The 134,652-nt window shown below is 37.8% G+C and overlaps 6 protein-coding genes and 1 long non-coding RNA gene across 14 annotated transcripts; 5 read left to right on the top strand and 2 right to left on the bottom strand.

Moving 5' to 3' along the window:
- Nucleotides 1-30,817: 30,817 nt before the first annotated feature.
- Nucleotides 30,818-35,950, bottom strand: LOC132103540 (synaptotagmin-4-like). Its single transcript, XM_059508655.1, has 5 exons — nt 35,824-35,950; nt 35,581-35,709; nt 34,057-34,919; nt 33,086-33,206; nt 30,818-31,130 (listed from the first exon to the last, which is right to left on the bottom strand). Exons 2-5 carry the CDS (start codon nt 35,612-35,614, stop codon nt 30,820-30,822), a joined length of 1,329 nt encoding a protein of 442 aa, XP_059364638.1. The 5' UTR covers nt 35,615-35,709; nt 35,824-35,950; the 3' UTR covers nt 30,818-30,819.
- A 6,412-nt stretch (nt 35,951-42,362) lies between these two features.
- On the top strand, nt 42,363-48,356 carry LOC132103530 (prefoldin subunit 3-like). Its single transcript, XM_059508648.1, has 6 exons — nt 42,363-42,507; nt 42,800-42,924; nt 43,181-43,247; nt 43,447-43,545; nt 46,388-46,526; nt 47,580-48,356. Exons 1-6 carry the CDS (start codon nt 42,427-42,429, stop codon nt 47,654-47,656), a joined length of 588 nt encoding a protein of 195 aa, XP_059364631.1. The 5' UTR covers nt 42,363-42,426; the 3' UTR covers nt 47,657-48,356.
- Nucleotides 48,357-49,646: 1,290 nt separating this feature from the next.
- Nucleotides 49,647-55,966, bottom strand: LOC132103515 (ras-related protein Rab-39B). Of its 2 annotated transcripts, none has more exons than XM_059508640.1 (3): nt 55,868-55,966; nt 53,080-53,306; nt 49,647-50,488 (listed from the first exon to the last, which is right to left on the bottom strand). In XM_059508640.1, exons 2-3 carry the CDS (start codon nt 53,292-53,294, stop codon nt 50,062-50,064), a joined length of 642 nt encoding a protein of 213 aa, XP_059364623.1. In that variant the 5' UTR covers nt 53,295-53,306; nt 55,868-55,966; the 3' UTR covers nt 49,647-50,061. The 2 variants fall into 2 exon arrangements, with proteins under 2 accessions (XP_059364623.1, XP_059364618.1); XM_059508635.1 differs by lacking the exon at nt 55,868-55,966 and adding an exon at nt 54,039-54,420.
- Nucleotides 55,713-64,259, top strand: LOC132103505 (ras-related protein Rab-38-like). Its single transcript, XM_059508629.1, has 3 exons — nt 55,713-56,246; nt 62,583-62,863; nt 62,976-64,259. Exons 1-3 carry the CDS (start codon nt 56,054-56,056, stop codon nt 63,159-63,161), a joined length of 660 nt encoding a protein of 219 aa, XP_059364612.1. The 5' UTR covers nt 55,713-56,053; the 3' UTR covers nt 63,162-64,259.
- A 1,756-nt stretch (nt 64,260-66,015) lies between these two features.
- On the top strand, nt 66,016-67,355 carry LOC132096985 (uncharacterized). The gene is made up of 3 exons (XR_009422629.1): nt 66,016-66,105; nt 66,252-66,337; nt 67,058-67,355. It is a non-coding gene; the product is annotated as an uncharacterized LOC132096985 (long non-coding RNA).
- A 2,652-nt stretch (nt 67,356-70,007) lies between these two features.
- LOC132103465 (phosphatidylinositol-binding clathrin assembly protein-like) lies at nt 70,008-121,305 on the top strand. 7 transcript variants are annotated; one of them, XM_059508604.1, is made up of 20 exons: nt 70,010-71,403; nt 81,996-82,138; nt 95,157-95,232; nt 95,315-95,417; nt 95,626-95,719; nt 96,652-96,763; nt 98,990-99,096; nt 99,890-99,931; nt 105,397-105,482; nt 106,425-106,560; nt 108,211-108,344; nt 109,791-109,888; nt 111,708-111,827; nt 114,433-114,564; nt 114,853-114,883; nt 114,951-115,116; nt 118,088-118,111; nt 119,572-119,628; nt 119,735-119,851; nt 120,758-121,305. In XM_059508604.1, the coding sequence occupies exons 1-20, from the start codon at nt 71,274-71,276 to the stop codon at nt 120,770-120,772; spliced, it is 1,923 nt and encodes a 640-aa protein (XP_059364587.1). In that variant the 5' UTR covers nt 70,010-71,273; the 3' UTR covers nt 120,773-121,305. The 7 variants fall into 7 exon arrangements, with proteins under 7 accessions (XP_059364607.1, XP_059364610.1, XP_059364587.1 ...); XM_059508597.1 differs by having other exon boundaries at nt 118,085-118,111; XM_059508618.1 differs by having other exon boundaries at nt 70,013-71,403; nt 114,966-115,116.
- Nucleotides 121,306-127,734: 6,429 nt separating this feature from the next.
- LOC132103456 (cysteine and histidine-rich domain-containing protein 1-like) lies at nt 127,735-133,801 on the top strand. The gene is made up of 11 exons (XM_059508584.1): nt 127,735-128,039; nt 128,716-128,765; nt 128,955-129,011; nt 129,439-129,593; nt 129,753-129,856; nt 130,589-130,641; nt 131,820-131,890; nt 132,097-132,199; nt 132,285-132,404; nt 132,518-132,580; nt 132,762-133,801. Exons 1-11 carry the CDS (start codon nt 127,976-127,978, stop codon nt 133,074-133,076), a joined length of 1,155 nt encoding a protein of 384 aa, XP_059364567.1. The 5' UTR covers nt 127,735-127,975; the 3' UTR covers nt 133,077-133,801.
- The last annotated feature ends 851 nt before the right edge of the window (nt 133,802-134,652 follow it).

The following is a 134,652-nucleotide window of genomic DNA, read 5'->3' as shown; positions in this document are numbered from 1 at the left end:
CAGGACAACCACCTAGAAGTGCATTACAATAGTCCAGTCTAGAGGTCATGAATGCATGAACTAGCTTTTCTGCATCAGAAACAGATAACATGTTTCGTAGCTTGGCAATGTTTCTAAAATGGAAGAATGCAGTTTTTGTAACATTGGAAATATGATTTTCAAAAGACAAATTGCTGTCCAATATAACACCCAGATTTCTGACTGTAGAGGAAGTAACAGTACATCCGTCTAGTTGCAGATTGTAATCTACAAGATTCTGTGTGGTGTTTTTTGGTCCAATAATTAATATCTCTGTCTTATCCGAATTTAATTGGAGAAAATTATTTGTCATCCAATCTTTTACATTTTTAACACACTCTGTTAGCTTAGATAATTGGGAAGTTTCATCTGGTCTCGTTGAGATATATAGCTGAGTATCATCAGCATAACAGTGGAAGCTAATTCCGTATTTTCTAATAATATTACCAAGGGGCAACATGTATATTGAAAATAGAAGGGGACCTAGGACGGATCCTTGTGGCACTCCATATTTTACTGATGATAAATGAGATGACACCCCATTTAAGTAAACAAAATGGTAGCGATCGGACAGGTAGGATCTAAACCATCTTAGAGCCTGCCCTTGAATACCTGTATAGTTTTGTAATCGATCTATGAGTATGTCATGATCTATGGTGTCGAACGCAGCACTAAGATCAAGTAAGACTAGAAATGAGATGCAGCCTTGATCTGACGCTCTTTTAGTAATTTAGTGGGTACAGGATCTAATAAACATGTTGTTGGTTTAGATACAGTGATAAGTTTATTTAGCTCTTCCTGTCCTATATTTGTAAAGCACTGCAGTTTATCTTTGGGTGCGATGGATGAAACTGAAGGGTTAGACGCTGTAGAATCTACATTCGCTATTGTATTTCTAATGTTATCTATTTTATCAGTGAAGAAATTCATAAAGTCATTACTATTTAACGTTGGTGGAATATTTGAATCAGGTGGCGTCTGGTAATTTGTTAATTTAGCCACTGTGCTAAATAAAAACCTTGGATTGTTTTGGTTATTTTCAATGAGTTTGTGGATATGCTCTGCCCTAGCAGTTTTTAGAGCCTGTCTATAGCTGGACATACTGTTTTTCCATGCAATTCTAAAAACTTCCAAGTTAGTTTTTCTCCATTTGCGTTCAAGACTACGAGTTACTTTCTTGAGAGAGTGAGTATTACTGTTATACCATGGCACAGTACGTTTTTCTCTAACCTTTTTCAATTTGATGGGGGCAACAGCTTCTAATGTATTAGAGAAAATAGTGCCCATGTTGTCAGTAATTTTGTCTAATTCATGTGTATTTTTGGGTACAAATAGCAGTTGAGATAGATCAGGCAGGTTATTTGTGAATCTGTCTTTGGTGGCTGGAACAATAGTTCTGCCCAGACGGTAACGCTGAGACATATAGTTAATATCAGTTATACGCAACATGCACGATACAAGGAAATGGTCTGTAATATCATCACTTTGGGTTATAATATCTATAGCAGTAAGATCGATTCCATGCGATATAATTAAATCTAGTGTATGATTAAAACGATGAGTGGGCCTGGTGACATTTTGCTTGACTCCAAAGGAGTTTATTAGGTCAGTAAACGCAAGTCCTAATGTATCATTTGCATTATCAACGTGAATATTAAAATCTCCCATGATTAGCGCCTTATCAACTGTAACTAGAAGGTCTGAGAGGAAATCTGCAAATTCTTTTAGGAATTCTGTATAGGCCCCTGGTGGTCTATACACAGTAGCCAGAGCAAGAGATACATTAGACTTCTTTTGCATGTCTGACAGTGTAACATTTAGCAGAAGTATTTCAAAAGAGTTAAACCTGTATCCTGTTTTCTGGGTAACATTGAGAATATATCACTATATATTGTTGCAACACCTCCTCCACGACCAGTCTGACGGGGCTCATGCTTATAACAGTAGTTTGGTGGAGTAGACTCATTTAGACCAAAATAATCATTTGGTTTTAGCCAGGTTTCAGTCAAGCATAGTACATCAAAACTATTATCTGTGATCATTTAATTTACAATAACTGCTTTGGGTGTGAGTGATCTAATATTTATGAGCCCAAACTTTAAAAATTGTTTTTGTTCATTTACTTTACATTTTTCTGGTTTAATTACGATAAGATTTTTTCTAGATCCTACATTATATTTTGACCTCACTATTCGGGGAACAGACACAGTCTTAATAGTTTTTACAGCGCAAGTACTTTTATCATTTAAGCGGGTGGAACAAAACTCATCATAATAGTTATTAGAGAATTGTCTTACTAGTCACATGGAGCGAAGTGTCCTGGAGATGTTGTCAGAGAGCAGCTCCGCTCCGATTCTGCTGGGGTGTAATCCATCAGCGCGAAACAGCCTAGGACGCTCCCAGAAAAGATTCCAGTTATTAACAAACAGCAGTTTCTGTTCTTTACACCATGACAACAACCATTCATTTAAAGCAAAAAGTCTACTGAACCTTTCGTGTCCTCGTCGATACGTGGGCAGTGGTCCTGACACGACGATCGTCGCCGCGGGCGTCGTGCTGCGAACCGTCTCGATCAGGCTGCTGAAGTCCCTCTTCAGCGTCTCCGTCTGCCGCAGCGTGGTGTCGTTAACCCTGGCGTGAAGCACGACCGCTCTGGGGCTCTCGTCGACCTTCAGGATCGCGGGTATCTGCGCAGAAACATCGAGAACACGAGCACCAGGCAAACAATGAGTGTGCACTTTACCTTCGGCTAACGTAGCACTTACGTGTTGGACGATGGAGTCTCCGATGATCACAGCGTCGCGTCCTGTCTCGCGGAGGGGAGCGAAGCGGTTCCGGATGGAGATGTCGAAGGCAGGAGGGGGAGAAGTCGTCGCCCGGGACCCGGCTCGCGTCCTCCGCTGTGGATGCACCCAGGGTCCGTGGTGTCCCGGCGTCGCAGTTAAAGACATCTGGGAAGATCGTGTCCTGGGTGCACCGGGCCTGTGCAGAGAAACACACGGAGTAGACGTGGTGGGACTGTTAGCAGATCGCTGTATACTTACCCCGGACTTGTGAGCGTCAGCCCGGGATGATTCCAGCGCGGCTCTCCGCTCTCTCAGCTGGGCCTGCCTCACCTCCAGGTCGCGAATCTGCTTTCCCACGGCCTCGAGCTGCACAGAGTGGAGACATTCATCCGCCATTAAAGCAAGTAACAGTGAGTACAGCAGTGGTAATGCGTGTGAATAGAGTATTAGCAATGTAAGCGCAGTTAGCTGCAACCACGCCGCTGATGCTAACGGGCTAAAAGCTAATAGCGGACCCGGGAGATCAAAATAAAACTAGTGATAGCGAGGCGTTCTGATTGTTTTTGTTGTAGAATACAATAGAGGATATATTCACACGTTATATAAACGGAAACGATGATGTATAAAATTGATTTTTGAGTTAAAAATAGTCAATGAAAAGAATATAGTGACGGAGCTCAAACGCAGTACAGCCGCCAACAACAAACAACTGAAAAAATATCATGTGATATTGAAGACTGGAATAATGGCTGCTGAAAAAATAGCTCTACCATAGGAATAAATTACATTTTAAAATATATTCAAATAGAAAAGTTATTTTTACATTGTAATAATATTTCACATTATCACTGTTTACACTGTATTTTTGCTCAAATAAATGCAGTCTTATGAGACTTACAATCCCGTACTTCTCACTTACACAAATCTTACAATCCCCAAACTTGTGAACGCAAGTGTATATAAAATTAATAAAGTGTAAGTGTGTGTAATGTATGTATTCTTTAGTCTTTAGTTTCAACAAGGTTAATGAAATATATATATATATATATATATATATATATATATATATATATATATATATATATATATATATATATATATATATATAGTTAAAAAATTCAAAATCTTTTTTTAAAAGCATTTTAAAAGCCCTATTTTGTAAAAGGCCAACTTACTTATGTATGCAAAGACATTGAAATGAAAAAAAAAAAAAAAAAAGCTCCAGTGGGAAACATTTGAATGCATCCATCTGACTGTACTTCTGGGACTCTTTGTTTCATTGTTCTGTACTGAAGGACACCCAGTAAATGTACTGCCGATTAAAGAGCTCTGAGATGAAAACCTAGCATCAGCAGCAGCAGGATGGACACACCAAGAATTCTCTTTCCCGTCTGAACAGGAAACAATGTCACCCAGGAGGCTCATACCATCTGTTCACTCTCCTTTTCTCTCAGATATTTGCCTCCTTTTATAAACAAATGTATTTTTTTTTTTTAGCATGACATTAATCAGTTTGCATGGTTTTTACATTCTCACACAAGGAGCCTGTTGACAGGTTTACAGATCTCAAGCTGTTACAAATTGGTAAACATCCATAGACAACATACTAATTATAAAACAGATTGTGTTGTGTGGAAAATTTCAATTTCTACTGTGATGTTTTATGATTGGAGTGTCACTGAAATAGTTTGAGATTTGAAAAATAGATTTGAAAGATTGCTTCTCATCCACACACAGACACAATCTTGAGTGCAGCAGAGAATCTGGTCTTCATTTCCAATGCAAATGCTGTCAATCACAAAGCATGCAATTTTGTTTTTTATGTTTTCATAACTCATCTCTGATCCAGTTATATAACGCTTACAATGTACTGATATGTGCTTTCTATGCAATTCTATAACCTATATTCAACATCTGTGACCCAGAATGGATTCATTGTATTCCTAGTTTCAGTATCACCATGGTTACAGGTTCGTTTTTGTGCATCCGTGTGTGCAAGATCATCAGTTGTGTGCCCGTGCTGTAACTTCAGTGGATTTATACTATGAGTCATGTAGAGAGGACAGCATGAACAGCTTGTCTCATTATCAGTGCACCACACCTCATGCTGCGAGTCCCTATTCAGTTTCGATTTAGTGAAATCTCTAGACAAACAAACATGTAAACCACTTTTAGTCTATTGCACTTTCTTACAATTCTTCCTACAATTAAACCAAAACCACTAAAGTTAATATGTTTGCTGTGGAGGGTGTTGAGATTTAATCGTAGACTTAATTTGTTGTAAATTAGATTTAGATTAGAGGTTTTTATGTATGGTACAAAAGGAAGTGACATGGTATATCACACCCCATCATTCAAGTTTGATCAGGTGTGCTGCCAGGTTCATGAGCATCATATTCTTTAAAGTGATGACACTTAATGTTCTCTAATTGGGAATGATACATCAGTTATTCCATTTAAACCGCTCAAAAAATGTAGTTTCAGCTCATGAGGTGGACAATCACATGACCAGCAAACAGCACAGCAGCTTGATCAAGAACTCTGGAAATCTTGTTAAGAGTGTCCATTTCTCTGTAGGCTTCTGACTGGTAAAATGCAGATGTAATTTCATACTGCAGTAAGAGAGAAATTCTACACCAGGGAGAAAAGAGGGAACCATTAATCAATAAAAAAGAGGAGAATGGGATGGTAAGATGAGTGGAGGAATAAGTATAGATTAAATGGTGAGGATGTTTAAAGTGTGTCTTCAGATCTTTGTGAAGTCTTACATTCAGGGCAGGGTCATGGTTCCCACAAGGCTCGTTGGCACATGTCTACCCCCCATTTCCCACCCCCTGCTTTTGTAAGTGTGTTTTTGCCCAAATAAAATAAGAAAATCCATGCGCATTCAAAAATTCCTGAATTTGCAGGTAGCGTATAGGATACAGAAATTTAAATCTAATTCATTGAAACAGTACTTTTAGTCCAGAGAAGTAAACTTTGAATGTGAGAGAGACCTGTGGTGGGTACGCTCTTTACACTACTGTGTGGGATTTGTTTTTTCAAAAACATTGTTAATGCTCACTAAGGGTGCATGTATTTGATCAAAAATACAAAAATACAAAACAGTATTTTCAGCAGCCATTATCTCAGTCTTCAGAGTCACATGATTCTTCAAATCATTCTGATTTGCTGTTCATGAAACATTTCTCATTATAACATAATGAGACATAATAAAACAGTTATGCTGCTTAATGTTTTTGGAAACCATGATACATTTTTATCAGGATTCTTTGCTAAATGAAATTAAATGTAAAAAAAAACAAATTAACTTTAAAAAGAAATATTTAATAAGATCATACATGCCTTCTGATCAATGTAAAGCAGCCTTACGGAATGAGAGTATTAATTTCTCTCAATCAATCAATAAAATGATATAAATAATTCAGATCCCAGATTTTGCACAGCAGTGTATGCACCGAGGGCCATGATGTTCAGCTTCCTTTATCAGTCTCAGAACGTGCGGTCACAGACTTTAGAGGCCCCTGACAGTCTGAGGCACTGGCTCCGTTGGCCCAATCCATAATCCAGCACTGCACTCTCCTTCCCTCCATCTGTCTTCTACGGTTCAAATCTCTAGCAATCTGAACCATTTCCAAATTAAATGTAAATGTTCTGCTAACACACAAACGGGGCAAGAGAGAAGGAAAAAGTCAGAAAAGGGTATTTTTCCTTTCTAAAATCAACCCCCTCATTACTACAGGGCATAACAAACAGCTATCTCACATACATGGATAACCACAGGGTCCCTGATAAGCCCAGACACTTCCTGCGCCTTTATGTAAGATTACATGAGAGCTTTAAAATTTGTGAGTGTGAAACTGCAGGGGATGAAATGAAAGGGTGTATTGTGTGTTTGTGGGTGTTGTGCTGGGGATGAGGTATCTTACATCAGTCTCTTCTACCTACTCCACACACACACACACACACACACACACACACACACACACACACACACACACACACACGCACACACACACACACTCTATCCAAACTCTGTAGTGTCTTCGATGACTCATATGTCTCTGTACGGCTGTGTATAAAATATAAAAGAGAAAGAAAGACTGTGTCTGTGTATACAAGAGAGTAGATGAGTGAAAGGGTAAAAACACTGTCCATGGTCTTGAGGTGGTAAACGCAACAGTAAAACTGGACAATTATTTTGCGACAGGTGCAACTAATCATCTTCTGCATTTTAGGCGTTTGAGGAAATCTGTTTGCAGGTTGCTTTAGCAGAGTAAATCTATATAACCAGAATAATCAGCACAAAGCCCTATAACCCAAGATTTACACAAAAATGTTTGACTCATTCTGTTCATGCATGTATCTCAATTCCACATCATCCCAAACCATCATGCAGATGCTCCAAAAAAATAATTGACTTTATATTGCTCAGATGTGTCTCTTTCATAGCTCAAAAGCATTCTCATATTATGTTTATAATTAACTTAGGTTACTTGTTAAATCAGATTTCCATTCAATCTCGTTGGGGTCTAGGTGAAACTTTTGAGATATTATTTCTGCAAAACACTGTTCTGCTGATATTTGATCCGATTTGATTGTTTTTGAAAGTCGCTTATACTCACCAAGGCTGCATTTATTTGACCAATATAAAAACAATATTGTAAATAATTTCAAATAACTGTTTTCAGTTTTTTTATGTAATTTATTCCTGTGATAGAGCTTATATTTTCATTCTAACATGCTGACTTGCTGCTCAAGAAACATTATTATGTTTATCAATATTGAAAACAGCTGTGCTGCTTAATACTTTTCTTTGCCATCACATTAATAACTTACATGTAATAAAATATATTAAAACAGAAGACGGTTTTTTTTGTAATAGTCTTTCACAGTATTTCTGTTTTAAGAATATTTTTTGATCAAATAAAAGGAAGCAATGGTGAGCATAACTAACATCTTTCGAAAACAATTTTTGATAAAAAAAAAATCAGAATTTTTTGATAAATAGAAAGTTAAAGAACAGCATTTATTTGAAACAGAAATATTCTGTGACATTATAAATTTCTTCTGATCAATTTAAATCATCAATGCTGAATAAAAATATTAATAAAAAAGATTACATTAAAAGATTGTTTTGGCAACTTTTATCTATCTCTGTGTGTGTGTTTATGTGTGTGTGTGTGTGTGTGTCAAATATATGTGAAAATAGGGGTTTGAAGTGCCAGTACAGACCAGATACAGCAGGACGACTGTGTTAAAGGGGAACATGCTCACTGGTAAATCCCAGTGGGCCAAAAATGAAGCCAAACTGCTGTAAAGAAAAGCTCTAAGACAGGTAAGAAAAAGGTTGTTTGGATTTGAGTGGGTCTGCAATTATTTTGTGTTTGTTCTTGTGAATGTGAGAAGTGACAGAATAAGGTGTTTGATATCAATTAATTGGCTTGTGTGTATCTTGCGTTGCAGCAGAAGCCACCAGTGCCATTCTCCAGCAGAGCTCAACAGTTCCATCAGCATTCCATTAAAACCATGAAGGCCACTGGAGACCTCTTCACTGCACACACACGCAGGTTAGGATCACATGTGAGATCAGAATCAGCATGAGCTTCTCCTCTAGCCATGTGTGTCTTGTGCTTAGATAACATGGGCTTTTTCACAACACCAGGGGTATTCTATTCTTAGATGCAAACTTAAATGCAGATACAGCTACCGTATGCGTTTTCTGTATGCATGACAATGTTTTTCTTTGTGTGTGTGTGTGTGTGTAATAATATTAAATGGAAGACAAATGAAGATTTCAGCACAAGCACTGAAGTCCAATTCCTGGAGAATGGCTCTTGAGCCAGTTATTTTTTTTTTTGTTAATAGCAAATTGCACTAATAAATCTGATTGCCACACAAAAGACTCTTATGGTCCTCTTCAGTAAGTCAGTAACATACAGTGTTGCAATGTACTCTAACTCTTGAACGAATGACTCTTATATTGTTCTTTTTAACAAAAACAAACTGTGTTATCAACGAAGTCTAATTCCCACATGAATGGCTCTTATAAGGTGGTTCGATCTAGTGAAATAGTCCACAGTGTGCCAATATATTCAGGTTCCTGAACAAATTACTCGTGAACAAGTGCTTTTTGTTTATCAAGATCAAACAGCACTACAGATGAAATACAATTTCTGAACTTATATATATAACTATAACTTTTTTTTTCTACCTGAAAATGACTTCTGAGCCAGTTGTGTATAACTAATCAGTAACATTGATTTACTGCAGAATAAACCGTATTCTGAATCCCAAATGGATGACTCATGTGTCCGTTCTTTTTAAAAAAAAAGCAAACAGCACATCCAATGATGTTACTTTTATGAGCCATTCTTTTTAGTGAATCAAATGCACAGCACAACCAGTGAAGTTCAGTTCAAGAAGGAGAGAATCCATCAAGGAATTGACCAGTTATTTTTAGAGAATCAATCAACAAAATTAAGTCACAGAAAAATCAGTGAAATGTACTGACTCATATGGCTTTAGAATTGTTTAGAATTTTTTAGTTTGTTATATGTGCTTTGTTAAAATCATCTCATCATCAGTTGACAATTGTTACACTGCTGCTTTTCAAGACTGCAGCTGTAAAAGCCTCGAGGTTTGTTTTTGTAGGTTTGCACCTTGTGTTTTGGTGTATTCTGTAATAAATAATATATGGAACATGTTTTTTGTTTGTTTTTGTTATAAGTATGTTTTATTGTTCATGCTTGGATGCCAGAGTATAAATTTACTTTTGCATGTTTTGGTCGGTGTACTCCTGTGCAAATATGGGGTGTAACTTCTCACCAGTCCTGACCCAGGATTATAGCTGTGAAGGTGGAGGTCAAAAGGCCAAGCATCCCCAGCAGAGCCTGCCAGGGGCTCTACAGCAGCAATGCGGTCAGAATCAGAGCTCAACTCGGGGGTTGTTTAGCAGAATCACACGTGAGATCCCATGCAAATGGCACTCAGCCAACTGTAGTGGGAAGGATTTATCTGGGAGAGAGAACAAAGGGAAAGAGGGAAAGGGATAAGAGAGAGTTCACCAAAAATTATGTAAACATTTTTACTCATGTAGTTTCAAAACTATATAAATTTTCTTTCTTCTGCGGAATACAAAAGATGGTTAGCAGAATAGGTCAATAACAAAGACTGATGACATCTTCACAAAGAAGGCGCTGGGAACTAGGACTTGTTGATCTCAAAAAAGCACAATAAAAGCATCAGTAATGCCTAATAAAAATCTGAAAAAAGAGTTTGAAGTTATCCTCATCTACAGTGCATAATCGCATCCAAAGATTCAGAGAATCTGGAACAATCTGTGCATAAGGGTCAAGGCTGGAAAACCATACTGGATGCCCGTGAACTTCAGGCCCTTAGACGGCACTGCATCACATACAGAAATGCTACTGTAATGGAAATCACAACATGGGCTCAGGAATACTTCCAGAAAACATTGTCGATGAACAATCCACCTTGCCATTCACCATTGCCGGCCAAAACTCTATAGTTCAAAAAAGCCATATCTAAACATGATCCGGAAGTGCAGGCGTTTTCTCTGGGCCAAGGCTCGTTTTAAATGGATTTGGCAAAGTGGAAAACTGTTCTGTGGTCAGACTAATTAAATTTTGAAGTTCTTTTTGTAAAACTGGGTCACCATGTCCTTGTCCTCTTTAGTCCTGATGACAATCAAAGTTGTTATCAGCACTCAGTTCAGAAGCCTGCATCTCTGATGGTATGGGGTTGCATGAGTGTGTGTGGCGTGGGCAGCTTACACATCTGGAAAGGCACAATCAATGCTGAAAGATATATCCAACTTCTAGAACAACTTATGCTTCTATCCAGATGTTGTCTCTTTCAGGGAAGACCTTGCATTTTCCAACATGACAATGCCAGACCACATACTGCATCAATTACAACATCAAGGCTCTGTAGAAGACGGATCCGGGTACTGAAATGGCCAGCCTGCAGTCCAGATCTTTCATCATAAAGAGGAAGATGCGACAAAGATGACCGAAGACAGTTGATCGACTAGAGGCATGTATTAGACAAGAATGGGACAACATTTCTATTCCAAAACTTGAGCAACTTGTCTCCTCAGTCCCCAGACGTTTGCAGTAAAGCTAATAGAACTAGATATTTCAATCCCTTTAGAAGGAAACTCTTGATAGTAGCGATCGGTGTGGAGTGGTAAAAACAAAGGGAGGGTAAGGTATGTCATTGGGGTCATCAGGTGGGAACCCTGCTTCATCGACGTTTCATTGATTTAAGCCCACAACATCTCCAGAAGGCTCAACAGTGTACCCAGTGTCCCAGGTACACCCCACTCCATGCCATACCCTCTATATCCCTGATGGGCTCTGCATAGCAGGGGCGTCCTTCTCCCTGAGTCAAGCCTAAGCCTGACCGCATACCATCTGTCTCTACCTTACTGCCCAGATGGGATCCTTGCACTTGATCCAGAGCCAGTTACTGCTTTTTTCAGCAGCACTTGATATGGACTTGATGGCCTGTTGGAGAGAGCCACCCTTCACACCTATTTTTTACAGCAAACTGGTGGTAGATGTTGCAACAAATTCCTTGCATCCCACCTCTACTGGAAAGATGCTAGTCTTTCAGCTGTTCTGGGATGCTTCAGCTGCCAGGTCAGAATATTTGTTCTTTTTCCTCTCATAAGCCTCTTCAACCCCCTCTTCCTATGGTTCTGTTAATTCGACAACATATACCAGCTTTGATGTTGGAGACCACAGTCTGGCCGGAGTGTTGTAGCCACTATTTCTGGGGGAAACACAAGCTTCTTATCAATATCCACTTCCAATTTCCAAACCCGCGCTGATTGCAGGAAGCTTGCAACTTTAGGTGTTATAGGATGCTCTGGATGTTAGCCAGCTGGTACAAAATTTGTAACGTTGACCTGTCCTGCTAATTTTTGTGGGAGGTTGTTTGTGGTGGTTCATTTCTGTTCTAGTATTGATGCCAGCTCTCTAAGTACTTGGTTATGCCGCCAAGTATAGCGCCCTTGGGTGAGACTTGTAGTACACCCTGATAGAATGTGCCTTAGGAATGCAGGTACTTGACACAGGGAACAGGCGGGATCTTCTCCATACCACTGTTTCATATTTTGAGGGGATGGTAGCAGGTCGTATGTGGCTCTGATGATAACACTCAGCCGTGCTCCATCCATTTGCCAGATGTCACGCCAACTGAGCTTTTTCTTCTCCAGGCCCTCCCAGTTGGTCCATTTCCCCTGCTTGGCCATTGAGACAGCTTTGGCATATCGCTCACCCTCCTCCTGTCTACTAACTTCTTCTACCACTAGCTGTCTCTTCTGCACTGATGTTGCTTTGTGCCACAGAGGAGTTTTTGGGATGAGTCCAAACCCTGCCCTCCCATGCTTTACTTGTGCAACCACATCTCTGAAGTGAAACGCAGACTTTGCACTATGAACAGCTTTGGATGGAGTCCACTTCCACTTCCTGAGAATAAACTACCCTTTTTTCTTCCCCTCTGTGTGAGTCTCCTCCCGTAACATTTCCTTTTTTTGTGTGCATTTAAGGGTTGTTCTGTATTGCGATCAATTGCAGCGTGAAAGAACTTCTTTATTTTTTTTAAAACTTCAGTTCAAATTTTCTCCTTTATTTAAATCAAATTGCGTACAAAGCCCCATCTTTTTAAGATCTAAAAACTAATGATATAATACATAACACAGCCCCTCTTAAAAAATGAATAGACATTTAAAAGCTACAAGAAGAGAAACAGAACTTAATTCATGTGTTTGTATTCTGTGAATTGAGTGTATCATTTGTGAGCCCAGACTGCACCTGCAGATGCATTATGTAATCAGCAGTCATTGCTGAAAGAAGGACCCACAGTTCAGTGTCTTCGACACATCTGTTACATAATAAAAGAGAGCTGCCAGAAAGAGGTTTACATATTACAAGGGGTGAGTTAGTAATTTGTAGTCTAAGTAAGTCTATCAACAAAATGACAAACTTGTTTTTGAATTCTATAGATAGATAAAAACTATCACTTGTTTTACATAATTTTTTTTCACTCTCCACTCTCCAGTGTTCAATCAGAGGTTTAATTATTGACTGCAGTCATGCTGATTTACTGAGTGCAAGCAGAAACTAGACAGAAATACAAAGAAGCCTTCACAAGCACACAGAGAGAAATAATACAGAGGTAACTGTCCAACTTCTCCCTTCTGATGCTGTTTTGGTATATTGAATAACATAAAAATACAGTCGCCTTGACAATCACAGTCTGTCTGAACGACCTAAAGAAAACCAACTATTCACGTTCAGGTCTACATGAAAATAAAATAGGTGTATCAGTGACCCTAGGCATGCATGAGTATCTGAATTACTGTATATGTTTTCCCCAAAATGCTTTCATTCCTGTATATGTAATATCAAAAGAGCAGATGGTGGTGTGTGCAGAGTTGTTTTCCAGTCTCACTCTCATCCCTGTTCTCAGTAAGTTCATCTGTATGTGTGTGAGGGTTGAGGCAACCCAGAAGAAAACATGCCCTTCCATTGATTGATAGTCACTCTGACTCAAAGTCTCTGAGGTTCTGACTGATGAAGAGATGGAAGGAGTGAGGCAGGGAGAAATCTGAGCATGATATGTTGAGTAGAAAGTGTTAGAGAAAAAGGTTATATTAAGGGTTCATAAGTGACTAAGTCATTTACAAATGCATTAAAAACTGATAAGCAGTTATAAATGCATGAATAAAAAGGGTGATTTCAGCATTTTTTTTTACTTACATGTTATAAATGCTTAATATATTTGTTCATACCCATTAAACTCAAAACCAGTTCCTGATTTATTTCATGATGCAGCAAAAATACACTATTATATTGATAGTGAGACTGAAGGGTGTTTTATTGATGGTTTTCTAATTTATACATTTACTATGTTGCTTACCAGAAGCTACTCTGTATCTTACCAATGATGGTAAGATATAGAGTTCATGATGCCCATTCACAGCAATGATAAAAAAATGGATATCCTTTGTTTTGTTTTTTTTTCTCCTTGCGTGGAAAGAACTGGTCGATGCTCGCTCATTTACTGTGTCTCACACATACTCACAGAGGCTCTAATTAAGGATGCACAGACTGTCTGGCCAGTTGTAGATCATTAGCCCTGCATGTGCTGGAGTCAGAACACAATTATCTGGCTGTGTAGTGCATTGGCCTCATAATTTGTGCTTCAGTTCACCCTATCCACAAAGATCTGAGTAAAGCTGCCATGCATGGGAGGCCTCTTGTGAAGCTCTTTGGGTTGTCTTAAAGGGACAGTTCATTCATTTTAAAATCACCCTAATGTCAATACAAAACTTCCATGACTTTCTGGCTTCTTTGGAACTTTTCTGTGATCTGAATTCCTATGATCTAAAATATTTGCTTGAAGTATCCCCTGAAATGTTTATGTAATATTTAATTAATTTAACAAGACATTTTCATGCTGATAGATTTATGATATTGGTTACTGATCACATGACATGCAGGTAAACAAAATACAGTAAAAAAAAAAAAAAAAATTAATTTAAAATTTGTATGATGTAATTAATTATTAGCTTTTCATTAGTTCACAAAATCTCGGTTTGAGAAAACCTGATTCATTCAGAATGATTTGCTGTAGGTTTTTAGAATGCTTTGGGTTTAATAATAATAAAAAAGCATGCTGATACATTAAACATGTCTCTGTATGAGACCTGCTGTGCCTCCCTCTATATGTGTTTGTATAGAGGTGGTATATAGTGTGCTGGAAAACACCAAGCAGTTGCCATGTTTTGTGGGACTGCTGTTCTTTAGCATATACATGTGCACACGCACACACAGCAGCAGAGAGAGAGAGAGAGAGAGAGAGAGAGGTTAAAAGAATTTATGCCACACACAGCTGCTGAGCTGACTAGTGGCTGTTAGGAGGAGAGAGCGGAAATAAGATATGTGGACAGAGAGAGAGTGAGATAGTGTGAGAGGACATAAATTGTTCAAGAGTCCTTTTAACCACAAGATAAATCTGCGAAAACAGTTTAAATCCTGCAAAGCTTTTCTGCCTTCCCCAATCTCTTTATCTTCTTTTTTATCTATTTTTCTAAAAGGAAGACAGTTTCTTAGTCTTAAACTTAGAGGACTGGACTGACTGCAGTAGATTAATTGGTCATTTGATGCATATTGCACACAAAAGTGACAAGTTTCAGTTGGATTCACTCACTGCTGTGCAGCTTCTGATTCTGACTGATATTGTGAAATCATATTTCAGATTTGCATGTCCCTAAATGTACAAAGATGAAGAAATCCACACTTACATTTGTTGCTTGGAGGTCACAAAAATACGTGGAAAGAAGTGCACATGCAGAACGTTTTCGGATATTAACCCTTTCTCAATGCCATGTGCTATCAAACAACACCTGCACTCATTAAAACATGTATTACTATAATGCCCCTATCATCATGAAGTTCTTTTAAACAAATACACAAATCTCAAATCTATAACAAAGTACAGCAAATACGTTTATAAGTCATCACAAATTATCCATATACAACTATATATAGCCTACCAATACTCCAACAATAAATCTTCACATCAGTTTTTGTGTATGGCTGGGCGATATATCTAACGATATGATCATGCACATCTAGTCAGTAAATCTGGTTCCGTGATTACCGCTGAAGCGCCATCACCTGCTTTCAAATGGAGCGGCATTTAATAGACAGAGCCGTAGATCACTGACAAGCTACGCAATATCGCGTTCATTATCCCAGATGAATCGCCTTCGATGATGAACGCGATATTCGTATGTGTCTTAAAGTTCTCCTTTAAGTTCCTCCAGCACCTAAACGAACAAAAACAAATTGCAGTTTAAACAAACAGAAAAGGATGTGTAAGAGCCCACTTCAGCACCAGGGTGTTCTGGTGTTCAGGGCTCACGCAGAGAGAGGCGTCTCAAGACACTTGAACACCGAATTTGTCTGTTTTTGCTCTTGTACCGACAAATACATAAAAAATATGTGAAAATACCAGTCTTGGATAGTATGTCCAAAATAACTGTCGGTTATGTCTTAAATGAAAGTAAACAGTTGAGAAAAACATTTGTATATATTATTATATTGAATGCATTCATTGTCTCTTAAAGTGACCGCACCTAATTTAGCTACTAGCTGCTGTAATGTTAATCCAATGAAAGAAAATTTGAAAAAATTTAAATGAAAGAATTATAGATTTTTTTTATTTACCAGTACGTGCAGGACTCTATTAATTAATGTATGTAAGTGAGTATAGTAAAAATAAAAGGGGCAGCTGTGGCCTAATGGTTAGAGAGTTGGACTTGTAACCCAAAGGTTGCAGGTTTGAGTCTCGGTGCTGGCAGGAGTTGTAGGTGGGAGGGAGTGAGTGAACAGTGCTCTCTTCCACCCTCAACACCCTTGAGCAAGGCACTAAACCCCAGTTGCTCCCCAGGTGCTGGATATAGCTGTGTGAGTGAAACTCTGAGTTCTTGAAAAATTTATTACCATTACCAACTATAGAACATAAACTGATAATGTTAGAAATTTTGGTTTGACTGTATATTTAATTTTTACAGTGCTATTTTACTTTTAATTATTCGGTTTCTGTACCTGGACGCTTACAAACTTGAAAAAACTTAAACACTGTGTAAATAGCACAAAAAAAAATAAACAGAACGAACATACAAATTAAACACTTTCAGACAGGGCCCACTGGTACAACCTGCACCGGGGCCCCGCTAACCCCAGCTACTGTCCTGTACCCATGTACTCTTCGAGTCCTCTATATCTTCCAGTTGTTTTTTATTTTCTTATAGATTTTGGATATATGTGTCTTTGTGTATGAGTTTAGCTCCAACCCTAATCAAACAAACCTCCCTGTGATTTTCTAATGACCCTGATTAGCAAATTCAGGTGTGTTTAATTGGGGATAGAGCCAAACTCTGCAGGAAAGTGGATCTCGCGAGTCAGATTTGAGGATCACTGGTTTAAAAAAGGGGAAGCCGTGGCCTAATGGTTAGAGAGTTTGACTCCTAACCCTAAGGTTGTGGGTTCAACCCATGTCCCCATTTTTCAAAACGCTTATAAACCATACAGAATGAGTTTTTTGAGAAAGTAAAAATGCACAAAGCTTCCTGTTAGGGTTAGGTGTAGGGTTGGTGAAGGGTGATAGAATATACAGTTTGTACAGTATAAAAACCATTACGCCTATGGTATGTCCCCACTTTTCACAAAAACAAACGTGTGTGTGTTTGTGTGTGTGTGTGTGTTCGTGTTTACTGCTGTGTCTGTGCACTTTGGATGGGTTAAATGCAGAGCACAAATTCTCTGTATGAGTCTGAGTCACCATACTTGGCTGTATGTCATGTCACTTTAACTTTAAAAGACTTTATGATAACGGGGTATTTCAGTAATACATGTTTTAATGAGCGATGCTGTTGCTTGGTCACTGAGGAAGGGTTAATACCTGAAAAAGTTCTTGCACTTGCACTTTTGCACTTCTTTCCATATGTTTTTGTGACCTCTGAGCATTAAATGTAATAAGATTTTTGAGCTGAATTTGGACAAGTGCAGATCCTTTTCATATTTTATGGATCTATGCACCATATGTTTTTTGCCTACTGGATTTTTGGATGAGTGTTTTTTTATTTTATATCCCTAAATGTCACATAAAAACAAACTTAGATTCTCAGATGTCTTTCTGTCTAGCAGGCAGTTCTTGGCCAGAATAAATTATAAAGTGGACCAAACAGGAATTTAATTGGTGCTGTGATGGACAGAAGTACACTGTGTTCAGTGGATTTTACTCTAGTTTAACAACATATTGAGTGTTCAGCTCATGAAACATCTTTCCAAAAGATTTACAGTAGACAAAAACTCTATAAACCAGTTTTAAAAGTTGTAAATTTAGCAAATTACCTTTATACAGTGCATTCCACTGTAAAGACTGTAAGTCTATCCCTCACAGCCTCATCCAAGTAAAATTCTATATGGCATCTACTCAGATTTAGGTTTATTGCTTGACTGAAGAACAACTCATAGGAGCTGGTTTAGTAAATCAAACATTCCCCACTTATCAACCAAATCCAACAAGTTTTTAAAAAATGTAGTGAAAAAATTATAAATGTTAACACATTTTCCATTTGTTTAGCAATGTTGTTTAATATCACAGATCAGTTACAAAACACATTGCAGATGAGCCTTGAAGCAGCCTGGGTTTTAGAGTGTTTATGTGAATAGAGAGGAAGTAAATAATCCCTGGGTGAGTCTTGTTGATTTGCCCTCTCTCTTTGTCTGCTTCTTCATCCTATCATATTTCTGTTGACTGATAATGTGCTTTCCTTGGAAGCATTGCTGCCTGGTATTCAAATCACACACTATTATTATTATCGCAAGACTTATTTACCATTTTATATGTGTGTGTGCTCAGCTGTTTGTGTGCTGGTGTATCATCCATCATGTCTCCCTGTGTTTTGTGGGTGCAGTAACAATTTGTCATGTCACACTCCTCCCAGTTTGATTTTGACCCACCAGCCATACTTTCTCCCAGTCACGACTGCTCCCTCTTTTTCTCCCTCCCTTCATCCATCCTCCCTCCTTCATTCATTCACCCTCTCCGTCTCCATAACAACCAAAGGAGTTTAGCCTTGACAGTTCGGTGGAATGGTATCTTTTCTGAGCTGTGTTCAGTAATTCCTACTTACGCACACACACTCTCTCAAGTGCAATGGCTCTGTCTCGCATTCACTGAGACTCTCAGGCAAAAGCCCTTGTAATTCCTCACCACTTGTCTGCAGCCTGTAGTCCTCATTCATACCGCCTCTTTCACACACACAAACACAGAGCTTATGTATTTTAGATTATATTTGTGCTGATACCTGCTGAAGTGTTTGATCAGTGAGTGGGATGAGTTCATCTCTGAAAACTGGGTCAGCATAATTCATACTTCTCCCGCTGAGACATGACACTACTGTGCGTGTGCATGCATGCATGTGTGTGCTTGGTCAGGTTTTGCTATCATTGTGAGGATCCAATGTCTCCACAAGGTTACTAAAACCTGAAATCACCTACACTGTGTGGAGTATCCAACAGTCCACAAGAAAGATTTCATAATATAGATGTTAATCTATAATGAATATTTAAAAGCCAGAAAGGTTTGTGTTATATACATGTATATATATATATATATATATATATATATATATATATATACAACCCGAATTCCGGAAAAGATGGGACGTTTTTTAAATTTTAATAAAATGAAAACTAAAAGACTTTCAAATCACATGAGCCAATATTTTATTCACAATAGAACATAGATAACATAGCAAATGTTTAAACTGAGAAGGTTTACAATTTTATGCACAAAATGAGCTCATTTCAATTTTGATTTCTGCTACAGGTCTCAAAATAGTTGGGACGGGGCATGTTTACCATGGTGTAGCATCTCCTTTTCTTTTCAAAACAGTTTGAAGACGTCTGGGCATTGATGCTATGAGTTGCTGGAGTTTTGCTGTTGGAATTTGGTCCCATTCTTGCCTTATATAGATTTCCAGCTGCAGAAGAGTTCGTGGTCGTCTTTGACGTATTTTTCGTTTAATGATGCGCCAAATGTTCTCTATAGGTGAAAGATCTGGACTGCAGGCAGGCCAGGTTAGCACCCGGACTCTTCTACGACGAAGCCATGCTGTTGTTATAGCTGCAGTATGTGGTTTTGCATTGTCCTGCTGAAATGAACAAGGCCTTCCCTGAAATAGACGTTGTTTGGAGGGAAGCATATGTTGCTCTAAAACCTTTATATACCTTTCAGCATTCACAGAGCCTTCCAAAACATGCAAGCTGCCCATACCGTATGCACTTATGCACCCCCATACCATCAGAGATGCTGGCTTTTGAACTGAACGCTGATAACATGCTGGAAGGTCTCCCTCCTCTTTAGCCCGGAGGACATGGCGTCCGTGATTTCCAACAAGAATGTCAAATTTGGACTCGTCTGACCATAAAACACTATTCCACTTTGAAATAGTCCATTTTAAATGAGCCTTGGCCCACAGGAACCGATGGCGCTTCTGGACCATGTTCACATATGGCTTCCTTTTTGCATGATAGAGCTTTAGTTGGCATCTGCTGATGGCACAGCGGATTGTGTTTACCGACAGTGGTTTCTGAAAGTATTCCTGGGCCCATTTAGTAATGTCATTGACACAATCATGCCGATGAGTGATGCAGTGTCGTCTGAGAGCCCGAAGACCACGAGCATCCAATAAAGGTCTCCGGCCTTGTCCCTTACGCACAGAGATTTCTCCAGTTTCTCTGAATCTTTTGATGATGTTATGCACTGTAGATGATGAGATTTGCAAAGCCTTTGCAATTTGACGTTGAGGAACATTGTTTTTAACGTTTTCCACAATTTTTTTACGCAGTCTTTCACAGATTGGAGAGCCTCTGCCCATCTTTACTTCTGAGAGACTCTGCTTCTCTAAGACAAAGCTTTTATAGCTAATCATGTTACAGACCTAATATCAATTAACTTTATTAATCACTAGATGTTCTCCCAGCTGAATCTTTTCAAAACTGCTTGCTTTTTTAGCCATTTGTTGCCCCGTGCCAACTTTTTTGAGACCTGTAGCAGGCATTAAATTTTAAATGAGCTAATTAAGTGGATAAAAGTGTAAAATTTCTCAGTTTAAACATTTGCTACGTTATCTATGTTCTATTGTGAATAAAATATTGGCTCATGTGATTTGAAATTCCTTTAGTTTTCATTTTATTAAAATTTAAAAAACGTCCCAACTTTTCCGGAATTCGGGTTGTATATATATATACAGCAAGTGAATATTTTGTCCTCAAAGTTGATGTGTTAGAAGCATGAGAAATGGGTAAGCATAAGGATTTGAGCGAGTTTGAAAAGGGTCAAATTGTGATGGCTAGACAACTGTGTCAGAGCATCTCCAAAGCTGCAGCTCTTGTGGGGTGTTCCTGGTCTGCAGTGGTCAGTACCTATCTAAATCTTCTGTATCTTAAATTGCTAAAGAAATTCATGCTGGTTCTGATGGAAACGTGTCAGATTACACAGTGTATTGAAGTTTTTTGCATATGGGGCTGCATACTGTAGCTGCAGACCAGTCAGGGTGCCCATACTGACCACTGTCCACCACTAAATGCGCCAACAGTGGGCACTTATGGATGTAACACACTGGATGTTACTTTGACACGTACCACCTACCTATATTGTTGCAGGCCATGTACACCTTTGACCAGCAGGATAATGCACCCTGCCTGCCACAAGGCAAAAATGGTTCAGGAATTGTTTGAGGAGAATAACAAGTTTGAGGTGTTGACTTGGCCTCTAAATTCCCCAGATATCAATCCAATTAAGCATTTGTGGATGTGCTGAACAAACAAGTCCGATCCGTGGAGGCTCCACCTCACATCTTACAGGACTTAAAGGATTTGTTGTTAACATCTTGGTGCCAGATACCAGAGCACACCTTTAGGGGTCTAGTGCAGTCCATGCCTTGATGGATCAGCAAAAGGGGGACAAACACAATATTAGGAAGGTGGTATTAATGTTATATATGTATACACAGGTGCTTCTCAATAAATTAGAACATCGAGGAAAAGTACATTTATTTCAGCAATTCAACTCAAATTGCAAAAGGAGCCCCTACCAAGTACTGAGTACATGTACTTTCCAGAAGGCCAACAATTAACTAAAAATGTTTTTTTTTATTTGTTTTATGAAGTATTCTAATTAGTTGATATCGTGAATTGATGTTTTTTTTAAATGTGAGCCAAAATCATCACAATTAAAAGAACAAAAGACTTTGAATTTATTTAATACAGGAGTTTCACAATTTGAGTTGAATTACTAAAAATAAATGGAATTTTCCTCGACATTCTAATTTGAGAAGCACCTGTGTGTGTGTGTGTGTGTGTATATAATGGTCAAACTATTGGCCAAAAGATTGAATTTATACTATTACAACTATTTAATATTTTCTGTTACGTCTCTTATGCTCACAAGGTTACATTTATTTGCTCAAAAATACAGCAAAACAGTAATATTGGGAAATATTATTATAATAAAAAAAAATTTTTTTTTTTACTTTAATATACGTTAAAAGATTATTTACTTCAGTATAACATGATCTTTCATGTAAAACTTTTCTAATATGCTGATTTGGTGCTTAGTTATTAACAATCATTTTTGGTGCTCGTGGTTTTGATTAATTAACTGTTGGGGGTGGGGGCAGTTGTAAGGGAAACAGGTCAGTTTTGCTCAAAGGGAATCATTTAAGATTTTAAAGGGAATTTGGACAGAATCACTGTTTTGGCTGATCACTGAGTCGGCCAGCGATTCACTGAACGAGCCGTATAACATAGAATCCGCACTGGATATTAACATCCAAAATATAGTGAAAACACTATTAATTAGCACAGTAACAAGATCGGCAGTTTAAGACATTAACATTGAAAATTCGATTAACTATTCGAACACATAAACTCTCATAAATCATACACACTCATACAGTCATACAAGTTGTAGAAAGAGAGAAAGTGAGGAAAGAATGAGTTTAGAAGAGTGAAAATATGAAATCCCAAGTATATAGCAATATATGCAATTGCATAGACCTGAACAACCATCAGTCATCTAACCCTTGCATTTAGTCTTTCAATTAGGCCATACATTTTATATTAAATGCACCAGTTCAGCTAGAATCTGGAGGTTGTACTTGTGTCCTTATGGTCATCAGTTGCAGTAAGAGCTTTCCCAAGGTTGCTGTTTGGCTGGAAATCAGTGGTTGTATGTAGTGAAATGTTGGGTTTTGAAACTATTGGTTGTACTCTGAAGTTGCAGAGTTGTGGGCTGGTTGAAGTTTTTGAGTTGTCATGCTGTGCAACTCTTTGACCATCATCTTGGTTATTTGCCCCAAATTTGACAATCTCCTTCCTGAGTTCAGATCAATTAGTGTTCTTTTGTGTTAATGTTGCAAGCTGTTCTGTGAAAGAGTTTGTTGGTTAGGCTTGCTTCAGACTGGCTGGTGCTATAGGATCTGATTTACTAACATCCTGTTGTCTTGGGCTTCTTTGTGGAATTCTGCTCCTTGTGTTTCAAACATGTTCTTGATCGAATCTTAAATTGTCTGATTTGCTCTGCTACCCTACACAGTCATTGCCTAATGGTTAGGGAGTCTGACTTATAACCCAAATGTCACGGGTTAGAGCAGGGTTCCTCAAATCTTGCCCTGGAGAGCCAATGCACTGCAGAGTTTATTTCCAGCCCCGATCAAACTCTACCATCCTCTGAATTTCTAACGATCCTGTAGACAATGATTATATGCTCAGGTGTGTTTGATTATGGTTACAGCTAAACTCTGGCTTAAATGCAGAGTACAAATTCTGAGAATGGGACACTTGACTACATACATTTCACATAATATTTTTTATTCTTTGATGAAGGATTGTTTTTTTTTTTATCTCACTCACACCAAATGTTTGAATGGTAGTGTACCATATTAAAATGATTTCTGAAGTATCATGTGATACTAAAGACTAGAGTAATGGCTGCTGAAAATAGCCTATATTATTGTGTGAAATGGTTCAGGTGTCATCTAGCCAAAAGCTAGAAGGATTCATCCTTTTAGTAGCAGTCAAAGGAATTTAGGAATTCATAAATTACTTACTGAATTCATATCCAGACACTCTTGTAAAAGGGCTCCAATTAAAGGTGTCATTTATAATTTCCTTTGGTGTGTATGCTGGGAGAGAAGAATGAGAGCCCTTTTAAAGGTTCTGCGGTTGTTTTATTGCCATTGCTGTTGAAGGTCATAGTTTCAGCAGTATGAGTCAGCATTCTGCTCCTCCAGTGGCCCATCATGCACCTGGACACATTCACCTTTAATTAAGGACATTCAGACCAAAAATGGCAAATCAGTTTCATTCGGTTTTCATTCATGATTTTCCATTCATCTAATTTGTCTGCAAAATCATGGATGCAACGAGAGACAATGCAGGGACACGAACTTCCAACAAAAGGGATTTATCATACAAAGGGAAAAATAATCCATATAACTACAAAGTATATATACAAAATATAAATAATTAAAGAGACAACCAATATGTACAACTCAAAAACAAACAAACAAACAATCAACCCACGAGAAAGGGGATGCTATTGACGCCAAAAGAGAGAAAGAAACACAAAACAACTACTAGCTTCTTTTAAACCTCTAGCCTAACTAAAGGAAAGAAAGCAAAACTTCAGCACCAAGCACCATATACTTCCCTACTCTCAACTAATCAAATTAAACACACAGGGGGTGGTGTTCACCTCTTATGGGAAGTCGTGGCCTAATGGTTAGAGAGTCGGACTCCCAATCGAAAGGTTGTGAGTTCGAGTCCCGGGCCGGCAGGAATTGTGGGTGGGGGGAGTGCATGTACAGTTCTCTCTCCACCTTCAATACCACGACTTAGGTGCCCTTGAGCAAGGCATCGAACCCCCAACTGCTCCCCGGGCGCCGCAGCATAAATGGCTGCCCACTGCTCCGGGTGTGTGCTCACAGTGTGTGTGTGTGTGTTCACTGCTCTGTGTGTGTGCATTTCGGATGGGTTAAATGCAGAGCACAAATTCTGAGTATGGGTCACCATACTTGGCTGAATGTCACTTCACTTTCACTTTCACTTACCTAGGGTGTCTAAACAAATCGAGTTACCTAATTGTTGCACAAAGGAAGTCACAAAACATTTTCCCTATCCACCTTCCTCTTGAGTACACAGTAAACATCATAGAGCTTAAGCTCATCAAAGCTCAAAGAACAATGCCATCCGAGTAACAAAGTAACAAAATAACCCAATGAAATTGCAAATCAAAAAATGGATAAAAAATGTCAGAACAAAAATACCAAGGATTTTGACATAAAGGAATAACGAATAAAACCAGTCAAAAGTCAAAAACCAGTAAAATGACAGCAAAAAGCAGGGAGCAAAAGAGGTCTCCATTCACTTCTTTCAGCGTCCACTTATCTCCCGGTGGAAACTTTACTGGCAGCGGATAGGTTGGCGTCAAGTTGTTTAACAATGACTGATAGCTTCAAGAGCCAATCAGCAGTCGAGTGAGGCGGCCTAAGAGATCAACAGGGAAAGGGGAGAGAGCAAGCAAAAGAGAGAGAGAGAGAGAGAGAGAAAGAAAACACAGACACTCCCACAAGGAATTTTGTCCCCAAATTCAGAAGCATAGATTATAAATTAATTTACATGACCATTCTATATAGTGCTCTCTGTACTTTAAAAAGAAAAGGGAATTAGGGAAAACCAATAGATTATTATAATAATTTACTGCCATTGTTTCATTAAAAGTAACTGCAATCTGATGAAAAGCATTACAAGTACTACATTTTTGGAATCTGGTTATGTAATCCAGATTACATGTAAAGCACTGTATGTAATTAAGTAGATACACCTTAAAAATACAAGTCTGCATCTCTCAAGTAAAATTACAACCCTGGCTCTTTTTATAATGTCTCTCTCTGCTCTCTGGTTCATTTCTGCTGATCTGAGACCAGTTTTCCTTTTTCATTCATTTATCTGAATGGATGACACAGTACCTTAATTAGCATTTTAGGTCCTACTCAAATGAATCTCCTGAGCTTGTGATGACAGTGATGACAGTCTCTGGGGAGACACGCCTGTAAATGAGAGGCTGTGTTGTGTGTCAAAAATAGAACATCCAAAACTTGTAGATTTTGTGCACAAATGCAACATGACCATCATACAAAGTGTGTCATCAGCGAGTTTTATTCAATACCTCAAGGCACGGCACAGTGTGTGTGTGTGTGTGTGTGGCTTTAGGCCCATATCACAGTGGTCCATTTCTTTTCTGGTTTTGTCTTATTTTTATCCATTTAATAATTTATTTCTTTGTCGAGACAGTCATCGGCTGCTCAGAATACCAAAAAGTCAGAGAGCTGACCTCACGTTCTTCAGGTCTCGTACATCTCACATCACCCTAATATTTCATCAGCTTTCTCCGTCAAATAAACTGCTTGGCAGACTCAGTGTTCTCTCATTTTCTTTATCTCTTTCTAATCCTTTCCCTTTGCCTTTATCTCTCTCTCTCTCTTTCATTTCCACCGGTTTATGACCATTTCAGTTCCAAAGGTTCTCCAGTCAGACAATCATCCTTTTCTACTTGCACTTTGTATACTTTTTTCTGTTTCTTTCATGTTCTTTCTCACTTTTAAATTCTTCACTCCCCAGTTTCATTCAAGCTTTATTGGTAAGACAAATGACAGCAATTTTGTACTGCCAGAGATGTAGCAGTTAAGACAATAACCTCCTTGCTTTATTCACTTGCTCTCTTTCTTAGCAAGGACACAGCAATCCTTCATTTGTCGTTTCATGATATACTGCCACATTTAAAATTCATTTCCCTTACATCTGAGAACTATAAAAAAAAATCCCAGCGTGCAAACACACACACACACACACACAATCTGAGCTGATTTGATCTCACAGTTCCCGCAGAGCTGGACGGGACAGGGTGGAGATTTGTGTCTGACTGCAGGAGGTGCTCTCTTATGTGGACGTGACTTGTCTTTTTTTAGATACTAGCTTTGTTCCAAAACCCAATGAGTTGCCCACATATATAGCATTTAATGGATTGATCCACCTAAAAAAAATATATTTCATCAACATTTATTCACAGTCATATTGTTATAAACCTGTATCTTGTTATTTTCTGTATCATGAATTTTTTTTTAAGATGAACTGGAAGGAATAGATGGAAAAAACATTCCTCTTCTTTGCATTTCGCCTCTGTTCTAACTAGCTTGTTTCTAGTTGTCTTTAAAGCCTTTAAAACCTTCATGCTTTTAAACACTTAAATCTATAGCATTTTACACTTTCAAACAAGTTAACATTCAATGTCCTGACAGACACTGCTGGTTAAAAATTACAGTAGAATTTCTTAAAATATCAATTGATTTTATTTCTACTTCAATAAAATATGAATTCAATTTGAAATATGAAGAATATTTTGCCTTTGTGTATTTAGACGTAAGTTACAGTCCAATATAATATTTATGTGTTCAATCCCTTTAATTAAATTGCATGTTGCATTTAAACTTACATATAGTTTACCTAATACTTGTATATGTGTGTACTTTTATGCTTAAAGTATTGCATTGTTAGTTTAGCAAAAATATTTGCTGTATTAGATAATATTCTCCCATGTATGCAGTAGACACCACAACCTCACAGTGACTGAGAGGATCAGTTTCTCAGGTGTGCAGAAACTGATGATAGAGTCTTGTCTTAGCTCTGTTTTGACAATATTCTGTCCTTTTTTTTGCACAGACAGATGTGAAGGCAGATCTGTCTGATGGGTTTACACACACACACACACACAATTCCTGTCACTTTGATTTCCCACTCTCTACCTGTCCTCTCACTTTTGACATTTCTCTCTTTGCCTCAGGATGACATTTTCTTTAACTGTCAAACGTGTATATCTCTACATTTCCTTTGCGTTCCAAATATTTTTTTAATGATCAATTATTAATCTTCAATACATTCATTGTGTCTTGTACATAAATTTGACTAATTTACTAAACACGACTGCCTCTTTGCATCTTTATTTTGAGTGCATGTGTGAGTGACCATTTTCTCCACTCTAGAGTCTCATAAGGCTGCATGAACCCTGTTACGAGGTAATTTAGTATTTATAGTACTGTACGTGTGGGTGTACTACACGTTGTTACTAACACGTTTTGAGAAACCTGGAGCACTGACACATCCGTGTTGTACTCAGTGGACTGACGCTGATGCTAGGAATAGAGCTTTCACTCATTTTGCCACCAGTCCAAAAGAAACAGACCATTCTGGCCCTTTTTGATATTCCAAGCCTTGGCAGCCCACCCACAGGTTTTGTGAGGATAGAGTTCTTCTTGATATCATTAACCAATGGACTATAACTTTGAAAACTGCCTTCAAATAAGAAAAAAGGAGGGAGGAAACTACAGCATTAAATGAAATCTTCTGTTCACCAAAAATCATCTATCAAAAAAACTATAAAAACAGCAGTTAAATATTATTACAGCTTAAAGCAATTGTTTATATACTTTCAAATGTAGTTGATTCATGCAATGCTGAATTTTCAGTAGCCTTTGCTGCAGTCTTTAGTGTCACATGATCTTTCAGAGATCATTCTAGTACACTGATTTGGTGCTCAAGAAACATTTATTATTATTATCAGAGCAATGAAAATGGTTGTGCTGCTTAATATTAATATAAAACTTTTTTCAGGATTCTATTCTAAGAAATCTCTTGTAATACAACCCGAATTCTGGAAAAGTTGGGACGTTTTTTAAATTTTAATAAAATGAAAACTAAAGGAATTTCAAATCACATGAGCCAATATTTTATTCACAATAGAACATAGATAACATAGCAAATGTTTAAACTGAGAAATTTTACACTTTTATCCACTTAATTAGCTCATTTAAAATTTAATGCCTGCTACAGGTCTCAAAAAAGTTGGCACGGGGGCAACAAATGGCTAAAAAAGCAAGCAGTTTTGAAAAGATTCAGCTGGGAGAACATCTAGTGATTAATAAAGTTAATTGATATCAGGTCTGTAACATGATTAGCTATAAAAGCTTTGTCTTAGAGAAGCAGAGTCTCTCAGAAGTAAAGATGGGCAGAGGCTCTCCAATCTGTGAAAGACTGCGTAAAAAAATTGTGGAAAACTTTAAAAACAATGTTCCTCAACGTCAAATTGCAAAGGCTTTGCAAATCTCATCATCTACAGTGCATAACATCATCAAAAGATTCAGAGAAACTGGAGAAATCTCTGTGCGTAAGGGACAAGGCCGGAGACCTTTATTGGATGCTCGTGGTCTTCGGGCTCTCAGACGACACTGCATCACTCATCGGCATGATTGTGTCAATGACATTACTAAATGGGCCCAGGAATACTTTCAGAAACCACTGTCGGTAAACACAATCCGCCGTGCCATCAGCAGATGCCAACTAAAGCTCTATCATGCAAAAAGGAAGCCATATGTGAACATGGTCCAGAAGCGCCGTCGGTTCCTGTGGGCCAAGGCTCATTTAAAATGGACTATTTCAAAGTGGAATAGTGTTTTATGGTCAGACGAGTCCAAATTTGACATTCTTGTTGGAAATCACAGACGCTGTGTCCTCCGGGCTAAAGAGGAGGGAGACCTTCCAGCATGTTATCAGCATTCAGTTCAAAAGCCAGCATCTCTGATGGTATGGGGGTGCATAAGTGCATACGGTATGGGCAGCTTGCATGTTTTGGAAGGCTCTGTGAATGCTGAAAGGTATATAAAGGTTTTAGAGCAACATATGCTTCCCTCCAAACAACGTCTATTTCAGGGATGGCCTTGTTTATTTCAGCAGGACAATGCAAAACCACATACTGCAGCTATAACACAGCATGGCTTCGTCGTAGAAGAGTCCGTGTGCTAACCTGGCCTGCCTGCAGTCCAGATCTTTCACTTATAGAGAACATTTGGCGCATCATTAAATGAAAAATACGTCAAAGATGACCACGAACTCTTCAGCAGCTGGAAATCTATATAAGGCAAGAATGGGACCAAATTCCAACAGCAAAACTCCAGCAACTCATAGCCTCAATGCCCAGACGTCTTCAAACTGTTTTGAAAAGAAAAGGAGATGCTACACCATGGTAAACATGCCCCGTCCCAACTATTTTGAGACCTGTAGCAGAAATCAAAATTGAAATGAGCTCATTTTGTGCATAAAAATTGTAAACTTTCTCAGTTAAAACATTTGCTATGTTATCTATGTTCTATTGTGAATAAAATATTGGCTCATGTGATTTGAAAGTCTTTTAGTTTTCATTTTATTAAAATTTAAAAAACGTCCCAACTTTTCCGGAATTCGGGTTGTATTATAAATGTCTTTACTACCAATTGTGACCAATTTAATGCAGTCTTGCGGAATAAAAGTATTTTAATTTATTAAAAACAAACCAAAAAATTAGATTGGCAGCTTGTTTCCCGAGAAAATTTTATGGACATTACATATATGTACATTACATCATCGCTCTCTTTTTCACTAATGCTAATCACTAGCATTGATTTGACTGTGACGTAAAACCACTGACTCAGACTTTCTAACACAGTAAATAACATTAAAATGGATATTGCTCCATCAGATGGAATGAATAAAGATTAGCTAATTGACATAGGAGACATACTATATTTCTTTCTCTGAATTAGATGTTTTATAGTAATACACAAATACATCACTTCCACCGTTGTGCTCACAGTGAAGAAAACAACATTCTGTCTCATACTCCACTGGAACTGAACTAACACACATACACATTTATATAGACACACAGACAGACATTCACACATGTACACACACGCTGCATGCGGTCCTGTTCAGTTTGTGCAGTCGTCCTGCGTTAACACATCTGTCTCTGCATGTTTGTGCCTAATTTAGGCTGCTTCCACACCTTGTTAACATTCAAAAACCTCAGGCAAAAAACACAACAACGAACCAATGTCGAGAAATCAAGTATAAAATGAAGAAAATAAATGAATTTTAACATCTGAATAAACAAAAGATAAAAGCATCTTTTAAAAAATAAACAGATCATTCAGTTAATTTACATCATCATCACATTACCAGGATTTTCTTTAATTTTATCGCATAATGGATTATTATTATCAGTGAGTAGAGAAGAACAGCAATAGCAACATGACATTCGGTACTGCACAAAGTGGTGATCGATCAGGTTTTGAATGAAGCATGAAGAAAAAGTGGCATCGGGCATCTGAGACAGTCTTTGGAATCATTAATTGGCAGGGTTCAGCTGGTGCCTCCCCCCTTCGAAGAAGCCCCACCCCAATGATATGACTTGTATGAGATCAGTTGATTGACAGAAGACATTACTCGCGTTAAGTCCACAGTTCAAATCAGAGCTAGTCTTCGGACAGCGCGTGCCACTTAGCGATCTGTCGCCGCGGGTGGTCGCAGATCTCGCGCCAGTGCTCGCCAGCAGTGCCAGGGGAGGAGGTGCCCAGGAGGAGCCGGCCAATGACAGGTGTACGGGATGTCCTGTCGGAGTCCAGCAGGAGGAGCTCCACGCTGGTGTCTCGCAGGCCACCTTCCGAGGGCAGGTCGAAAACGAAGAGCTCGTTGAAGACGGGGTTGGGGGCACACTTTTTCACGTGTGTCTTCTTCTTACACACTCGCTTCTTCCCCTGGAACAGGTTCACCTTTACATAAGGGTCTAAAAAAAGACGGGAGGAAGAGAAATATACAGAGTGAGACAGAAATCAATACTTCAGGAAAAGATACATTATGCAGTGGGAGATCACACCCCTGCTGGACAAATTGTTTTGTAAATGGACAATACAGCTTAAGAAATGTTAATCATGGTTATTATGTTTGACCAAACTGAAACCATAAAAAACAACAATTACTTGAAGTTAAATAAATGTAAAATAAAACAAATGTGTAAAAATATATTATGAATTTCAAAATTTATCACTTTTGTTTAGTTTTTCTTGACGTATTAAAATAACTGATAAACTGAAATAATTATATGTAGACAAAAAATGAATAAAAATGACAAAACAAGGAAATTACAAAAACAAAATACAATTAAAATGGAAAATATAAAAAATAAAAAAAGCAAAATATTAATAAAAACTTTGACAGTACTTCAGTGATGCTAAAATAATACTGGTACTAATAATATATAATTTATAATAATAATAATGATAAAAAAGATCAGTGGTTCTCAACCAAGGGTCTACTAGGGTTCTTGGCAAATTTTCAAGGAGGCCACAGGATGATCTAATATTATTTAAATGTATATATGTTACAGTCATGAATAGGGATGCAACGAAATGAAAATTCTTGGCTGAAACCGAAAACCGAAAAAGAGAAAACCAAGGCCGAAAACCAAACACCGAAAGAAATTATGCCAATTATTAGTACCATTGCATTTATTGCTATGACCGTGTACTAACTTTACTAAAATTAAGACATTGCAATTGCATAAATGAATATTAAAGTTTCAAAGATAATTACAATTACATAAATTATTTAAAAAAAAAACATAATCACATTGCAAAAATGCACAGTATAAAATAAAATTCAAACTAAAAATTTATCCCACTCATGTGTATATTAAATAATAATGTACAGGCCTACTGGCCTGCAGAAAGTTTTTAAAATGAACTGATCTCTCATAAAAACAAAGTGCATTTAGGTGAAGTGCATTTGAAATTTTTCTCTGTAGGACTAGAAAGTGCAGTACTTCTCCAGTATAGGCAAGACTGTTATCACTTCTGGGGATGGGGACATCAGACAGATAACCATCTAGCTGTTGAGCAGTTGAGCTTGTCATCTGCCTGACATTTGAGAAATATTTGAGAGAGTGCATTTAAATAGGGCCATGGCATAAATAATTTTTTTTATCAAATTAAAGCAGAAATCTGGCCGAAAATTTTCGGTGGCCGTATATTCGGTGCATCCCTAGTCATGAACTTTCTGTTCCTTTTGTGTTATCCCTTTTTGGTCAAGTTCCGGTCCTCATTTTGTTAATTAATTAATCCCCACCTGTTTCCATTCCCCTGACTACTTTCCTTGTGTTTAAAAACCCTGTCTGTTTATTTCCTCCTTGTCCGCTATTAATGTAATGTGATGTTATGTCCTAATGTTTGAAGATTTGTGTTGGATGTGCCCTTTTTCTCCCGTGATAATTAAAAGAACTCTTAAGATGTATATTCGTCCTCGTGCGTTTCATTTACATTTACATTACATTTAATCATTTAGCAGACGCTTTTATCCAAAGCGACTTACAAATGAGAACAATAGAAGCAGTCAGGTCAACAAGAGAACAACAACAGTATACAAGCGCCATGACAAGTCTCAGATAGTCTAGTATAGAACGCATAGCCAGGTTTTTTTTTTTTTTTTATAAATGAAAAGACAAGAAAAGGAAAAGTGCTAGTATTAGTTGGTTAGATTTTTGTTTTGTTTTTGTTGATTTTCACACCAGCACGTGTGACAATATATTATTATTACTTTAATTAATATGAATATTGTTATTGATATATTAAAACAATCTAACTTCATTCAAATGAAACAATCAAAATGTAAACTGCAGTTATTAATATTATTTCCCTCCATAAGTATTGTTTTTCCAAATAAATGACAGCTTCTATCTGATCTCACCTGAAGGTCCATTGGAGTCAGTCTTGGGCAGGTGGCGGGCTTTCAGTACCACCACAGTCAGAGTACTTGTGGTTGACTGATAACACAGGGACAGAAGCAGCTCTCCTCGACCAGCACTCCTCTAACATTACAGATAAAGATGAAAAAAGAAAAAAATTTATGTATATGTTTTTGTCTGGTCTGGACACAATCAGCATCACAAAGCCCAAAACTTTTTCTTTTTTTAAATTTCTTTTATAATTTCACATTTGGGCAACTAACCCTGGGCAGGTAAGAGAAGACAACTTCTAAGTGCATTAATGTTACGAGAAACTGACTGTGAATCATTCCCTTGGCACAACACCAATGTATGACTCCAATTATGTGTGAACACGGCAACATGTTGCCTTGGCAACACATCAGCGGGGTTCTGCTGCTGCCACGGCGATGACTTGGAACGTCTCTCAACCGATGAGGCATAATTATGTGTGTTTAACTATATGCAGCCACAGTCACCAGTGAAAGATAATAGCTTCCCTTTCAGCTCAAATGGAGTGAATTCTTACTGTATGTGCATCACAGTAAATTGTGTTGCCAAAACAAGATTTTGTCTTATGATTATGATTATGACTGTTACTATACTGTTCACTATTCTTTTAATAAGGTAATTGGTCTTTCAGTCTGTATCAAAGTTTTTTAAATACATTTAGAAGGGCATTAAATGTGACAAGAAAAAATGTGGGTCAATTAAAAATTTACAACCTGTGGGCCTTAAGATGGATGGCAAAGATTATTGACCCAGTGGACAAACCGATACCATTAATTGTCTCCCTTTCCAGGCCTGGGCATGTCATTGACTGTCCGCAGTAAGCACGACCAACTTGGTTGTTATAAACAGTTCTTATATTTAAATACATGTATATTTATGCATATATTGTAGTATGTATTATGTGAAACATTTCATCAAAAGACATTCATCAAGCTATTCTTACCTTGACATTCCTTTTAATAATGTCTCGACTCATGAGGATGCGCCCCTCAGACAGGTCAATGTCAGTCAGAGGAACGAGGGTCTCTCCGATCACTTCATCTCGTGAAAAGCGGTCGAAACTCAGCACCATGAAATGCAAAGCCAGTTGGGAAACCCGTGCATATGGGATTCCATAGAAGCTGAAGGTCTCGTCGAAGGCTGGGTCAAGAGTCTTCCTCAAAACACGTGTCTTCACCTTGTGCTTCTTCTCAGGCAGCAAGGTCAGCTTGATATAGGGGTCAGAGGTCAATGATTGTTCATCCGTGGGAGACAATCCATGTGCCTCCTTAATGTGAACCATGAAAGCCTTCTTCTCAAAGTTGTACTCAACCGAAAAGTGGAGGGTTCCGAGGCCACCCTCTTTGTCCTTAGATTTCTCCACAGCCGGTGTTTGTGTCTGACTGGACAGAATGCTTTCTGGAGTGCTAGCCTCCTGATTATCACCTGGCCCAAAGCCAGCCTGAAGAGATGGGATGTCCAGGTCTGGGGAACTACGCACTTTGAGTTGGAGGGTTGGTGGCTTGGAAGTGAAGTTACCATTAAGATCTCGTTTCTCCAGGTCCAGATGGAGCTCTGGCCGTCCACCGCTGGGACTGAGGGTCTGTTTTCCATTGGCTTCTGGTGTCTTTTCTCCTCCAAACTTCTTCTTTCCATTCAGACTCTCAGGATAGATGTCAACCCCCTTCAGCATGTGGACAAACTTATAGGGTGGGGTCTTGTTACTAGCCTTGTTGGCTTTGCGCTGACAGCAAATCCATGCAAAGATGGAGACACTGAAGACCAGGCCAAACACACTCACCACCGCCACGCTCACAGGAACCTCCGCTATGTATAAAACAGGAAAATCGAGAAAGAAAATCAATCATTTATTTACTTCTTTTGTAGATGTATGTAGACTTACTGTTGCCGTGACATATTAAAATACCTTCATCCAGATTAGACAGATCTTATAAAGTTATTTGCATCTGTGTTGATGATGTCAGCAGCTATAACATAACAATGTGACACCCAAAATAAAAATAATGGCAGTCTTTTGTTACCAAACAAGGTCTCAGAGGGCACTTTCTGATAAATCATGTCAGAGATTACTATTATATAATTAACATAGAACTGTATATTTCGAGTGCAGTTCAGTAGTGTCTGTGAATCCGAAAATGTCCGTTTTCGTGGTGGGTGCAGCACCTCTCCAGTCAATGAGCTAATGTGCTCTGTCGGCTTTTTGTCTTCCTCTCAGAAAACAAATCACATACTCTTCTATGACTAACGTTATCACTGAGAGCTTCTGACAGACATTCTAACGCGTTTCAAACATTTTCATACACTAGTGATGTCATAGGCTAGAGCACGCGCCTGTTATGCTCGCGCATCAGGGAAAAGCTGCGATACTGTTGCTGAGCCACGTTTCCAAAAATATAACAACAATTCTTAAACCATTCACAAATACGACGTGTTCACCGAAAACGATAAATAACAATAATTTACTCACCTATATGTGCTTCTTCTGTCGTCAGTGGTGCCATTGTGCACGCGCTCTGTCCAAGGTCCTGAAAAGATGCTTTCGGCTCGCGCTGCCTCTCACGATTCTTCACTGCGCGTTAAACTCGCCCGTCTTTGGCTTCAGGCGGAGAGAGACACAAGACTGAATAATTTAATGGTTGTAGTAGATTAAAAATGTACGCCTGTTTCTTGTTTTATCTAAAATAAACAGAATAAGCTAGATTTTCCTCACCCACCCAGTGCTGATACTCGCTGCGCTATAAGTCTGACAAGCGACGCCTCTCCAGTCCCCTCCCCTCCGATGAGTTCATCGCTTCTGACGCACTTCTGACCAACTGCCCTGAGCACTGATACCGAGCACACTCCTGTTAATCATTGTGACTGCCCAGGGTTTATGGTCTCTGTGCTATCTGAAGATGTCCAGGTGATATGGTCTTTGTTGTGGTTTTATTTACGGGAAGGACTGAGCTGATGACTCTTAACTTTATTTGTTAAAGTGCACACAGGTTCACAAAGCACAGGCCCATCACACTATTTGCAACGATTAATAAATTAACTTTTTTTTTATGTTTCCTGGAAGTGACATTTGATCATAATAACGTGGGTAATAAAACGGTTTGTCTCAATAAATTTGTCTTTTACATGTTCCTGTCCTTATTTAAGAACTATTGAATATTCATGCTAATCAACAAAAATCTGCTTTTTGGTGTTACCCTCACAGCTTTCATTATTACTCTGAAGTTGTATTTAATATGCAGGGAGTCTGTGTTTAATCAACAAAGATTGTAATCTCTGCTTTTTTTATTGAAGCACACAAATCTTAAAACATATGGAATCACAAAATTGATTTTAGTTTTTTAATCTACTGACTCTCCTAGTTCCTATTCATATTAAAAAATAAAATTTAAAATAATCAACAGAAGCTCCAGCTACTCTATTAGCAGCCAAACTATTTTGCAGGTAAGCAGATTGGTTGAACACAGTCTTCCATGTTGCAGAATTTATAGTAATTTTAGCTAAACCTTTTTTTATCCAAAAGGGAACACTTACAGGGATAATTTGCCTGAAGCAACCTATGCTCAAGGGCATGGCTCATAGCTCACTCTCTGACTCAGTCAGTAGCCTTTTGATTAGCAAAACTACCGTTGACTTTATTCAGGGTACACATTCTATTTCATTTTTGTGCAAGAAAACAAGGCTGTGAGGGACAGATGTACAATCTGGTGTTATTGTAACAACATATGTTTTCCAGAATTTTGTACATTTTTATTTTTGTATTTTCAGTGTTGCATAATCTGAGCATTCAACAAAAAATTTTAACAGCAACAAAAAAACTAATTAGCAAAAATATTTGGCGTGTACGCTGACTCCACATCACACACATCTACTTCATTTTAGAATAGTACTTAATCAGTTTTATTGTGGTGTGAGAAATGTATCAATGAAACTGTTCTTTTACAGATAAAAGCACTTTCACGTTTATGCAATAATTTGCTTATATCTTGATAGTGTTTTAGACAGAGATATATTTTTAGATCTGTGGTCAATATCTCAAGTGTGGTCTATCAATACCAGGTAGTATATTGAACAAATGTAGAATGACTTCAGTATAATTTCACTTTGAACAGAAGTTCCACATTGTTACTTTTGACTCCATCAATTGGGATGAAAGTAACACACAGGTGGGTCAGAAGTAAGTGTTACTCTTGGTTTTATATACACCTGACTATGACCTTGTTTATATGTAACTGCAACCATACTGGCATATTTTTTTTCCCTTTATCTTTGCAAAAAATGATTAAATTACATTTTCATTTCAAATTTCAGTTTAATCAAATGTTTCAAAAGTAACCCGGGAGTACAAATTTGAATTGTTTAGAATATTTGATTTATTGGCAATGTCAGTCCATTTTATAAAACATTTTTTCAACAATATGAAAATTTAAATGTAATTAAATTAGCATACTATAAATTCTCAACATCATGTAACAGTAGTTTCCATCCAGTTGTTTTTATGTGTAAATTCAAAACGTGCATAAAAACATAGGTGGAGGTGGAAAAGCTATATGTCTAAAACCTAAATGGTACTAAGGTAAATAGAAACAGATTGAGTGAATAAATGTTGACATATTCCTGACTGTTATGTCCAGAAACGCCCTTTCATAAATATCTGGCTGAATCAAACCTCTGTCTATGTTTCTGACCCTCCGTCTTGGCATATTCTGTTGGTAAAATATGACATAAACATGTTTTAATTTGTGCCGCATCACACAGAAACTCATCTCATTAGCAGTGGGACAAAAGAAAAACTTGCCACTGTAGCGAGACTAAAGTAACAACTGTTACTTTCGTCCTCAAAGAAACTCTTGACATTTAAACATGATTTACTTTTATACTGAAATATAAACTTTAGGATGTGTTACAGCACTAAATAACCTTTAGACAGAGCACATGTAATCTGTATTACATAATTATTCCAAAAATGAATTAAATTACATTTTAAAATTCTCTGAATCAGACTATAGTTACTTTTTTTACTGATTACATATAATTCACACAATAGCAATAAATTAATTATAATTTACTGATTCTCCCTAATTTCTCTTTTTCATTTTTTACATTTGGTTTTCTTAGCATATCAACATTAGCCAACATCAGCTTCTGATGAACACGTGAATTTTTATTTAATCATGTATTATTTTGTCTTTGGAAGACGTTTGTCTTGCACAAATTGCACAAATTGACGTTATATTTTTAATTATTTATTTACATGTAATGGAGGGATTCCCAAACTTTTTTGTTTTTGTTTGTCAGCCAAACCCATTTCACCTAATATATTTACTTAAAGTAGCACTGAGATTTTAAAATAAATATTTTAATAATTAAATGAAATATCACATCTGTATATTACAGTTAATTGTCACATGACAACATGCAGGCAAACACATAAAAAACTTAAAATTTTTACTACGTATTTTATTTTGACTGATGTTAATTTAAAATGATTTGTTTTAATTTAACATTTTTATGATTTAATTAATGATTTGCATTTTCATTTTTCACATATCTTGCTTTCGTCCTCGCTCCCCCCATCATTAAAAACTCGTTTCTGACGGTCTGTTGCATTGCATCGTTTATGTATGCAGAACAGAGGGATTGACTCAATATCATTAAAAAAAAAAAAACATTGTATTTATCTACTTTTTCATGTCACCCCTAAATTTATGAGATCACACCATCAACTGCATGCGTCATGGCCAGCGCCTCGCGCTCTTTCTCTGGCTCGTTTGGGCGACACTGACATCTGCTGGGTGATTTGTTAACTCAAGTTCTACAAAATCATCTGAATTTGAACTTATATAAGATTCTCACGATTCTTCACTGCGCGTTAAACTCGCCCGTCTTTGGCTTCAGGCGGAGAGAGACACAAGACTGAATAATTTAATGGTTGTAGTAGATTAAAAATGTACGCCTGTTTCTTGTTTTATCTAAAATAAACAGAATAAGCTAGATTTTCCTCACCCACCCAGTGCTGATACTCGCTGCGCTATAAGTCTGACAAGCGACGCCTCTCCAGTCCCCTCCCCTCCGATGAGTTCATCGCTTCTGACGCACTTCTGACCAACTGCCCTGAGCACTGATACCGAGCACACTCCTGTTAATCATTGTGACTGCCCAGGGTTTATGGTCTCTGTGCTATCTGAAGATGTCCAGGTGATATGGTCTTTGTTGTGGTTTTATTTACGGGAAGGACTGAGCTGATGACTCTTAACTTTATTTGTTAAAGTGCACACAGGTTCACAAAGCACAGGCCCATCACACTATTTGCAACGATTAATAAATTAACTTTTTTTTTATGTTTCCTGGAAGTGACATTTGATCATAATAACGTGGGTAATAAAACGGTTTGTCTCAATAAATTTGTCTTTTACATGTTCCTGTCCTTATTTAAGAACTATTGAATATTCATGCTAATCAACAAAAATCTGCTTTTTGGTGTTACCCTCACAGCTTTCATTATTACTCTGAAGTTGTATTTAATATGCAGGGAGTCTGTGTTTAATCAACAAAGATTGTAATCTCTGCTTTTTTTATTGAAGCACACAAATCTTAAAACATATGGAATCACAAAATTGATTTTAGTTTTTTAATCTACTGACTCTCCTAGTTCCTATTCATATTAAAAAATAAAATTTAAAATAATCAACAGAAGCTCCAGCTACTCTATTAGCAGCCAAACTATTTTGCAGGTAAGCAGATTGGTTGAACACAGTCTTCCATGTTGCAGAATTTATAGTAATTTTAGCTAAACCTTTTTTTATCCAAAAGGGAACACTTACAGGGATAATTTGCCTGAAGCAACCTATGCTCAAGGGCATGGCTCATAGCTCACTCTCTGACTCAGTCAGTAGCCTTTTGATTAGCAAAACTACCGTTGACTTTATTCAGGGTACACATTCTATTTCATTTTTGTGCAAGAAAACAAGGCTGTGAGGGACAGATGTACAATCTGGTGTTATTGTAACAACATATGTTTTCCAGAATTTTGTACATTTTTATTTTTGTATTTTCAGTGTTGCATAATCTGAGCATTCAACAAAAAATTTTAACAGCAACAAAAAAACTAATTAGCAAAAATATTTGGCGTGTACGCTGACTCCACATCACACACATCTACTTCATTTTAGAATAGTACTTAATCAGTTTTATTGTGGTGTGAGAAATGTATCAATGAAACTGTTCTTTTACAGATAAAAGCACTTTCACGTTTATGCAATAATTTGCTTATATCTTGATAGTGTTTTAGACAGAGATATATTTTTAGATCTGTGGTCAATATCTCAAGTGTGGTCTATCAATACCAGGTAGTATATTGAACAAATGTAGAATGACTTCAGTATAATTTCACTTTGAACAGAAGTTCCACATTGTTACTTTTGACTCCATCAATTGGGATGAAAGTAACACACAGGTGGGTCAGAAGTAAGTGTTACTCTTGGTTTTATATACACCTGACTATGACCTTGTTTATATGTAACTGCAACCATACTGGCATATTTTTTTTCCCTTTATCTTTGCAAAAAATGATTAAATTACATTTTCATTTCAAATTTCAGTTTAATCAAATGTTTCAAAAGTAACCCGGGAGTACAAATTTGAATTGTTTAGAATATTTGATTTATTGGCAATGTCAGTCCATTTTATAAAACATTTTTTCAACAATATGAAAATTTAAATGTAATTAAATTAGCATACTATAAATTCTCAACATCATGTAACAGTAGTTTCCATCCAGTTGTTTTTATGTGTAAATTCAAAACGTGCATAAAAACATAGGTGGAGGTGGAAAAGCTATATGTCTAAAACCTAAATGGTACTAAGGTAAATAGAAACAGATTGAGTGAATAAATGTTGACATATTCCTGACTGTTATGTCCAGAAACGCCCTTTCATAAATATCTGGCTGAATCAAACCTCTGTCTATGTTTCTGACCCTCCGTCTTGGCATATTCTGTTGGTAAAATATGACATAAACATGTTTTAATTTGTGCCGCATCACACAGAAACTCATCTCATTAGCAGTGGGACAAAAGAAAAACTTGCCACTGTAGCGAGACTAAAGTAACAACTGTTACTTTCGTCCTCAAAGAAACTCTTGACATTTAAACATGATTTACTTTTATACTGAAATATAAACTTTAGGATGTGTTACAGCACTAAATAACCTTTAGACAGAGCACATGTAATCTGTATTACATAATTATTCCAAAAATGAATTAAATTACATTTTAAAATTCTCTGAATCAGACAATAGTTACTTTTTTTACTGATTACATATAATTCACACAATAGCAATAAATTAATTATAATTTACTGATTCTCCCTAATTTCTCTTTTTCATTTTTTACATTTGGTTTTCTTAGCATATCAACATTAGCCAACATCAGCTTCTGATGAACACGTGAATTTTTATTTAATCATGTATTATTTTGTCTTTGGAAGACGTTTGTCTTGCACAAATTGCACAAATTGACGTTATATTTTTAATTATTTATTTACATGTAATGGAGGGATTCCCAAACTTTTTTGTTTTTGTTTGTCAGCCAAACCCATTTCACCTAATATATTTACTTAAAGTAGCACTGAGATTTTAAAATAAATATTTTAATAATTAAATGAAATATCACATCTGTATATTACAGTTAATTGTCACATGACAACATGCAGGCAAACACATAAAAAACGTAAAATTTTTACTACGTATTTTATTTTGACTGATGTTAATTTAAAATGATTTGTTTTAATTTAACATTTTTATGATTTAATTAATGATTTGCATTTTCATTTTTCACATATCTTGCTTTCGTCCTCGCTCCCCCCATCATTAAAAACTCGTTTCTGACGGTCTGTTGCATTGCATCGTTTATGTATGCAGAACAGAGGGATTGACTCAATATCATTAAAAAAAAAAAAAACATTGTATTTATCTACTTTTTCATGTCACCCCTAAATTTATGAGATCACACCATCAACTGCATGCGTCATGGCCAGCGCCTCGCGCTCTTTCTCTGGCTCGTTTGGGCGACACTGACATCTGCTGGGTGATTTGTTAACTCAAGTTCTACAAAATCATCTGAATTTGAACTTATATAAGATTTCCAAACACATTAAATGAGATAATGACAAGAATAAAACATTGGTTGACCCTCAAAATACATCACTTGCTCAGCGTTAGAGAGAGAGAGATGCCTTTCACTTTTATTATGCATGCAGCGCTCGTGCGTAAGAGCAGCGGGCGCGTGCGTAAAGAGGAAGAACCGTAAGTCTCTCCAAAATGGCGACGACCATAGAGACTGGCAATGCAGGAGCTGCAAATAAGAAAAAACACCTCGGAATCCCCGAAGCAATATTTGTGGTCAGTGGGAATATGGAATATAGTTCATTTTCTCGTCTGTGCTTTCGATAGTTTCCCGTAAAAGCAGTTTGTTGTTGTGTTGGTCTTTAAACGGCTTTCTTAAGTAGAGAGCCCTGCTCTTCTCCTTATAAGGCTGCTGGCTTTGCTTGCTCATGTCTTGAATGTACACTGAACTTTGGGTGACCGATAACACACGATTAACCAGTATTTAAGTACTTCATAGGATGTAATTAATGAAGGAAGCCCCTAAGATGTAATTAATGAGATGTGAACTGTAACTGTGGTTCTGTAGGAAGATGTGGATGCCTTCATGAAGCAGCCGGGCAATGACACGGCAGACGCCGTGCTGAGGAAGCTGGATGAACAGTATCAGAAATATAAATATATGGAGCTCAATCTGTCTCAGAAGAAACTCAGGTTTGGTTATGATCTGTTCTATGCTGTAGAATTCTGTTCTATGATCAGTTCCTGTGTCAATGCTAAAGGATGCTCCTCCTATACATATGTCGACTACCAGTTTCCTTGCACCATTGTCGACTATGGTTGTTCTTTTGTTATAAAGAACAAATAAACAGCGATTTGCTGCTGCATTCTTTTCATAACTCAGAGTAGCATAAAATATTGTCGCTAATTCCACTTGACTGATGTATTTTTTTTATTCTGTTTTGCTAAGGTTGAAAAGCCAGATCCCACAAATCAAACAGACATTAGAAATCCTACGGCACATGCAGAAAAAGAAGGTGAGCCTTTCACAATTTTTAACTTCCATATATTCATATATGCAAATGGCTGGATGGAAGCAAATCAAATATCAACTCTCTAATGCCTTAAAATGTTGCTTTTAAATTAGTGTACTTTTAATTATTGTTACCTCTCACACTTTGTCTCCTCTCTTAATTTTCTGTTTTCCTGTTCTTAATTATGCATGTCCAATCACAGGACACTACAGATCCCATGGAGACACACTTTCTTTTGGCTGATAACGTCTATTGCAAGGCCTCTGTCCCACCCACAGATAAAGTGTGTTTGTGGCTTGGGGTAAGTGTTGGCTACTGTGTTTCATTGTATTAATAGTTAACCTGAAAAACAAAAAAATTATCACATTTACTCTCTTAACCACCTGTTATATCTACAGAGACCGATGATTTACAGACAGATAAAATCAAGCGCTATTCTAATTAGAGCTCGACCGATTTAGGTTTTTTGGGGGCAGATACCGATATTAGGGAGAAAAAATGACATATATATATACTGACCTGTTTTTTTTATTTATTCATCAAAAATAAGACAAATTTTATGAAACTTCGTGTTATACAGTAAATTAAATTTTTTTATGACTGGATTCCGCAATTCCATTTTTTCTGCATCATGGAAACCATAGGGCCCTACTAATGTAGCAAACAAATATGATAATATGAGATAAATGAGAGTTCTGGGCCACTCAGTGGTCAGTATAAACGGCAGCATTGACTAAGCGGCTGCAATCAGCTCCGGTGGCTGTAACACTGGCTTTAATGCGGCGCAGACATGTGCCGAGATGCGCAGATCAGCTCTAGTCTCTAACATCACTGAATCTGCTTTTAAAAATGAGCCATCCATATCATCATGCAAAACTAATGCTGGGTACACACCAAAATATATTTTACATCTTATAAGGTTTTCAAAATGTGATAGACCACAGACATGAGGATAGAAAAAAAAACGTTTTGCTCCTATAGTGTGTGGTGTGCCATGATGTGACGAAGACAGCACACCACACACAAACAGATTTTCAACCAGAGTCTCGACTGTGAACACAAGAAATCTTGCAAAATCTCGCGAGACTTCAGAATAAGCATGACGGACGATATGCAGGAAGAAACTGCAATGATAGTGTTTGGAATGATTTTGTACACGACACGTTGTATTCGTGCTGTTGCCACAAATCAACAAGCTGATCCTCCATCTCTGCTGTCCACATCAATTTCACTTTGTGCTGTGCCATGACTGCTTCCGTCTACCAACATCTCGCTTTCTGATTGGATATTGTTTCGTTTCATGTGATAATCTCCAGAGCGTGCGCGCATTTGTCCTCAGGGTTCCCCCCACACATCAGGGTTTCTGATCGTAAATATTAAACATGTTGAATATTTATGATTCGCGATCGGGGTGGTTCCGAAAATAAAAGTTTGTATTGGCGGCATATTCGCCGATACCAATAATATCAGCTGAATGATATATCGGTAAGGGCTTTAATTCTAATTATTCTATTATTTTTTTTCATTCACCAGACTGAGTCAATGAGAAATACTTAAAAAATATGGAAGTAAAAAAATATGTAACTTTGAAAATATTACTGTTTTGGCATTTTAAATGTTCAAAGCATTGATGTTTACTGCCTGTAGTTTTTGCAATTTTGCTAAATACAAACAGGATACAATCAATAATAGGATAGCTAACAAATATAAAATTCTTATGTTGACAAATCGGAGTACTATTTAACCAATTTTTCATTTGAATCCTAAATAAAGCATATGTGTCTGCACAACTATTGTGCAGCTCAGTTGTGCTGTAAGAGGGTAGGTAAGGGATTGTACAGCTTGTGCTCCTCATGAACTGATGAAACCGTTTGCATGATTAGCCGTGTATCACATACCTGTCTATAGTTAGTCTGTACTTTTGAATTACATTTGGTTTTGTAACAGCTTAGTTGTAAATTGGAAATTCAGTCCAAATTGAAGCAACTTGAGAACTAAAGAGTCACACAAAAGCGGATACCACACATCGCGTGAATAGAGCTGTGTCCAGAAAAGGAAACCCAGACAAAAGATCAGCAGAGAGTAGAATGGAGATATTAGAGATTAAGGATGTCTGTTAAGTACATTTAAGTAATTAATATAAAGTTAAACATTCAGTATCCATGGCTGTATAGTGGATGTGCAGAAGCTGATAAGCATTGCATGTGGCGGCACAGATGCGCAAGCTTGTCGAGTGAATATCTCTGGAAAGTTTGTAGTTCGGTCGGCTATTTCAAGTAAGTAAAATGCACAAGTTACTAAAGTTATTTGATGGTAAGGAGAGGCAGGGTGTGAGAGTGAGTCCGAGAGCGCGCACTTCTGTTGCATGATTATAGGGACATTCACTATAAACAACATTTACTTTAAATGTCAAGCATACATAACTTTATTTAAAGCAAAAGTGAAACTAGCAGACTGTGTGAAATGCTCTAAGCTAGAAGTGTGTCTCTCATTCTGCACCAGTACAAACCTGTGATTTGCGCTGAACGCGGAGACTTCCGCCACTTAATATGTTCGTTTGGAAACACAAAAATGTACCTATGTTCCGCAAAACAAAATATTGCATTCGGTCATTTGGTACACACGTGCACCGTACCGAAAGCCCTGTACCGAAACGGTCTGGTACGAATACACGTACCGTTACACCCCTAGTATAATGTATAACAAGTGGTTCCCTGCATTATTTTAGGAAAACGTTGTGTGATTACAGTAATGAGCTGCTGCAATGGAGCACCTTTACCTAATTTACCTAATGCACCTTTAAAATGAACAGTGAAAGTAATGAAAGCTTATACAATACATTTTAACAGGTATAATTAAGAAATATGGGTTTGCTTAACATGATTCATATTATTATTATTTTGTTTCTCTACCCAATATAAAAAAAAAAATGCTGTGAAAATATCGGTATCGGCAAGTACCAAACCTGAAAGTATTGGTATCAGACTCATGCTGTGAAAAAAAGAAAAAAGTGGTCCCTAAAAGTCCCCCCTAGCTTGGATACAATATTTATGCTTAATGACAAACACTCAAATAGCTTATTGGGCTTAATTGATATAATGACAAACTATCTTACAGCTGTGGTTTTTGTGTTTGTGTACCAGGCTAATGTCATGTTGGAGTATGATATTGATGAGGCCCAGGCGCTGTTGGAGAAAAACTTTGCTACAGCTTCCCGGAATCTGGACTCTCTGGAAGAGGACCTGGACTTCCTTAGAGACCAGTTCACAACCACCGAAGTCAGTATCCTTAAACCATGGCAAGGGTGTGTCTGTGTGTGTATATATACATACATATAATCTTTTTTTATTATTATTATTTTTTATTATTAAAACATTGTCTCTACATATACTCTACCATTAAACAAAAGAATTGGGGGCTGGCAAGATTTTTTTAATATATAAATAAAAAATACAGTGAAAGTTTTTTTGAAAAATATAATTACAATTTAAAATAACTGTTTTTATTTTAATGTTTTTAATATAATCTATTGATGACAAAGCTGATTTTTCAGCGGCCATTGCTCCGATCTTCTCTGTTACATGATCTGGCTCAAAATCATTTCCAATCATCATCAATGTTGAAAACAGTAGTGCTGCTTAATAATATTTTTGTGGAAACATTCTTTGATGAATAGAAAGTTTGAAAGAACAGCACTGATTTGAAATTAATTGAAATTTTTGTAGCATTATAAATGTTTTTTTTTTGTTACTTTTGCTCAAATGAACACGTCCTAATATTATTCTTTTAAAAAAAGCTTACAGATCTCAAACTTTTGAACGGTAATGTATCTGAAAGAGATTAAAATGGTATTTCAATTTTTTGATGTGGAGTGCATTGAGACATTTCCTTTTGTTGCTTGTTATTGACTCTGTATTAATGAATCTTGTTTAGATTTAAACATTAAAGCCAGTTGTGAGAGAGATGAAGTTTTGCACCGGCTCTAACACCAGCACTATTTTGGTGGAAAGTGCAGATATTTATGTATGCATATTTATGCGATCAACGAGTGAATCATGTGGAACATTCCTTATCAAAATTCATATCACATTCTCTGCCTCTGCAAACTGTTGTGTATTTTAAAGGTTAGTCAGACATTTGTGTGGCTTCTGTAGATTTCTTTCAAGGAAGGACTCTTTGGTTAAATCAGATACAGACCATTCCACCTGTTAGGATCTGTTTGTGAAAGATTTCTTGAAGACTCTTGTGTCATCAAAGTGTAATGTTCTTTTTAATTTCAGTGTAAGGAAATACTTGCCAACTTTTTCAGATCCACCTTAACCACTACTCTCACAGATATGGCACGTGTTTACAATTGGGATGTCAAAAGAAGGAGCAAAGACAACCTCCTCAAATCTGCTGAGCGGTCCTAGAAGAGGAGGCCTAGTTTGGTCCCACCCCACCCGAATTCCTTTCCCATCAGAAAATTCACCCCCCATGTATCTGTTTCCACCAAAACCAACTGTTATCTTTTGATTTATTACTTTTTAACGTATTTTTTCAAGTAAAAAGGTGAAAAACATCAAACAAAAGTAATAATGGTAGTTTTCTTTTTTTATGATGAATTATTAGCTGTTTCAGAGGGGGCTTCTCTCCACAGGTTCTACACATTTGTCTTCCTCTGTGCTCTTTTTTTCCTCTGATTTGTTGTTTGGGAAACATCTGAAATTTCAGTTCTGTTAAATCAAAACTGTTTAAACTACTATGGGCTTCAAATTTCTTTCTGTGTAATTTTTATTGCCAGATCTTGCAGAGATCGTTGTCAAAATGCAGCATGCACAATATCAGGGGGACATCTGGTTTAATTTATCACCCTCTCTTCTCCTTTACTTCCCTTTTCTTAACACTTCCTTCTCTGATGTCAGTTTTTTCATCTCTTGTCCTTCATCTGTACTTATGTCACATTGTAGCCATTAAACACTGAACAAATAATGAAGCAATTTGGGAAAAGGCACAAAATCGATGAAATGGTCTGTGTTTTTAATCTGCGTAGCTTTTTATAATTCCTGATCTGATTGAGGTTCTGACAGTGATTGAGATAAATCCAACTAATTAAATATGTGCCTGCAGTTCCATCAATTTCTTTCTTTCTATGACAATCACTTGTGCACTACTGAAACTACTAATGTTGTCTTGATCTTCTATTGCCTTTCAATTATATTCTCTTGCAGCAACACAACTTCTGTACTGAAAATATCATAATTGAACTGTAAAACGACCCTCAATTCCAACAGGTCAGGGGTGGAATGTTAATCAAGTTATAATAAGCAACCAGAAATTTTTTAACATGTTACTTTAATCTTTAGTACATTTCATGTTCCCTTGATAAAGAGGTACAGGGTGTCTCAAAATCACTGAAACCGAATCAGTAGTGTTTGTACAGCCAGTCCTTGCAAATCCACATCAGCCACAAAAAGCTTACATAGCGAGCAAGTGGTCAACCCAATCCAAAATCCTCTGGTTCTTCCCGGAGACACTGTCTCAGCCATGTTTTGAAATGGCTTCATGTTATCCAATAATGTAAAAGATTAACAACTCAGCCAGTTGTGCACTGTTATGAACTGTATAGACACATATTCTCTGATTTGAGAAAGCGGCTATGGATATATTTTGTAGAAGTACAAGTGAAGAGCAAATCATTTCAAAAAGTAAAGATGTTATAGATGAATAAAGTTAGGGTTAAATATGTGGCGATACAAGCTCTATAGATACAGATGTCTTATGTGAATGTGTGAAAGGTCAATGGCCCTCACTTCAGTTAGAAAACCTATAGGAAGAGCTTTCTTTTTCACATTAGATAGTACAATCTCAGGCTGTAACACTCAGAAACACTCTTTGGGATAAAATGTGTAAAAGATGTACATAACTACAACAGGTTAAGTTTTTTTTGTAATTCTGGTGAGCACCAGAGGTGTCTTGTGGCAATGTGTGATAAGTGAAATTCTAATATTTTTAAAATGATGCAAACATTTATTAATCCATCCGGGGCTCATGGATGTGCTTCCAGTAGTCCCTTATGAATCTTTCCGTTAGATCATAAAAATTAACCATCTGGGTGATGTGATGCATTATCATACCATGTGTCATCCGTATCTCACAATTTTTTACTTTTTTTTGTTCATATGGGAATCATTACAGATAATGTGTTTTTCCACTCTTGGAATTCTTCATGTAGTATATTGCAGTATATCTCCTTCCCTTTGTCTTTCATTTTACTAAACTAATCAGACACTTCACACCTTCAGCAATCAAATGTTTATGAAGTCTGAAGTTTTTGAGTCGACATAAATGTGTATCCCAGCTTTGAAGACAGCAAGCAAAACTTGTGTTAGTCAGTTATCTCTCCCATGATATAACCAATAGAAGATACTTGGAACAAGCTTATTCTCGATATTGGAGACGTCCAAAGCCAGAACATCTTTATTTGGGAAGTCAAACTTTTGTGGCTCAATAGAAAGAATTACAGCTGTGCAGATATAGTTTAGAATGGCTTTTCAGCAGGAGTTCTGCAAAAGTATTTTTTATTTTTTAACTAAGCTTCCATTCTTATCAGTTCAAGTTGGCCATATACAAGATTGTGTGATTAGGGAAAATTAGCAAAGTAGTATAGAAAAGTGAAGCAATGTGGTATAGTGGGACTCGTTTAGGCAATCAGCAGGCAGGAAAGGGGTGATGTCATAATCAGTGAGTTGAAGACTGACCCTGTGATTGGAGGAGGCGTTTCTTTTGTCCACCAGGGCCCAAATGTTTGATAGGTACCAGGGTGGTGATTACAGTCTCAACAGAAACACCGACGATCGCCCTTTGTCACTTCTTCAGATGAATGCACCACGTTTGGTACAAATCCACTCTTCACTCCCTCCCAACCCTCCTGGATGGTAATCTCCCCACTCTTCACCAGCTCAAATATATCCCGTGTTAGCTCTGTAAAAGCCCTCTCGACGTTTATGGCGTCGCGTGCTGAAGTCTCCACGTAGCGCATGCCGTACGCAGCTGCTAGCTTCTCGGCCTCTTGCCGGCTGACCTGACGCTGTGGCTCCAGATCACATTTGTGACCGACCAGCAAGAAGACAATGCTGTGGGGCTGCACGTGGCTGCGTGCCTCCTCTAGCCACTCGTGAACGTTCTGGAAGGAGCGACGGTTGGTTATGTCGAAGAGCAACAGACCTCCCACTGAGTTACGATAATAGGCTCTGGTAATAGACCTGAAGAAGGAATAAAAAATAAATAATGTTCCTGAATTTTAAATGACAGTATACAGAATGCAATATTGCAATTCAAATTTTAATGTGAGAAAGTAGCATTTATATTGGCATGAAATGTATTTTCTAAATGCATATTATTGAACTGATTGTGAACGATTCATCCATGTATATGTAAAAACAAAAAAAGTGAAATTTTTAATCAAATGGTCATGACTTGATCTTTCAACAGATTTGTTGGACATATGCTGGACTTTTTCATCATTTTGTCAGAACTCACACCTTTCTTAGAATTGTCTGCAAGCTCAGATCTGCCTCCATCCAAAATGACATATATTTTGTGTTTTGCAGATTGCTGCTTTAGTATTTGTAGATTATTTTTCCACATTTCTATACTGAAAAACATAATGAGCATATTTTAAGTTTTAAAGGGTTTTCTTGCCAAAAAAATATAAGAAATAAATATTTACTGTACAGTGTTGACCCTTGTTCTTCATAATCTCTGTAATTCGCTCTGGTACGCTGGATATTAGCTTCTAGGCCAAATCCTGACTGATGACGATCCATCATCCATCTTGCTTTATTAGTTCTCAGAGTTGATCACAATTTGTGGACTTTTGCTTGTCCAGTCACCTTTTGAGAACCAACATGGGACTGAGATCTGGGGAGTTGCCTGGACACTGATAAAAATTTCAATGCAATGATCTTCTTTATCACTCTTGCTTTGTGACATGGTGCTCCATCATGCTGGAAAATGCACGGATCATCACCAAATTGCTCATGGATCGTTGGAAGAAGTCGCTCTTGCAGGATGTTTTGATACCATTTTTTATTCATGACAATGTTTTTGAGCAGAATTATGACGGAGCCCTATCCCTTGTTTGAAAAGCAACCCCACACATGAATGGTCTCGGGATGCTTCACTGTTGGCACAACACAGGACTCATGGTAGCATTCACCTTTTCTTCTCCAAACAACTGATTTTCCAGATGTCCAAACAGTCAGAAGGGAGCTTCATCAGAGAAAATAACTTTGCACCAGTCTTCTGCTGTCCAATCCTTATACTTCCTGCAGAATCAGTCTGTCCTTTACGTTTTTCTTGAAGAGAAGTGGCTTCTTCGCTGCCCTTCTTGACACCAGGCCGTTGTCCAAAAGTCTTCGCCTCCCTGTGTGCAGATGCTCTTACACCAACCTGCTGCCATTCCTGAGCAAGCTCTGCACTGGTGCTGACATGATTCTGTAGCTGACTGCTCTGGAGAAGATGGCCCTGGTGCTTGCTGGACACTCTGGGGCATCCTGAAGACTTCTTCACTGCACTGCAGTCGAACCTCTCTCCTTGAAGTTCTTGATGATCTGGTAAATGATTCTTTCAGGTGCAATATTCTTTGTAGCAATTTGCATGTGAGGCCATTTAGATGCAAAACGATGCAAAAGTTTTCAGCTCCATTTGGCTTAGTGGTTAGAGAGTTTGACTCCTAACCCTAAGGTTGTGGGTTTGAGTCTCGGGCCGGCAATACCACGACTGAGGTGTCCCTGAGCAAGGCACTGAACCCCCAACTGCTCCCTGGGTGCTGTAGCATAAATGGCTGCCCACTGCTCCGTGTGTGTGTTCACTGCCATGTGTGTGCACTTTGGATGGGTTAAATGCAGAGCATGAATTCTGAGTATGGGTCATCATACTTGGCTGTATGTCACGACACTTTCACCTTTTCACTTTAGAAACAATGTGAATGATAACAGCTTAAACAGCAAACTTTGCAAAATGCAAAATTTTTTATCACTGACAAAACTTTTGGCCATGACTGTAGATAGAAAGACAGACAGACAGACAGACAGATATGATATTTGATAGTGCTGAGAAATAAACAAAGGATGTGTGTGTAACAGGAAAGGAGAAAACAGGAAATGTAAAACTGCAACAGGAGGCAGAGATGAAAACAAGGTAGATGAAAAATGTGTAAAAAGGTATCAGAGTGAGACTGTAAGAAAGGTCTGAGCTTGTGTAGGTGTACTGCTGGGAACGCACTGAGCTGTGAAAGATGCCTAAGGGCCTCTAGAGTTACTGACATTTGTGACATTGTAGATGGCAGTGCTTCACCAATATTTCTATTTCCTGTAAGAGTTTTGCAAAATATTTTGTTGGTAAAGAGACCTTTGAGCTGCATTCATTAGTAAATACATATAGACAGTATCTCTGAATCACCTAGGGCAAAAAAAAGAAGAATCAGTGATGCGTGAATCAGTCTGTCATCAAGTCTGGGAGAAATATATCAGCATGGATACCATGGAAACACCAATCATGATCATATTTGACATTATACAATCAATAGTTAAATATGTAAAATAATGTGCCAATCAGCATAAAAATCTTTCTGAGCTAAACAGTGATATCATTTACATAGACATACATCTTTATGGAATTGGGGGTCTATATTATAAGAATTAAATTTTCTGAGGTATACCACTTAAACAACTCCATATGAAATGTAGTCATCCACCCTATGAACAATAAATACATTATTGGACATTTACAGTGATGCAGAATCATGAGAAAGGACTAATGTAACATAACCCAAGACAAAGATTTACAATACCTGAAGCGTTCCTGTCCTGCAGTGTCCCAAATCTGCAGTTTAATGCGTTTTCCAGGTTCGATCTCCACCAGGCGGGAGAAAAAATCCACCCCTACCGTCGGGTCTGACACCTGTGCGAAGCGGCCTTCTGTAAATCGTCTAATTAAACACGATTTTCCAACAGTGGAGTCCCCAATAACAATCAGTCGAAATTGGTAAAGCCAAATTGCCTCCATGTTAACTCAGGTCTGTCAAAGCAAAAAGGAGAGAAGTGAATTAGATGCTTCCAAATCTCATGATTTCCAAGGACAGAAAAGAAAAGAAAAAAAGACACATTCTTTATTTTATTCACCCACATTTTATGTCAGCCTGCTTTAACAGTTTACTAAAAGGAGTAAATAGAGCAAATTTATCTTTAAAATGGTTGAAACCTCTTCTGAGAATGTGTTGTGCAGGTTACAGTATTTCTGTACTTGTTTTCTGTGGGAAGTTGAATCATCCATTCAGAGTTTCATTATAACGCCTACATCAGTTATGATAAGGATCTGGTGTTTATTCTTTATACATCACTAAACTTTTGTAAAATATATACAGTCAATTCTATATAACTGGCATACTAGAATTAACTTAATGCTGTTTATCAGTAATGGAAGAATATACACATAATAATTTGTTTTAATGCAATGTTTCAATGTTTATATATTCTAAGCCATGTGCAGGTTACTGAATGCAACCACTTTAACAGTTAGCATGACCTACTGACAGTGTGTGATCCTGTTAAGATTAGAGATTGAGATTTCACTGAGGCTCGCCTGATAGCTGGACTAGCTGACTATCGTTGGCCTTGTCAAAATAACGACTAGCCAATACTCTCTGTTCTACAGTATATCTATAAAACAGACAACTGTTAAAAATAGCGTTGTCTTTGTGTAGAAGCATCCCTTGTGTAGAAGATCCCTTATTAGGTGCTCTTTACTTACGTTTTTTGTTTGGTCGGTTCAAAGCTACCAAACGGCAGATTCCATAATCTTTAAAGGATTAAAGACTCTTTAGAAACCGCTGGATGAAATGAAGGACATAAACTATTCACACATGCCGAATAATAAACAAAACATTCGTCTCTACATAAAACAAAACAAACAGGTGCAAACCAAACTGCGCGTGTAGGCGGTCTATTTTGTTTGGATGTTGCTAAAGATCAATCGGCGTGTTGTTGAAATGATCCCTGCCTGCATCAAAGTCGCGTAAAGTCAAAGATTTACGCCTGTCATTTTTACATCCACGCTTGAAAGATGGATAAATGTTTGGATGTTTTTTTGCTGATGAAATGGAAGCGACAGCAGAAACATCATATAGCCTGACTCATCCCGCATCAGCACCAGTACCACAATCCTCCTAATAGCAGCCACAGGAAAATGCGTTCCATAGCCAAAGGACGCCTTAAGATAAACAGAGGCCCCTGGCATTTTTTTATAAAATGTATTTATTTTTATTGGATGTCTTGTTATAATTATATATGTTTTTGTTTTGTTGCAATTTCCAAAAAAAAAAAAAAAAAAAAAAACTGCTTAAATTATTAATATATTTGATTATGCAAATTTACTCAAATTCACTCTTGGCGCTTGTGGAGCAGCAGAATTATAGTCTTTTACATCAAGTAAACATTACGTTTTTACAGGCATTATACGAAGGTAATATTAAAATAAAATGCAATCAAAACTTTCCTGGGTGAAATTTTAGTTTACAGGTATGATTTAAACACCATAATTTACACAAAAGACGAATTATTCATCATTAGTAGACTGAAATATCACTTTGGAAGTTGGCATAAATGTGGACTCACATTGGTGGTTGTTAAATACGTTTTTATTTTGAAACATGCCGTGCTCACGTTTAATTAATTAAATCATAGCATAAACACAGAATAGCTCTGGTTCTAGAGTTTCTTTACTAGCGTGCATTCTGCTCACAGCATATCGGTGGGACGTTGCTTACCAACTAAACAAACTGTAGATTATTACAAGCAGGGTGTCACTGAAAATGAATGTGTGGGTTTGTTTATAGAACGCTTTTGTCAATTGCTGCAAATTCCCATATACACAAAATAATTATTCGAAAAATATAATTTACCTGCAGCCAGTAGGCCCCTGCATTAATGCGCCCCTGCCATATACATAGACATTCAATATTTTAATGCCTTTCCTTGACTCACTCATGTTGTTTCATACATAATTTTATGATTACCTCTTGGAACATATGGATTTTATTTTCATTTTATATATTTTCAAATAGATCGATGATCATATGGGTTGAATTAGACTTCCTAGATTTCAATGTTTAACCAACCTTGCTTTTAGTTGAAAAGAAAACTGTCCCACTTTTCCTATTGATCTACCCCACTTCTAAAAAAAAAAAAAAACATCTAAACGAATCTTTCAGTATTACATTTAAATTATTTTGAATATAAATTTACATTTAGGTCGATTGAAATATCACAAAAAGTAAGCTTAGCCTAGTCTTCTCCGTCTTGAGTCTACTATCTTCCTTTAGGTTTAATTCAATGTCTTTCTTGTGCGCCATCTATTTCAGGTTTTACGAGCAGAAGTAAACCAGTAGCCTATGACGGGAAATGTAGTTTATAGGTGATTCTCGATACTAAACGCTGGACCTTCTGGAGTTCTTCCCTAGTCTTAAAGTTTTTGAACGGATCAGCGGTATACTGGATATTTGGCTCGAAAGACTCGACAGCGGATCCGCACGTACACTACGAAAAGTTGTCGACAGGCGAATAAAGTGTGAAACTTCTCACCTCTTGAAGAAACGCTTTTTTGACAGCTGTTAGGCGTGCGTCTTCAGTTCCAGCGAAATATTACGTTCTTTGAAAACCTAGACGTGGAGAGTACTTCGACCAACAACTTTAATTTTACGTTAATAATAACAATAAAAAAACTTTCTTTCTTTTGGACAAAATTGTCATGTAGTTTAGACCGCTGAAATGCAGCAGGAGCGGCTTCTCAAAGTCCTAGTCATTGGAGATTTGGGTGTGGGGAAGACTTCCATCATAAAGCGATATGTGCATCAGGTTTTTTCTCAACATTACCGCGCGACAATCGGTGTTGATTTTGCTCTAAAAGTCCTGAATTGGGATCACCAGACAGTCATTCGACTGCAGTTGTGGGACATTGCAGGTCAGTTACTGAAGTTATGTATAGTTGTCTTTACCTGTAATGATAATGTTTGTCACTATACTTAATCTAACATGTCAATAGGCTTGTGCAAATAAATGAGCATATGGGAAGTAGATAGGAGCCATATGACGTGCCATACCGCGTCAAAAACTATTCTATAGCCTACATTTTCTGATTCTTGTAGGCTATAGGCTACTTATATTAGGCTATCCATGCAATTTTGTACCTCAAACTAAAAGATCATGCCCGTGGTATCTGTCAGCTATAAATTTATACATAAGGCAGCTATTTCAGTCAGTTGTTTATTTGCTTGTCTTAAATATAAAAGCAAAGTGAAATCTGCAGTGATTAGTTCATTGTAGTTTTTAATACACTCTGACTTAATATTTACTGTTAAAGAAAATTGAGCAAAACTCAATTTTCAAACTCAAAAACAAAAATACAGTAGAAATTTCCTTTTTTTGACGTGGACGGAACCAAAACTGTTTATATAAAAAGGTGAGATTTAGATTTAGAAGTTTCAGCAACTTTGACCATAAGTTACCAAGTACTGATGTTTTATTGACCATCCAAAGTGGAAATGCACTACTTATTGAGATAGTATACAGAAAGACAGGTAGCGATAAATAACTAGAGTTGTGCTAGAGTAATGCTTTTAACTCTTAGCTTGAACAATGTCATTACATGCAGTCCAAAACATGCCTTGTTTGAGATTTTCCTGCTCTCAGCTGGAGTATGTGACCTCACAGTGGTATGAATCCCTCTCTGTGTCTATATACTCAGAATAAACTGAAGCACAGGGTCAGGAATGTGTGTATCATCTCTCAAGTTCATATTCACTGGTCTTAATGACTAGTGACTCATGGACTCACTGGTATTGGTCTCATGTGAAGGTCCTCACATCACCTATTAGTGAAAAACACTAAAAGCACTTTACCTCACTCTCACGCATAAAAAAAATCACACCAGCTCCAGGACAAAACATTCCCACAGTGCATTTAATTCAACATGACTGACATATTGGAAAACTCAGAGTCAGGTTTACATAACTCTAAAAACTGCAAGGTGTGTATGACAGTCATCCCTGATTGAACACAGTAGTTTTCTGACCTCATACAAGTCAAACTTCAAGGTACTCCACTGTGAACCCTGAATATTAACTGTGAAAGTCTCACTGGCCTCAGTTCGCCTTCATTTTTAACATGATAATGCATTAATACAGCTTTGGTACATTTAATATCTTCCACAAAAGAATGGTTCTCCTTGTAAAGCCTTTCCAATCCATTCATGTTCACAATTGTTTCTATGTGGTGCTATGAAATCAGGATTAAAATGTATGTAACTTCGATGATTCAAGAGTTGGAAACAATGTGGAAACATTGGAGCTAGCGCACTGTGGATTGTGTCATAAAGAAATGTAAAAGTTACCAGACTAGCTACAAAGAACATTTATTGACATAATATTGAATGATTTGATTCAGTTTGTTTCAATTCGATTAAAGATACAGTTAAGCAGACATAATAAATGTTTATGATTACAGTTTGTGTTTGTAATGATTACAGTATAGGGATGTATGTATGATATGTAGGGATAATAATGTATGCTGACAAAAAAGAGTGTAGAAAAATCATCACATCACTATAGGTCTCCCACCAACACGCTTGGGCACAATTAGTTAAAGGGATAGTTCACCCAAAAATGAAAATTATGTCATTAATAACTCACCCTCATGTCTTTCCAAACCAGTTAAACCTCCATTTATCTTTGGAACACAGTTTAAGATATTTTAGATTTAGTCCGAGAGCTCTCAGTCCCTCCATTGAAACTGTGTGTACGGTATACTGTCCATGTCCAGAAAGGTAAGAAAAACATCATCAAAGTAGTCCATGTGACATCAGAGGGTCAGTTAGAATTTTTTGAAGCATCGAAAATACATTTTGGTCCAAAAATGGCAAAAACTATGACTTTATTCAGCATTGTCTTCTCTTCCGTGTCTGTTGTAAGACAGTTCAAAACAAAGCAGTTTGTCATATCCGGTTCACTAAAACGAATCGTTCGATGTAACCGGATCTTTTTGAAACAGTTCACCAAATCGAACTGAATCATTTTAAACTGTTCGCGTCTCCAATACGCATTAATCCACAAATGACTTAAGCTGTTAACTTTTTTAATGTGGCTGACACTCCCTCTAAATTAAAACAAACCAATATCCCGGAGTAATTAATTTACTCAAACAGTACACTGACTGAACTGCTGTGAAGAGAGAGATGAACACCGAGCCGAGCCAGATAATGACTCGTTCACGAGTCAAGAACCGGTTGCATCGGTTGTCGGATCACCAGTAGTTCTTTCTGACAGTTCGATTCAGTAAACCGGTTGAAGAAAATGGTTCACCGTTTCTTTTGCGCTCGACGTAATGCCGTCATTGGCGATGACTGCAAGCCTTCGGTTTACCTGGGCTCATAACATTAGCACAGAATCAGTTCAGAATCAATCACCAAAAGAATCAGTTCGGTTCAGACGCTCTGTGTGTCAGTCTGTTTCACGCTGAATCACACATGCGCAGTATCATCAGCTCCTCGGTTCTTGAATCGGACATGTCTGACAGAACCGTTTCTTGACTCGTGAACGAGTCATTATCTGGCTTGGCGCGGTGTTCATCTTCAGTTCTCTCTTCACAGCAGTTCAGTCAGTGTACTGTTTCGGTAAATTAATTACTCCGGGATATTGGTTTGTTTTAAATCAGAGGGAGTGTCAGCCGCATTAAACAAGTTAACAGCTTAAGTCATTTGTGGATTAATGCGTATAGGAGATGCGAACCGTTTAAAACAATTCAGTTCGATTTGGTGAACTGTTTCAAAAAGATTTGCTAACTGACAAACTGCTTTGTTTTGAACTGTCTTACCACAGACACGGAAGAGAAGACAATGCTGAATAAAGTCGTAGTTTTTGCTATTTTTGGACCAAACTATTTTCGATGCTTCAAAAAATTCTAACTGACCCTCTGATGTCACATGGACTACTTTGATGATGTTTTTCCTACCTTTCTGGACATGGACAGTATACCGTACACATAGCTTCAATGGGGATTAATGCGTATAGGAGATGCGAACCGTTTAAAACAATTCAGTTCGATTTGGTGAACTGTTTCAAAAAGATTTGCTAACTGACAAACTGCTTTGTTTTGAACTGTCTTACCACAGACACGGAAGAGAAGACAATGCTGAATAAAGTCGTAGTTTTTGCTATTTTTGGACCAAACTATTTTCGATGCTTCAAAAAATTCTAACTGACCCTCTGATGTCACATGGACTACTTTGATGATGTTTTTCCTACCTTTCTGGACATGGACAGTATACCGTACACATAGCTTCAATGGAGGGACTGAGAGCTCTCGGACTAAATCTAAAATATCTTAAACTGTGTTCCAAAAATAAACGGAGGTCTTACGGGTTTGGAACAACATGAGGGTAAGTTATTAATGACATAATTTAGCAAACTGGGCGAACTAACCCTTTAACTGTTTCCAATTATGAACAGGCCAAATTGTAAACCGTGTTTAAATGGAAATGCATCTGTCTGCTTTGACAGATTTTTCAAAAGAGCATAAGGATTTTGCTTTTCCAGTGTGGTCAAGCACATGTGATTTTTTAAATGGATAGATGATTATGTTGTCTGCAGTCAAGGAATCCATGCACATTTGAGTAGTCTGGTTGAGTAGTGTGTTAAGGTCTAGGTTTAGGCAGTTTAAGAAAATGAAAAATATTGTGAATATATTGTGAGATAGCTCTTCTAGACCACTATAAAAAATACAAATAAATGAAAAAATAAAACATTTGAAATTAAACCTTGAAGGTATAGCACACAAATAAATTAATATTTGCCGAAAATATACTCAACCTCAGGCAATCCAAGGTGTCGATGTGGTTGTCTCTTCATAGGAACAGATTTTGCTCACCAATGGATCCTCTGTAGTTTAAACAGCTGCTAAAAACATGACAAAAATACACAATTCACACGGCTCCAGTCCATCAATTACATTTACATTTACAATTACATTTAATCATTTAGCAGACGCTTTTATCCAAAGCGACTTACAAATGAGAACCATAGAAGCAGTCAGGTCAACAAGAGAACAACAACAGTATACAAGTGCCATGACAAGTCTCAGTTAATCTAGTATAGAATGCATAGGTAGGTTTTTTTTTTTTTTTTTTTGTGCTAGTGTTAGTTGGTTAAGTGCAGGCGAAAAAGATGAGTCTTTAGCTGTTTCTTGAAAATGAGTAAAGACTCAGCTGTACGAATTGAGATTGGGAGGTCATTCCACCAGCTGGGCACAGTCCAAGAAAAGGTCTGTGAGAGTGATTTTGGAACTTCTTTGGGATGGTACCACAAGGCATCGTTCACTTGCAGAGCGCAAACTTCTGGAGGGCACATAAGATTTAACCAATGAGTTTAGGTAAGTTGGTGCCGTGCCAGTGGTCGTCTTGTAGGCTAGCATCAGTACCTTGAATTTGATGCGAGCAGCTACTGGTAGCCAGTGTAACCTGATGAGGAGAGGAGTAACGTGAGCTTTTTTTGGCTCATTGAAGACAACCCTTGCTGCTGCATTCTGGATCAATTGCAGAGGCTTGACAGTACATGCAGGAAGGCCCGCCAGGAGAGCATTACAATAGTCCAGTCTGGAGAGAACAAGAGCTTGGACAAGAAGTTGGGTTGCTTGCTCTAACAGGAAGGGTCTAATCTTCCTAATGTTGTATAAGGCAAACCTGCAGGAACGGGTAGTTGTAGCAATGTGGTCTGTGAAGCTTAACTGATGATCCATCACAACTCCTAGGTTTCTAGCTGTCCTCGAAGGAGTAATGGTTGATGAGCCCAGCTGTATAGAGAAGTTGTGATGAAGCAATGGGTTAGCTTCAATCACCAGGAGTTCTGTCTTCGTAAGGTTAAGCTGAAGGTGATGGTCATTCATCCAGCTAGAGATGTCACTCAGACAGGCTGAAATGTGAGCAGCTACCGTCGGGTCATCTGGTTGGAATGAGAGGTAGAGTTGGGTGTCATCAGCGTAGCAGTGATAAGAAAAGCCATGCTTCTGAATGACAGATCCTAATGATGTCATGTAGATTGAGAAGAGAAGTGGTCCAAGTACTGAGCCTTGAGGAACCCCAGTAGCAAGGTGGTGTGACTTTGAAACATCACCCCTCCAAGACACACTGAAGGATCTGTCAGAGAGGTAGGACTTAACCCACAGGAGTGCTGTTCCAGAGATGCCCATCTTTCTGAGGGTGGACAGGGGAATCTGGTGATTAACAGTGTCAAAAGCAGCAGAAAGGTCCAGTAAGATGAGTACCGAGGATTTTGAAGCTGCTCTTGCTAGTCGCAGGGCTTCAGTAACCGAGAGCAGAGCAGTCTCAGTTGAGTGGCCACTTTTGAAGCCAGATTGGTTGCTGTCCAGGAGGTTGTTCTGTACAAGGAACATAGAAAACTGGTTGAACACAGCTCGCTCAAGTGTCTTTGCAATGAATGGAAGAAGGGATACCGGTCTGTAGTTTTCAAGAAGCGCTGGATTTAGAGATGGTTTCTTGAGCAGTGGGCTTACCCGAGCCTGCTTGAATGCTGAGGGAAATGTTCCAGAGTGAAGAGAGGAGTTGATAATGTGAGTAAGCGAAGGTATGACTGAAGAAGAGATCGCTTGAAGGAGGTGAGTGGAGATCGGATCAAGTGGACAAGTAGTAGGATGATTGGACAGGAGAAGTTTGGAGACGTCCATCTCTGAGAGTGGGGAGAAGGAAGAGAAAGACTGTGCGTCGGTCATTGTGAAGTTGTCCTCAGTCTGCGGTGTGGAGAATTGGTCGCTGATGGATCTTGTCTTATTTGTGAAGAAAACTACAAAGTCGTCCGCTGGAGTCGATGGAGGAGGTGGTGGCGGCGGATTAAGAAGAGAAGAGAAAGTCTTGAAGAGTGTCCGAGCGTCACAACAATTAACATTTTTTAATTTCAAAAACGCTGCTTCGGGCCTCTATCCATAATTTTGCTTTCTCCAGTGAAAAAAATCATCTTGTCTAAATAAAGACGAAAATATGCACAGATCGAGCACCATATACAGAGCCACAAGTGAAAATAGTACTAAATAAATAAGTTGGATTTGTTGAGAGGACAACAGGGGATGGACTTTTTTTACTAGAGGATCATAGACTTGTATTTTTGAGGATTTGAGGAGCCCTGAACTCTTGATAATGAGTATGCTTTTAGCAAATTAGAATTTTGAGGTGAACTATTCCTTTAAATATCATACACAGAAACTAACTTACACTTTTTTTCTGATTTATTCTCAGGGCAAGAGAGGTATGGCAACATGACACGTGTGTACTACCGAGAGGCCGTAGGGGCACTGGTGGTTTTTGACCAGACCCGTGCCTCCACCTTCCAAGCAGTGTTGAAATGGAAAAAAGATCTTGATTCTAAAGTTGCCCATGGAAATGGGCGTCCTCTACCAGCTGTCTTGCTGGCCAACAAGTGTGATCAACAGAGATATGGTTTGTGTTCCCAACTGCCCAAACTCGAAAGTTTCTCTAGGGACCATGGATTTGTGGGGTGGTATGAGACTTCTGCGAAGGTAATGATTATAGGTTATATATTTGATTATATTACCCTTGCTAGTGCCTAGATGCTTGTTTGAAAAGACACTTATTATTACAATTCATATCATTCCTTCTTATTTTTAACAGGACAACACGAACATTGATGCAGCCATCATGTGTCTTGTAGAAAATATAATGGCCATTGAGGATGTTCCTGTGGAATCGGACCCTGGTGTACTGATCCTGCCTGCTTTTGATTATAATCTAAAAGAGCGCAGTGACTCTAGATGTTCTGTCTGCACAACATTCCAGTCCAGCAAAAACCCACAGTGAATTATAGGGTGAGATGATGAAAAGAACACAGAACAGAGTGGGAAGGAAAAATATAAAGAGAAAAAGAGAGAAAACAGTCACACCCTTTTTTGGTTCTTCAGATAGTGCTGAAGTAAGCCTTTGAGGGAAAGAAAAGACCATGAAGCCTTAACACTTACATGCACTAACATTGACACATACCAAAACAACAATGTCATCAATAAAACATGCAGCGTTTAGAGTTTTCTCTGATAAATACTTAACGCTATAGACTCACAACTAAATAAGGCTCTTGTGGTTATACTGCAGCAGAAGAGCAGCGTGCGCACATTTGCCTCAACTTTGTGTCTGTTAAAGACTTAAAGACTTTAAGTCTGCATCCTCAAAATGTGTGCATGCATTTGTGATTACATAGCATAGGGGTGTGCTGTTTCTAACACAGTCTACAACAAGCTTGTACACTTAACGGTACTTGAGGTTCTAAAAACACAGTTAAGTAACTAGACCATTGCTGCTCATCAACCTGAGATAAACTTGGGAATTTAGGCAAGATGCAGACCATATATGGCAAGCCCATGTAAACCGAGAGCAACTAGACAAAATACTCTCTGTAGTGCTTTCTTTAGAGATATGAGTGCACAAATCATTATGATAGATGAAATTATTATTTATGTTGTATGAAAGGTTTATATCAGAGATCACGGGTGATGTAAGATCTTCAAATGATAGTGAATTAAATTCAGAGTTAAGAAGCATGCAAAATGAAATCCATTAGTGTGAATGATCAGCAGTGGATTCACACAGTCAAGTGTGTGTGTGTGTGTGTGTGTGTGTGCACATAAGTACATGAAAGCATTAGCATCAGACAATTAATTTCACTGAAACATCTCGGCAAAAACTGAGGAGGCGCGTGACTAGTGTTTAAATGTGTGACTGGATGTTTGAGTGTTTTTTTATGTCATTACACACATGCTTACTGTCTGCTCACAGCAGTTTGTTTACCATGTATAAGTTTTGTCTGACTTGCAGAGGTTTTTCTTCAGCTCCTATCATCAATGCTTCATTGCCTATAATGTATGATGCCCATAGCTCTCTTACTAAATAGATTTTACTTTTTGACATTTTGTTTGAGGAAGTGTTTTGGATTGTGCAATTATCTGTATAATGTCACATCTCACAAAACAGTAATCATATGTACATTTTTTCTCTCTCTCTCTGCTAGTCCTCTTTGCCACATAACAGTCTGCCACATGGCATATGTGTCTAACAGTGACCTTTACTAAATTTACTTTTTATTCAGCATACAGGATGATGAATGATTTTATGGCAATTTATATGTGACAGTTAAATATTTCTGAAAAAAATAACTATATATATATAAAATGAGAAGCTTTAACCAACCTTTACTGTTTTTTTCTCTCTTCGTTTTCCATTTCGCAGCCTTGCTGTATTAGCATATTTAAACATTTTGATATAATAATAAATATTACAGTAAATAAAGGGTATGTAATTTTTTTGGATATTTAGATTTTACTGGACATAACATTAAAAAGATTAGAAACTGTGTGACGAGATTAGCCTATGCAGAAACCATGTTAACCATAATTACTTTTAAAAGGATGTACATTTCTATGATTAATAATATAAATAATAATAGGCTTGTCAGCGGGAGACGGTTTTAAATAGTCAGCCCACCTACCATTTTATAGCCTACAGCAAAGAACTGATAAATGAAAACTGGTTATATCAGAGCCATGTCAATTATTATACAGCCTGTTATATTATGATTATAAAAACACTGACATCTTCGAATCACACAATGTTTGAAATCTAAAAAATGAAACAAATTTTTAAATGGAAAATGACTCATTAAAGAGAAAGCATATCTAACGCCTGAAGAAGTGCAGTATTTCCAGCCTTGGGCAATAACTGTTATCTGAGAGCATCCTCAGCGAATGTGTATTGATCGCTTCACATGTGGTTTGGTTGTAGCTGTTCCAGTTTCCAGTATAAAATGCTATTGTAACGCATAGTCATTAGTCACTGTAGTTATCCATGCATAATCAATGCACTTTATATGTTACAAATGACTAGAAATCGCTGCAAATATAATGAAATTGCTGTCTGTCCCAATTAATACATTTCAAGCATATTAACAAAATGTTCAGTTTAGTACTATTGATAGCTCCATGAACCACGTGACCGCGTGGCGGTGAGATCAAAGCATGCTCTGGTACAGCGAGTTTACTCTGCAATATGCAGTGGGATATACATATAAAATATGTTGCATTATTTGTCTACTAGATAACATCTGAATGGCAAAATGAATGCAGTGTCTTAAAATCCTGTCAAAGCTAAGGATATTCAGTGAAAACAATTGGCGTTGTTCATTGGTCGGGCATCGACCAATAAAATGTCTTCATTCGCACCAAAGCCCCGCCCCCAGCTCTGCTCTCTCACATCTGCATATACAAGTGCACAAGTGAGTTCTGCAACAGAATACCGCAAAAAGAGTAGCAAAAGTCAGAGCGCTAGGATTTGAACTTGTACTTCCAGATCTGAGAGGTTGTAAGTGCCGACTTGACGTTGTGCAGCGAAACTGAAGTAAAGTGCAAAAGTAAATATGTCGTAAACATGTGTGTATGTCATTTTCTTTGTGTGAATGTCATTCTACACATTTGTGACTATTAATCTACAACTTCCAATTCAAAATACGGGTGTTTTGATCATTGTCTGTGTGTGCAAATTGAAAGATTCAGCTTTTCACATCAGAGCTGTGAGTGTACATTTTAACTTACAAATACAAATATTAATATGACAAGTTCTCACAATCAGATCTTCAACCTCTCGAGTTTTGCTACTGATTTACCTTTATACTTTCGGGACCAAATCACCTTTGAAAAACCACCGGGAAGAGAGGCGGTGAAAGATGTTTTCCTGAAATCATGTTTGAGCAGATATTTTGGTAAGTAGCACACTTAACAGGGGCATTATGCCAGAAAGGATTCATTAAAAGTAAACTGCAATTTGAAAAAAAAATAAAATAAAAATAATAATAATAATTAAATGAGCTAAAAGAAAAAAAAGCTAGATGTTTTGCTGTTTCCCAAGGATGATACAGCCCAGCGGTAAAGTCTCCATAATGCTGTGGATGAAGAAAGAATCAGTTCTTCTTTTTATTTTTCCATTGATTTCAGGTATGATAGGCTACTGCCTGACAAGTTCCCTCTTATAAAATGTTGTTGCGTTTATTACTGTCTTTTTTTGGCTGCCAGCTGTCTTGCTCTATATTTAGTAATATTTAACAGTTAATTAATAATACGTGGTATCTTAAAAAAAATAAAAGTTGTAGCATGCTGTTTATTAACTCAAGTGTTAATTCCTTAAGTATTTAAGTAGATTTCAGGGTGGACATGAGAGTAAAAAATGACACAAAATGACAATGACATGAAAGACCAAACATCGAGCATAAAATTAATCTCTCCATTATAACATCTCTAAAATAATATAATTTGAATCCTACTCTACAGTAGGCTACACAGTGTGGGGCATGAATAGACTACAATACAATATGCTACAAAATATAGATGACCTTAGCCTTTTAAGGTATATCAATTAGATACTTTATGTGATATGACTGGGACTGTTATACTGTGTGTGTGTATATATATATATATATATATATATATATATATATATATATATATATATATATATATATATATATATATATATATATATATACTGTAAAAAAATCATTATACAGAATAATACAATGTGCACTATATAATACAGTACAAAAACTAAAGGTAAAGGTGGTTTCAATGCATTATTGCAAATAGACTGTGATGCTATGATTTGACTAATGAATAAATTGCTAAATAAAACTAACAGCTTGTCTCTTCTCAATTTACCAGCCCAGAACTCTGAACTACCTGCAGTAATGGACAGTGACATGCTCAGTGAATTTGCTTACCAACCAGGGCCATCGTACCTGAGTCTGACCCTGTTGGCTCTGACCGTGGACTGTCTGGCAGTGTTTACATCTGCGTGCTGCGGTACATTTGCACCGGCTGCTGCCAGCCTGTAGTTGTTGGACCTGAAGACGAGAGCATGTCAGGAGTGGTGTGATAGCAGCTTTTGTTTGTAATAGTGTGTGTGTTCATGACTGTGAATTTAGTTTTTGTATTGGAGCACTTATGTTTGTCATCTTGAGACGTTAATTTTCAGCGCAAGGTTTGCTGTATTTATGAAAGTAAACTAAGAAAATTGACACAACGTTCATTTATTTGCTTTATTTTTAAACTAAAACAGCAATGTTTAATTTAGAAATCTCTGATTGATGAAATGTTGCAGTTTTATTTGAAAATAAAGGGAATGGGCCTTGTTGAACAGTGTGCAGTTTTTCCTCATTTCCTTTCATGTTGTCTGTTTTGGATGTGCGTATTTTTCCCCTTTTGTATAATTACACATTGGTTGAGAAAAATCCCTGAACACAATGTTTTTATGTTCCCATATTCCTTATGAAACACTTATAAACCATTCTTTTTCATTATGTATATAAAGAGTTTAACTCATCTCAAGGACATCAGAATTTTAAAAGTGTAAGATAATAAATGGCTTGTCACTTGTTAGTCACTTGAGATAAAAACATCTGGCAAATGCAGGCTCTAAAACCTGACTGTTGGCAGTAAAAGCTTTATTTTAGCATCCACGGAGTCATGCATTTGACTACACTAATGACGCAAATGTTGACTGAATGAGAGGGAGGAGTAAACCATTTTAGCAGGCTTTCCATGCTCTCTCAGTAAAGAGATCTCATCATCTCCTTGCGTTTTTTATGACACAATCTGCAGTACCACACACTGTACTTTAAATGAATGTATAAAGAGCTTTTGTAAAATTTTAGTTAAATATTTTAGTTATTTTTAAAGATTTATACGGTGATCCAGAACTGTTTTTAGAATAAAAAATCCAGTGCAATTTTCTATTAAATTTATAAGCAGAACCATATTGTGTTTTTTCCATGTCAACATCTCTTGTTTAAATAAGTAGGATGCTCCCTGAGGAAGTGATCAGTTGCAGAAACCGTTGCCAAGGGCTACTGCTGGATCCAGTTGCCATGGAAATAGTTCCATCTGTTTTCCTCTAGATGGGGCTGTCACATCAGCTGATGTCACACCAGCAGACTAGATGTTAATTCTGGAGACCAGTTTAATGTTTTGTGTTTTTCCAGTGTCAAAAATATTAATGTTCATTGAAAATGCATTGTTTTTGTTCATATGAATATCACACCATTTATATGTTCTTAGTAAATTTATAGTAATTTTGTTTTAATAGTAGTTTTGTAAGTGATGTAAAAACCTAAAACACCTATTTAAAAACAGGGTTATCTTCATAAATGTTTTATCTTTGTTAAGCATAGCCTAAGAGCTTGCCCTGACATCTAGATAGAGTGTCATCCATTTTTAAAGTGTACTATATATAGCCATTTGTGACAAGTTCAAATGAGCTATTTACATGTTAGAATAAGACTTGTTTTCATGCTTCTCCCAAATCAAAAGTCAAGGTTTGACACCATTGTGGTTTTGTTTTTTCAACCACTTCCTCATACAGAGAGGTGTGTTTAACTGTTGTACTTCCCTTCTGAAACCTTTTCTTTTGCTTACCTCATTTTTGACACACTTGGTTTTAATGCTTTAGAAAAGGTCACAGGTCATCACTTTTTTTTTAAATTCATGGTCATGGGACATGTGTTTTAAAATTTCAACACACTCTTTCTGATCTTCATTTTGCTTCATTTGGATGTCATAATACGGTGAATAGCACAACACAGTCAGTCAGCCATTCACACGTGAATAGACATGGACAAAGTGATCTGAAAGCTTTGTTGTGCTTCTGAAACAGTTGGATGTTGTTTCCAGAGAGAAACACAAAGTCACATAAAAAGGTTGACTGAGTCATAATCTTTTGAAACCTTCCGAACATATTTATACTTCAAAAGATCAGAATGCAAAATTCAAACATCAAAACTTTTACAGTTAATTGCAACATAGCCTATAAATTAGTTACTAACCTAATACAGTAATACATAATAACCTTTAAATTCCCTTACGTGATTAATAATTAATATCATTTCGAAATCTGAATAATTTTGAATATTTATACAAATACAAGAATGTTTCAATTAGTGCTGTCAATTTATTTGTGTCCTGTGCATATTTAGTATGTATGTATATGTACCTATATATACCTCTCTCTCTCTCTCTCTCTCTCTCTCTATATATATATATATAGCCTATATTTATTATACAAATATAACATATTTTTCTTAAATATATATGTGCTTGGTGTGTATTTGTATTTATATATACATAATAAATATACACAGTGTACACACATATAAAAACTTTTATTTTTGGATGCGATTAATCTCTATTATTCACTTGACAGCGCTAGTATGACCAATCTGATTGACTGATTGATCTGATTGATTGATTTTGATCCTTGCAAAAAATATTTAATGCCGTCCAAAAATGAATTATATTGTGCTTAAATTACATTACTTTAAAATTGTACGTAAAAAACGTTGTTGTTTTTTTAAATAAAATGTGTAACCTAATATATATATATATATATATATATATATATATATATATATATATATATATATATATATATATATATATATATATATATATATATATATATATATAAAATAAATATCATACGTTATATTCATTTAAAAGCATTACTTTGAATCTCCAGGGGCATTTTAGGCAAATGGATCAGCTGTCAAGAAAGGATCACCACAAGAGTGCAAGTAAAGAGTGGCGACGCTATTTCCCACGAGCTCGTGAACGCCGCTCGCTCCCGCCCAATCAGACTCCAGCTCGTCGTTCACCTGATCACAGCGAAGCCATTTTGTCCTGAGCTGCTCCGCCAGCGCATTCTTCAGCAAACCGGAATAACGTAGAGCTGACAGTTCGAACCACAGACACCGCGTCAGACAGGGGTTTTACAGCTACACCACCCCTCATTCAGTCCCGATCAGCTCGACGTCTCTCGTTCGCACCGTAGGCGGAACCGTGTCGTATTCGCGGATTAAGGGAGACTTTAAGCGGGACGGAAGGGAAGAGAACCAGGCATCCGGTTAAAGACGCGCTGGCTCACCGAGCTGGAGTCCAACTTGAGCCGGACACTTTCAGCTGTCCGCGTCGGGATGCGTGCTGGACTTGTTTTTAACAATATTTACCAGTCTTTTTGAAGATTTTATGTCATCTAGGAATAGCTTAGGCTCGCACGGGATTGTTTTTTGTTGCTAGGGTCTAATATAAGGAAACTGGAGCACTAGTTCAAGTTCAGATGTGATATATCTACTCAGCTGGCTGGGCAGATAGTTTAGGTTGTCGATTAGATAAGTCGCCTAAATAATACTTTGGTTTATTTACCGGTATAGTTGCAATGTTTTGAGTTGATCCAGCTTTCGTAAAGTCTCTCATAGTGTTTGGTTTGTATGTCTATGCATATTTCTCGCAAGGAAACCTGTCGGAGTTATTGACTGGTTAGGTCTCGGTGCCAATATAATTAGTAACGTTAGGTTGATAAAAGACAGGAAAAACCACAGAACAGATTTAATCTCAAACTAGTCTGCTGTGCTTCTCATATCCACTTTGTTTTCTTTTACAAGGTCTGTATTGGTGGCTCAAGCTGGCTGACAGGTGATATTTTCTGCCTGAATCCTCTGAGCTGGCCTCACTGATAGCTATGACATTTTCCAACAGTTGTTTTGTATCTTCAGACTTCAATATTACAAGTATCTGCTCGTGGTGCCAACGCTGTAGGAGTAATTTTAGCTAACAAAAGCTCAGATCGCCCCTCCATATTAGTCACGGCATATCTAGTTGTGACAGTTTTAATAGTTAGGTCACGTTTTCCCTTCATTTTTTGCTACAAGTGTATGAATTAGTGCCAGTTGACTTGGTGGCTGGTTCGAAACTTATCAAACTCATCAGTTTGTATCGAGTGTATTTTTGTAAAATCGTCAACTAGATCTTAGTGGAAAGACACACCTTTGCAGCCAAACCAGGTCAAGTGTAGTGGTTATTTTTCGTATCTCAGAGTTGAATAACAATGTCAGGACAGTCCATCACAGATCGCATCGCCGCGGCCCAGCACAGCATGACTGGATCAGCCATCAGCAAAGCCGTCTGCAAGGCCACAACGCATGAAGTCAGTGGACCCAAAAAGAAACACCTCGATTGTGAGTATACCAAAAACACACGGTCTCCTCACAGGTACTCTTGAGTGCTTTTTAAAAGCTCGAAGTCTTACCACGTCCCTGGCATGCTGTTCAACATCCTCAGCTGTCTGGACACCGGTGATGAATTGGATCGTGCTCGTGATAGGATTGCTGATCTGTCTTTAGACATGGTCAGTTCGAGGAGCTGATGCCACTGTAATGAATGAGTATACACTCATTCATTGGATTTGTGACTCATTTTATTTTACTACAATGATCTACGTGTTATTTCGGAAGTGTTGTGGAGGTTGTCATCATGCAATCAACCTCGATCTATTAATATCTGCTTCTTAATAAGCAGCCGCTCTGGCTTGAATCAGTGAAAGCAGCTGTCGGGGATTCTGATGCATCGTGTTTGAAGTCATGTGTGCGTAATATCTTCACGTCTTGTTTGATCTCTCTTTAGCAGTAATCGTCGAGACATTGTGGGAGCGGTGAAGGTCAGGCGTGTGTGCAGTGAAGCATTGACTCAAATGATTCTTTTGACAAAAGCAGAGTTAATGCAGAATGCACGTCAGTTTCATCCTCGCAGTGTTTGCAGAACACAGCTTCATGTTTAGTCTAGATTTGTTTCCTGCGTCAGCCACCTGTTATGCATCCTAGCAGCTAGAGTGTGTTGAGCAGCCAGCTTCGATGCTTCTGTTTTGATCTTGCAAAACTGCATAACACAACGTTTTTCGTAACCGTAACTCAACAACACAATTACTGAAGGTCATGTGTTGCTTACTTCCTCTTTTTGCTCAAAGCTGAGAAGTATTAATCATCCAGAAACATTACTTGCTTAAGCCGGTTCTTGGTATTGGGTAATTTTAGAAGTCTGACGTATGTTGTTTTGCTTTCGCGCAATACATCACAACTATGGATTAGGGATGGGTTTGGATAAAAACCATGAGGGTTGTGTCTGTCCCATTGACTGCCAAGTAAAATACACTGTCAAGGTCCAGACAAGTTTATTATTTTTTGTTTTCTTCAACCGCAAAAAAAAATGAAATTGTGAAATATTTTGAATGCCATATATTTCTAATGTTTCCAAAATTTTTGCTCAAATTCATTTGATGCATGAGTTTTTTTTAATTTTTAATTTAGACAAAATTGTATGCAATTATCAGTTATTTGCCATAACTTTGAAACAATTATCAGTTCATGTGTATCAGCCAGATTTTTTTATACCATTGCGTTCCTTTTATTTATCATTGCTTAGGATGAGCTCAGTGTTTTTCCATTGCTTTTCATTCTGGCTAAAGTAATCTGTCAGATTGGAAATTTAGATACCTGACAAAGAAGTTGATCTGGCTTTTTTTCTTTTTTGAAGGTTCTATCTTTTATTATTAAGTTTTGTCCAGCTTGTATTCACTTTCCTGTTCTGTGCAAACAGCAGTGAGATTTTTACTGAGTCAACAAACAGATTTTGCACTCTGACCTCTTCAGAAGCAGTGAGTGGGACACTTGAGCTTACTGTACTGAGATTTTTGCCACTTGGTCTTACATTCTTACCAATAAACTAACTGGGGGAACTGTTCCCAGACTGATTACCGTATTTTCCGGACTATGTCGCACTTTTTTTCATAGTTTGGTTGGTCCTGTGACTTATAGTCAGGTGCGATTTATTTATCAAAATTAATTTGACATGATCCGAGAGAAATGAACCAAGAGAAAACATTACCGTCTACAGCCGCGAGAGGGCGCTCTATGCTGCTCACTGCTCCTGTATCCTACACTGGGCAGCATAGAGCGCCCTCTCTCGGCTGTAGACGGTAATGTTTTCTCTTGGTTCTAAATAAATGCGACTTATAGTCCAGTGCGACTTATAGTCCGAAAAATACTGGACACAGCTGATTATACAGAGTTTCCGATTTCCCAGTTTCTGTTGACCATTTACAGGTCCTCTTGATCGGTATTTCACACAAAATGACAAAAGCTGTCTTCAATCAGTTGTTTAAATCCAAATTTGGGGCGTCAGCTTGCACTAGATTTCATTAGTCCACTGGGATACAGTGTTGAAAGAGAAATAACTAATAGCTTTGGGAAAGTGTGCAAGGTTTTTAGCGTTATATTTTTGACAGCTGTTCAGGAGGTTTATTTCAAACTATAAGTAGGAAGTAAACAAAATATCCTCAAGCACAGCTGTAGATTTTATTGCAGAGTTGCCCACTCCTTAAAAACGTAATAAAAGAACAAGCTGTATTTTTTTTAGCTAATGATCATTTAGCAGCTTGCCGCCTAAGTGGGTTGAATTTGATAAAAATAAGATACAGTAAACTAGTGGTTACATAAATATATATAAACGTGTATTTTAGGTAGGTCTTTAATATTCTCGTCTCGTAAGCCACTGATTCTTTGGCTATTGCGTTGCATCTTGCATATTTTTTTGAGTGCCTTGTCACAAGTGTTGCTTTCTCATGACGCAGAGGTTAAAAATGTCATGAGTCAGGTTAAAAATAGTTATAAAAAACACACCTTAAAATCTTTGCATTCTTTTCCATTCTATTGCTTTCAATCTAGTTGTCATTGAACACAAAAGTATGTCACATAAACACCCCCAGACTAATTTAGGAGAAGCCGAAAGCAGTCATATTATTGTATGGGTCTTTAAGTCTGTCTCTCAGTAAACCCACCACACTGATTGGTTTTGAATGTATAGTTTTGCACATGTCTAAACCAGACTTTACAGCCATAGTCAATAATCATGAGACTATTCTACTAGCAGAAATCTGAGTCTGGTGTGTGTCAGGGTTAAAGGTGAAGTGCTGCTGATTTTGAACCAGACCACTTAAATGATGCTGTGTAGCAAAGACAAAACAGCCATTGTCAAACATGTCTGGGAAAATACCACCCAGCCTTTCAGAATACAGATTAGCCTTCAGGATGCTCGGTCCACTGCTCCACAAGTAGCTTTTACGTATGAACTCATTGTAATTTTGTGGATGATGGATGTAGTATTGCTTGAGAAGCATGTAAGGAGAAATAGACTCAGGAGCTATGGTACTTAAACTGATAAAGAAGGATGCCTTTGAAGCACATATTCAGTAATGCAGTTTTTTAGGAAGGAGAAGCAGTTGATCAATGTTTGTTGAGCATCATTCAGCATGAGGACACAACTGCACCACTTTAAGAGAGCTTATTTATGCTGCATGACACATTGCTTCTGTTCCCCTCACACTTATAGTGCTGATGTGGCCTATTTATATCTGCTGAGGGCCTTTGCTTCTGTTTGATAGCTTGTTTTGTACCTTATAAAAGCCCTTGGCTCCTCTTCTGACATCTCCTCTGCAAAACCCGGGACTTTATTTATGACTCATCTCAGGGGAGTGAATTCTCAAAGCTCTTCTTTTTTTTCTTTTTTTTTTCTCATTCCCATATGTGCAAAACTGCATATTTTCTAATTTGGTTACACAACTATAATCTTTTATTGCACAAAACTATTATTAACAGACAGACACATCAAATCAAATAAAACTGTTAGACTTTCTTTATACTAACCCAAAGGACTTGCAGTCCAAAGGTCGCAGGTTCAAGTCTCTGTACCAGCAGGGTTTGTAGGTGGGGGGATTGAATGACCATCATGCTCTTCCACTCCTTAATACCATGACTGAGGTGAGACCCTTGAGCAAGGGTTCACAGTGTGTGTGTTTGTCTTAACTACTCATTGCTGTGTGTGTGCACTTGGATCATGGGTTAAATGCAAAGCACAACTTCCAAGTATGGGACAACATATTTTAAATATATAAAAAAAAGTTTTAAATAAATCTTTTAATAAGATTTCACTAACCAACTAGTTGCCATTCCTAATTTAAATATGCCGTTTTGGACCATAGACATTAATGTATCAGCATTGATGCTTAAAGACATGAATGACATTTTTCTAATTTTGTTGCCTTAACATTTTCTCAGGTTGTGTGAGAAATAGTGTGGACTGATCTTATATATATTTGCGAGGCTTTTTTGTTCTTTTCAATATAGACTAGAGCTTTACAGAATTCTACAAGCTGTGCTCCCAAGTTGCTGATTAGTTGCAAAGCTGTGCTGGTTTAAAAGAGAAAAAAAAAGAGAGAGAGAGAAATATGGGAATGACATGTGAGGAATAGCTGCGGTATTCCACAGGACTCTGCCACTGAACTCACTGTTCAGGAATCCCAAATAGACCCTTTTACAAAAATGTCACCGTCATCACATTTAAGTTCTCAGAGTGCTGATTGAAAACCGACCTCGTCTCACCACGTCTCAACTTGAACGTTGGAGGACCATCCGCCAAACCGACCCCAGATAAGCATAATTTCCTTTTCCAGTACTTCGCAATCACAGGAACAAGGCCATCAACACACAGCTGGGAAGGAAATGGAGGCAGAGATACAGACATTGCAAACAAGGTCTGAAAAAGGAACCAAGTTATTTTTATTTTGAGAAGAATTCTCCTTGCCATTCTCCTTGAAGCTAGCTGAAGCGCTCATTGAATTCAAAATGGTTTGCTGTTCTTATCTGCAGGTTACTGAGGTTGGCATTTGTTTTTAAAGCATAGAGAAAAATCTCTACAGGTCTGGAGGTCCATTAATCTTAGTGATCAGCTTTTCCACAAAGGAAACCATCTTTTTATTTATTCTTATTTTATTTATTTATAAATTTTTCGCTGTAATCAAGCTATTCCTGCTAATAGACTTTCATGCTTTTCCATCGGAGTACCATTTTGTCAGTAAACGGCTGCACACTGTCCAACAAAACTTGCCTAGTGGTCACGTTGTTACCTAATTATTGTTCTGAATTTGAAACCCGTTTCTTGTGGTTCCTACAGATTCAGAACTTGAATCTTAGGGCCGTTTTTGCTTTTAAGACAATGACGATAGTTCTAGGGTGATGGAAGCTCAAATGCTCATTGCTGTTGTGAGAAACAGCTTGTCAATAGGGCTGCAACTAACGATTATTTTGATAATCGATTAATCTGTCGATTATTTTTACGATTAATCGATTTATGTACTTATGTACTTATTTTAGTTTTGCCCATTTTTCCCCCAAGTAAATTATTAATAAAGGGTCTTTATCATTCAGCATAGATTTTTAAGAGATTTTAACCATTTTGCATTGTCATATCCTCATCAAAAATATACCTGGAGTTGTTTTATTATGTGTCAGTAATCCTTTGTCGAACTCTTCTGCAATCAAAACACTGACCCATACTCTATCAAATTTCACAAGGAGATTTCAAATAATGTTTTCACCATGGCAATCCTTAGAGCTCCTAAAGTAGTTTAACATCCCAAACAAAGCTTAAGGAATCTTTCAGAACATATTTTCACGAAGAAGGATGAAACAGAATAAGATTGCAGTGCGTTGTATTTTATTATTTACTGGGAAACAGCTTTATAGCTTATGCTGTGAAATTGTAAACAATCCTTCGAATAAAGTGCCAATGGCATGAAACCTGAATGGAACTCACAATTTAAAGTAAAATCCATCAGAAGGTTGTCCAGAAAAAAAAATTGGACACACAAAAAACTGCTGTGTGAAAAAGAGCAGTGCATTTCAAATATATTTAAACATTTACCTCTCTCATTCAGTCATAATTAGGATGCAAGACTGAATTATAAACTGGTAAACGACAAACTGATCACAGAACGTGTTTGTAAAGCTTCAAATGTTAACTGTTAAAATGACGACTCGTTTGTTACGACTAAACATTTGCAAACAACATTGTACTGGAGAATCTGCACAAATAAAAGTCTTAGGTGCCGTTCACATATCGCGCCTAAAAACGCGTGGAAAACGCTAGGCGCACCGCTTTCTCCTTCTTTCCAAAGCGCTCGGGCAGAAGCGCGTCTGCCTTTGCTAAGCAACCATGACGTGCTCTCTCCATGAAGAAGCAGAAATTTCAGCAAAGGATAAATGGATTTGCATCTCTAAAAATCGCACCCGCATTGCGCTTGCGGCTCTCTGAAAAGTTGAGATGTTTTTAACTCGATGCAGTGCGGACGCGCCTGGAAAAACGGGCGCGTCGCGACCGCATCGCTTCCATTATGAGCGCGCATACCGCGCGCCTACATTGGAAATAACGAACTTGAGCATGCAAAAGACGCGATATGTGAACGGCCCCTTAAACAGTTCAGTAGTGCAGAGTTTACAGGTTACTCCTCTTTTTTGAAGGCTCAAAGTAAAGTACTTCCTCATCCCGCTGAACTTTTACTGTCTATGGCAGAGACGCTGTTCGGGAAGCACGTGACATAAAACGAGGCCAGCTATTGGCTATTCGCTACTTCTCCTGCTGTACTGGCTGAGTAAAACCTCCGGTGGCTCATTACTGCCACACTTTGGTCACCGCAGATTTGAAATATGCACGAAATGAGCCGCTTACGGCAAATAAAAGTTATTTAGCAACTAATCGATGACTAAATTAGTTGACAACTATTTTAATAATCGATTTTAATCGATTAAATCGATTAGTTGTTTCAGCTCTACTTGTCAATACAAATATTGATGTCTGGGTCACTAATAGATACATTAATATTTTAATTTTGTTTCTTTTGTTGTGATTAGAACTGTGAAATCGCAATCTTTTAGTAACAAGTTTGTCATTCATCTTCTTTGGACTTCACTGCTTTACACAAAATTAGTGCTGAACTTGGAGCCATAAAACTAGTGTAGAGAGTTGGTACACAATGTTGTGTGTGCCGTTGTTCCAGCATATTTATTGCAGCACAAAAACTCAGCAGACTTGCACTCATGCAATTAAAAATATAGATTTTTGTCTGAGACCATATTGTGCAATAAAACGTTGCATTACATTGAAATGTCAATTCCAACTCCACTTTTAGTACATTATGGGCCATTTCTCTTGGAAGCAGGGGTCATGGAGGACTGACCTGGAGTCAGTGATTAGTACGGTTAGAACAGGTAATTAGTATGGCAGCTGTGATGGTTCAGAGGTGAGCACCAGCTACGCTCTTCTGGCTGACAGCTGGACAGATTGTCTGGCCACCTGGACAATTCACTTCCTCGTACACACACGCACACACAGGAGAAGCTTCCTGCCAAACTTCCTGTGCCTCATCAAGGCTCAGTCCTGATTAATTTGTAAGCCTGGGCACTGCAGAGAATAATCATGACTCGAATCAAAAGCACTTTAATTTGTAATTTCGCTCATTTTTCATTCTTGCATGGAGCTGGTTTTAAATCCAAATCAATCTCTGCCTGCCAATTGTCAGTAATATGTGTGCTGGAAACCCAAGGATGTTTTGAGCCTCTGTTATCTCCAACTGGTGGCAGGCTCAGCCTGGTATGGATGTTTCCAAAAGGTTTCATTGTCTGTCAGTTTAACAAATAAGACTTTGACACAGGCGGAGTGAAGATGGGTGATCTCATCACTCATAGCCTCTTCATTTTCTACCCTTCGGTGACATCACTGGGCCACGATTTTCTTCCACCTCTTCTCTTGGATTTGATTCTCACTGCCGCACCTCATTTCGTGCACTGGTGCACACATCTCAGCATGGAGCCATGCAGGTGTTTGTGTTTGTAAGGGATAATGTGGAGATGTGATTGTCTGTTTTAGTGCAAGGCTGTCAGAAAGTCTATTTAAAGGCTGCGCTGTGAAACGCTACATTTTCTCAGTTACTCTTGCAATCTACTTTTATGATCATAGTGTGTGACACTCAGAAGCTTTTGTAAATGAGAAAACTGGAAATATGTATTTAATTTGATTGCAGTTGAAACAAGGACCAAATCTGTGATTTTAGATGTCCAGTACGGCATCTCATAAGCTTATGTTTCCATTCAAGGTGATTTTCATATTTTGCCAAAAAACAAAACAAAACCAATATATTGTGCCATATTATGTCAGTGATTTTTTTAATGATTTTGATGTTGAAGTTTATTATTACATTAATGAAATGTATCAAAGTATTTATAATAAACTTTAAATAATTAAAAGTATTTCACAATTACCAGAGCTACTTGTTGTTGGGGAAATATTTTTGGGACCAATGTCACATGACTGCTCACTTTGGAATAATGGTAAATGCAGATGCCATTCATGCCAAACCAGGTGTTCGACTTTGAGCTGTATACTCTGAAATAGGCACATCTATAGCAACACTTTTAACCACAAAATGAAAATGAATCAAAGGACAAAACCACAATACAACAAGTAAACAGTCACCTTCTTTAGCAAGACTTTATTTATCCAACTCTGTGCTAGCTACATTAGAATATTGTATGTCTTATTTTCAGTTAATCTTTCATTATTATGGAATTAACACTAATCAATAGTAAACAGAAATATTACAAGATAACTAAATTTGAAGCTGGTCAGGTCGGAGCTCGTTTATAAATGTACTATGCACATTTTAGACATTTTATTGGCATCTTGGTTTTTCATCTAGAATCTTTTTATGCAGCTATAGCAAAATTCATATGTAGATGGTAATCTGACTAAAGAATGATCTCTAAATGGACTGGGAAAAGCTTATTTGATAGTTTTTGCTGATGTAGGCAACCTATTATGTTGGTTTACCTGCATTTGAAGTGTTGATACAATATAGTGGATACAAGATTTCCCTTAAATATGCAATGTCTCAAATCTCAGATCCAAATGTGCATACAACCTCATACATTCCCTGCGTCAAAGGCAGGTTTTTTTTTTAAGCTCCTTTTCAATCTGTTATTTGTGCCTCTCTCAGTCAGTCTTTCTCTGTTTAAGACAGTGGACTTTGTGATCAATATCACCAAATGTGTTCTGTTTTAACTGATTAGATCAGCACGTATCCTCAATTCAGACGAGTTTTTCACTCTCTTTCTCTTTCCCTTCCCCTCCCTCCCAAAGGAGCCTATCAGCTCGCAGGCTCTCCTCCTGACCATCATAGAAAGCGAGCAAGAAAGAGAACGAGAGCGAGTTCAGGATTGGAGAGAGTGCGAGGGAAATGGGTGAAAACACTGTTGAACCAGCAGTCATCTCGTAACTCATACCCCAACAGGCTGCAGTGTGTTTTAAATAATAGTCACAGTGTATGAATATGCATTAATCTTGGGAAGAGAGACTGAATAACTCAGTGTAGTTGACTTGAATCTTCAGGATTGCACACACTTATTAATGCTGTTTGCAGTACTATTACTACTGCTCACTGTAAGTACTAAACTTTGGCTCGTTTGGTAACCTTCTAACTGGGTCTATTACGAAAATTTTAATTTTAAAAATGAACAACAGGCCTCAAACTAGACTGTTGATTCATGTTTATTACATTTATGCATTTGGCACTGTTATAGAGTCCCCACAGGTCCATAAAAATTTGTAAAATGCCTTAAATTTGGTAAATTTTATTTAAACACGTTATTACCATACGAGCAAAATCCTATTTTGATCAACCTCTAATTCATAGTAGGTATTGGTATATTGTTATTATATGAACCAGTTTAAGTTACAAGATAAAACATGTCTTGCGTATTTTAAACTTGCAGTTACCCTGTTTTGCAGTTGAATGTGTCTCCTAGCATGTGTAAGTAAAATAATTTGAGATGCATGGTTTATTTTGCGATTGAATGGGTTAGTTTTGTAGGGACACAGGGTTTCAATTTTATTTTGTGTAGCTCTTGAAGTGCCTTAAATTTGATTTTAAAATCCGTGCAAACCCTGTGTTATCCAAAGTGACTGTGTTATATTGCATTCAAGGTGTACGTTTTAAGAGTTCATGCATTTCCTGGAAATCAATGTTTAATAGATATATTAAGAGTTATAATCATCTCAACCAATAACTGCTCTTTCAATGCTAACAGAAGTAAATGTTAAATTACATTTCTGTGTTTCACAGAATTCTATGAAAATTATCGTAAAGTGCCTCTATGTAAATATGAGTTACACCACAGGCTCATCTACACACACTCCACAGGCCATTTATAGGCCGTTTGTACCTCACTGGCATCCTGTAAGTGTGTTTTGTAGATCTATAGCCCATACTAATTTACCATGTCTTTTGCCAGATCCTTGTGATTCATCATCAGTTTCCAATTGGGAGCTGCAATACTTACTACTAGAACTCCCTGTTAGAACAACAGACGGGCCTAGGGCCGAAATCTAACAGATATGTAGGTGTCATCTCCCTCATTACCTGCTCTGTGTGTGAAAAGATGTTTCTCTCAAGGGAAGGGGTCAAAGAGATTTGCCTTTGAAGAAGAAAAAGAACACTATGGGCTGTAGGAGGAATGTCTTCATTATGCAAACAGGACCGAACAGAAACCAGTGTTTTCGAGCCTCTGATGGTGTTCAAGAGATGCTGCTTTCGGATGCTAGTATGCAAAGCAAAACTGGGATGCTGATGCATATTTAAAGACAAGATGCTCTTTGGATCTTCTCTTGTCTGTGAGTGTTGCATAACAGAATGACTGGGTTAGAAACCTGTCTAACCCTTGGTGTAGCATACAGACAGAGAGATTATGAGAGTGCGCGGAGATCTGCCCTGCCGTGTTTGTGTCCGTGCCGTGTTTATTGGAACATCTTGTGCGGGATCTTTGAACCATTAGAAGATGTGAATCCGTGATGTGTGTTGCTCTAACATGTGCCCCATGTGTGTTTTCAGACTTGATCCACTGCACCAATGAGATGAATGTGAACGTGCCGCAGCTGGCCGACAGTATGTTTGAAAGAACCACCAACAGCAGCTGGGTTGTGGTCTTCAAAGCGCTCATCACCACACACCACCTAATGATGTATGGAAATGAGGTGAGAGAATCTGCAATGGTGCTTCATATGTTTTTTTTGGCCCATATCAATCAGACACCCTTCTGTGCTGTTACTGTTGAAGATACAGCTTGGTCAAATTGACCCTACATGACAAATCACACCTCAGCACTCACACTTTTGCTGTTTGTGACCGAGCTTGTATGACACATGATTCTAATATGCTGATATGGTACTCAAGATTCATATTATCGTCATCAGTGTTGCTGTTATGCGTTATTTTCATGATTCTTTGAGGAACAAAACGTTCAGCATTTACTTGAAATGCAAGTCTTTTGTAACATATCTTATTACTGTTACTTATTTTCATTTTAATTCATCCTTTTTAAATCAGATGCAGATGCAGTTTCTGATTTGAGCCACATTTAACTGTGATGTCATTGTATCCTGTTTTGGTACATAACTTGTATTTGTAAAAAAAATAAATAAATGTATTTGTTTTCATTTATTAGTTTTTGTATTACGTAGTCATGGAGGACTGGTAAACAGAATATCTAACTGCTGTTGGACATTTCTGTAGATGTCACCTTTATTTATATAGCGCTTTAAACAAAATACATCGCGTCAAAGCAACTGAAAAACATTCATTAGGAAAACAGTGTCAATAATGCAAAAATGATAGTTAAAGGCAGTTCATCATTGGATTCAGTTATGTCATCTCTGTTCAGTTAAATAGTGTCTGTGCATTTATTTGTAATCAAGTCAACGATATCGCTGTAGATGAAGTGTCCCCAACTAAGCAAGCCAGAGGCGACAGCGGCAAGGAACCGAAACTCCATCGGTGACAGAATGGAGAAAAAAACCTTGGGAGAAACCAGGCTCAGTTGGGGGGCCAGTTCTCCTCTGACCAGACGAAACCAGTAGTTCAATTCCAGGCTGCAGCAAAGTCAGATTGTGCAGAAGAATCATCTGTTTCCTGTGGTCTTGTCCTGGTGCTCCTCTGAGCCAAGGTCTTTACAGGGGATCTGTATCTGGGGCTCTAGTTGTCCTGGTCTCCGCTGTCTTTCAAGGATGTAGAGGTCCTTCCTAGGTGCTGATCCACCATCTGGTCTGGATATGTACTGGATCCGGGTGACTGCAGTGACCCTCTGATCTGGACACAGACTGGATCTGGTGGCCACGGTGACCTCGGAACAAGAGAGAAACAGACAAATATTAGCGTAGATGCCATTCTTCTAATGATGTAGCAAGTACATAGGTTGTTATGGGAAGTGTTTCCGGTTCCGGTTTACCTAATTAATGCAGCCTAAAAATCCTTTAACGGATTTGGATAATAAAAGCATATTAGTATGTTATGTGTATGCCAGGTTAAAGAGATGGGTCTTTAATCTAGATTTAAACTGCAAGAGTGTGTCTGCCTCCCGAACAATGTTAGGTAGGTTATTCCAGAGTTTGGGTGCCAAATAGGAAAAGGATCTGCCGCCTGCAGTTGATTTTGATATTCTAGGTATTATCAAATTGCCTGAGTTTTGAGAACGTAGCGGACGTAGAGGATTATAATGTAAAAGGAGCTCATTCAAATACTGAGGTGCTAAACCATTCAGGGCTTTATAAGTAATAAGCAATATTTTAAAATCTATGCGATGCTTGATAGGGAGCCAGTGCAGTGTTGACAGGACCGGGCTAATATGGTCATACTTCCTGGTTCTAGTAAGAACTCTTGCTGCTGCATTTTGGACTAGCTGTAGTTTGTTTACTAAGCGTGCAGAACAACCACCCAATAAAGCATTACAATAATCTAACCTTGAGGTCATAAATGCATGGATTAACATTTCTGCATTTGACATTGAGAGCATAGGCCGTAATTTAGATATATTTTTGAGATGGAAAAATGCAGTTTTACAAATGCTAGAAATGTGGCTTTCTAAGGAAAGATTGTGATCAAGTAGCACACCTAGGTTCCTAACTGATGACGAAGAATTGACAGAGCAACCATCAAGTCTTAGACAGTGTTCTAGGTTATTACAAGCAGAGTTTTTAGGTCCTATAATTAACACCTCTGTTTTTTCAGAATTTAGCAGTAAGAAATTACTCGTCATCCAGTTTTTTATATCGACTATGCAATCCATTAGTTTTTCAAATTGGTGTGTTTCACCGGGCTGCGAAGAAATATAGAGCTGAGTATCATCAGCATAACAGTGAAAGCTAACACCATGTTTCCTGATGATATCTCCCAAGGGTAACATATAAAGCGTGAAGAGTAGCGGCCCTAGTACTGAGCCTTGAGGTACTCCATACTGCACTTGTGATCGATAGGATACATCTTCATTCACTGCTACGAACTGATGGCGGTCATATAAGTACGATTTAAACCATGCTAATGCACTTCCACTGATGCCAACAAAGTATTCAAGTCTATGCAAAAGAATGTTGTGGTCAATTGTGTCAAACGCAGCACTAAGATCCAATAAAACTAATAGAGAGATACACCCACGATCAGATGATAAGAGCAGATCATTTGTAACTCTAAGAAGAGCAGTCTCAGTACTATGATAAGGTCTAAATCCTGACTGGAAATCCTCACATATACCATTTTTCTCTAAGAAGGAATATAATTGTGTGGATACCACCTTTTCTAGTATCTTGGACAGAAAAGGGAGATTCGAGATTGGTCTATAATTAACTAGTTCTTTGGGGTCAAGTTGTGGTTTTTTGATGAGAGGCTTAATAACAGCCAGTTTGAAGGTTTTGGGGACATGTCCTAATGACAATGAGGAATTAATAATAGTCAGAAGAGGATCTATGACTTCTGGAAGCACCTCTTTCAGGAGCTTAGATGGTATAGGGTCTAACATACATGTTGTTGGTTTAGATGATTTAACAAGTTTATACAATTCTTCCTCTCCTATAGTAGAGAATGAGTGGAACTGTTCCTCAGGGGGTCTATAGTGCACTGTCTGATGTGATACTGTAGCTGACGGCTGAATGGTTGCAATTTTATCTCTAATAGTATCGATTTTAGAAGTAAAGTAGTTCATAAAGTCATTACTGCTGTGGTGTTGGGAAATGTCAACACTTGTTGAGGCTTTATTTTTCGTTAATTTAGCCACTGTATTGATAATGATAATGCTGTAATGTAATAATGTAATAGATAATGAATGCATTTTAATCTGCAATGAAAAACGCTACAAGCATGTTCTGTTAGTGTTGTGGTGGAGTTAGAAAGTGCACGGTTTATGTACAAAAACAAGAATTAGTTCTATACAGGCACAAACACAGTCCACTAATGATTAACAGTAGGTAGGTGAGAATATGACACGCACAAACACACATGATATATACAGTTAGGATGTGACCTAGATGTGCACATGGACCCCTTAATGTATTGCTCCTACATGAGCTCCTCTAGAAACGCACACGTTTACCTAGCTATAGTATCTAAATGAGGACGTACCAAATACTTGTTCTCTTTCTGTGTAAAGCTAATTGTAATTTTAGACTTTACAACTAACAAACAAAAACTTTTTGCATTTTTAGAATTAGAACACATTCATAAGTTGTTTTCACATTCACTTTTCTCAAAAGGACATTTTGTCAGTTTAGGTAACTTTAACTTGAAGTTAATTCAGCTCTAAGAGATTAAGTCCAGTGAAGGATTCGTCTGCTTGATTCAGATCGTCACTTGCATGATACTTTAAAAGGACTGACTCATGGTCATTTCTTTGTGAAGTGGTCTACACCAGTCATAATACATGTTTGTTTTAAAGTGCAGCCAGTGAAGACAACGCGTCTATTGTATCATACCATTGTTCTTACACAGTAAACAGTCATTTTTATCTCATCACATTGAATTTAGACTGTAAGCTCACAATTTGGGTAAAATATAATTACATTGTCTGTGGCGCTGAAGATTCTGCAGGTGGCACAGACACACAAAAACAATGGCAGCGCTAGTTGCTTTCACACGCGTCCTTGATCATTCACTTAGGCTATAAAATAAAGAGTCCTTCACTATATGTCCTGAGCTCGCCTGTGTCAGAGATAGATAAAGCGTGCAGGACTGTCCTTCAGCACACCCTGTTCTGTGGCATGATGGGGCACTTATCAGCCAGGGGTGGTTTTTGTTATCGGAGCTGAACGTCTGGTCCAGGTCGAGTCTGGTCTTAATCCTTGACCACGTAATGGCTTGAAAAACACACGTTTGGTTATCACTGTCTGTTGACAAGCAAAGACGTTTGGAGGACATTTGTCTTGTCAGCAGTAGCCCTGTGAGAGGGCACAGAAAATGCCATAGATACGGTGTAGTTGATAAGGGAGTTTCCATATGCATTTGTGCAAATAGGAGAGAAAAAGGGAGATGTCACTAAAGGGTGGGACAGATAGAGAATGCACAATTTTCTGTAGTGACGTCACTGGAAATGTATGTTGTGTAGGGTAGAGATAGAGAGAAGAGTGGGTTGAAGAAACATCTGGGTTTGGATAACTTTAAGGATAAGGACCTTTAAGAGAGAGAGAGAGAGCGAGAGGCGCAAGGGACAGAAAGAAAATGAGTTGGAATTTTAATCAGCTGGTTCATGTGGGGTCACACAGTGGACAAATTGTCCACTTGTATGGAGACACCACTGACACCACTGTCCATCTAGAATGGTTCATTTTGGACACGGGGAAGACGGAGTGGGCGAGCGAGCTAATACATGAGAGAGAATCTCTGTGTGTGTGAAAGGGAAGTTCATTGGATCAGGTTAACGCTGGTGGCTCAGATAAAGTTTTGTTCAATCAAGATAAATAACCCCCTGCTGATTGTGTGTAAAGAGACCTGTCTCAGTCTGCTGAGAAATGTAAGAACTTATCTTTTTGGCTTCATCATTAACTTCTCTGTTAATACTATTTGAGTTGAATAGACATAGACAAAACATACATTTGTTCATATTCAGAAAACACTGGCCAGAACGCTGAATGAAATTTAGATTGAATGTGAAACATTGAAATTAAAAGTTGCATCTTTATTTTTAATAATCGCTGGGATCATATCATATGTACCCAATGCTGAAAAGGACAGTCCAGAATTACACACAAGTTCTTAATTTCAAATGAAGGTCCACCACTATGCTCCCCATGCCAGAGTCTAGTATCTAGTATTAAACATGTTTTATTAAATTGTGCTGGTTTAACTTCTCTCAACCTTACACCAGCCAATAATATATAATTTTGCTTTGACAAAATGTCTCATTCAGCTGTGTCTATAGAAAATCTAAATTACTGTATTTTTCGGAATATAAGTCGCACCTGAGTATAAATCGCATCAGTCCAAAAATACGTCATGATGAGGAAAAAAAACATATAAGTCGCACTGGACTATAAGTCGCATTCATTTAGAACCAAGAGAAAACATTACCGTCTCCAGCCGCGAGAGGGCGCTCTATACTGCTCAGTGCTCCTGTAGTCTACACTGAAAACATAGAGCGCCCTCTCACGGCTGTAGACGGTAATGTTTTCTCTTGGTTCATTTCACTTGGTTCATGTCAATTAATTTTGATAAATAAGTCGCACCTGACTATAAGTCGCAGCACCAGCCAAACTATGAAAAAAAGTGCGACTTATAGTCCGGAAAATACGGTAACTATATTTTCTTTAATAGATGTTTCTGGTCTTATTATGCAGTTCATGTTAATCCAAAGATGAAAAAAGGACTCAAAATTTAAATAACTTTCACATCTGAAATGTCTTTCTTGATCAGCTAATGTCACATAGACTGCATGTACTCCTGGATAATGTTCATTAATAGCCAAATAGTTGTAGGCATTGTTTCAGGCTATTGCTGTAAGTAATGCAGCCTTTCTGAAATGGTTGAAATTAATTTGATGCTATTTTTAAGACCAGAATGTGCAATGTATAATCCATGGAGTTGTGTCGATTGCAAGCAGGAAAACAGGAAAAACAAATGCCGTTCCATGTTGCGTTTTAAGGCTTTTTTGACAGCTGTGAAATGGGCTGTTTAACATTCTGGCCATGCGCTGACTCTGAGTTCAGGTCTCTTCTGTGTGGGATCTGTTTGCATAATTGATGCTGTATGTGAGTGATGTGTGCTAGGAAAGGTAATTATTACCTTTATGAAACATTCTCTCGCTCCCCTGATGACTTCTCCTTCTCTACGCTGCAGGCAGGAATGGCAAATCTAGACAGAAAACAAACAGCTGCTGCTCAGCAATCAGTAATTCAGAAGAAGGGAGTAATAAACTGCATGCGGGAATTGGTGGCTCACCTTGTTGGATTGGACCATTTACTTTTTTGTTTTTAAAGTTTCAGTGACATGAGTCTCCTAAAAACAGTTACCCATGATGCTTTGCCACTTTTTTTCATAATAGCTGTTCCCCACACAGGTGTGCTGGAGGGTTGTTTTTATTTTATTTTATTGATTTGCAGTTACGTTTTGTATTTACTGTTTTTTTGCTGGTGATATTTTGGGAGCGGGAAGCATAGCACTACATCAGCTTTGTATAATGGGTGACTTTTTTTTTGTTTTTTGATTTGGTCACACATTTCTGTTTTTGTATTCTGGTACTGTCATTTTAGCTCTGAATCGGTGTTATTCCAGCTCTCTACTTTACAAAAAGAATGGGTTTTGTGTTTGAAAATAATCGCTATCGAACAATGCCTCCTTTCGCATCCTGTCATCATCTTTTTGTGCTTGCCATTTTTCTTTAAGCCTTTATTTGTTTCTAACCACCATAATTGCTCAGGCGGTATCCATAGAAACCTCAGAACATGAATGGATCGAGAGAGCGAAGACCAGCAGCTGGTACATTATCAGGGCATCATCATGCATCCTATTTACACACGTTCCCTGCAGGGTTAGCGTTCTTGTGCACCATCCGGCACACATACAGATTACACACAGGAGATCCAGTGCTGCTTCTGGATCAGTTCCCAAAGGCACAAACAAAATCAGTGACTAAAACATGAGCAATTCCTGTTCCCAGATTGCTGATATCTTCCCTCAGTCTGAGCTGCTGTGTTAATAGAAACTGCTCTCTTTGGGAAAGAAAGCTCCCTGTCTTAATAATAAATGATGCTTCACTCTAACACTACTTGAGGTTTGTTCTCACATTAATTATTTGCTAAGCTGAGAATGGCGGACCCTTTCTGGTCTATCAGTCTATATTTGTCATCCTTCTGACATCCATTTTGTATAACCTCATCTATGTAAAAAAAATGTAGGGAGATTGAGGCTTTCATGCAGAGGAGCAGGCAGGCGATTGTGGATTTGCAGACTCCACTGAATCAGAAATCCGTATTGATCTACGCTCTGGAATGGGGCAATATTCTCTGCAGTTTGGTACACACTGGCTCGACCATGCGTTTTCCACAAGGTTTCTCTCCAAGGTTAAGCCACAGTGCCAGAGCTGCCATCCTGGGGATTTTCGGTACACCTCACTCCGCTTCTCATCTGATCCCTAAGGATTTTAGGCTGGTATTTGAGGCACCGGTGCAAATCAAAAGTATGTCAGTAGTTTTCTTTGAGAATGATTGGGAACACACTGTTAGATCAGGGAGTTTTGATGCTAAGGACCTCTAAATTTGAAAGGAATCCCCTTCCTAAAATATTAAGACAGCTCCACTATATATTTTCATTTATAAAGACCAATTTATACTGCATAATATTGTAGAGCTGCAAAAAAATTTGTCCAAAATAAGATTTCCAGAGAAAAAATGTTTTTTAAATAAAATATTTTTCTAAAATATTTCTGGAACTATATGTAGATTTCTATTAATTTTGTGCTGTTAAAAACTAGAGACTTTTGTTTATTTTTTGCGGATATTTTCCATGCATCTCAACTGATCAGAAACATTGCTCTGCCTTACGTTCCATCACAAAGTTATGTTCAACTTATGTTTCTGTTATATTAATCAGAAAATAAATACAAAAAACTTTGAAGAAAAGTTTTAATGTGGTTTATTGGAACATTCAAGTTAGCCCATGTCTATATATTAAATGAGTGTTTAACTCTCGTCTGTGCAGTTTATCTCCTATGATGTACCTGAGGGGTTTAGTTACTTCAGAAACAGAAAGATTATGATAAATCACATAACAGCGTTGACCATTTTCTGCATTCCTGAATGATTCTATGTGCACGTGATCTGTATGTTACAGGAGAGCTTGTGTGTTGTGCAGCAATGTAGCAGTACATTAGCAGAGATTAACTACCTGTACAATAAACGGTTTAAAACATGAATTCACCCAATCAATATTGAGTATCCACATGCTACAAACATGCCTGATATATAACCTCCAGCACTCAACCATCGCCGTCATTTTAACCTTCAGCTTCTTTCTGATTTGAGGGATCCACATATCTGTCAGGCTAACTAATGATGTTTAATGCATGAATACTGTACTATGGGCTGTTTATATTAATTATGCTTGTGATGGAGTGGTCTCAGTGTGAGTGAAAGCCACGATGCTCCAGCTTTCAAAAAATCCACTCCTCATTCCAGTCAAAAATCACGCCGCTTCATTCCTCGCCCTGCTCTCACTCCACTCCTCTCAATTACTGTGATCCCCAGTGTTAGATCACTATTCTCCAATTGTCCTTTTTTGTATATTGTTAAAATGCCGCTGAACTTTTACTGTTTGCCTGCACAAATTTTAAAATAGAATGAGGAACCTCACGCAAAGCCTCAATCACATGACCAGGTTCACCCCACACCAAGAGCTTCTTAAAGATCAGAGATCATTGATCTTTCGGAGGGTGGGTGGCCATCGTCCCTCTATATACACTGCCTACGGTTCAGTGGATTACCACTCTTGATCCTCCAACTTAAGCAGAGCTCTAGGAATGCAGCATTTTTTTTGCCTCCCATCCCTTCAGATGTGTTTTAGGAATCTTCTGGGATTAAAGTGACTCACGACCTTTGAATACTTTGGCCACAGGTGAAAAATGGCCCCTGCCAGGACAATTTCCTTCCTCTGTGCCAAGCAGATTTTGCCTGACTGCAGGTCCTGTCACCAGGTCCTCATGCTGGTTCCTTCCCTGGGGTGAAACAAGCCTAAGGCTCCATCCCAGTATGTAAAACCGTTTCCTGCTGACTCTTTTTCTCTGGTGTACCGATTTATGAAATAAGATCAAGGCTACACTTACTGCATTCTGGATTAGACTTAGTGTGGGACTGATAACTTTATAGTGTCTCGTTAATGGCATTAACAAATACTTCTAGGAAACACAATTTGTTCTATCCAAATTTAATTATTCAGACTATTCAGACTATTCATTTGTCGGCGTACCAGCCTATAGTGTGTTGCAAATGGGCACAGACTGTTTGTTCTTTTAACTAAAGAGTTGCTCCACGCTAAACTGAAAATTCTCTCATCATTTACTCACCTTTATGCTGTCCCAGATGTGCCATCCCAGTTACTTTCTTCTGTGGAGCACAAGCAAAGATTTTTTTTTAAAATAATGAAATAAAGATATAATTAAATAAAAAGTTGACTCTTTATAACTGTAATCCATACTACCACAGATGATGAATAAATGTCTGTTGATGCAATGTCTGAACTGTTCAAGATCAATCAGTGAAGTTTAAAGTAAGCATGAAATAAAAAATCACCATCCTATTTTCTAAATGCATGTTATTGATATTACTGTGAATGATTCATCCATCATGCTTTTCTAAAATTTTTTTTTACCTCAGGCAGTTTTTTATTAAAAAATCGTAACTCGATCATCTGGTGAGACTACTTCTTTCTCTTTGGTGATGTATGCCGGACATCTCCAATTATTTAGTCAGTTTAATTCCTTTTAAGTCCTTTTCTTTTATTCGACTGCAAGCCTTCAGGTCTGCCTCAGTCCAATCAACAATCGATAGACCTAACCGAGCCCCAATCCTACAAAAGAATGTTTCACTCAAATGTGCATCACAATTCGGCAGAAAATCTGTCTCCACTTTCATTAGATCAAAAATTTTAACCCTGTAGTTTATTGACAGGTGAGAGGGCAGAACTTTGTGTGCGATATACTCACTAAATGAGATGTCATTTGTGTAGCCACTTAATTCATTTTCTGATCTCAGAATATGATTTTTATGATCAGATCACAAAACAGTTTGGTTGGTTTTGAGGTCGGTGTAAAGGTTCTGTTTTCCTGTCATGTATGTCATGACATGCATGAATGCATCCTAGTAGTGGTTTAAAAAATTTTCTGCATTCCCAAAACTCCCATCATGTCTGTTCTCAACAGCATCCAGAACACTGTGTGCTTCTCTTTGCTCTGTTTCTCAGCCCACAGGCTGGATGGTATTCACCATTCCATACACAGTAACTTCTATGTGGATAACTGTTTACAGAGTTTTCCTACCCCAGAGGAAGCCAGAGCTCTCCTTCATAGTCTGCGCACTACCCTCTCCTCTGGTGGCTTCGAAATCAGACAATGGGCCAGTAATGATCCTCAGGTCATCTGCCACCTTCCTCCTGAAGCCAGGTCAGAACAAACAGAGCTCTGGTTATCACACCATCCTTCTCTTGATCCCTTGGAGTCTACTCTAGGCCTCCTCTGGAACTGCCATACAGATACCCTCAGATGCAGGCACAGAGCCATTGAATCTACCACTCCAACTATGCATCATATTTACAGAGTTCCTGCTAGCCAGTATGATCCTCTTGGCTATATCCTTCCTTACACCACAAGGGCCAAAATCATCGTCCAGCACTTATGGGGAAAGGCACGAGAATGGGATGGCCCTAATCTCCCTCATGTTCTCTTAAAAGCCTGGCTTTCATGGGAGAACAAACTCCCTAACCTCTCCACCATCACTTTGCCTCGCTGCCTTATACCTCATTCTGTAGACACCTCCTTAGCCACTCAAGACCTCCACATCTTCTGTGATGCATCAGAGAAATCCTATGGTGCGGTAGCCTACATGTGCACAGACGATGGTCAGCAGCAAGGGAATGTGTCCTTCCTCATGGCGAGGTCCCGTGTTGCTCCCAAAAAACAACTATCCATTCCACGACTTGAATTATGTGCTGCCCTCATAGGAGCTCAGCTATTCAGTCTCCTCCAAACAGAGCTCACCCTCCGTATCAGAAAGACTATTCTGTGGACTGACTCTACCACTGTACTCCACTGGCTCACCTCTTACTCTTGCCGTTACAAAGTTTTCTTTGGAACAAGGGTAGCTGAGATTTAGGAGCTCACTAAAGGCCTGCAGTGGTGTTATGTGGATTCTAAGAACAACCCAGTGGACGACCTAACTAGAGGAAAGCTACTTGTTGAACTTAGTAGGCCCTGCAGGTAGAACCAAGGACCTGCCTTCATGTTCCAATCCCCCGAACTGTGGCCCACTAGCCCCGTTATAGATCAATCTGATGATGCTGAAGAGTGCCGTAAGCCCAGCTTCTGTGGTGCTGTATCTCTCAGTCCATACCCCTCCATCCCTGACCCCAGTCAATTTGCCACCCTCCAAGATCTCCTTGACTGCATGGCTACATCCCTTCATGGAGCAGCAAAGACTCCATCAGCAGAAAACTACAGTGATTCAGAGACAGCCATCCTAAGACAAGCCCAGGTGGATTCCTTCCGGGATGATTTAGCCTGCCTTCAAACCCAAAAGCCCCTTCTTCCTTCAAGCTGTTTACTCTCCCTTGCCCCAGAGTTAGACCCAGCATCAGGGCTCATTCGAGTTGGTAGAAGGTTACGGCGAAGTAGTGATCTACCCCCAATGCCATTCATCCAGTAGTCCTGGACCCTGCCCATCCAATCACAATGCTTATAATTAAGGATTTTGATGACCACTTACAACATCCTGGGCGAGAGAGGCTGAGTTAAGGAGGTGGTACTGGATCCTGAGGGGTCGTGAGGCAGTAAAAAAATATCAGCATAGGTGCCCGAAATGCCAACAGTTCCGAGCACATCCTATTGTTCCCCAAATGGCAGATCTCCCTCCCACTCGCCTTCACCTTAACACACCTCCTTTCTATTCCACTGGGATGGATTGTTTTGGGCCCTATACAGTAAAGATTGGCAGACGAGCTGAAAAAAGATGGGGAATAATTTTCAAATGTCTGACGACTAGGTGCGTGCATCTTGATCTACTCAGTCACATAAATACAGATTCCTTCCTGATGGCGCTTAGGCACTTTGTTGCTCGCAGAGGTAAATCATTTGAACTACTCTCTGACAGAGGTACCAACTTCATTGGCGGTAAGAGAGAGTTACTAGATGCCTATCAATCCCTGACCCTTGACCTTCAGGAAACTAGCTTGTTGGCTAGCTCTTGGCTTGTTAATTTACTATTAACCTCTAGCTTCACCCACCTAATCTCAAGCCAATTAGGACACTATAAATTGCACCTGTGCCCGCAGCACCTTCATTCTGGTGCACATGGATGCACTGTGCAGAGGACTGAGTTCTTTCTCCTTTGTTTTTTCCCTGCGTGTGTGTATTTGACCATGTAAGTGCTTTTGTTTGACACTTAACTATTATTCTGTATTTCTTAAATTCGTCCTAAATGTGTTTATTTTGCTGTATTTCCTGCTTAAGCATGTTCTTTAGTTATTTAGATATGTATTTGAGATTTATAGTATGAGTAGATGGCCTTATGCATTGTTTAAATTACGTTATTTCCTGTGAATTCAATGTTATGTTTTTTGTTAACTAAATCATTGTAATTCTGTCCTTTTGTAGAAACCACACCCTCACACACATACACCCCTACATACACACCCATACCTAATACCTGATTTGGAAGGAAAATAAAGACCTTAACATCAGAGTGACTAGACTGGACCTGTTCTTACTGACAGCCCCATTGGCTTCAAGCTAGCTACCTAAGCATCCTCCTACTCCTTTTCATGGGAGCTGCAGCAGACATAGTTGGCAGCTCAAAGAGAACTCAGAGGAGTCTGGTCTTTTACACAGGTCTAGGTTTCAGCAGCGGGGTGTTTCTGCATGTCAGGAATGGAGTCGCTCCCGCATTCTGACAGATTAAGAGCTGCAGAGTCACATTTAGTGTATGACTATATATTATTGTCAGCATTTTGATTATCTGTTCTCTGTTCCCGCAGCGTTTCATTCAGTATCTGGCCTCAAGAAACACGCTCTTCAATCTGAACAATTTCCTTGATAAAGGTGCATTGCAAGGTAAGAAACATGAACACCTTTCCTGTCTCTAAGGCATTGTATGCGCACACGCTGATGACAAACCCCTCGATCTTGCCCTCAGGCTATGACATGTCCACGTTCATCAGGCGGTACAGCAGATATCTCAATGAGAAAGCCCTTTCGTATAGGCTGGTGGCTGTGGACTTTACCAAGATGAAGAGAGGGTGGGTAAAACTCAGTTCTGCCTCTGTAATATTGTCTACATAGTCAAGATTGTGTTCAAACACAGTCTCCGCAGGGCACAATCGAATCAGGCTAGCTCATTACTCCGATAATTAAGTTGTTTGTAAAAGCTGATTTTTTTTAAAGACCTAATTAAGATTGTGGGTAAGTGGCGATTTCTGATTGTTTGTTTATCTGTTTGTGGTGCAGTATTGATGGAGTCATGCGTACCATGAACACAGAGAAGCTGATCAAAACGTTGCCTATCATTCAAAACCAGCTGGATGCGCTGCTGGATTTCCAGGTTTGTGATGGAGTTCATGCATGTATGATTTAAAGCTTCCTAATTATTCAGATCCAATCAAAATTTATTTATTTTTATATAATTTGTTATATTGTTTTTTTTACTGGCTTAAAAACCTCCAATTTGAGAAAAAAACATCCACATACTATTGCAAGTTTGGGGTCAGAAATGTATTTGAAAGAAGTCTCTTATGTTCACCATGGCTGCATTGATTTAATCAAAAATGCAATAAAAACTGTAATGTTGTGATATTAAAATTGAAAACAACTGTTATCTGTTTTAATGACCGCTACTTTTTTAGCAGTTATTACTTCAGTTTTGCATGATCTTTACAACATCATTATAACATCTAATCTGTTGCTCAAGTAACATTTCTTCTTATCAGTGTTAAAAACAGCTTAATGTTTTGTGTAAACCTTGATGCAGTTTTATTTCTTGCATTTTTTTCTGAATACTTTAGAAAAATAGAAAGTTCAAAAGAACAGAATTTATGTGAAAACAAATCTTTTTGTTACTTTATAAATGTCTTTACTATGAATTTGATCAGTTTAGTTCATCCTGGCTATGAATACAAATATTAATTTCTTTAAAAAAATATATATATATATTTATAAGCTGTCCCCAAGCTTTTAAACAGTAGTGTATATGTAAAGAATTTAAAGTAGGTTGATGAAATGCAAGAACATTTACTGTATGAAAAGTCCCTTATTCTCTTCTTTTAATGAAAGTAATTCAGCTTGGATAGATTTAGTCAAGATTATTTGACTGCGCTTGTGATTGAAGTGATAATCAGTTCCCCTAACATCAAGTAGGCTTGGTGACCCCTAAGCCCTAGGTTGGAAAACCCTATATTAACAGAACAACATGGATGTTGATTCAGTCCAAGCTATTTGGTATAATGTGTACTCTATCCTGTGGATCTGTGTCCATAGGCTAACCCTAATGAGCTGACTAACGGAGTGATCAACGCTGCCTTCATGTTGCTCTTCAAAGACTCAATCCGTCTGTTTGCTGCCTACAATGAGGGTGTTATCAACCTGCTGGGTAAGAGTAATCCACTCCCTCTCACTCTGGAGAGCATCCTTCTCTCACACTCTACTTTAGGGGTTACGTCTTACTGCTTTCTAAACAAAGAACAGTGCAGTTGAACCACAAGAGCTCAGGTCTTCCAGTATGTTATACATATTATCCCTCTGGAGTCGATTAACACGCTTTGAGGCATTTTCTCCTGATAACCCCAAAAAGAACTTAAGAACTTAAATTATAATTTTTTTTTTGATCGTACAGATAAGAGCAATACATCAATCGAATCTGTAAAGGGTCTACTTTTTGTATACAGACATAATAACAACAAAACTTTGTGCATTTATAAAATAAAGATAACAAACAAGCTTTTGTCTGCACTGATTTTCATGTAGACACGCATCATTAAAATGAACTGTAACTGAAGTGAATACTCAACGAAGAGACATGAGAGATATATCTATAGAAAGCCTGACATATCTACTTTTAAACTAAAGTTCTCTAAGTTCTCACAGAATAACAAATATTCTGTGATAAAGTAATCCATATGAAAACAACGCGATGTCCGTTTTTCACGTCTCCCTTCATTATCTTCTAATGTGACCACGCCCCCGCGCGATGAACGTGCTGTTCAGATTCTAATGTTTCACTGAAGCGCGCGGCTTGAATACGCCCACACAACTGAAGACAACACAGTGAGACTGTTCAAGCTTTTTTATTTTACTGTTTGCTTCGCGATGAGAGGAATAAGACATAATTCACCCCCCAAAAAAGTGATGTGGATTACCTCAGGATTTGAGATTTGGATTTCCTCAGAAAAAAAGAATGAAGCACTTTATTCAGCAGAGATCATAAACATGAGTAAGTCTCTTTTTATTTATTTGTATACTTGTACTAGTTTTTTTACTAGTTACACTTTTTCCAAAGACTTTTTCCAAACTATAATTCCTGACTAAATGTATAATCAAGTGAAACATTATGAAGTTTCAATAACAATATACAATACTATACCATTCAAAAGCTTGATGTAAATAATATAAAATAAATGTAACCGTAACAAATGTAACAAAAAAATTGCTGTTCTTTCAATTTATCCCCCCCCCCCTTCCCCCCAAAAAACCTGAAAAAATATCTCCGCTCTTTTCAACATTAATAATGACGATAATATATATATATAGGATTTCTGAAGGATTGTGTGACTGGAGTAATTATGCAAAAAATTCAGTTTAAAGGTCAGCTTTGATTGTTCCTAATAAACTGTTTATCTGCACAAGTTGATATTAAATTATGTTGTGGGATAATTAAATATATTCTAAATAAACTACAAACATAGAATTAAATACATTTATTTTGTCCTCACATTTTTTCTCGTAACTCTTCCCTCTCAGTCACACACCTAACTAAAAGGCTCATTATGCAGCTCATTATGCGGGGCTTTGTCTTCTCAGGTGTAAATCACAATGTTTTATTGCCTTTTTTCAAGTGTTTTAAAATTTGTAGTTTTTCACTAACCACGCATAAAAAAATTTTTTTCTCAAGAACACAATCATGTACATAGATGCTGCTCACATATTATTGTAGCCCAGTTTGTGCTGATTACAGTGAGATTAGACTTTAGCCATTTAGATGTTTATAAGAAACTGAAAAAAGCACAAATGTCAGGGCATGACATAACTTCTCCAGGCCCCAAAAATACCCTTAGACCTCAGAGGGTTAATCACTAGTCTGAGATAATTTTATCCAAAATAAACTGCAAATCAGTCCCGTTGTTAGTAGAAAATGTTTCACGTTTTCAAAACGTCTATATCTTGAAAATTGGAGGGACCGTATTTTCTACATCTGCTGTCAAATAGGCCACTCCAGACTAACCCACAAGTTTTTGTTAATGGATCAATTCGTCCATCGCCGATGGCTGATAGACAGAGAGGAATAAGACATAATTAAGTTTGAGCTCTAATTATTCAGTCGTTTTTCCATGATTTCTATTGTTGTATTATTTTATTTTGTGACAGACGGCCATTTAGCTTGGTGGTCTAAAAATGCATTAGAGTGCTAGCTGTCCTTGAGCGAACCATTACAGCAGCTTTTATATGCCCCTGCCTCTGTCTGACAGCCCCAGAGTGTTTTGACAGTCCTCTGATGGGTAATTGCAGTCTTTATCTGTTTGAGCTTCTCTGCTAATCGTTCTGTTCTCCCCATCTCTCTTTCTCTCTCTCTCTGTGTGTGTCTCTTGTCCTCCTGTTTCAGAGAAATACTTTGATATGAAGAAAAACCAGTGTAAAGATGCTCTGGACATCTATAAGAAGTTTCTGTACAGGATGACCAAGCTGTCAGAGTTTCTTAAAGTGGCTGAGGTACCAGTGCAACACACACACACACACACACACACACACAGTGTTTCGATATGACAGGTCTGAGATTAGACAGGCTCAACGACCCCTCTGCTCCAACAATTTCTCTCTCTCATATTTTTCCATCCTACAATGCTCTGGAATTCATATTCACTGGACTGATTCATGCACAGTTGCCATATATTTAGTGTTCTGGCACTGCAATGCATTGCACAGTCCTCATGGATATCCATAAAAATTTACTTGCCTCTTCTGCCAGAAGTGATTCAGAATTTTTTTTTTTTTTAGATTTTAACTCTTTGACACTGATGAATTTCTGTGCTGTTGCCTTCTTCCTCTCACTTCCCCTCCATCCATCCAGCCAGGCATTAGTCTGGTTTTATTTCCAGGCTGTTCTTCTGATACATCAGATATCTCAGGGATGGGATTTGATTTGACAATGAGTCTCTAGGTACAAAGTCCATCACCATGTGAGATTCCTGTCTAATTTTTATTTATTTAATTTTACCTCCACTGGGTCTCATTTAAAAGTCATCATTTGTAAAAATAGTTTTTGAATGTTAACCACTCCACACGCCACAGTCAACAGTGTGAGACATTATCAATGTCTTTGTCTGTTCCCATTGGTCCTCCGTGGCTCTCGGCATGCCACACCTCTGTTATTTTTCTTTCTTTCATTTTTCGACACTGCATGACTTAATGATCCTTCATGTTTGTTCTTTTTCTGATTCCTCCTCCCTCACCTCGTTTGTTTGTTTGTTTACCGCTTTTTTGTTTTGTTTTGTTTATGACACAGCAAGTTGGAATTGATCAGGGTGACATCCCAGATCTCACTCAGGTCAGTGTACATTTCATCTCCACTTTCTGTTTCTCCTCTTCTTCCTGACTACGCTGCTGATGTTGTCCATCGTACCACTGCTCTCCCTTCCTCCTTTTTCTCTGTTCCACCTGTCCTCGTCCTTTCTCTTGTTGTCTTATGTCCTGTTTTTGTACCCATGCTCACAGTTTTTTTAAATGTCCTGTCTCCTGTCCTCTCTCCTGTTTGGTTTAAAAAGTCAGACTTAATATTAATAGCTTCAAGACCTAGTGGTAGAGCTTGATAGAATTTACCAAACACTAGTTCCCTCTCAGATGTGTTTAGTGATGATCACACTATTTCAGTATGACTTTGTGAAGTTGCAGTAAGCACAGCTCAAAGTCGATATCTTTGTTTGAGTGTTGACATTGAGTGATGAGTTGGGTTAATATTAAATGTGATGTTTATTCCCCTTCCATAACACATTGTTTATTGTTACTTTCAGACGACTAGAGGATCATACCTTGTAGGTGATGGGTTATATGCACTGCTTGTATTTGACCATTATAACCTTTGCTGCTACTAGTGCTGGGTGATATATCAAATATTGACAAAATCTAAAAAGTTTTGTCAAAAATTTGCCAGAATTGTTAATTTTTGCAAAAAAAATTTTTTTGGCCATCCAATTTTTTAGAAACCTGTGCCAGTAGGCCAGTTTAACAATCTCTATAAATGAAGTAATGTTTTAAAATTATAACAGATATTTGCTATTTAAACCAGGGGCATATAGCAATTAAAACTGATATGTCTGATTAAACACACAAACATAAACTTATAAATTTTTCTGTGAAAAATATGCAGGTACATACTATAATTTAATAATATATATTGTTGCATTGTTCTATATAATTATATAACCTATATAATGCAATAATGAGATATATATATATATATATACAGTACAGACCAAAAGTTTGGAAACATTACTATTTTTAATGTTTTTGAAAGAAGTTTCTTCTGCTCATCAACCTGCATTTATTTGATCAAAAATACAGAATTTTTTTTTTAATATTGTGATGGATTATTACAATTTGAAATAATTGTTTTTAAATTGATTATACTTTAAATTAGGGATGGGCGTTTCCGCAAATATCACATTCGAATATTTGAGCTCACAAAAAACGAATATTCAAATATTCGTTTATTTAAATTAAGTTTAATGAGACAGACGTTATCTTTCAGCAACATTTATTGTTTCCGTCATTTCCGTCAAGCTTGAACAAGCTTACAATAAGCTTGAACATTACACATATTGTTTTGTAGCTGAAAACCTTTAACAATGCGTGCAAACAAACAAAAGTACAGATTAAAAAAAAAAAAGTGAACAAAGAAAAAACGTAAATAAAGCAGCCTGCAGCAATTAGGCTATTGTACAGAACGTAGCTTACACTTAACTTTGAAACTTTTAAAATGTCAGCAAATCTTTTTTTCTTTTTTATTCTATTGTTTTACATGTTCTTGTTAAGAAACACAGGCATGTAAACATGATCGGGGGAAAGTCGGCTCCTTAGTCTGGATATATAAGGCCGGCCGTGGAGAAAACGCGCTCTGACGGCACAGACGTTGGCGGGACTCACAAATAACGGTGTGCTGAGCGAATAAGTTTTGTGAAGCGCTTCGTGTTTTCGTTTACCACTGAATGGGATCCTCATCTGGTGGAATACATGGCTCCAGCAAGAACTGTTCCAACTCGTCCCGGCTGGACTCTCTGTAATCATCGCTGAAGAACTGGCTCAGCCTTTTCCGACGAGTGGGCATTAGGGTGACCAGACCTCCCGAAAAATTCGGGACAGTCCCGAAATCTAAACTGTTATCCCGAATCCCGAATCTGGCCCTAATTGTCCCGAAAATTATACTAAAGCAAAATCTTGAGTAGTTATTGTCTGATAAACATTAAAAAAATTGTCTGCGGAGGTTGAGTCGTCCTGCAACCAGCCCCCGCCGGCTGCTCATTGGCTGCAGCATCTTTTCTCTAAAAAAGTTAAAAAAAAAATACCATAGGCGGCTAGGCACGAATTTAGATATTCATTTATCTAATTAATCTATATGCACAAAGACAATATGACATTTTTGTCCCCTTTTTGTTTTAAAGCTTGTTGAAGAGAGCACAAATTTCTGCAGCTGCGAGGAGGACAGTGATGCACACACAGGAGTGATTGACAGTTTCACGGTGTACAAAAAAATGCTCCGCTATACAATTATTTTGTTATTTTCGTTTAAGCTTACAGAAAGGTACAGAAAGGTCTGATTTACGCACTGTTACAACAGTCATTGTTTTATTTTATTTATTTTTTTACAATGACATTTGAGTTCATGATTTTATTGTTCTTTTTTTGTGGTAGACTAACGAAGTCTAATATCATAAGCCCCCCATCCCGTCACCCAAGACCGCAGACACCCCCCGCAGTTCTTATTCATTCATTTTTTTGCTTGCATACATCTTCAAATATGCCATGGAGAATCACAGGAAGTTACCGAATGAGGTTTTATTGTGGATTTTTATTTTTTTTATGGCAAGCAAAAATATAGCGAAATTCGAATATCATTTTAATTTATCGAATAATTAGAGCAGAACGAATATTCGAATGTTCGACTATCCGTGCACACCCCTACTTTAAATTATTTATTTCTCTGATGCAAAGCTGAATTTTTAGGATCATTATCACATGATCCTTTAGAAATCATTTTAATATGATGATTCATTATCATAGTTGGAACAGTTCTGCTGCTTAATATTTTTTCAGAATATGCGATACTTTTTTAGGATACTTTGATGAATAAAAAGTAAAAAAAAAAAAAAAAAAGTTATGTTTTTAAAATATAAATAATTTGTAATAACAATATACACTATCCATCCATCCATCCATCCATCTTCTTCCGCTTATCCGGGGCCGGGTCGCGGGGGCAGCAGTCTAAGCAGAGAACCCCAGACTTCCCTCTCCCTAGACACTTCCTCCAGCTCTTCTGGGGGGACACCGAGGCGTTCCCAGGCCAGCCGGGAGACATAGTCTCTCCAGCGTGTCCTAGGTCTTCCCCGGGGTCTCCTCCCAGTGGGACGCGCCTGGAACACCTTCCCTGGAAGGCGTCCAGGAGGCATCCGGAACAGATGCCCGAGCCACCTCAGCTGACCCCTCTCGATGTGGAGGAGCAGCGGCTCTACTCTGAGCTCCTCCCGGGTGACTGAGCTTCTCACCCTATCTCTAAGGGATCGCCCAGCCACCCTGCGGAGAAAGCTCATTTCGGCCGCCTGTATCCGGGATCTTGTCCTTTCGGTCATGACCCAAAGCTCATGACCAATATACACTACTGGCCAGTAATTTGGGGTCAGTAATTTTTTCTTCTTTTTAAATAAAATCAATACTTTTATTCAGCAAGGATGTGTTAAATTGATAACAAGTGATAGTAAAGAAAATATATTATTAAAATATATATTATTATAATTTTTTATTTATTTTGAATAAATGCAGTTCTTTTTAACCTTTTATTCATCAAATATATTAGACAGCAGAACTGTTTCCAAGGCTGGAGTAATGATGCTGAAAATTCAGCTTTGCATCACAGGAATACATTTTTTTTTAAGTATATTCAAATAGAAAACTATTATTTTAAGTTGTAATAATAATGTATGTGTATGTGTATGTGTATGTATGTATGTATATATGTATGTATGTATATATGTATGTATGTATATATGTATGTATGTATATATGTATGTATGTATATATGTATGTATGTATATATGTATATATCTATGTATGTATATATGTATATATGTATATATGTATATATATATGTATATATATATATGTATATATATATGTATATATATATATATATATATATGTATATGTATATATATATGTATATATATATATATATATATATATATATATATATATATATATAATATGATGTATATAATCAATGTTCATTTAATGAAAAATGAACTTTTTATTTTTTTACTACATTTTACAATATTTTGGTTTAGTCAAAATTATTATTCCTTAAATTAAGTCATTTTAGAGCAAATACGGTGTATGGTGAGATCAAATATCAATACATATTTTTTATTTTTTTTAGCTATATCTCTCAGCCCTACTTTTTTCTGACTGCATCAGCGGATTCATCCCTTGAAATTCAGGCCAACTGATTGAATGTGGCCCAAACTGCCATCCTCTGCCCCGTCACTTTGCAGGCATGGCTCTACATTGCTTTTTCTGCTGATCTGAGACTAGATGTGCAGTTGTCTCTTTATAGTTTGATCAAATTGTTAGCTTAGATCAGCATAAAAGCAAATCTCCTGCTGGGTTGCATGAACCCTTGCAAGCTCTTGCGAGAGCTATATGTTTTACCCAATGCCCTGTTTCTACTTAATGTGAGAAAACTGCCCCAGCAGCCTTACATTTGTAGGCTTGAAGTATTAATATAACCTCGCTTTGTCCTTTTGCGTAGCCGCATGCACATCTATAATGTAGTCATTTAATCAAAAGCCTGTTCATGCCATGTCTTCTCTGAGGAAATCAAATCAGACAGGAAAGGAGCTAATTAAAAGCTGTTACACTTTTATCTTTCTTTTTTATAACACTTCTGTGAAAGCCCAAATTTTTAAAAAAAAAAATAAGTAAAACATTTTTACTTCTATTTGAATTGTAGCCTGCTGCATATGTGTTTTTTCCCCTCTCTTCTGGCTTCTGTTTTCTGTGGAATGGATTAGACCCAATCTGCCCTCTCAGCGATTTGGAGAAAAAGCCAACCTAGATCAGATCCAGACATGTTGTCTAGCGCTGCCAGCTAGGCTCAGTCGAATTGCATACCTTACCTTTAATCCATAAAAGCAGTTTTTACATGGGTTGTCTGTTTTGGAAACTTGGCACAAAGCACCTGCTCTTTTCACAAACCGTGAGCTCTGAGCTTATGCTAACATTTGCTCTCATTTGAATGAAGCATCACAGGATGTGTGTGCTCTTAGGTGCTAACATACACATCCCGTGTTTGCTGATCCGGGACCCGTGTAATGCTTCCCCTCGTTGTTGTTCAAATAATCGGCTCAGAGGAAGGTTTTAGCTAGATTTGCGAATCAACACAAGAAATTCTCACAGAAACCACAAAGTACTAGTTCCAAAAGCCAGTGTAAATTGTTTAATGTCATGGCCCAATACTGAGATATATCAGTGACCTCATGGGTCTGCCATGCGTTTGAGATTTGGATCTTCCACAGTGCATGTCACTTCTTCTCTTTCGAATTTGTACTCTTCCTGTCTTGTTTTTTGTGCTTGTTTATCCTTTACCTGTACGCCTCTTACTAAAAGCTTAAAGCATGCTCCTGTTATTATTTACTGAAACTCAGGTGGGTCGGTTGTGTGTATGTTTGACCATGTGAGTGTGTCTTCTTTAAACTGGTGCTGTATATTCTCATTGAGGTCTTGACTCATCTCTTTCTCCTTCAGGCTCCCAGCAGTCTCCTGGAGGCTCTTGAGCAGCACCTAGCCTCTCTGGAGGGAAAGAAAATCAAGGAGCTCTCCGCTGACAACAGGTTTAAAATCCTACAGATCCAGACAATCCAGCATCACTCTGTACAGCCCTGTTTGGGCATACATCTGTGAAGTCATTTTTCAAATTTTTGTCCATCCATTGAAATTGAGTGGTTTAAACATTGATCAACGCACATACATAGTTCATCAGATATTGTAAACAGACGCTCAGTCAGTGAGGTCTGTTCTCGCATGTCAAGCAAGCAAGGTAATTGATTTTCCATATTTATAATATTAATAAATGAATGGACAAATTCCATTCCGCATTTCCATCAGTGCTAATGGCGTTGAACAGAGATACCAACATTGATTTTTATCTATTTATTTAATTTAATTTCTCTCTCTTTCTCTGTTTATTTCAATCTTTTGTGCAATTATTACTAGGTTTATGTAAGTCTTTGTGACATATATTTTTATTACAGTGTGTTTGCATTTCTTAAAAGAACAAATGATCCTCTGCTGAAATTCCAAATAAAACAGGAAACACGTTTTTTTAACAAGAAAAACATATATTAAAACTGTAAAACTTAAAATGTAAAATTCTTTTTTGTATCTACTGGCATCACTTTGAGTTGTGGGCTGGTTGAAAAATATAACATGGTGGTCATCATAGTGGGCAACACATTATGTGTAATATAAAACAACTTTTATTAGGCTAATGACATCTCATTCATCTCATGTGAGTGTACTTTTTTATAGCTTTAAGATTAGACAAAATATGTGGTCAAATATGCAAGTTGCTGTATATTCTGAATAATACCTCTTAACAGCACTTTACTTCACAAGCCATATGTCGAAGCACTTGATACAGCAACAAAAAACCATCAGCAAAAATGTGTATATAGCCACGTACTCTGGCATGTGAACAGTATTAAATTGATCAGCTCTTAAATAAAGAACTGATAGGGAAATCTCACTGTGTGTTTCTGTGTTTTTGTTTGTAGAGCCAACACTCTGTCCAATGCGGTGTCGTCCCTGTCCAACACGGGCATGTCCTTCTCCTTCTCATCCAGCAGGATGGACGAGAAGGAGAAACAACTGGCCCTGGAGGAGGAGCAAGCCCGTCTGCAAGCTCTCAAGGTGGGTTAAAATCGATCCCATTGTGTTCTGTGAATGAACATGTTCTGATTGCTAATTAAGTTTGAAGTGTAGACAGGAAGTAATGTTAGCACTTGTGTAGAATATAAAGAGCATACCCAGAGAACTTTGTTGCAACTGATATTTGGCAGGATTGAAGCTGCTGTTCTGGGAACATTTTGTTCTACACATACAATTGTATTTGTGTTTACAGAATACGCCCTTGTACCTTCAATGATTAGTCTCCAGCAGTAAGTGGTCAACGGGGTTAATCAAACTTCTCTGTTCCCGTCAGGATGTACTGTCATACCTTGTGGGACACAAACACTCACACCAACATGCACACAAACTGAATGACACACACGTCCGTTGTGTCGAATGTGTCGACACATGCAAAGTGGCTCTGTATCTGAACAGTTCAAACATTCAAAGCAATTTCAAAAGTCCAACATAAAAGTATTTACACAGCTCATGTTCGGAAAAGTTTGTGTGTGATTGAACTGGTGTTTCTTTGTTATTGTTACCAATCCTCCAGGAGGAGCACGCAGAGTTTTACAGCATTATCACTTTCTTTTTCTGTGGATTCTTTTCTTCCCACATTTTCTTTTTGTTGTAAAGGGCTTAAAAAAAGGCATAGAACCTTGCCATGTCACAACCTACTTTCTCTCACTTTAGAAACTAGAATCTATCTGTGTGGTTAGAACAACATTTTTTTTTTTGTGATTTTTATTTTTAGAAATGAAATGAAAACGAAATGAAAAACAAACAAAAAAAAGCTTCAGATTTGCTTGTTAATAGGGCTGCACAATTTGGCCCAAAATCTATCGGTGTCTATAATAATAATAGTATTAATAATAGTTTACAGATTTAATAATATAAAAATTATATCTAAAAATAATTATATACAATAATAATTATGATTCCAAATAAAAATAATAAAATAAGATTTTACTGTTTAAAGATTTCATTGTAAAGTAGAATATAGGAAAAAATTATATAATCACTTTAGAATGCAACTAAAATTTATGACACATACTTAATACTCAAATAGTAAACCAAGTTTTTATTTATTTTTTTATTTTATTTCCACAGGTTCTATAGTGCTTGTAGATTTTCTTTTGTTGAGAGAAGATCATGAGCTGCTCACATGTAAAAGAACACAGTACACAGTCTTAAGTTTAGGTCTAAGCCTAGTGGCCAGACTTTAGACCAGACATGACTCTAGGTTTTGGTTGGTCTGATGTCAAATTGTTTTGCTCTAGTGACTTTCTTGGCTTGAAGTAGCTCTACATGTTGATGATTTATTGGCTTTTCTTGTTCTTTTCTTATAGTTGGTTTAGGCTACTCTAGTAGTTTCTGAGCTAGTCTGCTAGTTTTTGTCCAAGGAAGTGTGACCTGAGAGATCATCTCTGACTTCAGGCATCTCTTATACACTGACAATGCACACACACGGACAGCAGATCTGAGCTGACTGGCACTTCAGCTGCTTGAGTGGCTGTAATCTGTCTGATTTCACAGAGCTCAGCTGAAGGAAATGCTCTGTGCTGTCATTCTCTACGGTGGCCTTTGCAGGAGGAATAAGCAGAGCAGCCCAGTTTATACATGTTTACATTCTCTTTAAATGTTTTCTTCCTGTGTTTTTTGATTGTATAGAACCAGCGTTTGAAGGAGATCAACATTCAGACGCCCTCCACCTCGCCCAGTACACAGTCTATGGGTAGTGTCAACAACCACACTGCGGGCATGGACTTGTTCACCAACACCACAAGCCCACCCTCAACAAACAGGTCACTAACATACTGTACTTGACTGCAGTACATATTATACCATACAGTAATACAAAGCTCATTAAATCTACAATATATGCTTAATTGCTCAATTCCAGTCTTCATGTGCTACCGCTTTGCATATTTTGCATGTCACTCTTATTAAACACAACTGATTCATATAACCAGCTCATTAGAAGAGAGCTCCATGCATGAAACTGTGTTCTGGTGCTAAGAGATACATACTAAATGTGTACAGCGGTGGTACGCGAGGACTGGAATTAAGAACCACTGTGCTACTGTGCATACGCCAGTCTGAGATTTTGGGATCCAGAATCATTTCAACTGGACATAAAGTTTTTATTTTGAAATAAAGCTTATGTCAGACAAATTAAGAGAGATTTAATATTCAGTATACTATCTAGGTCACTGATCAAATAACAAAATTGTGACTGATAATATGAAGAGACTGGCACCTTCAAATTTATATTTAGATATTAGTATTTCAGCATCTTATATACTGTACAATATTACACGGTTAAATTTTGCAACAATTTAAAATACTTACTTGATGTATTTGACAACTGTTGGGTTGTTTGCCTGATTTAAACCGCTGCTGGCATCATGAATCTCATGATTCGCTTCTTTCAACAATCAACCTGTTGTGGGAGTTGCATCTTCAGCGAGGAAGCTCCCACAACAGGTTGATTGTCGAAAGAAGTGAACGGACGGTCACGACCCAGTCTTTTCTCCCTGCCAGGCTTTTAATGCAAAATGTTTTTTTTTTTTTTGAGGTGTTTGCCCTTTTTTGGCTCTGGACTCTGAGCTGCTCAGTGATATACTCCCAAATTCGTTTTCAAAGCCTTTACAGAACACACAAAGAATGAAAAACAGCATATTTAGACTGTGCTGTACACTATGTGAGGAAGGGGAGTACTAGATGTCGACATCTACAGAAAAATAACTGACACATTAATACCTGCTGTTTTCATTCGCTCCCTTTCTCAAAGGGAGTTGATGAAGCCACTTGAAAACAATGAAAATCACAGTCCAGTTGCTTTTGACTAAGTACTAACAGACATTGTACAATGATCTATAAATGTATGATTTTATATTATATATTTAAGATATTAAAAATGTAAGTTATTTTTGTGAAAACAGTGATAATTTTTTCATGATCCCTTGAAAAACAAATTCTAAATAACAGCAATTATTGGAAATATAATTTTTTTTTAACAGTGAAAAAGACTTTACTTTTAATCAGTTTAATTTTATTGATAAATAGAAGTATTAATAGCTTTAAAAAATCTTATTGTCCTCAAATATTTGTAATGTAATCCGATGTTTTGTAATTTTACTTACATTTATTAAACTTACTTGTAGTTTGTACTGTGTTAAATATACACAGTCTATGTGGTAGAATTTGAATGTGTTACTTTTGCACTAAACTCCGTTTCTCTTGTACAGCATGCCAAACCTCACCAGTGACTTGTTTGACCTCCAGCCTGCCTTCGTTCCTGCTGTGCAGAGCACTCCCATCTCCACCACCAGCAAAGCCTGGGGAGGTGCGTTCCACTCCACCCACATACATACATCTGATCACCGATGCCATGTCTATTGCTTTACCACTTTAGATCACTGACCTTTAATTAAGTCTCTGAAAAATCATTAAAACACACCAATCCTTTGAAACTGACATGACGTGTACCCAAGTATGGTGTCCCATACTCAGAATTTGTGCTCTGCATTTAACCCATCCAATTGCACACGCAGCAGTGAGTAGTGTACAAACACACACACATACACACCGTGAACATTCCCTCCCCCCACCTACAATCCCAGCTGGTACCGAGACTCGGACCCACAACCTTTGGGTTACAAGTCTGACTCTCTAACAATTAGGCCATGACTGCCCCCAAGAAAGCTAATAGGTGTGCCAAATGTGGGGTTCAAACCCACGACCCTGAGATTAAAAGACTCATGCTCTACCAACTCCGCTAATAAAGACAAAGGCGGGTAGCATCTGCCGAAACCTGGGAAAAAATTGCAGTAAATGTTATTTGTTTGTTCACTTGCTAGTTCACTCTTGTGTACATTGTCTGTTTCAAATCCTCACAAGCTGTTTGTAAGCCCTGTCCCAAAAGCTACCAACAGCCCTTGGTGTTCACACTTTGGTGACATAATGGCTGTAGACTGTTGAGAAGTAGTTTGCAGTGGTGTTCGCTTTGCAGAAATGTGCTTTAAAGGCATCATGATTGCAAGAGGAGCACTCTTCTAAAACACCCAGCGATTTTGTGGACTTCACAAACTCACTCTAGAGGAATCATGACCAAGCAGCTTGCTAGGTTTTGCAACCCAACCAATGTTTTGTTGTGTTTGTGTTCTCCATACCATCCATCCTGTTGTGTAGATTTACAACAGTGTTTTTTTTTTAGATATTCTGAAGTTTGACCTATTTGGGTGCTTTTCCACTCAGGGATTATGGCTCTGCTTGGGAGCTGTGCTGAGGGTCAGAGGTTCATTTTCAGCAGTTCAGCGCACCTGCTGTGTTAGTGTGAATTGAGGACACAAGGTGCAGAGTGTAGACACACTCCCAGATTCTCAACTATGCCAGGATTTGTAGGTCACAGTATGCACTTGGAGAGTGCACTTTACAGCTAATGGGCATGTGCGCCGAAGCCTAGCCAGACTCCAGACTCGGATCTCCTGGGATCCACATATACTACTAACAGTGCAAAGATACTCCATTAATTAATTAATTTTCAGACAAAAATGCATTTAATGCCATTCTCTACTGGATGATAACTGTTATCAGAAACATTATTGTGGAGGAAAAATATGCATGTAAAATGGTCCAGGTTTAACTGGGTTGCAAAAAAAATTATACTATGATTATTTAGACACATTGAGATTGACAATTGTGATATGATGAACATTTAACAATTTCATTTCAGGCAAAAAGACAAAATCACATTTGAAATAGCATGTGCAAGACCATAAATTAACTAGATTAATTAGCCTTTTTACATGAATAAGCTATATTGTTACTTAGTTTTTATTTTGATGAATTGTGCAGCACTGGAATCGATCTAAAATCTTAATAGTTAAAGTATTTTAAACTCTTTCTGGCCCCAAACTTTTCAAAAGTAGTATTCAATTGAGATGCACACATGCTGGCTGCACAATATGTTGGACAATTTGAACTTAAATTTTAAATGACAATTATAATTTCGATGCATCACTGTTTGTTATACACAAGTCTAATCCAGTAATTTCAGTGGCCAAAAGATAAGGCAACACTTTCATATTTTTTTTCCACAGAGCTACAATCATGATGTGTTGTTTGACATCTTTCCATGTTTTGTATGTGTGTGTTACTCTCAGGTCTAGAAAGCAGCACTCTTCATCCCATGGCCTCCATGGCTTCCATGTCCACCATGAATGTAGATTTTGATGCTGTATTTGGGACTAATGCTTCCAATAGTGATGTGAAGCCATCAGCTGGTAAAATGTCTCACAAGTGTGATTATTAATAACTGCGCTTATTAATCTCTGAAGATTTGACCCTCGTCACGGTGCTTAATAACTGCAAAACTACGTAACCCTCATCCTAAAAAAACCCCTCTTCTGCTGGTTTTGCTGTATTTTGTGTTTGTGGAGCTTTGCTGCTGGAACGCTGAAACAAACTGTACAGCTGGCTGCAGAACCTGCCCGCCTGACTTGGTTCTAGAGAGATTGGGAATGTTCTTTAGGGAGTTGCTCATCGTACTTTTTTTATTTTTTTTTCACTTACTCGCTCATGTCGCTGCTCTTTGGTTGTGGACAGTCTGTTATCATCCCTTCATCCATCTACTGTGTGTGTGTGTGTGTGTGTGTGGAGGCTGGGTGCTGACTGGCATTTTTCTCCATCTGTTAATCGTCTGCCGTTACACTCTTTATCTGAACACAGACAAGATGCGCACAGATTTCCACTCACCACTACACTCAGCCACTCTCTGCCCCTTTACTTTACTTCCTTCCTTTTCTTTTCTTGGCCCCTTTTTTCTTACCTTATGCTTTTTCCCATTCCCTCTCTTATGCTATCTTTCCTGGGTTGTGATGGCTGATCTGATGCGGTGAGTGTATTTGGATGATGATTTTTTTTTTTGTTGCTCTCTATGTTCCTACTGGCGAAGCAGGAAGTAGAACCGTAGAAATATGGCATGTGTCAGCAGACTGTCTCTCTCGCTTTTTCTCTCATTTACTAAAAGAATTAGCAAAACGCCCTATGCTATTAACCATTTGAAAACCAGATGTCAGCAATTAATGAAACCCATCAGCTGTTTGAAATTCAGAATTAAATTGCATTCACAAGTGTTATTTTTGTTGTATTTATATACCATTTTTATTTTATTTCTTTTTATTACAAGCATAAACTTATTTTAATTAGTTGCTAAGGGTAAAAAAAAAAAAAAAGTTTGTTTTTCCTCTAATATGTTTTATTTTATTTCAGCTTTATTTCAGTTACCAAAAACTTGTTTTAATAATTTGTTACAAATAAATACCCTGATTCAGAACATATTTTACTTGTATAATGTGATATATTTTTTGAATTATTGGAATTATGAATTTTTGAATTATTTGGATTGTGATTGGAAAGTGGGCAATCCCTAAAAAATGGAGACAACACTGAAAGTTTGCAGTTATTTGTCGAAAAGATTTAAAAAACTGTGAACACAAGCATTGTGATAACTATTGGCTAGATTTTTTAGAAGTCTGTGTTCGTATAAAACAACGTCTGAATAGCTGTTGGTTAAAGGTGCTCTAAGCGATGCCGGGAATCGTAACTTCTTGTTGACGTTCAAATTGTTGTCAAACACAACGGAGGCTAGCTAGACCCTCCCTCCTCCTCATCCGTGCACTAACTCCCCAAACCCCACCCCCAAATCTTTCTTGTCGGTTATTGGCTGGAACAGTTTGTTATGTTTTGTGGTGCTGGTGAGCCCAGTTTTGTTTTTCTTGTTGTTTGTGGAGCCTGTGGTGTCTAGAAAGACCCCGTTTTTTTACAGTGTGTTCAGGGGACAAGCAGCTAGCAGACAGTGAGGAGATGTTTGCTGGATGTGACAAAAAATGTTTTGGCCTAAAAAATGTGTGACATCACTTAGAGCACCTTTAACATTTAATCAATAGCCTGTGTGGCCTATACGTCAGCAAAATAAAAAGGAAAGGAAAGTGTTTCTGAGATTTCCTATATTTTATTTAAAGACATTTTTCCTCTTTGAAATAACATGCACTAATTAATCATCGACAATAGGCCTAAAAATTTTTATTAAGAAAACAAAAAGAACCAGTATTTTGCTTTCATGTTGACTTTATTGTGCTCATAAGGAGAAGAATGAGACCAAAAGGAGATGACAGATTTCCAGTTTCTATAGCGTTTCTTTAAGGACCCTTGTTGTGTTAGTCCCTCTTAGATCTCAGGGTGGTTCCTCTCTTTCTGACCTGTGTTCTGCTTTAGATCTGTATGGGTCTTTTGTCATGTCATGAGTGGGCTCACAGAGGCTCATCCCTGCTGCTCGCATCATTCTAAACATCAGCAGGACTGCAGCACGCTTTCTCCTGTCTCACACCTGTCTCTCTGCTCTATAATACTTATGCCTTAACCAGGCCTGATGCGACAAGTTTCCAGCGACAAGCAATTTGGGTGTCCACACTGAAAGCGTGACTGCTGCACGATATGACACCCATTGAGAGCGTATTTGATGTTTAATGTAATTATATTGAGTTGTGATTTGCTGATATATAAAAAACATTTTAAGACTTATATCTCCACTTATCAATTATACCGCTGTTCATCTGTACAGATACATTTTTATCCTTTCAGCTAACCTTAATAACCATGACCAACACATAGTAGGAATTTTGGTTTAGTCAAGTCTAACTGATACACAATTCATTTAAATAAATACTGTAGGTCATCAGCAAAAAAATCGAAAAAGCTTTTATCACTGGATGCTTGTGTCGCTTCTGGTTAGGTGTCAGTCTGCAGCAAAAATAAGTGGTTTGTCACTCTCATAATATTTAATCAATGGAATGATATTATATCTGTTTCTCTATCCATCTTTCTCAGGTCATGATGCGTTAGGAGACTTGTTGAAGCCCACGGTGAACGTTCAGATTCAAGCACCAGTCATGCCCCCTCATACAGGCAGTAAACTGTTGGCCAATGACCTGGACTCATCCCTGGCCAACCTCGTAGGCAGTGAGTCCCTCTCCCTCGCACCATTATTGGTCTTTTTGTGTGCCTTTCTTTATTTACTTGTTCATAAGTCCCTGACCTTCAAATTGCATTCGTGCTACTCTACTGAACAGCGAAGCAGCAGCCATATGGTGCTGTGTGTGTGTGTGTGTGTGTTGGACAGAGATGAATTAAACCCAGCTTAGGGGAAATGAATAGGTCTGTGATGCCTCCAATGCTGTAAGTCTTCCAGTATTACGCTGATGTGGGGCTGTTCTAACAGTCTGTTTCTTTTTCCCGCTCTCTTTTTAGACCTGCGCTTTGGGGGAATACCAGGCAAAAAGTGAGGATTTACATTTAATTATCTAAATCATTGCTGCTTGTGAGCTTCACAGTCTAAATAGAGGCAGTGTGTTTACATGCAGGTCTGATATGCAGTGGACTCAGCCTGGAGAGAGGAAGCTGACCGGTGGCACTAACTGGCAGTCAAAGACGATGAGCAGCACCACTGCCTGGAGCCCCGCCCCCTTGCCACCTGCTGCCATGCCACCTGCCGCCATGCCCGTGCCACACATGGTGAGAGCACAAACACTTAGATGCACACTCTCACTTACACACTGTGATACAGGCATCTAAATATACTTGAACTACCTTTCAAAATGTTGGGGTTGGTAAGTCACCAAGGCTGCATTTATTTGATGTTGTAAAATATTATTGCATTTTAAAAGAACTGTTTTCTGTTTTAATGAAGTATAATTTTTTTGTTATTTATGTGATGGCCAAGCTGAATTTTCAGTAGGCATTACTTCAGGTTTCAGGATCAAATGATCCTTTAGAAATCATTCGGATATGCTGATTTGGTGCTCGAGTAACACTTCTTATTACTATTTATGCTGAAAACAGTTGTTCTGTTCAATATTTATATGGAAACCTTCATATTTTTTAGTGTATACTCAAACAGTAATAATTTATTTACAATAAACTTGACTCTGTTTGGTCAATAAACTGTATAATTGACCAGGCAGCCGATTTCATGCATCTCTGTGCTATTTTTATTGTCTCTTATATCACTCTGCAGACTCTTTCTTCTTACATAACAAAAATGTGCACTTAATATTTCATTACCATTTATTTATTAGTACTTTAATGATTCAAGTTAATGATCAGTCAGCTGGGCATTGTAGCAAAATAAACAACAATAGGGTATGAAAGGGCTTTCACTTTGTTCACCCTGTGACCAGATAACAGTATATTTATCCCTTACTTTATATACAGACATTCTTCTATATCTAAACCTTCTCATTCACACACAAACATCAATTTAAATATTCTTCAACTTATAAACCCAAAGCAATCCATCTGTTGTAAAACTCAATTGACAACAAATATCCAGATTTCATACACTAGTATTCAGATGGCAAAAAAAAAGAATTCATGAGTTCATCTTTACTATTGTTCTGTATTGTGTAGCTGCAGGAAATATGAGTGTGTGTGTGTGTGTGTGTTTCTTCCTGTTCTCAAGCTGTGTGTATGGATCTGTGCTGTGGAGAAAGCGCATCATCCAGTTTGTTCTAAACATGTTACTAGCTTAATATTAAGGGCTTTAAAAACTTGTAAGATACAGTATAGGATATAGTTTCATTACGTATAGTTTAAAGCGGCTCAGCCCATCAGATGCTCAGACAGAAAGGCTGCGTGTGCCGCCGGCAGAAACGCTACTCGCAACTGTTTAATGTGTTTGAGATGTGCTGTCTTCCTAAATGCATTACGTACATTTCACTGGTATACTCTCCATCTGCAAATGTTAGAATGTCATGGAAATATCTCCATTTTGCTGTCAGAAGTGCATGAGCCTTCTGCTTTGCGATTCTCTGCTAAGCTTCACAGACTTGATTTAGAACGAGCGCTGCCCCAGTGCATGTGCGCCAGATTGAGCGCAATGCAGTAGAAGCGCAATAATTCTAAATAAAATTTATATTTTGCTGAAATTTCTCAATGTGACGCATGTAGATTTTTAAACCAAAAAGTAGTGTATTTGTATGATATACAGTATTATAATATAAAATATATTTAATAGTCGACAAACTGTTAGTCGACCAGAAGATTTTATTAGTCGATGGTCGCAGAAAAAAAAAAAATCCATAGGCGAACTCACGCAGTCTGTGACTAACAGATTGATAATGGCTGGTGTATGTGGTACTACATACACCGGGGGGGCTGGCGAAGTCGTGGCCTAATGGTTAGAGAGTTTCACTCCTAACCCTAAGGTTGTGGGTTCGAGCCTTAAGCCGGCAATAGTGCCCTAGACTGAAGTGCCCTTGAGCAAGACACTGAACCCCAACTGCTTCCCGGGCGCCGCAGCATAAATGGCTGCCCACTGCTCCAGGTGTGTGTGTGTACGGTGTGTGTGTGTGTGTGCACTTTGGATGGGTTAAATGCAGAGCATGAATTCTGAGTATGGGTCACCATACTTGGCTGTATGTCACTTTCACTTCACTTTCATTATAGGCTAGTTACATCGGGCAGGACATCCAAACACTCGCAATCATTTATAAACATCAAAATATGGCTTATCTGAAAAGTATTAGCAACTTTGCATGGCTGCTCAATCTAATGTTAACCCAGAAAACTGTGTGCTGTTTAAGTGTGTGCGGGGAGTGGAAGCTGAACAGCAGCTCACTCGCTGCAGGACAGATGGAGGCACCATCAGAAAAGAGAAAATATGAAAAGAGAAATAAATCTTTAGAATCTGTAAAAGACGCTACTTTTGTGTGCACTCACTTTTGTAAAATAATGAAAGCAAACAGGACGCGCTTTTTTGCCATCCTTCTCTATGAACTGGAGCTCGAAACTATGTGTATCTTTGCCTTACAGACATTACAAATATATCTAGCGAAATGTGTTCTTTCAGATGAACCAATTCAAATGGAAAACAAATATTCTCAGATTTAGTAATCCTTATGAAACATGCATACAGTCGCATCACTCCTGCAGAGATGACGAGTCCGTGTCGACCGAAAAACAAAGAAAGCACTAGTTTATCAGTGAATTATTAAAATGTTAATGCAGCCTCCTTACTGTTTTTCCCTGACACATTCATAATCATTACTTCTGCCGATGCCATGAGGCAAGCTTGGTTGCTTATTAGGCAATTAAATGGTTGATACAATGATTTAAATGGTTTATTAATAAATGTGCGATTAGTCGACTAATGCTTCAAATGAACGACTACTAGTCGACCAGAAAAATCTTTAGCCTGGGACTGCCCTAATTCAAAACGTAGAAAATACCAAAATATATATACCATACAGTATATAGCGATTCAGCCAAAAGATACAGAAATATGAATCTTTGCTCATATCACCCAGCCCTACTGTGAATGACTAACCTTCAATGTCTCTCTTTCTGTCTCTTTCCACCTTTTCTGTGGTCTGCATCTTTCTGGCCTGTTTCTCCTCGTGTCTGATGTCTTCAACTCTGCTCATTCTATCTGCTCTGTATGTTTCTGTCTTTCTCTCTATCTTCTTTCTTGTGCTTAACCAAGCAGACTGGAATGTTCTATGCTAGTTATGTAAGTACCTCCAATAAGGTTCTATTAAATTGAGTATCGATTCGCACATTTCCCTCTCTTTCACGCCTTATTTCTTGATTTCTATCTTCACCTATTTGGTCAGTGTGTTAAATTTTCAGTAAATTAAGTTGAATTGTGGGTGAAAATGGGCAGTTATGTACTTGGAAGAGTTGTGCTTTAAAGTTCAATCTTGTTATTGTAGTTATAATCTTGTGAGGTGTTTTATTTTTTTCATTTTAATGTATTTTGACAATTACCCCCCCCCCCCCCCCTCCTTTTTAAGTGTAGATTTAAAAACCTTTACAATTTCAGCATTATTTCCCAGATCTTTAGATAGTGTTGCATCCTTACCTACTAATAGTAGAGCTGTTATTTTAGCTTGTACTCTTGAGACTAATTAAAAACAATAGTTTGATGTCTCTCTTAACCTCTGGTTCCAGACCGAATGACCCCAAAAGTTTCCTCACACTGTGTGAATGGGCTAATAATGTATATTCTACTGTACTCTATTTTACTGTAACTTCCAACACCCTCTCTATTGCTGATAAAACACAGTAAATGTCATATGTTGATTTCCCTGTGACATATAGATGTTTGTTCAGTCTCTCATGCCCTTTTTGTAGCATTTGATGAATTCATCTTTTGGATCTTTGACTTGCAAACCAGACTTGTGCAAATGTGTGCATTTGGGGGCTGCAATTTACATAACCTGTTTATGATTCAAAACCGATCAGTAAGATTGGGATCAGTACGATTTATTTTTATTTTTATAAAGTTTGCACTGATTCGATCAAAAAAAAAGTGAAATGGTAATATTGTGTAATATTAATTGAAAAATAACGGTTTACTATTTTTATATTTTAAAATGTAATTTACTCCTGTGATGGCAAAGCTGAATTTTCTGCAGCCATTACTCCAGTCTTCAGAGTCACATGGTCTTCCAGAATCACTCTAATTATGGTGGTTTTGGTGCTCAAGAAATCATACATTTCGAGAACAGTTCAAAAGAAATTCATTTATTTTAAATTGAAATATTTTGGAACATGAAATCTTTTCACTCTCACTTTTGATCGGTTAAATGCATCCTTGTACAGTATAGTAAGACAACAGTGTAATTGAAATGCATCGTTTAATTTGACCAAATTGAGACCAAATTTATAAAAAAAAATATTTATTCATTGTTTGGTGAATTTGTCAGTGTTAAGAACATGTCAGATCCTTGAGTCATATTGTTTTGCTTCAGTGTTGTGCATTGTTGCATGTGTTGAATGGACCAGCCCAGAAATCAGTGCAGTAGAGTTTTAAGTACACCTGACCTGTCATGAGTATAAAAGAGTGTAATTAAACAAGCTCTTTCAATGAACCAGACATGATCAGTGAGTACACTAGTGTTTGATAAGTGTGTCATTGATCAGTCAGTGCACTGATGGTTGGTTTGCAACCCTTTTTTCCCCTCACAGGCTCCTGCTCCCATGGCGTTTCCCATGACAACACCTCAAGTGCCTGTTTATGGAATGGTGAGTATTGTGACCTTACGGTGGCTACATGGATATTGTGTAAATTAATTAAATGGGTAATAGCTAAAAGAAAATAACGCTGATTGTTGTATTTGGGTGATTTTAGGTCCCTCCTCAGCTGGGACAGATGGGAGGGGTTCCAGTAATGACCCAACAACCCATGTTGTACAACCAGCCTGTTCTCAGACCCACTAACCCTTTCACCCCCATCCCTGGAGCTCAGGTACACACACACACACACACACACACACACACACACACACACACACAGTGGCCTCACATGCATTTAATCCATACACTGCTCTAATTTACCAAACCTTTATACTGTAGTTATCTTTCAGTTTCAATAGACTGAAACTTAACATTGAAAGCACAATAGACCACTTACTGTCTATTTATGCCATTTAATATTAAACAAAAAACTTACACAGGATAAAATTGGTCTTAATAGTTCCTTAATGTTAATATTGTTTCTAGTAATGCAGTAAAGTACTTTTTTAGTACTGTTACGATTTCAATTCAATATTAAAATTTTCTGAGATACTGAATTTGGGATTTTCCTTAGTTGTCAGTTATAAACATCAAAATTAAAAGAAATAAACATTTGAAATATATCAGTCTGTGAATATAATATACAAGTTTCACTTTTTGAATGGAATTGGTGAAATAAATCAACGTTTTGATGATATTCTAATTATATGACCAGCACCTGTATTTTTGATCACAGATTTTAATGTTAGGTGTTATTTAATAATGATTAATTACAGATGTATACATTACATTTATACGATAAATGTATACATTTATCTTTAAATTGATTGACAGCCTAAGTATTAATATTATATTATTTCACTTTTAAAATTTTGTTATAAATGATTTTATCATTTACATTTTTAAACTTAGCATTGTTATATAGCATATTAGTTTTTGCTGTAGTATTGAGAATCATCAAATTTCACTAGTATTCACATTTCATCAGTAATTTCATTGGTGTTGTATTTAACTACTGGAATTGTAGTGTTGAAACATCCCCATCACACACACAAAAAAAGGTGCACAGATGCTCCGTTTACAAGACATTCTCTAATGCTGTATTCACACGGCAGTAACTCTGTGTGTTGTTTTACAGATGCAGTTCATGTAAAAGTAGCACTTGAGCAGAGCGCCAAACAAGACGGCTGAAAAGAACAACAAGCAAGTGAGAGGAGGATCCAACTACCACCAAATAAAAGGAGATCAGGACAAAAAGAAAGAGTGTGCATATTGAAAGGAATGTGTTTGTGTCAAGAATGTTTACCTCACTGTCTGAAACGGCTTACCTAACACACACACACACACACACACACACACACACACACACACCCCAGACGAGAGCGCATATAGTGTGTCATTTTTCATCTCTTGAGGTTAATTTCTTTCCTGGGGCACAGTGTCTACTGGCAGGTGTGATACATCATAGAAAGCGTAGATTTTACTGCAGATATTAAATTACCTTGCACAGAGCACTCTTCCTTTGTTTTTTTTTACTTCATAATTAATATGAATTAGATCTAAAGCCCAACACTTTGGACTTCCTGTTACTGTCTTTGTTTGCTCTGTTATGAAGATGCCTGTGTTGAGTTCAGGAAAACTGAACAGTAAAGGTTACAAGGTCATAAACGTGTTTAAATCGCTCGTTATCACAATGTCTTGCCTTCTCATTTCAGAACAAGGAAAGAATTTGACCTCTTATATAAAGTGATCTGAACCCCCAAGCACTTTACACATGCATTTATGTGTAACGTAGTGTATAACATTGAGCTGGTCTCTTATATCTAGAATATTAGTAGTCTAATGTTAACAATTAACGTGTTACTGATGGCTTCTGTTCAAAATGGTTAGTCAGTCCTTCTGTTTATACTGGTTGAAGGGTTTCTGTTTCAGACATGATGGTGCTCTTGCACATACATACGCACACAAGTTAGTGTTACGTGAGCCACATGAAAAGCCCCTCTCACTGGCCTCCCACCTTGTTTTGTTACTCCAAGGACACTGATAAACATATCTGCTCCTACTCTTCTGTGTTAACCAAACATGTCATGCATTTACAACTACATCTCACACTCTGAGCCCTCTCCCAAATGTGCCACCCATCCTGGGAGCAGGCGACCGCAAGCATTGGAGAAAGGTACAGGGTGTGTGGCCCAATTCAAAAATCAGTTTTTATTGAGGGTTGTGTTCAATACTTTTTTTAAATCCTTTTTTGTTTTTTTTGTTTTGTTTATTTTGTCTAGAGCATGTTACAGTATATATATAAATATTTTTATTATTTCAGAAAATGACATGAATTAAAATGGATCTGTTTTATGTTGCCAAATTATGTACATTTGTGATTCAAGAGATGCCATAAGCCAACTCTTCTACTCAGCGCCTGACATCACAATTCTTGGAATTGGACGTGCGTATCGGTGTTTGCCAACTCTGGAACCAAAATCAATAGCTAAAATCTACTTTTAGTGCAGTCCCTCAGAATACGGGGCACTGTTAACAGGGTATCTTTATTTTTGCTTGTGCAGCCAAAGCATTTTTGGTCCTCTTGAAATCCCTTTAACCCTTCTAGAGCAGGTTTCCACTTCAGCCCTCACATCATCCCACAATTCCTGCTTTGTTTCTTCATGCTAGATTTAGGGTTTATTCTGCATGGACTGATGTAACCTCAGTGGAGAAATGCTGTGGTAACAGTTGTGCCATGATAAATAAGCCCTAAGAAGCTATGGTTTACAATGATTTTAAAATCCTACTGATTTCAGAGTTTCTACTCCTTGTCGTGCCTAACAATGCTTTTCAGCCGTTCTAAAATCACTGTAAACTACAGCTTCATGGGGATTATTGCTTCTTTAAAATGATCACTACACATAGCTGGAAAGGTTTCATTATGTAAGCACACACAAATGCAAACTTTTAATCATTTATTGGTAACATAATAATCCTTCTAAGCAGTCAGTCTTAGACATTTGGAGCTCCATTAGGGTGAATAAGTCTGATTTTGACCTTCCATCAGTTCAAGTGTGGTCTTTGCTTAAGACATCGTCACAGCAAGTTTCATGTTGCTTTAATATGTGCTTGCTTTGTGACTGCCTGCCCTTCCTTTTGTAGAAACGATGTGCATCATGTTTTTCTGCTTGCTTATTTCTGTGAGTGCAAGAGTCGGTTAATAATTCCTTCTTGAGCACATCTTAACAAGCTTGTGAGTTTTTTTTCTTAGCGCTGTCAGGGGTCCAGCAGGTTCAGACTGAAAGCGGTTTACATGCAGGCTCAATGTTGATGCTCTCGCTGGGTTTACAAGGTAACGGGCCACTGAGGACCGATGCTGTTTAATTAGGATCTCTTCTATTATCCATTCACAGGAGGCTTTGTGTGTGTGTGAGAGTTTGTGTGAGAGAGAGGGTAAATGTACATTGGTGAGCTTCAGTAAGGATGATAGGTCTCAAGATGTACGAGGGTGCTATCATGAGCCGGGGTTTCCATGGTAATCTCCAGTTTCTGGTCCTTGGCACAGGTCGATGAGCACAGTGTTTCCTTCTCTTAGTCACATTTAGTCTTTTTTTAATATATTATTAAAAGCTCTGCATGCATTAGCAGCCCTGCCTGCGGTGAAGACTGTCTGAAGCAACCTCTGAGAGTCGTGCTTTTGGAGAACCTATAGGCTTGTTGACTTGTTTCTCTGGCTACGGGTCATTAATGCTTTTTCTCTGACACACCAAAGGCTTTTCTTTACTTGGTTTTGCTGAGTTGAGGCATTCAATAAGCCAACTATCTTTTTTTATTTAGAATCCCTGATATTCGTAGAAACCCAAGTCCCTCCCTATGTTCTTTCTCTTACAGCTCCCTCTTGTGGTTTCTGTTTCATCTTTCATATAAACAGCTGCTAGTTGGTCCTTTGTTTGCTGTGTATTGGACTCACCGCTCTACAATCAAACTTTATTTAATTGCACCCGGCCAGGCTCCAGTGTACCTCTGAACTACTTAGCATGATTTTATACATTTGGGCTTGGCTCAGCAGCAGCCTTTCAGAACCAATGTGTCAGCGTGTGCCACACGTCTCAGACCTCTGTTGGGGATGCTTGGTGTTCAGGGCCTTTTCACCATTATGCTGTCATAGAGCTGTCTTAGCTTCTCCTGCTTTAATGGTTTTGTTTTAGGTGAGCTATCTGTCTGCTACATTCTTATAAGCATCTCTTTGTCTTTATTTTCCTGTTACAAAGATATATGCAGTATGTTTAGAAATATGTATTCAGTATGTATCAGCCCAGGGCAGCAATGCAGCAACTTTTAAAATAATCTGTTTATCATCAAATGCCAAAAAAAGAGAACATACAACCTCCATGTTTGTTTGTTTCCCCACTGTGTTTTTTGTAATTTATTTATGCAGACCATAAGGAGTTTATTCAGCATGGTGAAAATAAAAAGCAGAAACTGTGGGATTGTTTAATATATATATATTTTTTTTGTCTTCCATTTTTGTTTGCATTTCATTCACATAAATAAAGTCCCTTTTCATTCATGAGTTGTTGGTTATTTTTCTTTGGTTTCATTTTGTCTGTCATTTCATTCATCTCATCAGATTGAGGGCCTGTTAAATCCCAAACGGGAAGATCATTACCCTCCAGTTAATTTTGGATGACCTGAGGTCTGGTTCTTTTCTTTTCTTTTCTCTGGCCTCTTGATGAATTGCACTTCATGTCTGCCTCACGGCCCATAATGCAGGGTTTTTACAGTCTGAATGCACGTTTTAAATACCTGGTCAAATGTGTGTAGTGAAGTGTTGTGTTGTTTTCGTGTATGTCAATGTGATTACTGTTGAATCTATTGCACGAGTTTCACTGCAACGGGAACCACCTGATGTTCTTTGTAGCACTTTTTGACAGTGGACTCAGAAACAGGAAAAATCAACCAATGTTTCTTTGTGTATCTTCTGTTTTGAAGTTGTCCAGACAGTTAAACATGTATGTGAAGCTGTAAGCTTATAATGGATGGAAATGGATGTACAGCAGCACCTTCCATTTTGTGGTCCTTTCACAAACTTCACAGCAAGTCTTTGGCTGTTCAGTTCATCTAAATGACAAAATGATTTTCTGAGAGGTCAAATTACTCTCTAGTAGACTGTTTCCCATCATGACGTTAAGGTAGTTCCTGGACCATGTTTCCAGGCATTCAATCTGATTCCATTAGTTACTAAGTAACTAAATCTGGTTAGGATAATTCAACCATTTGCTCTACTCATCTGAAGGTCAACCACACAGTGCAGTCACTATTTTTTCATTATGTACTGTTTGGACATTGTGCTTGTACATCAACTCTCAAGTGTGATAGAATGCTTGTATTGGTTGTCAGTGTAACGAAGACTGAATCAATCACCCTCTTCATCTGCAACAGCCTTTGGTTTCGCCGTGAGCTTCATGAACCACACAGCAGTGGTTGAAGTCAACGATCTTATGTTTCTACGCCTGCAATGACCAGAACCAAGAGATGTGATGGATTTAACTCAATTTTCTTTTGATTGCTTTATGATTTGTACCCATTTTCTTGCATGGTTTTTGTGTCTGACATGCCTGGGAAAGTTTCACAGTTCCATGTAACGTTTGCAAAGTTCTATTAAATTTGGTGCTGTTTTTAGTAAGCAGTTGTTGTTTTTGTAGTGATGGACGGGTTCTGTGTATATCTGTTATTTTTATGATTTGTCAGTGGTTAGTTGTGCTGATCTAGTATGTTATATTCCTTCTTGAAATTTCTGCTCGAGTCAGTTTTTGTATGTTCTTTCATTCTTTCTTTCGGTCTCAGTCCCTGGATTTGTTGTCTGTATTTGTGAAGAAAATTTATGGTTGCAAGCCTCTAACTTAAACCACGAGTGAATGCCTTGTGAATAAACGGATTTAACGCTCGCTCTTGCCGGTTTCTTAATAAAGGACATTTTTAACAGATTTCATGTTGCCTACTTATTCTGAACATCTATTAATGCTGCAGCATAAATGGCTGTCCACTGCGCCGGGTGTGTGTTCATGTTTGTGTGTGTTCACTGCTGTGTGTGTGCACTTTGGATGGGTTAAATGCAGAGTATGGGTCACCATACTTGGCTGAATGTCACATCACATATGTTGACCAAGGAAGTATATGGAAGTCTGTACAAAGCTTGTGTACAGTCGTGGCCAAAAATATCAGCCCCCTTGGTAAATATGATCAAAGAAGGCTGTGAAAATTGATTTGCATTGTTAATCCTTTTGATCTTTTATTTAAAAAATTCACAAAAATGTATCCTTTCATTGGATAATAGTAATTTAAAATTGGGGGAAATATTATTAAATAAAGGTTTTTCTCTAATACACATTGGCCACATTTAACGGCCCCCTTCTATTCAATAGTTTTTGAAACCTCCATTTGCCAGTTTAACAGGTCTAAATTTTCTCCTATAATGCCTGATGAGGTTAGAGAACACCTGATATGAGACCAGAGACCATTCCTTCAACCAGAATCACTCCAGACCCTTTAGATTTCCAGCTCCATGTTGGTGCTTCTCCTCTTAGGTTCACTTCTCTCATTTTCTACAGGGTTCAGGTCAGAGGACTGGAATGGCTATAGCAGAAGCTTGGTTTTGTGCTCAGTGACCCATTTCTGTTGTTTTTTAGGTTTGTGTTTGAATTATTGTACTGTTGGAAGATCCAAACATGGCCCATAATAAGATTTCTAACTGAGTCAGTCACTTACTATTTTTTTTCTGTTGGTTTTTGATAGAATCCATGATGCCATGTATCTGAACAAGATGTCCAGGACCTCCAGCAGAAATATAGGCCCAGAAAATAAAAAATACATTAGTATATTTCATTGTACACATGGGGTACTTTTTATCTGTGTTCATTCACCAAACCCATCTTGAGTGATCGCTGCTAATAAGCTAATTTTTTAGTTCCATCTGACCATAGAAGCCAGTCATATTTTAAGTTCCGGTAATGTCGGATGACTGAATATGCTTTAGTTTGGTTTTGGATGAGCTACCGTAGGATATTTTTTCTTGTAACCTTCCCACACAATATGTGGTGATGGTGCTGTTTGACAATTTTTTAAAGGTTTTCTGAACCAGAGATTTTCTGCAATTTTCCAGCTGTGACCCTTGGAGAGTCTTTAGTCACTCAAACTCTCCTCCTCACCGTGCATTAGGACGATATAGACACACATCCTCTTCCAGGCAGTTTTGTATCATTTTCTGTTGGTTGGAAATTCTTAATTATTGCCCTGATGGTGGAAATGAGAATTTCCACTGCTCTATTGCTTTTCTTATAGCCACTTCACTAATTTGTGAAGCTCAATTATCTTTTGCTGCACACCAGAAATATATTCTTTGGTTTTTCTCATTTTGATGGATGATTAAGGGAATTTGTTTTTTTCCCCCCTCCTCTTTATATTTCTGTGAAACAGGTAGTCAGAGCTGGATAATGTCATGTTTATAATCACGCTGGAGTGCTCAAAATTGTGAATATGAATGGGAATAAACTTCAGAGATATTTTACTCATAAGAATTTCTAGGGGGGCCAATAATTGGACCCCGCCCCCCGGTTTCAAATTCTTAATATCCAATGAAAGGATACATTTTTGTGAATTTGTTAAATAAAAAGATGAAAGGATTAATCATGCAGATGAATTTTCGCAGCCACCTTTGATCATATTTACCAAGGGGGCTGATATTTTATGCTTTTTATGCTTTGATAATCATGCTTAGAAAAACTGTACACTTTTATGAAACCTATACATTCAAGTGTTATATATATATATATATATATATATATATATATATATATATATATATATAAAGAATGCTTTAAGCTAGAATAAAACTTGTTTTTTTTTAAGTAGGGGCTCTGATTTTTGGTGTATTGCATATTCAAATATTCATACAGCAAAATATACTGGAGGCCATCAAATTTGAGTGAAAATCATCAAAATCGCTGGTGGTGGCTGGCAACTTTTTTCAAAAATGCTGGCGGGGAAAGAGGTACTATTTTAAACTTTATATAGTACATACATAGCCCCTCTCCCTGGACCCCAGGAACGTGTCACACTCTCAGACAGACCCCAACAGCTGTGAGGAGAGAAAGAGCACATGGCTCTGGCTATTTTAAGAGTTCATTCAGACTAGAACGCCTCTTTCCCTGAACGTGTTCCTTCTGGATCTCTCCTCGGCTGAAAGTTCTGGAGAAGTTTGACAGCGGCCGTGCGAGTTCATAAGTATCCGAGACGAACGCAGAACAAAGGATATAAACAAAGAAAAGTGACCAGTGATAAAGTGAAAGTCAACCTGAATAACAAACAGGCCAACATGGCTCTACTGTGTTACAACAGAGGCTGCGGGGGTCGATTTGACCCTGACAAAAACTCAGATGGTAAGATTTCTACTTTATTTCTACTATTTATCAATATATAGCCTATTGTTGAAGTATAATATCATGAACTTATTTTTAATTGAACTGTTTTTTTTTTTAATTATCCATGTCATGAATGATATTACAGTCCTGATGTTATCAATTTACCAACAACATTTAAGGTGGTGATGCACGGGACAACTTTTTTGAGCAATATTGTTTGGGCACTTTCCCATTGACGATGGGCAGCAAATGTCTATCTGGATACTTTAGATCAGTCGTGGGCCCTGAGTCTCAGCTGGTTGCCCACTGACGGCAACATTGCTCAAAAAGTTGCCCAGTGTATCATCTTAAGAGTTTGACAACTGAAAGAGCGATGTTTGATCACATTCTGTACTAGACCTGTTGTTTTAGAAACTGATTTATGTAAATAGATAGTGGTGAGCCGACAGCTGATTGCAGTGTAAATGAGATCCGTTGGCCTCAGAGACACTGGGGGCCTGGACTTAAAGGGATAGTTCAACTTAATTTGCTGGTCCCCATTGACTCCCATAGTATGGAGGGGAAAAAACCCCTATGCTAGTCAATGGGGACCAGCTGTATTGTCCTGATGAGTCCTGTTCATAAAATATAGTGAGGATGGACTTCTGTAGACAAATGTCTTCTACTAACCCTATTTTCTCTTCACCACCTGAAGATGCCTGTCAGTTTCACCCCGGAGTGCCAATCTTCCACGATGCCTTAAAGGTGAGCTAAAATGTGTCTCAATCTTTTTGTTTAGACTTCATGCAGAATGCCGGCTGCTCAGTTCTGTCAGGGTTGACTTGATTAGAGCACCGTCGTGTTCGCCAGCTTCTTACGGAGCCTAGTATTCCTGTTTTTGATTTATTCTGAACTTGGCTGTCTGATGTGGTTCTTTGGGTTTTTTCTCCTCAGGGCTGGTCCTGCTGTAAAAAGAGGACGACAGATTTCTCAGAGTTCTTGTCAATCAAGGTATGCTAATGATATGATAATTGTGACGCTGCTCTTCATGCTCTGGATCTCATGATATAAACTACGTTAAGTGTTCGAAAATATATCAGTATAATGCAGTAACTCCGAAGTCCGAATTTTTTTTATAAATTCATAAAATAATTAAATTCTAGGCTTTCATCTATTTTTAGATCTATTTTTTATCAGATGACTTCTGATATACCAAATGATCATATAGCAGCCAATATTAGCAGTGCTGTGTCAAGAACTACAAAAGCAGCTGTGTAAACTCAAAAATAATTATAATAGTAATAACTAATCTTTGTGATGGAGAGACATCCACATTCCCACAATCTCAAACATGCCATTTATCCGCTCTGTGTCTGCTGATTGTTTTCTCAGTCACACGTTGTGAGGCACGTTCTGTTTTCTGTGCTCGTCCTCTCAGGGTTGCACTCGCGGGCGTCATAGTAATGAGAAACCTCAGGAGCCTCTGCAGCCGGAGGTGACGTCTGACAAGGGAGACGTGAAGCAGCACAGTGGAAAGGAAATTATCTACCAGGGACCCAAATCTGCAGAAGCCCTGGAAAAAGAGAGACCCAGGTATGTACAGTAGAGTACATATGCAGCTCACACACACTGTGTTCTGTTTCACACACCAACTCATTGTTCTGAATACAAAATCACTTTTCCTGCTCTTTGTCTCTTTCAAAAAGAGAAGTACGGCTCCTTCTGACTGTTTTTCCATTCCCTCCATCCCAGCTCAGATGAGCCACAGACAAAGCTGCAGGTGAAGATCTCTCCCTCTCTGACTCAGATCATGGAGAAGATGGAGATCACTGAGAGGGAGAAGAGAGAGAAGCTAGGTGAGCAATTCTTATTGTTCCTGTAGATCAGGATCAGCTTATCACAAGCATATTGTTTTCGGCACAAATGATGTTTATTCATGAAATAATTTATTTATTAGCCTGTATTTAATACAGTCTGTATCCAAATTATTATCGTTAACTGAAATTAAGACTAAAACCATAAAAAAGGTTACTTGAAACCGACGTTGAAGGAAATAAAATATTTAAAAACATAAAATATCGGTACAAGCGCAATAAAACATATTTTTGTTTTGTTAGCTTAACTTGAAGTACTAAAATAACTAAATAAATGAAAAACCACTGGATAAAAACTATATAGATGGATCTAAAAAAAGCGAAATAAAAATGACAAAAACGATTTACTGAAATTAAACTGAAAACTGAAAACATAAATTAAATAACAATAATAAAATAGGATAAACATATGGCAATACTTGACAATAAGGTTCATTAGTTACGACTTTAGTTCACATGAACTAAGAATGAACAATATTTCTTTAGCATTTATTAATCTTAATGTTAATATCAAGGCATTATTAAAACCAAAGGTTGTGCTTGTTAATATTAGTTAATGCACTGTGAATTAACATGAGCTAACAATTTACATCTGTAATTTGGTTATATATATATTGTATAATGTGACATGCGCTTTTTGAGAAATCAGCTGACTGCTTCATCTCACTGTTTTTGCCTTTCTCCTGTCACCTCTTCCCTCTCACTGTCCTGCAGAAAGTCAAGTCATCATAGTTGGGGTTAAGTGCAAGAACCCAGGATGCAAAACAGTAGGTGCTCATGTAATATGTCAATTACACCAAACAAATCAGCTGGTTTAAGGAAATATACAGTTGCCATCTAGTGGCCATAATAAAGAATGACACTACAGACAGATCCCAGAGTTTCAATCCTGGACCTTTGAGTATTTTAGTGTAAAAGTACTGACCCGCCATCAGACAACTTTGGTCCTTACAACTAATTTCATGAGAACAGGATTAGAGAAACTGATTGTAGTTTAGCTTTTGTTTTACCAGTGTAGTGTTGAATGGACGCATAGCAGAAGATGAGTGAGAATGAATGACTAATAAAGCCACAGGTTCAGATCCCTGACTTGGATTTGACCTTAGTGCCTTCTGTTAAAGCTTCCCTTCTCTGGGAAAGGATCATCTTTAACAGATTAGTTTGCTGAAATTACAAAGGTTCATGATGTTAATTACTCTACGGAGCTGTTCTGTAGTCCATATGAGAACGAAATCTGTATCAGCAAAGTTGTGTGTTGTTTGCAATTGAATTAATTACTTTTTTTTTTTTTTTTTTTTTACTGGTGTAAGTTTATTATTATTATTTGCTTTTTTCACTATGAATTAGCTATAAGCATGTTTTCATAGGTGGTTTGAAATGTCACAAGGAATTTAATTTGGGGTATTTAATTCATATATCTCATTTAATGTCATGTTATGCGCTGTGGTTTCAGACAGTGTAAGCACAGACTTTGAACTGCAGTTTACTAAAATCCTCTTCTTGTTATTCTCATTCAAATTCCATTCCACTCCTGTGGAAACTGAAATGTAATCTTTTGTGGTGAAAGGAAAACAATTGTTCAATTCTGAATTATGCGCGGTCCTGTTCATCATGTTAATGGCACAATGCTGGTTCTCTCTTTTGTCAGAGTTAATGGTTTTTTCTTTAGCCAGTGAGACAGTACGTATAGCTCTGTTACAGCCTCCTGCTCATTTATCTATCTGGATGAGTAGAAAAATGAGTGTATTTTCAGGTGTGAAGGCAGTAAACGGATGACACAGAGCTTATGCTGATTTCAGGTGCATCAGCACTTTAAAGTTTTGCTTTTGAGAACATGCTGAGTTGCTGTGAGTGTTTCTCCCGAGCAGAAATGTCATTCTTAAGGGTGTAGTCTGTGTGTTGGCTATGAATAGCTGTTCAAACAACTGATTATTTGTGCATTCAGATTTACCAGAGTCCAGAGACGAATGCAGAGATCTGCACATATCATCCCGGGGTCCCTGTCTTCCATGAAGGGTAAGAAACCCACAGAATTTGAGTCTTTATTTGGAAATATGACTCAAGCTTTATAAAAGGCAAGGCCTATTTTCACCAAGCTTCTCATGTGCAGTCCAATTCAACAAGCGATCATGATGTGTTCACACAAGTTCTCTCACTAAAGATATTTTTGTTAGACGAGACAGGAGATGCATGATAATTCCCATCTGGCTATCACTGTCTAGATACAAATACTGGAACTGCTGCTGCATAAAAACCACTGACTTCAATGCCTTCCTGGATCAGAAGGGCTGCACAACAGGAAAACACTGCTGGATCCCCAAACAGGTGACAGCTAATGCACTTTTTTGTTCGGTGGATAGTTATTTGCATGGACACACGCTGTATAATCGTGTTTGTGTTGGGTCTGCAGGACCAGAAGAAGGTGGCTTGCAGGCATGATTGGCACCAGACGGGAAACCAGGTCGTGATCACAATCTACGCCAAGAACTCCAGTCCAGAGCAATCCTACGTGGAGGCAAACCGCACAGTGGTGAGTTCAAAACAACACGCAGAAGTCAATTCACATCAGCATCCAGTGACATTTTATAAATGTATTTGTGTCTTTGTCTATAAATCCTTTTTTTTGTCTCCATTAATCTGCAGTTAACATGCCACATTCAGTTTGAGGGTGACAAAGTGTTTCATAAGGACATCCACTTATGGGGGGTAAGATTGCTGTACTGTCTGTTATGATATATCCTCCTGAAACTTATAAAGTAATGCTTTTAGTTTAGTGCATAAAAACATGTCACAAAAATAGTTTGAACAACTATATACACACACACACACACACACCATATTTATTTACTCCTAAGTCAAACATTTGTGTCCACTTCTGGTCTCTTAGGTGATTGATGTGAAGAGCAGTTTTGTGAACATGGTGCCCTCTAAGGTTGAGGTGACCATGCAGAAGGCTAATGCTGTAGCCTGGGGGAAACTTGAGGACCCCAAACACAAACCTGAGCCAGAGGTCACCGACGAGATGAACACAGAACAGGAAGACGTCAAACCCGACTGGTACATCTCAGATGATGACATCAGTGAGTCTGACTTCGAAGACGAAGAGGAGAAAGAAGAGAGCGAGGAGAAAAAAGTAGAAAACCAGGCAGGTGATGGACCACCTGAGCTAGAAGAGCCTGCTGCTGTCCCCCCCGAAAAATGAGCATTCATTCTGAGGTGTAATGGTTGCGTTTCTGAGGTTATGTATTTGTTTAAAATATCACATGGGCTTTATAAAAATGTGAGGTTAGCCTTTTTTTGTCTGCTAAAATATATTACTGTGTGCTTAAAAGTAAGAGAAGTCTTAAAAATCTCTTCAAACGTTTGGGGGTTGGTAAAACATTTTTTATATTTTTGAAAGACAGTTCTGTTCTACCTGTTCTGACTTTAAAATGTAGTTTACTCCTTTGATTGTAAAACTGAATTTACAGCAACCATTACTCCAGTCTTGTGATCCTTGTGTAAAAATAAAAATGAATTTAAAAGACTTTAATTCCACTTTTGCTGAAGTAAAGTGAAATAAAATCTTACTAAGCCCAGACTTTTCACCGGTAGCTGAAAATAATGTAGATTTTCAGCACTGACAATGCAATGAATGAACCGTTTTAAAATAACAAGAAAACAACCTGAGCTCTGTTATGTGAAACCATGACAATGAAGTACAAGTCAAACAGCAATGGCCAGACTTTATTTTTGAGTCAAGTTTGACAGCAACAATCCTGAAGTAGGTGTCTGCAGTCAGACGGAGTCCAAGGCCATGGAAGCTTGACTGCAACCCTTATGGCAAAAATGTTTTAAATAAAAAGGATAAATAATACATCTTAAAAGTAAACAGTAGTCTTGACAATGAAGAGGATTGGTACCAGCAAATAAAAAAAATCAATCTCTTCTGTTTTGGTTCATTATTTCTGTTCAAAGAAAAATTCAAAAATACATTTTCTGTTCATAAATCATTGCCTTCCGCTCGTACCCGATTACCACAGTCATAACCGATGTGTTGGTACGCGGAGATGGTCAAAGTAATGTTTTCTATGTCAATCAAAACTAAACAGCACGCAGCAACAATTCATCACAGATGAGGAAGTTTAAAACAAAGACATGCAAAATAAGAAAAAATACAGTCCAAGTTTAAGAGGCACAATCATCACCTCGACTGTCCATCAAACTGTCATATCAAGACCATATTTGTAATGTCTTTTTCTTTTTTTACAGAGCATTACTGTTAGACATTGGCTCACAACTATCAAGAAAATAATGAAATTGTCCAGTATTGTGTATATTATTTCTTTTAATGGAAACGTGTTACACCGTACCATTGGAGTCTGTTGATAAATACTGTTTGTGATCCACACATTAGGCAAGTTCAAGTTTTGCTTTCCCCTCAGGGTTTCCATGTCCTGACCCCTGAAAAGGGTTAACAGTTTAATAACATTAAGAAGTCTTATATCTAACGTATCTCATCATAGGTTTTCCATGAATGGGATACCAGTTTTCTTAAGAAAAAAAACACTCAACCTTTTAAGTTTGCATTTTTAAACAATTGTTTTCTATATTAAAGTGCAAGGCGAGATCAAATACGTTGAAATGTACGACATACAGCATCACTTCCTTTCATGACATTTTCCTGCAGAAAAGAGTAAAGAAACAGCTCACTTTAAACCACTGCGCTCCATTTACTCACTTGGCACAAGAGTTACGGCACTGAAGCTTCTAGAACAACGGCTCAATTGACACACTAG

The sequence above is a fragment of the Carassius carassius genome, chromosome 2, assembly GCF_963082965.1.
Source record: "Carassius carassius chromosome 2, fCarCar2.1, whole genome shotgun sequence".
Classification (NCBI taxonomy): domain Eukaryota; kingdom Metazoa; phylum Chordata; class Actinopteri; order Cypriniformes; family Cyprinidae; genus Carassius; species Carassius carassius.
Note: the sequence above shows the minus strand (reverse complement) of the source record. Positions and strands in the feature narration are given on the sequence as shown.

Excerpts from the sequence above, each read along its gene's own strand:
- LOC132103465 (XM_059508597.1), top strand. The coding sequence starts at position 71,274 with ATGTCAGGACAGTCCATCACAGATCGCATCGCCGCGGCCCAGCACAGC. Across the intron at positions 95,418-95,625 it reads TTTACCAAGATGAAGAGAGG|TATTGATGGAGTCATGCGTA; the intron begins GTGGGTAAAACT and ends TTTGTGGTGCAG. Across the intron at positions 119,629-119,734 it reads AAGTGCCTGTTTATGGAATG|GTCCCTCCTCAGCTGGGACA; the intron begins GTGAGTATTGTG and ends GGGTGATTTTAG.
- LOC132103540 (XM_059508655.1), bottom strand. The coding sequence starts at position 35,614 with ATGGCACCACTGACGACAGAAGAAGCACATATAG. Across the intron at positions 34,920-35,580 it reads GACAGAAGAAGCACATATAG|CGGAGGTTCCTGTGAGCGTG; the intron begins GTGAGTAAATTA and ends TTTTATACATAG. Across the intron at positions 31,131-33,085 it reads TGACTCCAATGGACCTTCAG|ACCCTTATGTAAAGGTGAAC; the intron begins GTGAGATCAGAT and ends GTCTTTTTTTAG.
- LOC132103515 (XM_059508640.1), bottom strand. The coding sequence starts at position 53,294 with ATGGAGGCAATTTGGCTTTACCAATTTCGACTGATTGTTATTGGGGAC. Across the intron at positions 50,489-53,079 it reads GCAGGACAGGAACGCTTCAG|GTCTATTACCAGAGCCTATT; the intron begins GTATTGTAAATC and ends TTCCTTCTTCAG.
- LOC132103530 (XM_059508648.1), top strand. The coding sequence starts at position 42,427 with ATGGCGACGACCATAGAGACTGGCAATGCAGGAGCTGCAAATAAGAAA. Across the intron at positions 42,925-43,180 it reads CTGTCTCAGAAGAAACTCAG|GTTGAAAAGCCAGATCCCAC; the intron begins GTTTGGTTATGA and ends TGTTTTGCTAAG. Across the intron at positions 43,546-46,387 it reads AAGTGTGTTTGTGGCTTGGG|GCTAATGTCATGTTGGAGTA; the intron begins GTAAGTGTTGGC and ends TTTGTGTACCAG.
- LOC132103456 (XM_059508584.1), top strand. The coding sequence starts at position 127,976 with ATGGCTCTACTGTGTTACAACAGAGGCTGCGGGGGTCGATTTGACCCT. Across the intron at positions 128,766-128,954 it reads TCTTCCACGATGCCTTAAAG|GGCTGGTCCTGCTGTAAAAA; the intron begins GTGAGCTAAAAT and ends TTTTCTCCTCAG. Across the intron at positions 132,581-132,761 it reads AGGACATCCACTTATGGGGG|GTGATTGATGTGAAGAGCAG; the intron begins GTAAGATTGCTG and ends CTGGTCTCTTAG.
- LOC132103505 (XM_059508629.1), top strand. The coding sequence starts at position 56,054 with ATGCAGCAGGAGCGGCTTCTCAAAGTCCTAGTCATTGGAGATTTGGGT. Across the intron at positions 56,247-62,582 it reads GCAGTTGTGGGACATTGCAG|GGCAAGAGAGGTATGGCAAC; the intron begins GTCAGTTACTGA and ends ATTTATTCTCAG. Across the intron at positions 62,864-62,975 it reads GGTATGAGACTTCTGCGAAG|GACAACACGAACATTGATGC; the intron begins GTAATGATTATA and ends TATTTTTAACAG.